Genomic DNA, 136,689 nt, shown 5'->3' with positions numbered 1-136,689 from the left:
AGGGGGAGATGATGAGGTGGAGATGAAGATGAGGGGGAGATGATGATGGGGGGAGATGATGGGGGGGAGATGATGATGGGATGATAATGAGGGGGGGAGATGATGATGTGGGGAGATGATGGGGGAGATAATGATGACGATGAGGGGCGAGATGATGAGTGGGGGAGATGATGATGTGGGGGGTGGAGATGATGGGGGAAGATGATGATGGGGGAAATAGTGGTGAGTGGGGAGATGATGGGGGCGGGAGATGATGGGGGGGAGATGATGAGGGAGATGATGAGGGCGAGGAGGGGAGGGGTGAGGGTGTGGGAGAGGGGGAGGAAGAGGGAGTGGGAGAGGGGAGAAGGAGTGGGAAGGGAGGGAGAGGGGGAGGGAGTGAGAAGGGGGAGGGAGATGGAGAGGAGGAGGGGAGGGGGCAGAAGGGGTGGGAGAGAGGGGAGGGGTAGGGAGGAGTGGGATGGGGTGGGGGAGAGGAGGAAGGGGGTAGGGGTGAGGGATGGGGTGGGGGAGAGCGGGGGTGGGAGAGGGGGTGGGATGGGGAGGGGAGGAAGGAGGAGGGGAAGGAGTTGGAGGGAAGGAGGGGGAGAGGGAGAGTGTGGAGAAGGGGGAGGAGAGGGGAGAGGGAGAGTGGGGGGGAGATGGAGGTTGAGAGTGGGGAGTGGGAGGGGGAGAGGAAGAGGGGGAGGGAGGGGGAAGGGGTGTGGGGGAGAGAGGGGGAGGGGTAGTGAGGTGGGAGGTGGAGCTGGGGAGGGAGGGGGAGAGAGTGGGAGGGGGAGCTGGGGAGAGGGGGAGGGAGAGGAGGGGGGCGAGTGGGAAGGGGAGGGAGGGGTGGGAGTGAAGTGGGGGGAGGGTAGAGTGAGGGGGGCAACAATGGCATCACGGTGAATGAAGGAAAGGGTCGCTGCAGGGAGGAGAAAAGGGTTGGGGGGCTGGGAGCCGAAAGGGTAGACAGGGAAGAGAAAGGAAAAGGTGGATTGATGGATGGGCTGAAGCGGGTTGGAGAGGAGAGGAGAGTGGCAGACCGGGAAAGGATGGGAAAATGGATGATACATGGTGAGAGAGTGAGGATGAAGAGACGAGAGAGTGAAAGGAAGTGGGGAAGCCTGGGGATGGGGTGTGGAAGGGAAATGAGGAGGATGATGTGAGGAAGGACTAGCGGGGAGAGTGAGGAATGAGAGGATGAATGGAAAGAGGAGACAGAGGAAAAATGGAGAGGGGGATGAGAGGATTGCAAGAGAAAGCGGTGGTAGGGAAGATTAAGGAGAGCAGGAGAAAGGCAGGAGGTTCAGAGAGGATGTGGAAGGCAGCTGAGGAAATGGCTGGAAGAGGAAGTGAGGAATGAACAGGTGAGGAAGGAGGGAGTGGAGGGGTGAGTAAGCATTTGACATGAAGGGAGCAAAGGGTATGGGAGGGGTGTGAGGGCAGAGAGGAAGGAGGAACCTGGGGCACTGGAGGAGTAAGGAGTGGGATTACAAGACAGTGTAAGGGGAAGAGAAATGGGGAGGTGGAGGGGAATGAGGAAAGGAAAGGGGATGGGGAGGATGTGGTACAAGGGAAGGGAAAGGAAAAGAAAGGGGAAAGAATGCAGGGAGGGAAAGTTGGAGAGAGAAAGGATGAGGGAGAGAGTTGGTCAGGAACAGCGAGGGGATGGAAGAAGGAGGTATGGAAGGCAGAGGAAAGAGGGTGAGGGAGGGAGGAATGGAGAAATGACAGGGGCAAGTGGGTGGTTGGAATGGAAAGAGGGGATGGGATAGATTGGAGAGGTAAGAGGAGTGGGGTAGATGAAGGGGAGGAGAGGGTGGTACTGGGAGGTGGAGGAGAGAGTGGATGGGGGAAATGGGAAGGGGCTGGAAGGGTGGATGAGGAATAGAGAAGGAACGAGAAGAGTAGTGAGCGAAAGGATGGGTTTGAGGAGAGGTGTAGAAAGAGAGGAGGGGAGGAGTTGAGGAGAGTTACTGAATGATGGAAGAGGAGAGGAGACTAGGTGGAGCACAAGGGAATGCAAAGAGAGGAGAATAGATCAGGAAGGGGGTGGATGTATGGCAGGTGGAAAGCAGGTAAAGGTAGAGAGTGGGGGAGCAGAGAATTTGAACGGATTGCTCCGTGGATTGGGGCGGGTGAGGGGAGGAGAAGGCTGTTCTGATCTTGGGTTGAACGAGGATCTGTACTCTTCATAACAGTTGCTTATCCTTCATTTAAACTCTTTGTGCCTGGTTCATATTTATTAGGGTTGACAAAGTGTGGTGCTGGAAAAAGGAGGATGAAGGGTTAAGCTCAAAACACTGACTTCTGCTGCTCCTCAGATGCTGCCTGGCCTGCTGTGCTTTTGCCAGCACCACACTTTATTGACTCTGACTTCACCAGCATCTGTAGCCCTCACTATCTTCTATTTATTCAGGGCCTAAGCAACAATATAAGACAGCCCTGATGAAGGGTCTCACATCTCTTGCATCTGCTCCCTCTATGGCAATAATACATTTCCTGAAATAAAAAGACCAAAGGTATCCACAGTACACCAGTTACCGTCTAACCAAGCTCCTATAGAATTGAAAGAAGACTTTACTCCTGTACTCAAATCCTCTTGCAATAAAGGCTAATATGAAAAGCCTTCCTATTTGTTTGCTGCACTTGCATGTTCACCATCAGCGACTTGTTGATGAGAACATCTACGCCCCATTGTATATCAACGCTTTCCAACCTCTTACCATAAGAAATAGTTTGCATATTTGTTTCTCCTGCCAAAGTGGGTAATCTTACATTTTCCACACATTCCGATTGCCATGTGCTTACCAGACCAAACGGTGGCACAGTGGTTAGCACTGCTGTCTCACAGCGCCTGAGACCTGGGTTCAATTCCTGACTCAGGCGACTGACTGTCTGGAGTTTGCATGTTCTCCCCGTGTCTGCGTGGGTTTCCTCCAGGTGCTCCGGTTTCCTCCCACAGTCCAAAGATGTGTGGGTCAGGTGAATTGGCCATGCTAAATTGCCCGTTGTGTTAGGTAAGGCGTAAATGTAGGGGTATGGGTGGGTTGCGCTTCGGCGGGTCGGTGTGGACTTGTTGGGCCGAAGGGCCTGTTTCCACACTGTAAGTAATCTAATCTAATCTAATCAATTGGTTAGAATTTTCTTGAAGGTAACAAGCAAGTTAGACAAAGGTGGGCCAGTGGGTGTGATCAATATTTGGATTTCCACAAATAAAAGCCCATGCTGCTAGGGACAAGGTGTTGGCATGGTTAAAGGATTGGCCGACTGACCGAAGATAGACAGTGGTTTGTGGGGGAAACCACCAGTCTCTTGAGTCAGAGTCAGGGTTCAAAGACAGAGTTTATTACACGATGAAAAACCGGAGCTCCGGGGAGAGAAAGACACTAACAGCACAGTGGTCAGCTGCGAGTCTTCTCTCAACCCGGAGCACATGTTAAGGAACTTTTATACATCTTGTGAAACAATAGGTCAGTGATGGGATTATTGTCTTTGTACACGGTTTGCTTATAGTAATCGTTACAGAATCATTGACAGTTTCAATGCAGTTATTGTCAGTTTCAGGGTAGACAATGTCAGTTTTAATGTCTGCATAGAAATACGTTGCTGCAGTAATGGGCGCTAATCGCTCTTCCTGAGAAGGACAATTACTGCAGCCCTGGCCATTAACATTTTGTATTGAGTCTGTATCAAGTTTTTAGCATTTCTATAAGAGGTGCTGGCTGGATCCAGACATTTCAGCAGGCAGTGTTCATTACTCGTGTGTATTCTCTCCCCCACTCGCCTTCAACTAATCAAGTGCATTGTGCTGGCATTCTGGTGGCCTCAGGCAGTGTCTGTATCTGCTCTGCTGTTTCTCTCCATGTTGTGATCAAGTGGCCATCTTATGTGTCAAGTTGACCAGCTGATGGCTAAGGGGCCATTTTGTGTGTCCACCCTGCGCTGTGCCATCTTCCTCTTCACTAGGGATAAAGGAATAGATTGTGGACTGCAAGTCATTAAATGTCTTTAAGATAGAAATAGGTAGATCTTTGGTTCATAAGGGCAGCAAGGCTTTAGGGGAGAAGACATTAGCTATATGAAATGATGGACCAGACTCGATGGGCCAAGTGGTCTAATTCTACCTTATTTGATGGTCTTATCAAGCAGACTCAGGGAGCTGAATAGCCTACTCCTGTTTCTTGTCTTATTGTTGTGAATAGAGGATTGGCTAATCAACAGACAGCAGATATTTGGAATTAATTAATGTGTCTATTTCTTGTATTCAAGGTGAAACTAGTAGGGTGCCACAGTGTACCCAAACTGATTGCAATTTAAAACTAATATGGGATGAAAGGTACTTCAACCAAATTTGCAGATGGCACTAAAATCGGTAAGAAAGTATTGTCACAAAGCTGGCCCCTTTTTTTTCTCAAAGCTGTTCCTTGGCTCAAGGAGACTCTGTCCTTGAGAGGGTAATAAACCAGACCAGTCTCCGATCAGTCTGGTTTGGGACAGAGATGAAAAGGATTTTGAGAGGCCTTTTGTTTATATGTAAACAGATGAGACTTCAGGCCAAAGTGGTCATGTTTTAGAAGTGACCTGTATAATGAAAGGGGAGCAATCAGCTCTCCTGCTGGGCTGAGCTGAGCAGTTGTAGTTCAGTCTTGAACTGGGAAGTTCAACAGGGAGCTGTGTGGAAATTCTCTCATTTCTGCCCTTCAACTTCAACCTGTACCATGTGCTCCATTTACACTGGGGTTTAAAGAGACTTTGTTTATTGGGACTGTTGTGTGTATTTGGAACAATATAATTAAGTATATCTGGATAGGTTGAGTTCTGTATTCTGTTTTTTTTGTGTTTCATTGTGTGATTTTGTGAATAAGTTTTTGTCTGTTTTAAAACCTAGTAGTCAAGCTAGCTAACTTAGTCTGGGTAATTTTCACTGCACACCTACCGAAACAAATTGCAAAGTTATGGTGTGGGGTTGCCTGCTTAAGAATCTTTTGAGTGGTCTGGCCTAGTCCGTAACAGTATGTTGTAATAAAGACATTTTTAAAAATTGCAAATGAATATGGATAGGTTAGGTGAATTGGTCACAATTTGGCAGATGGAGTTTAATGTGTATAAATATGAGGTTATTCATTTGAGTCATAAGAATACAAAAAAATAAACAAAAGACAGTGAGATAAAATTCAGAGAGCTTCAGGGGAATATGGGTGTCCTCATGCATGAGTCACAGAAAGCTAGAATGCTGGCTGAGTTCTCTGAGCTATTGCAAGCTCAGGCACTACGAATGTAGGAGTCCATGTGGTCATGATCTCAGCTTGGAGGTGCGAGAACATATGACTATCTGTTATGAAAGTTATGCTATGAGAGAGTGCTGAGACCCCTTGCAGTATTCCATGGAGCATATGCAAGAGACAGCACCTGTGCATTGACACCACCTGGTAATAATGGGAGAAAAATGGTAGTCCTGACAGACAATCTGATAAGGGGCAGACCAGTGACCAGAAGAAACAGCAGCCCTGGTCCTGCAGGTCACCCCATCCAGTCAATAAACAAGAGGCTGAGGGATCCATGCATTTTAAGAAAACCTCAGCCTCCTCTGATATCTCAGCCCCTCAATCTATCTACTCATCAGCTTCCCTTTCCCTGTGAATACAGATGGTGTGAAGAATGGGTCTCATCATGACCCTGCACCATTATAGACATAGAACTGAGTAGCCTGCCTCCAAATCCTCTGAGGCAACAAGGGGAGTATTGTATTGCAATGCATAAAAGTGGAGGACCCTGGTAAGTTAGAGCACTAATTAGATCACTGTGATATTTAGATAAGTGTAACAGTGCAGATGAATAAAGCAAACACCTTTGTGTGTGAACATTTAGAAGTATATATTATGAAGCATTGTAGTTTATATACAGTCGTAGTCTTTAATCTCTCACCTACAATTTCAATAAAGTACCTGGTTACCAATTCTTCAACCTCTCGTGTAGCTAGATGCATGATATTCCAAATGCCCTTCCTAATTCTGCTCCTATATCTGCTCGCGTATGTCCAAATATTTACTGCCAAATGAAGATCCCTTGAGGTTCTGTCTCAGTGTTGAATGGAGCACCCTATGACTGTGCTGTCCCCACCTCCACAGAAACCCCTGCCACTGACATCCCTTCTTACAAACTGATGCTGTGCTTATCAGTCTGTACGTTGCAATCTATATTCGTTTTTATATGGCAGTGTTCCTCTCTGCTGAAAATGTGTTGCTGGAAAAGCGCAGCAGGTCAGGCAGCATCCAAGGAACAGGAAATTTGACGTTTCGGGCATAAGCCCTTCATCAAGAGTGTTCCTCTCTGGGCTAATGCCTGCAGCTTTGGAATAGTGCATCCTGGGATATATTCCTGCTCCTCATGCCTAAGTTCTGACTGTTGGCTGGGAGTTGGGACCACGACTCTGGGACCTGCAAGGTAAACACAGAGGTAGTCATAAGATAAAGTTATGTGCAGCATTACAGTTCGGATTGTCCTCCTGTTTCTCATTCTGCAGCCATTGAATACCTCTACAGATAAATAAAACCTTAGCTTGGAAAAATTACTCCTCAGTTAGGTCCTTGGTGTGAAGGTTTGTTGACTGCTTTTTTGCTTCACCACGAGTTGAGGCCTTCAAATTGCAATTAACGCCTATTTATGGCACTCGTCCTGTTGCCGTTGGTACTGACCCAACAATAAATGCGGGGGAATGATTTCCTTATAGGGGAAACATGACAAACGTGGCCCACCCATGCTGGAGTACCCTCGTTCAAAAGCTGTCAGTGCCTGATCAAGGACCTCAGCATGAGAAAGGTTGCGATGCTTTTAAAATATCACCACAGCCTGTGGTTCCCTTGCCACCACCATTTTCCTGTCCCTGATTTCTTCTCTGGCCTGAGGCCTTGAGTAATTGTAGTACTGGTACCAGTTATCACTTTTCCAGTGAAATGGCTGCACACAGAAGCATTGCTGCTGCCTGACTTTACGGGAAGGCCTAAGACTGCTCTCTTCAATGTTGAAAAGTGTGGCGCTGGAAAAGCACGGCAGGTCAGGTAACATCCGAGGAGCAGGAGAATCAACGTTTCGGGCATAAGTCCTTCATCTCTTCAGTGTCTGGTTGTCACAGCTTCAAAAGGACTTCATGTGGATATCCCACCAGCTTCTCCAGATGGTGACCAAACCTTCTGCATAAGATTCCATCCATCTTTTTTTTAAACTAATCTGATTTCATGTCTGTTTGAAGAAATGGTATGGAAGGAATGCTTCCAAATTCTTCTCCTGGTACTGATATTACCATGCATGACTGCAAATGTATTTGTTTGAAATGAAATATGGGTCTGCCATGCTTGTGCTCTGTCAGGAGTGTTAACTGCATGTGATCAAATTGTGAACGAATTGGGACCACTTTCAACTGCATGTATAGTTTGATTTTAACATTGTTCATGTACATGGAAAGTATTAAAGATTTAAAAGATGTGTTGGAAATCCTTCCATTGACCTCTGGATATAACTGGCATATCCAGGTTCATGGGTAATCCATGATGGACATGTTACTTCAATGATTGTGATCTGTAACTTGCGTTCTGGTCTTAGTTGGTTTCCCATGCTGTTTGAAAATCTCCAGGTTAATAAACTGCAAACACAAAAGGATTCATCACACGGTGCAATTGGCAGAATGGAATATCTTTAAATATTTAGCCATGACAGCTTTTCTTTGCTTTTACTGGCTTTTATCTCACAGAGGCGTTCTGAGGATCATTTCCAACACTTTGTAAGACATTTCTGCTAGCTTGGCCATTTTGTTCCTTTGATCTGTTCTTTGTTTTATGCAATCTTCGATAAGAATAACTGGAGCAGTACCAGGTACAACAGCTTTCTCCCCAGCCACCTGTTAGTCCATGAACACGAAGCTCCAACTTAGAGGAAGTAATAACCCAATACAGAACACATAGACAGAACATTAGATTTCTTGGCACAAATGAGCAGCAGTGTGCTCAGAATGCTCTGACTTTTGCTGCACAGTGGACTCCAGGAGCAAGACCTCTTTCCAGATGGACACACACTGCTAGTGTCCATCAAGATTATCACAGCTCTGATTTTTTAAAATCTCTGGCTCCTTCCGCAATTGGCTGATATCGTCAGGATATTACAATTTGCAATCCACACTGCCAGGATATCACTTACATCCATTTTTCACTTGAACAGGCTGGTCTAAGCAAGAGGACTATTGATTCACACAGGTACTGATAGTCGTATTGCACATAATTGGCAATCATGGCACTGTCAAATTAATCAACAGTCTCCAGCAATTAGAATAGATTCTATCTATGTTCAGCTGCTAGCTGACCAATCGCAGGTATTCGTGCTTATTTATGTAGGACAGCTTGGAAGCTGCCATGATGCTTCATTTTGTGTTAAGACATCGCCCTCATATATTTGAATAGATGGTATCTTGAAGATAAAGACAAATAACAATTCTGATAACACCTGGGAGGAACTCTGCCACTGATGTGATCACCAGGGCTCCATTTTCCTGGACAAGAGCAACCATAGAGGAAGTCATTAGGTCATGTTGCAGTTGTACAATATTCTAGTGCGGCCGCACTTGAAGTATAGCGTACAGTTCTGGTCACTGCATTATATAAAGGATGCGCAAGCTTTGGAAAGGGTTCAGAGGAGATTTACAAAGATGTCTAGTATGGAGGGAAGGTCTTATGAGGAAAGGCTGAGGGACTTGAGGCTGTTTTCGTTAGAGAGAAGATTGAGAGGTGACTTAATTGAGACATACAAGATAATCAGAGGGTTAGAGAGGGTGGACAGGGAGAGCCTTTTCCCTTGGATAGTGATGGCTAGCATGAGGGGACATAGCTTTAAATTGAGGGGTGATATATATGGGACAAATGTCAGGTAGTTTCTTTGCCCAGAAAGTAGTAGGGACATGGAACACCCTGCCTTCAACAGTAGTAGACTCGCCAACTTTAAGGGCATTTAAATGGTCATTGGATAAATAAATGGACGGAAATGGAATAGTGTAGGATAGATGGGCTTCAGATTGGTTTCACAGGTCAGTGCAACATTGAGGGCCGAAGGGCCTGTACTGTGCTGTAATGATCTATGTTACCAAAGATACAATTTAGGAACATGGACAGATGGGCATGGTGGACTTCAGTATGCAGTCAGAATATCCAAATAATTGTGGCTTTACTGCCATGCATAATACAAAAAGAACAGGGCTGAGTTGAAGGAAAGTGACAACCACTCTGCGTCTTCAGAAGATGAGGTGCCTGATGTGGCCACTTATCTGGCTGGTAACCACAAAGCTACAATTCAACTATCCTGAAACTGTGAATCCACGTACCATATTAATCCATGAGACCACCTCTATGAAGTCAAAACATTCCCACAGCCATAAAAAGAACTTGAAATCTGAAACAAAAAGAGAAATTGCTGGAGAAACTCAGCAGCCCTGGCAGTGAAAGGAAGCAGAATTAATGTTTTAGGTCCAGTGACCCTTCTTCAGAATCAGTCCTTCCATCTCTTTGACACCCACTGTTTATCTGTATTTCTGGTCATATTATTTTCCTCAAAGCGGAAAACTACTTTGCACACAAAATGCAATAACTGAGATGAATGAACTATGGAGACTTGAAATAGCAAGTCTATTTTTCAGAAATATTGGTAATGAGATTGTCAATAACCAAACTGCAAAGTCTGTTATCTTTTTCTGATTACTGTTAAATCATACGAGTCCTGTGATTTCACTGGAGTGAGAAGCAGGCCATTAGTTCCCTTCCCTGCTGTAATGTTAAAAGATTAAATTGGACTCTCTCTCTCTGGACATTCATGTAATATTAAAGGGTTAAACTGCACTGTCTTCCTTCAGAAACTGAACATTCTGGAAGTGGGAGGGGATGACATTCATGCAGGAATGCAGATGACTCCCACTCCATTTAGACAGTCATTTGCTACTACTCCCCCTACTATTATCAAATTAAACTATCATTCAATCCCTTGCATTCAGAAATGCTTTCATAGCCATTCCCCCAAGCTAGGACATATCACACCTACATTGTCTTGGGGAATCACTGTGTCAGGAAATTGTCTGCATAATGATTCCCCAGGATTAGGGTATTTTACATTCACATTATCTCCAAGGATGACCTCATCGTACCATTGTACCTGGGGTAACGTGGTTATTGGGTGGGAGGGGGAGGGGGTGTGGCCAGAGTATCTGTGAGCATTACCAACTGACCAGTATAAGGGGGATGGGTTTCCTTTGTTCGGGGCCTCTTTGACTCAACTGCGCACGCCTGCAAGGAGCGTCGAAGAGGGTCACCCAACTTGTACAAGCTTAATAAACTTTAACTGTTCACAGAAGTTGGTGTGCACGAATTGAATCTTGTGTGTGAAACCTCGGGAAAAGAACCTAACACCACTCCAGTACTTCAGAAGCTCATGGCTGACACTGTCTTGGCTTTGAAACCTTTAGAACAACCTTAGACGCTGTCTTTGCCTCAGTCTTTGGGATAAGAAATGTTTGGTCTTGAGGAGGATGATACAAGAGTGTAGGGAGGACTGAGGACAATTACAAAGAAGTTCCCAATTTCATGTCCCCCCCCATCTTGCTTTTCATAGTCCACCTGAACTTCTCTGGTAACCAAAAGCTAGGAAACACTTTTCTATCCATCAGTGAGACACTGAATACCCAGAGTTATTTATTTGAGCTGGATGCATGGCTGTTTGTCCTGGCAAACATGCAATTGACCAGCTGTCAATGTACCTGACCACTCTTTCCATGAAGATGGATGTCAGTGTCAAAAGCTGAAGTGTTATGGCCTTCATTTGAGAAACAGGCTCATCCAATTTCCCTCCCAATGCATTGCCTAGTGCCTCTGGAAATGCTGTTGCTCCAAAATGGTCCTCACAATGACCTGAGAGACTTAGTACTGTGTCCAGTCGGGTAGCACTGGAAGCGTCCTGCAGCTTGCAAGGGAGACATTCTCCATTAGTCTCAATCAGTAGCATGGTTGACAACGGGGGCTATGATGGCCATTTTGGATGAGATGAAACATGGTTGGCATGAGTTAACATGAATGGGTATGAGAATGGGTGAGATCTATAGGGTCTAATATTTGGTAACGTAACTGGGACAAAGTCCCAGGAAACTGAGGCAAGCCTATAAACCAACTTGCCTTCGTACTCAGCAGCTCCTATGGCTGTCTCTCACCTGTGTCTGAGGTCAGCAGGGCCAATTCTACATTGGGGTCTCCTCTACATTGGGGAGACAAGACGTCAACTTGCAGAATGTTTCAGAGAATATCTCTGGGACACACACAACAAACAACCCCACTGCCCTGTGGCCGCCCACTTCAATTTCCCCTCACACTCCGTCAAGGACAAACAAGTCCTATGCCTCCTCAACCACCAAATCCTAGCCACCCCACGCTTGGAGGAAGAACGCCTCGTTCCGACTTGGGACCCTTCAACCACAAGGCATCGATGTCGACTTCACCAGTTTCCTCATCTCCCCTTCCCCCCACCTCATCCCAGATCCAATCCTCCAAAGTAGCACCCGCCTCTTGAACTGTCCCACCAGTCTATCTTCCTTCCCACCTCTCTGCTCCACCCTCCACTCTGACCTATCACCATCACCCCCCACTTGCATCCACCTATCGCCTTCCAACCTTCCTTCCCCCCAGCCCCATCCCCACCCCCTCATCCATTTATCTCTCAGTCCACTTCCCCCTCCCAACATTCCTGATGAAGGGCTTATGCCTTCTATCCTGTTCCTTGGCTGCTGCCTGACCTGCTGTGCTTTTCCAGCACCACACTTTTCAACCCCAATTCTACTCCATGCCAGGCATCCTCTCCCTTAGTCTCCTCACCCGGTCTGAGCAAAGACCATGTACTTTGGGCAACTTTTCCCATAGACAGGATGCTGGGTGGGACATTTCCCAACTCTCCTTTACTGTCTCTAAGATGAAATCTCGGCTCTTTCTGAAAAGCAGTTAGGGTTAGCCAACAGTAGCAGCTAAATTAATAAGAGAACAAATAATTCCTGAACATTAATCAAATACCTCATGTAACCAGCAAAGAAAATACTCATTATAAAAATAAATAGAAAATAAGAAGGCTGCTTTATACCAGCACATTCACGAGAGTCACTCATGAATTCCTACTTTAGGTTTATCCTCACTGTTTTCAAACTGCTACGGTCTGAGTTGTAGCGTCAAAGATATTGTCTAAATGAATTCTGCATGTAATATAGTAGAAGATCAATTTATTAGAGAGGTAATCTTCTCCTAATTATACCTTTCAGATTAACTCATGACAAATCTAATTTCTATAATTAATTTTGATGTTAATCACTTGTCCCTCACTCTAGATTGATGACATTTAACTTGGTTGAAGGAATTAATGATTTACCTAATCTAAACTCAACAGTCTGGTTAAAGTGATGTACTGACAGCTGAGTAACCAACCTATATTTGCATACCAAGAAAGATACTTCATTATTTAACAGTATAGGGGTCAAAACGTTAATTCCATTAGACATTGGTCTCCTGAGAGCAAATGATTGATGGAATAGATTAAAGCTTTCTAGCTCTTTGTTCTTATTCCAATCACAGAAATTTCTCTCGTTGTATGTCAATAAGTCCCAATCCAATTTAATGTTATCTTCATCCATCTTAATAGCAACTTCCCTAACTGGACTTGATCCATTTTTTTTTAGTTTGAAGGTGACTGTCCTAGGTTATTAAACAGTTTCTAAAAGCCAGAAGTCTACCATTTCTTTAGCTTGATTTTAACTTGGAATGAGTTCACTCTGCAGGCTTGGTGATATGGGAATTAAGGGATTATTTTTTCCCTGATTGTGCTATTATTTAGGTCTGATTGGTTAGACCACTGTTGGAATACTGCGTGCAATTCTGGTCTCCTTCCTATCGGAAAGATGTTGTGAAACTTGAAAGGGTTCAGAAAAGATTTACAAGGATGTTGCCAGGATTGGAGGATTTGAGCTAAAGGGAGAGGCAGAAAGGCTGGGGCTGCTTTCCTGCAGCGTCGGAGACTGAGGGGTGACCTTATAGAGGTTTACAAAATTATGAGGGGCATGGATAGGATAAATAGACAAAGTCTTTTCCCTGGGGTGGGGGAGTCCTGAATTATAGGGCATAGATTTAGGGTGAGAGGGAAAAGATATGAAAGAGACCTAAGGGGCAACGTTTTCATTCAGAGGGTGGTATGTGTATGGAATAAACTGGCAGAGGAAGTGGTGGAGGCTGGTACAATTGCAACATTTAAAAGGCATTTGAATGGATATATGAATAGGAAGGGTTTGGAGGGATATGGGCCGGGTGCTGGGAGGTGGGACTAGATTGGGTTGGGATATCTGGTCGGCATGGATGGGTTGGACCGAAGGGTCTGTTTCCATGCTGTACATCTCAATGACTCTATGATACTATAAATGATAGGGAGGCCACTAGGAAGGAGAAGGAAGCACATTACAACTATGGCCGATGATATGCTGAGGAAACAGTCCCCAGGATAAAGTTGGGGATTAGAGCTTTTTGTACTTTTTCATTTTCCTGGATGTAACATGCTAAGCATATTTTGTAACCACAAAAGTGTGGTATTTACAATTAGCAAAAGCAAAAAGCATATATATTATATATATATATAGTAAATTTAACATCATAAAACATTCTACATCAACTCATAGAAGCCTTAGCAAGTACAACTTGCCAAACCACTTAAGACAAATGACCAAAGGTTTGCTCAGAGCTCAGCGAACTAGGCTATGAGGAACACTTTAAAGCAGGATAGTAGAACATAGAACACAGAAAATTACAGCGCAGTACAGGCCCTTCGGCCCTCGATGTTGCGCCGATCCAAGCCCACCTAACCTACACTAGCCCACTTTCCTCCATATGCCTATCCAACGCTCGTTTAAATGCCCATAAAGAGGGAGAGTCCACCACTGTTACTGGCAGGGCATTCCATGAACTCACGACTCGCTGAGTAAAGAATCTACCCCTAACATCAGTCCTATACCTACCACCCCTTAATTTAAAGCTATGCCCCCTGGTAATAGCTGACTCCGTACGTGGAAAAAGGTTCTCATGGTCAACCCTATCTAAACCCCTAATCATCTTGTACACCTCTATCAAGTCACCCCAAACCTTCTTTTCTCCAATGAAAACAGCCCCAAGTGCCTCAGCCTTTCCTCATACGATCTTCCTACCATACCAGGCAACATCCTGGTAAACCTCCTCTGCACCCATTCCAGTGCCTCCACATCCTTCTTATAGTATGGCGACCAAAACTGCACACAATGCTCCAGATGCGGCCGCACCAGAGTCTTATACAACTGCAACATTACCTCAGGACTCCGGAACTCAATTCCTCTACCAATAAAAGCCAGTACACCATAGGCCTTCTTCACAGCACTATTTACCTGGGTGGCAACTTTCAGAGATCTGTGTACATGGACACCAAGATCCCTCTGCTCATCCACACTACCAAGTATCCGACCATTAGCCCAGTACTCTATCTTCTTGTTACTCTTGTAGTATTGTAGAGATATGGGAGAGATTGCAGGAGAGAACTCCAGACCTTAAAGTCAAGTCAAGGCACAATCCAAAATAGTAGAGCAATTAAAATCAGGCATGCTGAAGGTGCCAAAATTAGAGGAAAAAAATGCAAGGATTTAAAGTTATGAATGGGCTTTTTTGAATAGAAAGAGAGAAACTGTTCTAGCTTACAAGAGTAACAGTAACAAAAGACATGGCTTTAAAGTGGTATGCTAGAGAAGCAAAGACTGATGTGAGAAAGAATAATTATCATACAGTGAGTAGTTATGGTATGGAATGGGATAGGCAGGTTCAATCATGGCATTTAAGAGGATATTGGATGATTACTTGCATAGAAATAGTGTGCAAGGGTATTGGAAAAAAATTCAGGAAATCGGTACAAGATATTAATGTCCATTTGTACAGCCAGTTCAGGCACAGTGGGTGAGCGGCCACTTTCTGTGCAGTCACAATTCTGTCCTATCCTTCCTGAGGTGTTGTGCCCAAAACTGAATGCAGGTTCTGTACCATGGAAATTTAATTTACTCATCCTTGTAAACTAACATCCTTTAAGCATAAGTCAAAATTTCATTTACTGTTTGATTAATTCCTTATTTGTGCATCAGTTTTTTGTCATTCATTTACGTATAATCCCATTAGTTCTCCATAGTTCTTAACCTGTTGCTGTTAAGAATATTCCAAGTTGTCATTTTCAGATCCAAAATAGTTGAGTTCCCACTTTTCCAAGCTAAAATCCATCCTCCACTGGTTTTACCCACTAAATTAGTCATTTGAAATCCCTATGTAACAGTCTACTCACATTAAGATGATATTCATCCATTGTGCCACATAATTTAATACGATTTGCAGACTTTGATGTACAACTCTCCTTGCTTCATCCAAGTCACTGATATATATCATGAAAAGCTAAGGCCTCAACAAAGACCTCTGGGCAAATATTACTTGTCATATCCTGCCAGCCAGAATGAATCTTCTTTATCTTTACTCTGTCTTACTTCCCAAACAACTGCAGAAGTCTTATCAAGTTATCTTTAATTTTGTGTTTTTCTTTTAAAGAATAAACTCTTCATAGAATCATAGAACCTAATAGCACAGAAGGAAGCCATTTAATCTATATCGATTTGTTGAAAAAGAGCAATCCATCTCAGTCCCATACAGTAGGTTTTTGTCCAAAGCCTTGCAGCACTTCAAATGCAGATCTAAGAAACGTTTAAATATATTATTTCTCTGTCTCCATCACACTTTCAAAAACCTCATAACCCTCAGAAAGCAAAGAATTTCTCTTCAAGTCCCCTGTAATCTTTCTAATTTAAACCAATATCCCTACTCATATACTTCTCTGTTAAAATAAGTAGGAAATTCCTAACCAAACTATCTAAACCACCTTCTCCACTGTCTCATTACTCTTAATATTATATATACGAATTAAATCTCCCCCTATTCCAAAGAAAGCAAACTTTCCTATATTTCCTCACATAAAAAAACTCTCTATTCCTGGCAACACCTTCATAAATCTCCTTTTTATCTTCTCAAGTTTGATCACACCTTCCTTGTTGCTTTACAACCAGAATTGTATATAGTCATCTAACTGTGGCCCAACATTCACTTTATATGGTTATCACATACGCCTTCTGCTCTTACATTCTCTAAAGCATGGAGCTAGAAAAAGTACAGCAGATCAAGCAACTCTCCTGCTCCTCTGACGCTGCTTGACCTGCTGTGCTTTTTCCAGCTCCACACTTAAACGACTCCAACTTTGCATCATCTGCAGTCTTCACTGTCTCCAAGCATTTACATTCTATGCCTTGGCTGGTAAAATAACATATTCTCTATAAACAGCCTTTTTAAACAGCATGTGGTGTGAGGCAGTGAAACAGAATCCACATCACTGCTCACCATATTGTATGACCAATCTTCACCGCTGACTACCACGTTGTATGAGGCTGTCTGCACTAGCCATGAAGGTAGATTTGCTGCCACCACATTAGAGGTCTGGCTCTACAGGACTCACTTGTTCTGCTGTGGCAGCTGAAAAATGCTTGCTAGTTTAATGAGTAGAATACCCGTGTCATAAACATGATGTAGATAATTGCATGTTACCAAGCTACCCCAGTCTGATAGATAGTTTTCCAGACACTATGTGGAGGACCTAGATGCAGGTCTTACTCCATCAAGATCCTAAACTGCCATTCCCAAGGTCAGTACAAGATCATCATACCCTTAAACAAAATAAACTGGTGCACTTACTGTCCTTACTGTTTTGTCAGCAATCTATTTTCATTTTTGCTCTAATATCTCCATCTGACATTTTTTGAGGAAGTGTGGATTGTCTGTAATCCCTTTTTTATTCTTCATTTCAACCAATGTGGTGGTTCTTCCACATATCATGTCTCCTTACAAACGCATTTGTTAATTTGCAATCGTCCTCCTATCTTATATCTCTCCATCTCATCTATAACCAGGAATGTGGAGCTACCGATGTGTCCTTCTTCAAGTCATGTTCTAACAATCCCGATATCATACTTCCAATCATTGGCCTTGGTAGTCAAACCAATTTGCTTTATTCATCACGCTCTTGCATTGAATAGTGTACCATCAAGCTTTGTCTTCACGTTGAGAATACCTTGCATTGTGTAAGTGTGGCTTTACTGCTGTGTCAAATTGAACAGACTTTGAACAGATTTAGTTATTCAAGAGTGAGCATCCATGAGACACTGTGGGCCACCAACAGCAGTCAAATCATACTCCAACAAAATCTGCAACCTTATGGACCAGCATGTTCCCAACTATAATATTACGTCAACTCAGGGATCAACCATGGTTCAATGAAGATTGCAAGATGACATGCCAAGAACAGCACCAGCCAAACCTAAAAATGAGATGCCAATGATGTGAAGCTACAAAATATGACTATTTGTGATCTAAACAACGTAAGCGATATTTGATAGACAGAGCTAAGCAACACCACAACTGATTTAAGTTTTGCAGTCCTGCTACATCCAGTAATGGTGGTGGACGATTAAACTCACTTGGGGAGGAGTCTCCACAAATATCCCCATCCTCATTGATGGAGGAGCCCAATGTATCAAAAGCATAAGATAAGGCTGAAATATTTACAACAATCTTCAAACAGAAATGCAGAGTGAATGACCCATATGCAAATATATCAAGACCCTAAACTTCCAGGTGACAAATAATGTGCACAATCAGGAATGTAACTATCACTCCTTGCCATTCAATCCCATTCCCATCACTGAATTTTCTATTATCGATACCTTGGAGTTTACCATGACCAGAAACTGAACTGGACTAGAGCAGATCAGAGATGAGAAATCTTGTGATGAATAACTCATCTCCTAACTTCTCAAATCCTGCCTGTCATTGACAGGGAATAAATTAGGAGTGTGATGGAATACTCCCAACTTGCCTGGATAAGTGCAGTTCCAGCAACACTTAAGATGCTTTGTTCATCCAGGACAACACAGTGCACTTGATTGACACAAACATGCATTCCCTCTCCCACTGATGCTCAATAGCAGGAGTTGTGCCATCTACAAGATGCACTGCAGAAATTCACCAACGATCCTTAGACAGCACTTTTCAAACCCATGACCATTTCCATCTAGAAGGACAAGGGCAGCAGATCGATGCGCTGCTCAAAATGTGATCTCCACTACACTTGGAAGACTAAATACAGACTGGGCAACCAGTTGGCAGAACATCGACATTCTGCCTGCAAAAAAGATTCCTAGATTCTGGTTGCCTGCCATTTCAACACACCACTACTTTCCCTGGCCAGCACTTCTATCCCCAGCCCGGTATAGTGTTCCAGTGAGGCTCAGGGCAATTTGGAAGAACGGCATTGCATTTTATGCTTGGGGACCCTGCAGCCTTCAGGATTCAATATTGAGTTCAATAATTTTAAGGCTTGGACATCTTATTCCATGTCCTTTACCCAGCCCAACACCTCAGGCCCTGTCACGACATGGGCTACTTTCAGCACACCCAAATCATTTTTATCTACTAATGGCTCGTCTTTATCCCTGGCATTCTATCATCCATCCCTATAGCTGCATATCTTTCTCTCCCTCTGGATCTATCTACACCTATTGCATAGTCCTTTCACTCCCTACTCCCTGTCTTCAGCAAATATAAATAGCATCTTTCCCTCCCGGCCTTCAGTTCTGAAGACGAGTTACTGAAATGTTTACTCTGTTTTCTCTCCTCAGATGCTGCCCGACATGCTGAGTACCTTCAGCACTTTCTGTTTCAAATTTTTTTTTTCCTATTTTCGATCATAGAATGTGGTTTCACAGACTAGGTTACCATTCATTGTACATTCCTAATTGCCAAGAGTCGACCACATTACTGTGGATCCTGAGTCACGTGTAGGCCAGAAGATCCCTTCCCTAAAAGACATTAGGGAACAAGATGGGCTTTAACAACAATCATTGAATTCAAATTTCACCAACTGCTCTGCTGGGATTTGATCCCATGACCCCAGAAAGTTCTTGTAACAATACCACTACACAACTACCTCCTTGAATGTCACTATTACTTCAAAGTTGCTGGGTCAAAATCTTGGCGCACCCTCCTGAGCACCACTGTGGGCTTATCTACATCAAAGGGCTTCTGCAACTCAAGAATGTGAGTTACCCCACTTTTCAAAGTGGCAATTAGAGATGGGCAATAAATATTTACTTCGCCATGACAACTACTTCCATTGGACGATTTTTAAAAAATCTTTCCTGTCTATTTTTATGTCTTTGTTTCCTCTACCTTCCAATCTCACTGATTAATTTTCTGTCTTCTCTTACCAAATTACCCCACTAATCAACATTCAAGTTTCCATCCTCCAACCAATTTAGTTTAAACTTTCTGCAACGGCACAAATGCACTCTGCCTTACAATATTGTTCCTGGACCTGTTGAGGTGCAAGCCTTATAACTCAATATCCCACCTCCCACAAAACTTGTCCAGAAATTTCAAGTCTTTGGGCGGCACGGTGGCACAGTGGTTAGCACTGCTGCCTCACAGCGCCAGAGACCCGGGTTCAATTTCCATCTCAGGCGACTGACTGTGTGGAGTTTGCACGTTCTCCCCATCTCTGCGTGGGTTTCCTCCGGGTGCTCCGGTTTCCTCCCACAATCCAAAGACGTGTGGGTCAGGTGAATTGGCCATGCTAAATTGCCCGTAGTGTTAGGTAAGGGGCAAATGTGGGGGTATGGGTGGGTTGCGCATCGGCGGGTCGGTGTGGACTTGTTGGGCCGAAGGGCCTGTTTCCACACTGGGTCATTGGAAAATAATCTTTCTCATGGACCAGCTCCTCAGCCATACATTTCGCTGCACCACCCTACTGTTCCTGAGTTTGCACTCTTGCATGTCACTGAATGTAAACTGGACATGACTATCTTTGAGTCAAAAAGTGTGGTGCTGAAAAAGCGCAGCAGGTCAGGCAGCATCCGAGGAGCAGGAGAATCAATGTTTTGAGCATCAGGAATGAGAGGGTGGCCCAAGGGTGCTGAGAGATGAATGGGAGGGGGCGGGGTGGGGCTAGGGGAAGGTAGCTGGGGAAGCGATGGGGTAGATGAAGATGGGGGGGTGATGGTGCGAGGTCGGAGTGGATAGGTGGGAAGGAAGATGGACAGGTAGAACAGTTCAAGAGGGGGATGCCGAGTTGGAAGGTTGGACCTGGGATAAGGTGGTGGGGGTGGAGGGGAGATGAAGAAACTGGTGAAATATACATTGATCTCCTGTAGTTGGAGGGTCCCAAGGTGGAAAATGAAGCGTTCTTTCTCCAGGCATCAGGTGGCTGGAGTATGGCAGTGGAGGAGGCCCAGTGCTTGCATGTCCTTGGCAGAGTGGAAGGGGGAGTTGAAGTGGTTGGCCACAGGGCAGTGGGGTTGTTTAGTGCGTGTATCTCAGAGATGTTGTCTGAATGACTCCCTTTGAGTACCTACTTTAAATTTTTTTTTCTTTAGCTACATAAAACCTGCCTGCAGGGTTATTTCTCCCAATCTATAACATTGGTCTTGGTTCAGATTACATTCCCTGGCTGTTTTCTTCCTCCAAGGATATTCTACATCTGCTCTGTGACAATCTTGATCATGGCACCACAGAACAACACAACATATTAGATTAGATTTCCTATGGTGTGGAAACATACCATTTGGCCCAAACTGTCCACACCAACCCTCTGAAGAGTAACCCGCACAAACCCATTCCCTTACATTTACACCTGACTAATGGACCTAACACTATGGGCAACTTAATATGGCCAATCACCTGACCTATACTGTGGGAGGAAACCCACGCAGACATGGGGAGAATGTGTAGATTCCACAGACGGTGGCCCGAGGTGGGAATCAAACCCAGGGCCCTGGTGCTGTGAGACAGCAGTGCTAACCACTGAGCCATCATGCTTTACCTTGGAATCAAGCTGTAAGCTGCTGAAATGCCTGACTTCACGAAACAATTGAACCTCCTCTCATTTTTGTTTCTCTGACCTTCCTTCTCTGTTGAGTTTAGATCAGCACTAGTGCCGTGGTTTACTTTTGATGTTGACATTCCAATTGTGTGCGGAAAGAGTTAACAGGACTCATCAAGCTTTGTATCTTGGCATTTGGTAGATTTCACTAATAGCTCTACATTGATCAGCTGTAACCATGCCAAAAGTCCTCTGAAACCCAACACATGAATATTGTCATTTTGTTGTGATACAGTAAATTGTGCATTTTTTAAACAGAGAAATAAAAGCAGCTATTTGGATAAATTGCAACTTCTGATTTTGGAAGCAAAACCAAACAAGACAGATTTGGCTAAGTGCTGAATTTTGAAAGCCATAGTCAGGGCTTCAGAATGAAACGGCACTGTCATTGAATCATTATGGGAATTTGAAAAGCAATGTGCAATCAGTGCAAAGGGCTGCTATTGACACTGAACACTGAAAGTGATGACCTTAAGCAAAGGACTAAAAGCAGTGTTATCACTGAGCAAATTAATAGATGAAACGTACAAGCTAAAGGATAAAATCAATTCTCTTATCAATTTCACTAATGTAGAGTATTGTGATCAGAAGATGTCAAAGGCATTTACTTTTACACCAATAGAGAATGTAATTGTATCAGATCCAAATAGGGTTAAGTAATTTAATTGGTGTCTGTGTTGGTGGGTAGAGGTAGAGACTGTTAAACTCTTTCAAAAAGTACCTGCATTTGCATCTTAAGTTTTGGAAGGTGCAGGGCTATATGCAGGAAGATGGGATTAGAAAGGGCATCTAGGTGTCTCTGGATTGATACTGACAAGATGGGCAGAATGGCATCCTTCCAAGCTACGTCATTTTATGGTTTCTGCTCTTATAAACCACCTCTATAACTCTCCCCAATGCATTCAATGCTGTTTGCTGTTAAAGTTGGTTAGAGACTATTGCTAGATGATGGGCATCTATAAGGGTATTGAAAGAAAAGAGCATTAAAATTGAAGCTCTGGCTATAGCTTTCTAGTCTTCCTTATTCAGGAATTGTGCCAGAGGTCCAGAGAACTGTAAACATTAGGCTTATTTGAAAAGGCATATGGAAAGGAAAATACAACAACTGTAGGCCAGTCAGTTTAAGCTCAGTGATGGGTAATCTTCTAGACACTATCATAATTGAAGACAAAATTGTCACTTAAGGATATATAGTTGAAAATCACACAACGTCAGGTTATAGTCCAACAGGTTTAATTGGAACCACACTAGCTTTCGGAGCGCTCTCCTTTATCCGGTGATAAGTAAAAGGGAAAATCCCAAGAGAGTTATGAAATTGGCCAAATAGCAGGAAAAGAAGAATAGTGATAGATTAGTGAGTTTTGAAAAGATTTGTAGCTTTTGGTTCTGGATGTAGGTTTGCTCGCTGAGCTGGAAATTTTGGTTTAAGATGTTTCGTCACCATACTAGGTAACATCATCAGTGAGTCTCCAGGTGATGCACTGGTGATATGGCCCACTTTTTATTTAGTCCCAAAAAAGTGGGCCATACCACCAGTGCTTCATCTGGAGGCTCACTGATGATGGTACCTAGTATGGTGACGAAACGTCTTAGCATGAACCTTCCAGCTCAGTGAGCAAACCTGCATCAACAGTAGTGATGAATGGCTTTTTTTCAGACGGGAGGAAGATTTATAAAGGAGACCCTAAACAAATTGCTACAACTGTTGATCTTCTTGACATACATTAATGACCTACATCTAGTACACAGGGCACTTTCAAAATTTGTGGATGATATAAAACGTGGAAGCATTGTGAACTGTGAGAAGGATTGCATATAAACTCAAAAGGGCACAGACAACACAGATGGAATGGGCAGACAGGTGACAGATGAAATTTAATACAGAGAAATATGAAGTGATTCATTTCAAAAAGAATAATAGGGAGAGACAAGACAAAATAAAGGGTTTAATTCTAAAGAGGGTGCAGGAACAACATGTTCCAAGTGTATGTGTTTATAAATCATTGGAGGTGGCAGGGCATTTGGAGAGAATGGTTAATAAACATGTGGCATCCTGGGCATTGTCAGTACGAGTATGAAATGCTGGTTCAGCCTCAATCCTGACTCCACACCTCAGGGCGCTAAGGCATTAGAGTCAAAATGCAGAAACTATTCAATAGAATGACCCCAAGGATAAGCGCTTACATCGGAAGATTGGAGAAGTTGAGGCTGCTGTCGTTGGAGAAGAGAAAGTTGAATGGCGTTTTGGATTGTGTATTCAAAATCAGGAGGGGCCTGGAATGTATAGGTTAGGAGAAACCGTTCCTATTAATGCAAGGATCAGAAGCGAGCAGGTAAACATTTAAGATATCTGGTTAATGAAGCAATGACAACATTTGGAGAAATATTTTCATGGAATGGTTAGGATTTGAAATGCACTATCTGGGAGTGATGTGAAGGCAGGGTGATTTCAGGATTTCAAAAGCACTTGGGTCATTGGGAAATAAAATAAAATGTGGGTCTATGAAGACAAGACATGAGTGTGGCATTAAATGAATTACTCCTTACAATAGGCTAAATGGTCACCTTCTGTGCAAAGTAACTATTCTGCTTTTATTATTCTAATTCCTCCGATGATACTTGTTATTTTTTGGTCACAATTACAATTTGCAGAATTCATGTCTAATCATAAGAAAGGTATTGTTAAGAGAAGCATTGGCACAAATAGAGCTGGTTAAACTTAAAGTACACTGTCCTCACAATGTTAAAGTATGAAGAATATGTATTTTCATAAAACAGACTTAGTTTATATTTTTCCAAACACTTGCTGAAGAAATGTGTTGTCATGATTAAAGCCTGGGCAAATACTGACGTCTGTGTAATAAACTAGCCTTGAGTTTTGTTTTCGAGCTGTAAATCAACAACTACTCACTGGTATTATGAGAATTTTGAAACAGATATCTTGCCATGTTGTACTGCCTGTCCAATTTAACACTAATCAAAGTAAATGAATGGTTGACCTTTACAGAACTGATGTTTGAACAGGAATCAATGTGGTAAGTTAGTCTGTTCTCAACAGAATAGTCTGGGTGGTTAATATATCTTAGCTCTCCCAAATTGTTGGAGAAAGTGAGGACTGCAGAAGCTGGAGATCAGAGCTGAAAATGTGTTGCTGGAAAAGCGCAGCAGGTCAGGCAGCATCAAAGGAGCAGGAGAGTCGACGTTTCGGGCATGAGCCCTTCATCAGGAATGAGAGCCCATGCCCGAAACGTCGATTCTCCTGTTCCTTGGATGCTGCCTGACCTGCTGCACTTTTCCAGCAACACATTTTCAGATCTGATCTCCCAAATTGTTCCCAAGTTACGTTCAACAATATTATTTTCAGAAAATAAAAACTGTATTTTAAAAGGATTTGTAAACATTTCCTAACTGAGTTATTTCTCTATTATTCCAGCTGCAGTTGCACCAGTTCTGAGACTATCTCTTTGCTAAATAAAGGACCGCTAAACATTGCTCATGGCCATAAATAATTGAAAGACTTTCAAATTGAATGTTTATAATATCAGAGAACATCTGCAATTTTCTTTCTTTATCTTTTTCATTTAATTTTGTTAAACTAAACTATGCAAACAAACATTTTTTTTAAAAATTGCAATGCATTCATATGTTTTGAGTACAGGCATGTGCAATTATGTCATGAAATCACATCAAATGGCAATCTTGGTGCTTGATTTTCTATGCAACGTTTTCCCAGTGTCTTATTTTGGATTTGTTCGTGAGCTGTAGGCTTCACTGGCTAAGCTGGCATTGACTATCCATCCTTAAGTGCCCTGGAGAAAGGGATGAGAGCTGCATCCTTGAACCACTCAGGTGGTTCCTTGCAAAGAAGATATCCTTACGATGCTATTAAGATCCAGTGAAGAGATATTAGATTAGATTACTTCCAGTGTGGAAACAGGCCCTTCGGCCCAACAAGTCCACACCGACCCGCCGAAGCGCAACCCACCCATACCCCTACATTTACCCCTTACCTAACACTACGGGCAATTTAGCATGGCCAATTCACCTGGCCCGCACATCTTTGGACTGTGGGAGGAAACCGGAGCACCCGGAGGAAACCCACGCAGACACGGGGAGAACGTGCAAACTCCACACAGTCAGTCGCCTGAGTCGGGAATTGAACCCAGGTCTACAGGCGCTGTGAGGCAGCAGTGCTAACCACTGTGCCACCGTGCCGCCCATTAATTTAATTTCAAATCAGCATGGTGAGTGTCTTAGAGAGGAGTTTACAGATGGTGATGTTCCCAAGTATTTTCTGCTACTATCCTCCTATACATAGTGGTGGTTGCAGATTTGGAAATTGCTGTTGAAGGACATTTTATTTGCTTGCACAGTAAGCTCCCAAAATGTCTGGTTCCATCAAGATTTACAATGAGCATCACCCGGGAAGAAGAATATTTAACAGAGGTGTAATACACGTTTTTTTGATAATGTATTACAAGATAACTTTGTATGTGGGATGGTGGATGAAAGAATCTAACCTAAGGACAGAATATTCCGCTGCCTTGAGGAGTCCAATGGGGAGATATTTGGGAAGAATGTCTGCTGTGCCTCATGAACTCCCCCCAGGAATCTGCCTAAACTGCTCCATTTAATTCCTTGCCAAGCTGCTTTTCCAGTAAACTCTGGCCAGTTCCTCGTTCATGTCTTTGTGTTCACTTTTCCTGAATTATGATAACGTTACATCTGATTCCTGCTTCGCCCTCTCAAAATGCAGGGTGAATTCTATCATATTGTGGTCACTGTCCACAAAGGGGCTTTCTTCATCTTATGCTCCCTAATCAAGTCCGCCTCACTGCACATCACCATATCTAGAATTACCTGTTCCCTCCTGGACTCTACCACAAACTGCTCCACAAAACCATCTCGTAGACATTTTACAAATTCATTTTTTGGGATCTGCCACTAATCTGATTTTCCCAGTCCACCTGTATATTTACAAGTCCCCAAGATTATTGTAATTGTGTCTTTCTTACAGGCCTTTCACTCTCCTGATTTATTTTCTGTGTCACATCTTGACTTTTGTTAGCAGACCAGTAAATAACTGCCATCGGTGTCTCTTCTCCCTTTGCAGTTCCTCAGCTCTACCCGCAGAGATTCTACACCTTTCAACTTTATACCAGTTCTTTCTATCAATTTAATTTAATTTCTTATGAACAAGGCAACCCCATCCCCCCTGCCCATCATTCAAAAGGACATGTATCTTTAGATATTTAGTCACTAAAAGGACCCCCATTTAACTTCAGCAGAAAGACCTCAGAGAGTGATCTTTCCCCAGCGCACCTTGATGGCAGCTGCCCCAAGTTTTAGTGTGTCCCTCAGCACATATTCCTGGACCTTGGGATGTATCAGTCTGCAGCATTCAGTCCAGGTCAACTCCTTGTTCTGGAAGACCAACACCTTTCAGGCAGACCGAAGAGCATCTTTCACCAAGTTGATGGCCCTCCGGGCACAGTTGATGTTTGTCTCGGTGTACGTCCAAGGGAACAGACCAATCTCAGATTCCAACTCAGAGACAGAGTTCCTCAAGCAACCAAAACTTGCCACGATGAAATGCAATGGGGTCCATCACACTCCTTGACCCAATCTTACACATCCCTGAACACTATGGGCAATTTAGCATGGCCAGTTTACCTAACCTGTACATCTTTGGATTGTGGAAGGAAACCGGAGCACCCGGAGGGAACCCACGCAGACACGGGAAGAATGTGCAAACGCCACACAGACAGTCACATGAGGCTGGAATCGAACCCGGGACCCTGGCACTGTGAGGCAGCAGTGATAACCACTGAGCCACCGTGCTGCCCTGCAGCTCTTTTTTAAATTTAGTTCTTGATTTTAAAAAAAGTTCCTATTGGTCTTTTAGTTTATAACCTGTAAATATTTCCCCCACTTACTGTCAATCTGAAAGTGATGTATAATAGATAATCAAATTAGTAGCTATTACCAACCAATGAAGTTACAATTTTTCTGTGATGCCAGTCTTTGTTTTGTGCTAGATTTCTGGTCTTCAATTTATCCTGTCAAAAACCTTACAAACTGTGAAGCAAAAAAGCAAGCAAAAAGCACCTCTTCCCCTCCAAAGCTGCCTCCAAATTACCCAAACTGTAAACTACTCAGGCTGCGTCTCAACTCCAGATATGATTTCTCCTTCCTGACTGTAGTGCTGATCTCTGATGTTGAATCTGTTAGGACGTACTTTTTTTTTCCCTTTTGGTCTCAACATTTTGATTAATCATATTAATGCAAAAGTAAAATTAATCTGTTTCTTTTCAATATTACTTTAAACTTTTGGTTTGTTAAGCTTGAATTGTATTCATTGACATTGTTTTAAACTGAATGACAGTAGAGCTTGCTAAGCTCTGCTCCAGAGAAATATTGCACTATTTTCTTTATATGCCAATTCTTTCAGCTTTGTTTTTTTTTAGATTAGACTTACAGTGTGGAAACAGGCCCTTCGGCCCAACAAGTCCACACCGACCCGCCGAAGCGAAACCCACCCATACCCCTACATTTACCCCTTACCTAACACTACGGGCAATTTAGCTTGGCCAATTCACCTGACCCGCACATCTTTGGACTGTGGGAGGAAACCAGAGCACCCGGAGGAAACCCACGCAGACACGGGGAGAACGTGCAAACTCCACACAGTCAGTCGCCTGAGTCGGGAATTGAACCCGGGTCTACAGGCGCTGTGAGGCAGCAGTGCTAACCACTGTGCCACCGTGCCGCCATAATCTGCAATACTTTATTGAATTTTTTAATATAGCTCTACATTGTGTTACAGACTGTTCAGCAGTGATTTGCTGTATTGAACATTTAAAATTCTTTGTAGTACTGTATTGCGACTGCTTACTGCATTTTTTGTGACATTTTGAGGATTTATGTACCATTTTAACCACCAAAACTGTAATTACCTATCTTCTTCAGGGTTTCCCATTCTCTGTAGCCAAGATGCTGATTTTGTGTTTCTTCCTGTGCAAGTTTTTTTTTCTCTTTCATCAGCTAAAAACTAAGCATTTCCATTACAAGAATGTTTAAATAAGGTTGTCTGGCTGTGACCTTTATAAATCTTGCTGCTGATTCAATTACTGAATTCCAGTCCTAAACAGCATACAGACTAGGAGAAAGTGAGGACTGCAGATGCTAGAATCAGAGTCAAGAGTGTGCTGCTGGGAAAGCACAGCAGGTCAGGCAGCATCTGAGGAGCAGGAGAATCGACGTTTCGGACATAAGTCCTGATGAAGGGCTTATGTCCAATTCTCCTGCTCCTCGGATGCTGCCTGACCTGCTGTGCTTTCCCAGCAGCCCAGCAAACACACTGCATGTTCTTCAACTGAATAGCTATGTCTCAACATACATATAAGGGGAGTTGACCTCAGTCAGAAAAATGGAGCCTTCAATTAGATTACTTATAGTGTGGAAACAGGCCCTTCGGCCCAACAAGTCCACACCGACCCGCTGAAACGCACCCACCCAGACCCATTCCCCTACATTTTACCCCTGCACCTAACACTACGGGCAATTTACCATGGCCAATTCACCTAACCTGGATTGTTGGAGGAAACTGGAGCACCCGGAGGAAATCCACGCAGACACGGGGAGAATGTGCAAACTCCACACAGACAGTCGCCTGAGGCAGGAATTGAATAGCAGTGCTAACCACTGTGCCATCATGCTGCCCATTGCCACTTGGCAAAGACAGTCAAGGGTATCATCTGATTTCAGTTCAAGGCCTTGGACCCAGACAGCCTCCTTGGGGCAGTCAGGGTTCTGTATCAGTGGAGTCCAGAATGAACCACGGTCAGTCCGGCATGTCCAGTAAAGTCTGGAGATTCTCGGTAAGTCAGTTGGGGAACTGCATAGAGCTCAGCCAGAGATCCGGTCAGACTTCTTCATCCAATTCAGTCAAGGGATGGGCTCTGTGCGGTACATGAATGTCAAAAGGGTAAGAAAGTTGGGGATGTCAAGTATGGAGATTGGAGGTATTGCATCTTAGAAGTCTGTGCTCAGTACCTTGGGAGCTAGTATGATGCCTATGTCCTTGAGAATATGGTCTGCTTTATTTCAACAGCCAGATGCCTTACAAGGATGGGTAATTGGAGACAACAGCGACCCTCTGCTACTATGATTGATGACTCCATTATTCAGCCCTTGTAAAGAGGCTGCCACAAATACAATGGAATCAAGAGTGTGGGGCTGGAAAAGTACAGCAGGTCAGGCAGCATCCAAGGAGCAGAAGAGTCGACATCTTGAGCAAGAGCTCTTTGCTTGAAACAACAATTTACCTGTTCCTTGGATACTGCCTGACCTGCTGTACTTTTCCAGCACCGCACACTCGACTCTGATGTCCAGCATCTGCAGTCCTCACCATCACCCAGTTGATAAATACGATGGAGCCCAGTCTTTAGCCAGAGCAGATGATAGGTCTGTCGAAGGTACGTTGACAATGCTTGGATCAGTTGGAGGAGCTTTTGCAGTGCAATCCAGACTTGGAGCAGGGAAAAAGAAAACTTGATGGACTTAGAAGGGTGAGGAGAGTGGAAAGCAGCCTTCTGAGGAGGAATATGGAGACATTCAGCATGAGGAACATCATCGTCCCCATGGTACAGCACTACAGCATCAGATTCAACAAGCCAAATGGGACTTAGATTAGATTACTTACAGTGTGGAAACAGGCCCTTCGGCCCAACACTATGGGCAATTTAGCATGGCCAATTCACCTGACCCGCACGACTTTGGAGTGTGGGAGGAAACCGGAGGAAACCCAGGCAGACACGGGGAGAATGTGCAAACTCCACACAGTCAGTCGCCTGAGTCGGGAATTGAACCCGGGTCTCTGGCGCTGTGAGGCAGCAGTGCTAACCACCATGCCGCCCACTTAATTGATACCCAAATGAGAACTAGCTGCTGTGATCAATCATTGACTGGAAATTTGTTGTTTCTTAAAAGGCAAATGATCACTGCCTTTTTTTACCTTTTTGTTTTATTTTAGCTCTTGAATTAAAGTGAACATTTCAATTATAGGAAGGCTTTCCAGTATTTGATATGTCTACGTTGAATGGTGACATAGAACATAGAACATAGAACATAGAAGGATACAGCGCAGTACAGGCCCTTCGGCCCTCGATGTTGCGCCGACCGAATCCTACCTAACCTACACTAGCCCAATAACTTCCAAATGCCTATCCAATGCCCGCTTAAATGACCATAAAGAAGGAGAGTTCACCACTGATATGGGCAGGGCATTCCATGAACTCACAACCCGCTGTGTGAAGAATCTACCCCTAACATCTGTCCTATACCTACCACCCCTTAATTTAAAGCTATGTCCCCTAGTAACACCTGACTCCATTAGCGGTAAAAGGTTCTTAGTATCTACCCTATCTAAACCCCTAATCATCTTATACACTTCTATCAGATCTCCCCTAAACCTTCTCTTCTCCAATGAGAACAGCCCCAAGTGCCTCAGCCTTTCCTCATAAGATTTTCCTACCATTCCAGGCAACATCCTGGTAAACCTCCTCTGCACTCGTTCTAAAGCTTCCACATCCTTCCTATAGTATGGCGACCAAAACTGCACACAATACTCCAGATGAGGCCGCACCAGAGTCTTATACAACTGCAACATGACCTCAGGACTCCGGAACTCAATTCCTCTGCCAATAAAGCCCAGTACACCATATGCCTTCCTCACAGCACTATTTACCTGGGTGGCAACTTTCAGAGATCTGTGTACATGGACACCAAGATCCCTCTGCTCATCCACACTACCAAGTAGCCTACCATTAGCCCAGTAATCCAGCATCTTGTTATTCCTACCAAAGTGAACGACTTCGCACTTAGCTACATTGAACTCCATTTGCCACATTTCCGCCCAGCTCTGCAACTTATCTATATCCCGCTGTAACCTACCACTTCCTTCCTCACTATCCACAACTCCACCGACTTTTGTGTCATCCGCAAACTTGCTTACCCAGCTTTCAAGTCCTTCCTCTAGATCATTTATAAAGATAACAAAAAGCAATGGTCCCAAAACAGATCCTTGTGGTACACCACTAGTAACTGCGCTCCAAGATGAACATAATCCATCAACTACTACCCTCTGTCTCCTTCCAGCCAGCCAATTCCTAATCCAAACCTCTAATGTATCCTCAATGCCATACCTCCGAAGTTTTAGCATTAGCCTACCATGGGGAACCTTATCGAACGCCTTACTAAAATCCATATACACAACATCTACTGCTTTACCCTCATCCACTTCCTTGGTCACCTTCTCAAAGAACTCAATAAGGGTTGTGAGGCACGACCTGCCCTTCACAAAACCATGCTGGCTATCCCTGATCACGTTATTCCTACCCAGATGTTCATAAATCTTATCCCTTACCATTCTCTCTAAGACTTTGCCCACCACTGAAGTCAGACTCACTGGCCTATAGTTACTAGGGCTATCCCTACTCCCTTTCTTGAACAATGGGACCACATTCGCTATCCTCCAGTCCTCTGGTACTATTCCCGTTGACAACGACGACATAAAAATCCAGGCCAATGGCTCTGCTATCTCCTCCCTAGCTTCCCATAGGATCCTGGGGTAAATGCCATCAGGCCCAGGAGACTTATCTATATTCATCCTTTCCAATACTCCCAAAACCTCTTCCCTGCATATTTCCAGGGCATCCATTCTAATTATTTGTGATTCCATATTCACATCAGCAACAGTGTCCTGTTCCTGAGTGAATACTGATGAAAAGTACTGATTTAATGTCTCTCCAATCTCCTCCGCCTCCACACACAACTTCCCACTACTATCCTTGACTGGACCGATACCTACCCTAGTCATCCTTTTATTCTTGACATACCTATAGAAAGCCTTTGGGTTTTCCCTAATCCTACCAGCATGGTATGCTGAGACAAGATGGTATGCTGCACTGGGAATCAGAGGAAAAGGAGCACTGCCTTAGACAGGGTCATAAGTCACTGTGCACTGTGAATGGCAGCACTTGACTGGCTCACATCCAGACTTTAAAATGTGGCCCTGTGCTGGCAATTCCAGCAGGTCCTAGCATTGGTGAAAACGTCAGCCATTGTTGAGTGCCCAGGAGTGTGAACAAGGTGAACCATAGAGGCATAATGCAGAGCTAATGAGGTGGACTGCGGAGAATTGTGTGAGAAAACATATGAGAGATAATGGAGAGAAACACTCCACACCGTGGGCGGCAGTGGTTAGCACTGCTGCCTCACAGCGCCAGGGACCTGGGTTCAATTCCCGCCTCAGGCGACTGACTGTGTGGAGTTTGCACATTCTCCCCGTGTCTGCGTGGGTTTCCTCCGGGTGCTCCGGTTTCCTCCCACAGTCCAAAGATGTGCGGGTCAGGTGAATTGGCCATGCTAAATTGCCCGTAGTGTAAGGTAAGAGGTATGTGTAGGGGTATGGGTGGGTTGCGCTTCGGTGGGTCGGTGTGGACTTGTTGGGCCGAAGGGCCTGTTTCCACACTGTAAGTAATCTAAAATCTGAAACTCCGGGAAATTAACACTTATCTAGTTTTGGTAAAATTCAGCCCTCTAGGCCGTGGGCAATGCGAACATTGTGGCAGCCTGAATTCCAGCAAGGGCCGTATTGGTAGTGGGAGCAACTCGTTCCACCTGTTAAATGTTCATAAGCAGCACAACAAGTTTCTCACCAGACACAGTGAATTTCCAATTGAAGGGGATTAATGCTTGGTTGATAGCAAAATTCATCTCATCAACATGAAGCCTCCTATTTTATCAAACCCACAAAACAAGTTGGATGTCTGGAAAACTTGACAGGGAAACCTGGCGGATCCAGCTCGGCACTTGATCCAAATGACCTCTACGTTGCCAGGAAAGCATCCTGCGGCTCAGGGCAGGATCCATGGGCACCAGTTTCATATATCCTTCCTCCATGGACATTAGCATCTAGTTACCCTTCATGACCATCCTGGCACATGTCTGATGCACTGACAGTGTGCTTTGAAAGTACAGACTTACATTGCAGGGCACACCTGTGACTAGCATTGAAAGGCAGCAGCAGGGACACAGTGACACAAGGAGACATGCCTCAAAGTCTTTGGGGAGTAGTCCAAATTTCAGGCAAACACCATCGATCTTGCCTCACTTAGCCACTGTTTTTATAATGATGGAAAGTGGGAAATGACAGACAATGGAATGGCTGTTAGTGCATGTGGGCGACAGATGTTGAAGTGTTCTTAGGGATGAAAGAGACAGTATGGACTGCATGCAGATGTAATGGTGTGGAAGGTTGGAGGAATTGAGAGTGAGTGAGAGAAGATGTTGCATGCAATGGTGACAATGGCAAGAGCACGAGGTTTGGTTGGGAGTGAGTGCATTGGCAAAGGTAAAGGGTGAGCGAGCAAAGAGAGGAGTGGTGAAATGTCAAAGGTCAGTGACTTACTTCCTGCACTGCTCGCCATCCCTCTGCACCCCAGAGACAACACTGACCTGGGTTTTCACCTCAGACCAGCCGAGTAGGGTCTGGTGGCGTGCTGTCCTCTGCCAGTCTTCCAGGAAGAGGACTCCTCTCCTTTACATCATCCCATCCACCAGGACTTCCAGACCATTGTTGGTGCCATCTTACCCTTTACCACCATGTTGTGACCCTGTCCTTTGATGACTAGGGCAGTTTCAGAATACCAATGTTTGTGAGCCATGTTGGGAATGGCGTGTGATAAGATGATATGGAAATCAGACATTACAGTTACCACAAAGCAGAGTGGTCACTAATAACTTGAGTTTAGAAAGATCACCTCAAGCGGGCCTTGAGGTGAAAAACCCTCCAAAATACTCAAAATGACTTAGACTTAGGCAAATAAAAAAGGTTCAGCCCGCTTTCTTTTTCTAAGTTGTTGGCTCTTCTCTTTTTTTCTTGCTCACACCCTTGATACAGCCTCCTGTTAACTTCCTAATCGAGCTTTGGCTTTACAGTGTGGAGCTTCCCATTTGATCCTCCGATGCGTGCTCCTGTCCATCAGTAATCGTATTTCAGCTGCTGATCTGATTATCCATGTCTTCTGAAATGCTCTTAAACTGGTGAGCACACTTGCTTGAATTGTTTTTTGTTTCTTCTGCACCTTTTGGGTTACTTTTCCACATGCTGGGCATCAGATCTGCACTGTCGCAGCCAAATGTGACTGCTCCTGGTACATTGTGGCATTTGCCGTTTTCCCAGGATGTGGTACTGGGTGGAGTTTGCTTGAGGTAATTCACTAACACCAACTTTATTTTGTATTTGTTTTGTCTTGGGCCTATCTAGTGATCAGTGGCAGAGGATATACCATCATAAAAGAGGCACTTTTCTTAGATAACATGAGGTTTATTACATGATAGTAGCAAGTACAACTGCAGATTATTAGGCAAACACTTAAGGAGTCTCTACAGACCCATCTGCTCCCTCCAAAACCTAAAACAGAACTCATTGTGTCCATCCACTAACAAGGGGCAAACAAACACAACATGAATATTAAACCTTTAGAACCATTATGTAACCATTTTCTTAAAAAAGTAATAATGGGAGTACTGATCTGCAGCCAAACAATACAAAAGCTGCCTCTACACCGAAAGCTGTAAGGAGATCAGGAGGGCTTTGTAAACCTGTTCTGACTGTTCAAGGCTATGTGTAAAGAGGTTTTAACACATTATTTTGCCTCACATAGATAGTAATTACAACGAGGAAAAGTAGACAAGCACATTTCTGAGATGCCTTAATAAACTGTATTGAACGTTTATAGAAGCAGTAAACTGTTGTGCTTGTATTTTAAATAGTGTGCCCATTTTATACTTAAAAAGCAGAGGCAACAGATACCAATTTTTCCTCAGTCTTTCTTTCCAAAGGCCTCATCATAGTATCTCCATCGGGGGGGAGTGAGGCCTGCAGATGCTGGAGATCAGAGTTGAGAGTGTGTGGTGCTGGAACAGTACTGTACAGCAACATAGAGGTCATTTGGATCGAGTGCCTGATGAGGGACTCCTGCCCGAAACGCCGATTCTCCTGCTCCTTGGATGCTGCCTGACCTGCTGTGCTTTTCCAGCACCACACACTCTCGATAGTATTTCCACATTCTAACTGCCATAAACCTATCCTACCATCATTTTCAGTATGTCACAAACATGGCTCAAAACATGGCAAACAATTATCTGTCCAAGTAAACAGGTTTTAGAAGCAAATTATAAAATAATAAAGTTCTTGAATTCATAGAATCCCTACAGTGTGGAAACGGGCCACTTGACCCAACAGGTCCACACCGACCCTCTGAAGAGTAACCCACCCAGACCCATGCCCCTACTATTCAACATTTCCCCTGACTAATGCATCTAACTACACATTCCTGAACACTACAGGCAATTTAGCACAGATTCTGGATCAGTGGTGCTGGAAGAACACAGCAGTTCAGGCAGCATCCAAAGTGCAGCAAAATCCTGATTTTGCTGCACTTTGGATGCTGCTTGAACTGCTGTGATCTTCCAGCACCACTGATCCAGAATCTGGTTTCCAGCATCTGCAGTCATTGTTTTTACCTAGGCAATTTAGCACAGCCAATTCACCTAATCTGCACATCTTTGGACTGTGGGAGGAAACCACGTAGACATGGGGAGAATGTGCAAACTCCACACATACAGTCATCCAAGGCTGGAATCAAACGCAGGTCCCTGGTGCTGTGAGGTAGCCGTGCTAACCATCGAGCCACCCTGAAGACCAATCTGATCCAAAACAGATAACTAATGCGCTGCTAGGCACGGGTGGAGATTGAACCCACGGTTTTTGGTTTACGAGACCGATGCCTTCCCACTTGGCCACCACTTTTGTGCTAATGCACACCTCTTTAAGAAAGAATCTTAAAATAGCCATTTATCTTCAACAGCGTTACTCTTGTGAATCCCCCACTGGCATTTAAGATTGATCAGAATCTGAGTTGAACTAGCCGCATAAATACTGTGGCTATAAGAGCAAGTCAGAGGCTACGAATTCTGCAGCAAGTAAATCACTTCCTGACTCCCCACAATATGTCCAACATCTACAAAAGACAAGTCAGGAGTGTGATGGAATGCTGCCCGGTTTCCTGGAGGAGTGTAGCACTCGAAGCTTGACACTATCCAGGGCAAAGCCGCCAAATTGGTTGGCACACTGTCCACTACCTTCAACATTCACTCCCTTCACCATAAACTAATAAAGTGGTAGGTGTGTGAACCACCTAGAAGATGCACTGTGGTAACTTGCCAAACCTGTTTTGAAAGCACCTCCCCACATCACAACATCTTCCATCCAGAAAGGAGTGGCGGGTACATGTGAACATGCAATTTCCCCTCAAAGCCACCCACCATCTTAAGTCAGAAACATATTTCCATCCCTTCAGTGTCTCTGGGTCAAAATTCTGGAATCCCATCCTAATGGAATTGCAGGTGACCATAAACCCCATGAACTGCAAAGATTAGATTACTTATAGTGCGGAAACAGGCCCTTCGGCCCAACAAGTCCACACCAACCTGCCGAAACGCAACCCACCCATATCCCTACATTTACCCCTTACCTAACACTACGGGCAATTTAGCATGGCCAATTCACCTGACCCGCACATCTTTGGACTGTGGGAGGAAACCGGAGCACCCGGAGGAAACCCACACAGACACGGGGAGAACGTGCCCATGAAGACAACTCTTTACCGTCCTCTCCAGCGCAATTAGCGATGGAAAATAAATGCTGAACTAGCCGGTGATGTTCCATCGCAAAAGGCATCAGTCCTGAAACTGGAATAATCTGTTGCTTTAGTGGGACTATCCCTATCTTTTCATCAGATGTGTAAGGTTGAAATCCTGCTCAAGGCAGTCAAATAAATAGCAACAGAAGCTTGGCTGTGGATGTTTCAATGGTATCAGTAGACTTTTCACTAGTGGATGTAAATCCCTCAATTCCCCCATCACTGGAGTTGTGGGTGAAACCAATTATACGGGTCTAACCATATAATCGGTTGGTCTGAAGATGGTTTGCTCTGTCAAGCTGTTAATTGAACTGCTATTCATTCCAGTGCTTCATGTTATTCGCTTGGGAAAGAGTGTGAAGATATGAAAATAACAACTCAATAAGCTATTGCATCCCGTCTTGTACAGCTGGGAATTCAGCTCTGTATGTTGTCAATGAAGTTTAACACCTCCCCTTCTCTGCCAACGTGTATTCTCACTACCTTAAAAAAATTATCATATTAATGTCTGTGCCTGACTGAAAAGCATGCTGATCATCAGCAAGTCTTGGACAATGTTTGAAAATATGTTTTCATACTGTGATTGGCTCTGTTGCTAATCTATATATAAGCAAGGAAATGTGGTTATCACTCATGAATGACTGTTCTTAATGGCAAAGCCATCTGTAATTTTGGCAGAGTCTGTTGACATTTGAATGATTAAAATCTTAGTGCATGTTGACGTTCCTGTGATTTGTATCAAGTCATTACATTCCTCCAGAGCTCCAGTCTGTTAAAAAAACAAGAAGGAATTTATTTGAATAACTCTGATTGAGGAACAAACCATCGATTCTGAGCTAATCTAGGTATTTCAGCTGATTTGTTTACAAAAGAACCAACTCTCTTCATAGCTCTTTCTGACTCTCCAATATTTACTGAGAATGACTTCTGCAAAACAAAAGAAAATTTTACAATGAACCATCTACAATTTGGCACAGTGGCTCAGTGGTTAGTACTGATGCCTTACTACACTAGAGACTGGGTTCGATTCCAGCATTGAGTGACTCTTTGTGGAGCTTACACACTCTGCATTGGTTTCCACTAGGTCCTCCGGTTTGTTCTCACAGCCTAGAGAGGTTCAAAGTTAGGTGGATTGGCCATATTAAATTGCCCATGGTGTCCAGGTATGCTAGCAGGGCTTTGGAAATAGGGTGGGGTGGCATCTTCTGTGGATCAGTGCGGACTTGACAGGCCAGACTGCTTCCTTCTGCTCTATCATTCCATCATATGCATTTTTGTTCCGTTACAACATTTGCATTCCATTTTAAGTAGAATCATGAGATATGTTATACATAACCTGTGTATTCCTACTTCACCATTAATTCTTATTGCATCAGCAAGCTTATGGAGTCCTTTAGACCATAAAACATAGGAATGGAAGTAAGGCCATTCGGACCATTGGGTCCACTCCGTCCCTTAATCATGGCTGATGGGTGTTTCAAATCCACTTACCCGCACTCTCCCTGTAGCCCTTAATTCCATGCGAGATCAAGAATTTACCAATCTCTGCCTTGAAGATGTTTAACATCCCGGCCTCCACCGCACTCCATGGCAATGAGTTCCAAAGGCCTACCATTCTCTGGCTGAAGAAATATCTCATTTCATTCTAAATTGACCCCCTCTAATTCTGTGGTTGTGCCCACGGGTCCTAGTATCCCAGCCTGAGGGAAACAAATTCCCAAAATCCACCTTTTCTAAGCCATGTATTATCTTGTAACTTTCTATTAGATCTCCCCTCAACCTCCTAAACTCTAGTGAATACAATCCCAGGATCTTCAGCCGTTCATCGTATGTTAGGCCTACCATTCCAGGGATCATCCATGTGAGTCTCCGCTGGACATGCTCCAGCGCCAGTCTGTCCTTCCTGAGGTGTGGGGCCCAAAACTGGACACAGTATCCTAAATGGGGCCTAACTAGAGCTTTATAAAGTCTCGGAAGCATATCGTTGCTTTTATATTCCAACCCTCTTGAGATAAATAACAACATTACATTTGCTTTCTTAATCATGGATTCAACCCGCAAGTTAACCTTTAGAGAATCCTGGACTAGCATTCCCAGATTCCTTTGTACTTTGGCTTTATGAATTTTCTCACCGTTTAGAAAATAGTCCTTGCCTGTGTTCTTTTTTCCAAAGTGCAAGACCTTGCATTTCCTCACCTTGAATTTCATTGGCCATTTTCTGGACCACTCTCCTAAACTGTCTAAATCTTTCTGCAGCCTCCCCACCTCCTCAGTGCTACCTGTATGTCTGCCTAACTTCGAATCCTCGGCACACTTCACCAGAATGCCCCCAGACCCTTCATCGAGATCATTAATATATAAAGTGAACAGCTACAACCCCAACACTGAACCCTGTGGGACACCGTTTGTCACCAGCTACCATTCTGAAAAAGAACCTTTTAACCCAACTCTCTGCCTTCTGTCAGACAGCCAATCTCCAATCCATGCCTGTAGCTCACCTCAAACACCATGGGCCCTCACCTTATTCAGCAGCCTCCCATGAGGCACCTTAATAAAGGCCTTTTGGGAATCTAGATAGATAAAATCTACTGGTCAAACCTACTTGTTACCTCTTCAAAGAATTCTAACAATTTTGTCAGGCCCGATCTCCCCTTATTAAATCCATGCTGACTTGTTCTAATCCAACCCTGCACTTCCAAGAATTTAGAAACGTAATCCTTAATGATGAATTTTACCAACAACTGAGGTTAGGCTAATTGACCAATAATTTTCCATCTTTTGTCTTGATCCTTTCTTGAACAAGGAGGTTACAACAGTGATTTTCCAATCATCTGGGACTTTCGCTAACTCCAATGACATTTGGAAGATCACAACCATTGCCTCCACGATTTCCTCAGCCACTTCCCTCAGAACTCTAGGATGTAACCCATTGGGGCCTGGAGATTTATCTATTTTTAGACCTTTTAACTTTTCTAGCACTTTCTCTTTTGCAATGGCTACTATACTCAACTCTGCCCCTGACACTCCTTAATTGTTGGGATATTACTCATGTCTTCCACTGTGAAGACTGACACAAAGTACATATTAAGTTCTTCAGCTATTTCCTTATCTCCCAGCACAAGCCTTCCAGCATCAATTTGGGGCAGCCCAATGTCTACTTAAGCCTCACATTTATTTCTTATGATTTGGAACTTTATTTATTTCTTATGTACTGAAAGCTTTGTTTGAAAAGTCAATGCATTTGATATTATATCATCAATGGTCAATTTTATAGGTATCAGTAATGCATCTGATTGTTTAATGACTAGGACTGTTTATTAATGACTGCAATCTTTCTTTGTGAAAGTATAAGCCCAGTTTATTTGATGTTCTTTACATGATATCAGATGAATCATGCCCTGCTATCAGCCAGGTGGGTAGCAGGTGATGTGTTGTCAGGTTTCAGCCATTATCATTCTATCTATCTCCCTGAGCTGTATGAGAGCAACCTTATGGTAACATTCTTTTATATTTGCCCTCATTGTCCATGAGGAAGTGCTAGAACTTCGCTTGTCACTTTCAGTAACTACATAACTGACATTCATAGAAACAGAAAATAGGTGCGGCAGTAGGCCATTCAGCCCTTCAAGCCTGCATCACCATTCAATATGATCATGGGTGAAAGTGTCTCATGCGTCCCTTCTCCCCATGCCCCTTGATCACTTTAGCTGCAATGGCTACGTCCAGATCCCTCCTGAATATATCCAATGAATTAGTTATTGGAGACTCGATAGTTCGGGGCACAGATAGGCGGTTTTGTGCGGGTGAGAGAGACTCACATTTGGTATGTTGCCTCCCAGGTGCAAGGGTACGTGATGTCTCTGATGGTGTTTTCCGGGTCCTTAAGGGGGAGGGGGAGCAGCCCAAAGTCGTGGTCCACATTGGCACCAACGACATAGGTAGGAAGAGGGATGAGGATGTTAGGCAGGCTTTCAGGGAGCTAGGTTGGAAGCTCAGAGCTAGAACAAACAGAGTTGTTGTCTCTGGTTTGTTACCCGTGCCACATGATGGAGAGTCGAGGAATAGGGAGAGAGCAGTTAAATGCGTGGCTACAGGGATGGTGCAGGAGGGAGGGATTCCAGTTTCTGGATAACTAGGACTGTTTCTGGGGAAGGTGGGACCTCTATAAACAGGATGGTCTACACCTGAACCTGAGGGGCACCAGTATCCTTGGGGGGAGGTTTGCTAGTGCTCTTTCGGGGGTTTTAAACTAACTCTGCAGGGGCATGGGAACCTAGACTGTAGTTTTAGGGTGCAGGACCTGGAGTGTAGGGAGGTTAGGAACATGGCATCAATCTCAAAGGAGGATGCCTGTAAACAGGAAGGTGGCTTGAAGTGTGTATACTTCAATGCGAGAAGTATACGAAATAAGGTAGGTGAACTTGCAGCGTAGGTTGGTCCTGGGAGTTCGATGTTGTGGCTATTACGGAGACATGGGTAGAACAGGGACAGGATTGGTTGTTGCAGGTTCCAGGGTTTAAATGTTTTAGTAGGGTCAGAGGTGGGGGTAAAAGAGGGGGAGGTGTGGCATTGCTTGTCAAAGATAGTATTACAGCAGTGGAAAGGACGATGGATGAAGACTCGCCATCTGAGGTAGTTTGGGCTGAGCTTAGAAATAGGAAAGGTGAGGTCACCCTGTTAGGAGTTTTCTACAGGCCTCCTAATAGTCCTAGAGATGTAGAAGAAAGGATTACGAGGATGATTCAGGAGAAGGGTGAAAGTAATAGGGTGGTTGTTATGGGGGACTTTAACTTTCCAGATATTGACTGGGAAAGCTATAGTTCGAGTACGTTAGATGGGTCGATGTTTGTCCAATGTGTGCAGGAGGGTTTCCTGACACAATATGTAGACAGGCCAACAAGAGGTGAGGCCATACTGGATTTGGTTCTGGGTAACAAACCAGGCCAGGTGTTAGAATTGGAGGTAGGTGAGCACTTTGGGGACAGTGACCACAATTCGGTGACTTTTACTCTAGTGATGGAGAGGGATAAGTGTGCATTACAGGGCAAGAGTTATAGCTGGGGGCAGAGAAATTATGATGCGGTGAGGCATGACTTAGGATGCGTGGCTTGGAAAAGTAGGCTTCAAGGGAAGGGCGCAATCGATATGTGGAGCTTGTTCAAAGAGCACCTATTGAGTGTCTTTGATAAGTATGTACCTATCAGGCAGGGAGGAAAGGGTTGTGTGAGGGAGCCGTGGTTTAATAAGGAATTGGAATCCCTTGTTAAAGGGAAGAGGGCGGCCTATGTAAAGATGAGGCGTGAAGGTTCAATTGGGGCGATTGAGAGTTATAAGGTAGCCAGGAAGGATCTAAAGAGAGAGCTAAGAGCAGCAAGGAGGGGACATGAAAAGTCCTTACTTATTAGGATTAGGGAAAACCCAAAGGCTTTCTATAGGTATGTCAGGAATAAAAGAATGACTAGGGTAGGAATAGGTCCAGTCAAGGATAGTAGTGAGAAGTTGTGGGTGGAGGGTGAAGAAATTGGGGAGACACTGAATGAATACTTTTCGTCAGTATTCACTCAGGAACAGGACATTGTTGCTGATGTGAATATTGAGTCACAATTAATTAGAATGGATGGCTTTGAAGTATGTAGGGAAGAGGTGTTGGAAATTCTGGAAAGGGAGAAAATAGATAAGTCCCCTGGGCCTGATGGCATTTATCCTAGGATTCTCTGGGAAGCAAGGGAGGAGATTGCAGAGCCATTGGACTTGATTTTTATGTCCTCGTTGTCTACAGGAATAGTGCCAGAAGACTGGAGGATATTAAATGTGGTTCCCTTGTTCAAGAAGGGGAGTAGGGATAACCCTAGTAACTATAGGCCGGTGAGTCTTACTTCTGTTGTGGATAAAGTCTTAGACAGAATTGTAAGGGATAGGATTTATGAGCATCTGGATAGGAATAATGTGATCAAGGATAGTCAGCATGGTTTTGTGAAGGACAGGTCGTGTCTCACAAACCTTATTGAATTCTTTGAGAAGGTGACTAAGGAGGTGGACGAGGGTAAAGCGGTAGATGTGGTGTATATGGATTTTAGTAAGGCGTTCGATAAGGTTCCCCATGGTAGGCTACTGCAAAAAATACGGAGGTATGGCATTGAGGGGGAGTTGGAGGTTTGGATTAGGAATTGGCTGGCTGGAAGAAGACAGAGGGTAGTAGTTGATGGTAAAGGTTCATCTTGGAGTGCAGTTACTAGCGGTGTTCCGCAAGGATCTGTTTTGGGACCATTGCTGTTTGTTATTTTTATAAATGACCTGGAGGAGGGGCTAGAAGGTTGGGGGAGCAAGTTTGCGGGTGATACGAAAGTCGGTGGAGTTGTTGACAGTGAGGAAGGATGTGGCAGGTTACAGCGGGATATAGATAAGCTGCAGAGCTGTGCAGAAAGGTGGCAAATGGAGTTCAATGTAGCTAAGTGTGAAGTGATTCACTTTGGTAAGAGTAACAAGAAGATGGGGTACTGGGCTAATGGTCAGATACTTGGTAGTGTGGATGAGCAGAGGGATCTTGGTGTCCATGTACACAGATCTCTGAAAGTTGCCACCCAGGTAAATAGTGCTGTGAAGAAGGTATATGGCGTACTGGCTTTTATTGGTAGAGGAATTGAGTTCCTGAGTCCTGAGGTCATGTTGCAGTTGTATAAGGTTCTGGTGCAGCCGCATCTGGAGTATTGTGTGCAGTTTTGGTCGCCATACTATAGGAAGGATGTGGAGGCACTGGAATGGGTACAGAGGAGGTTTACTAGGATGTTGCCAGGTATGGTAGGAAGTTCGTATGAGGAAAGGCTGAGGCACTTGGGGCTGTTTTCATTGGAGAAAAGAAGGTTTAGGGGTGACTTGATAGAGGTGTACAAGATGATTAGGGGTTTAGATAGGGTTGATCATGAGAACCTTTTTCCACGTATGGAGTCAGATATTACGAGGGGGCATAGCTTTAAATTAAGGGGTGGTAGGTATAGGACAGATGTTAGGGGTAGATTCTTTACTCAGCGAGTCGTGAGTTCATGGAATGCCCTGCCAGTAGCAGTGGTGGACTCTCCCTCTTTATGGGCATTTAAACGGGCATTGGATAGATGCTAGTGTAGGTTAGGTGGGCTAGGATCGGTGCAACATCGAGGGCCAAAGAGCCTGTACTACGCTGTATTTTTCTATGTTCTATGTTCTATGTTCTAATTGACCCCAAAAGCTGTGAGAGAGACTTCCACAGATTCACAGCTCTCTGAGCAAAGAAATTCTTCCTTATCTCAGTCCTGAATGACTTCCTCCTTATTCTTAGACTGTGACCCCTTGTTCTGGACTTCCTCAATATTGGAACATTTTTTCCTGCATCTAGCCTGTCTAGTCCCATCAGGATTTTATATATTTCTATAAATTCCTCCTCCATTCTTCTAAATTCCAGTGAATATAAGCCCAGTCAATCCAGCCTTTCCTCATCTGTCAGTCCTGCCATCCTGGGAATCAGTCTGGTGAATCTTCACTGGACTCCCTCGATAGCAAGAATGTCCTTCCTCAGACTAGAAGACAAAAACTGTATGCAGTACTGAAGGTGTGGCCTCATCAAAGTCCTGTATAGCTGCAGCAAGATATCCCTACTCCTGTACTCAAAACGTCCCACTCTGAAGGCCAGTATGCCATTAGCTTTCTTCACTGCCTGCTGTTCTGACATGCCAAGCTTCAACAACTGCTCCACCATGACACCCAGGTCTTGTTACACCTCACCTTTTCCTAAACTGCCACTATTCAGGCAATAATGTGCCTCCCTGTTTTTGTGATCCAAGTGGATAACCTCACATTTATCCAAATTACATTGCAGTTGCTAAGTATTTGCCCACTCAGCCAGTCTGTCCAAGTCACCCTGCAGCCTCATAGCATTCTCCTCACAGCACACACTGCCATCCAGCTTAGTGTCATCAACCAATTTGGTGATATGGCGGTCAATTTATTCATCCAAATCATTAATGCATATTATGAACATTTGAGGTCCCAGCACTGAACCCTCTGGTACCCCACTCGTCACTGCCTGCCACTCTGAAAAGGACCCATTTATTCCAACTCTCTGCTTCCTGTCTGCCAACCAGTTCTCTATCCAAGCCAATATGTTAATTCCAATACCGTGAGCTGTAATTTTCCTTATTAATCTCTTGTGTGGAATCTCGTCAAAAGCCTTTTGGAAGTCAAGATTCACAACATCAATTGATTCACCATTGTCTACTCTACTTTTCACATCCTCAAAAATTTCCAGAAGATCTGTCAAGCATGATTTCCTTTTAGTGAATTCATGCTGACTCAGGCCAACTCTGTCATTACTTTCCAAATGCTCAGTTATTACATCCTTAATGATTGACTCCAGCATTTTCCCCCATTATTGATGTCAGACTAACCGGCTTATAATTCCCCATTTTGTCTCTCCCTCATTTTTTAAAGAGTGGCGTTACATTAGCTACCCTCCAGCCTATTGGAACTCTTTTAGAGTCTACAAGATAGTGGAAAATGATCTCCAATACATCCATTATTTCTAGGGCCACTTCCTTAAGTACTCTGGGATGCAGAACATCAGGCCCTGAGGAATTATTGAGTTTAATCCCATCAATTTCCCCAATTCCATTTCCTAACTAATAAGGATTTCCTTCGGTTCCTCCTTCATGCTCGACCCTCTGTGCCCTCACAATTACTTGTGTCCTCCTCAGTGAAGACGGACTTAAAATATTTGTTCAACTGGTCTGCCATCTTTTTGTTGTCCATCAGGATTCTAACTGCATTTGTCTTCAGCAGCCTTTTTCTCTTCACATTTGGGGAGTGGCATAGTGGCTCAGTGGTTAACACTGCTGCCTTACAGCACCAGGGACCTGGGTTCGATTCCAGCCTCAGATGACTGTCTGTGTGGCGTTTGCACATGCTCTTTGTGTCTATGTGGGTTTCCTCTGTATGCTCCGGTATCCTCCCACAGTCCAAAGATGTGCAGGTTAGGTGAACTGGCCACGCTAAATTGCCCCCATAGTGTTCAGGGTTGTGTAGGTTAGGTACATTAGTAGAGGTAAATATAGGGTAGAGGAATGGATCTGGGTGGGTTACTCTTTGGAGGGTTGGTGTGGACTTGTTGGGCTGAGGGGCTTTTTCCACACTGGAGGGGTTCTGTATTTAAAAAATCTTGTAACTCTGTGAAGTTCTGAGGAAGGGTCACTGGGCCTGAAACATTAACTCTGATTTGTCTCCATAGAAGCTGCCAGACCTGCTGAACCTCTCCAGCAATTTCTGTTTTTGTTCATAACTCTGTGGCTTGGAGACAGTCACAGCTCATGATACATCCCTCACCTGACATGGCAACATAACTTGGCAAAGAAGGCTTTAATTTGTACAGAACAGTTTCAAGACCCAGATACAATGAACGTTTATCGTGTTATAGTGCTAATATCCTGCAGTGGCATTGAGTGGAACAAAGATCACCTATCTGTGATGCAAAGAAGTGGAGAATTCAATGCTCCACAATGCTGTCAAAGAAGTTTATCGGTTTACAGAACGATCACGGGATGGAACAGGGAGCATTTGTTTCCACTGGTAGAAGAGGAATTAACTATAGGACACAGATTTAACATAATTGGGGAAAAAAAGGGAAATAACCTGAATTATTTTTACATAATGTGTTTATTGTAGTCCAGAATATATTGTAAAAAGAAAGAAAAAAGACCTGCATCTGTAAAGGACATTTCCCAATGTTCAGATGTCACAAAGAGCTTTAGAGTCGACCAAACACTTTTTGAAGGATTGACACTGATATCCCATAAGAACTGTTGCAGTCAAGATGGCAAGCACCCACAAACATTGATGTGATTATAACGTGACACTGTTTTCATGAAGTTGTTTGAGGGATACATATTGACCAAGACCTTTGGATAGCTTACCTATTCTTCCTCAAAACTGGCAGCTTTTATTTTCAAGGTTCCATCTGTCGGACAGCACTGGCAACAGTGCAGCATTTCCTCATGACTGCTTTGTAGTGTCAGTCCATATATTTTCTGCTCAAGTAAGTCTCCAAAGTGGGACTTGAAACTATAACCTTCTCAGTCATGCAAGTATAGTATCAGAGTCGAGAGTGTGATGCTGGAAAAGCACAGCAGGTCTGGCAGTATCCAAGGAGCAGAAGAATCATCGTTCCTGATGAAGGGCTTTTGCCCGAAATGTCGATTCTCCTGCTCCTCGGATGCTGCCTGACCTGCTGTGCTTTTCCAGCATCACACTCTCAACTCTGATCTCCAGCATCTGCAGTCCTCACTTCCTCCGAGTATAGTATTAACTGAGCCACAGTCAACACAAAGCAAAAGCAGTTTGAATAGTAATACTCTAAAGAAAATTGTTTACATACTCGAAAGGAAGAAGTTATAGAGTTGTGAAGGAAGAGCAGAAGAATAAAAAATTTTGACAGCTCCTTCAAAGAACTTATGTAGGTTCAATGGACTGAATGTCCTCCTACATGTAATGGGATCCCATCATTGTGTGTTTTTATGCTCTTTGTTTCATTCAGCCAGTTACCATTCTTCACTTGGCATTCTGCTGTCAGTGTTTGCTGGCAAAAATGAGCTACAAGATTTAAAATACCCTCCTTTATCCTAGAGTCACCCTTCAGAAGACCACTGCAGAGCACACTGTCCACGTATCGGTCTTCAATGTCGCCATGATTGTTTCAAATGAATGGTAACCAGCATCACAGTGCAATGCATTTAATTATTTTAAAATTATGTTAATTATGTATTAATCCAGAAATAGCAAAACAGGTATTTCTGTTGGATTGTTTTAAATGGCGATAATATCAATACAACAAACTTAAAAGAGGTGGGTGCAGTAATTGTATCATTTAAATATGTGGGCTGAACCATTGTAAATGAGCCTCGTGTTTTTAATTGTAGAAACAGTTGCATTTACTTTTGGAAACCTCAACGTCCCATGACAAATATAAAACATAACTGCAGTGTATATTCATCATGGCATAGGGCATCAGTTTAAAACATTAATGAAGCAGTTCCACCAAATGCAAAAAAAAAGCAAAAACTGTAAATGTTGCGCTCAGCATGTCAGGCAACAACCAACAGGCACTCAGTAAGCTCCCGCCAACACCATTATGATAATGATATGATAATCTTGTGATGTTAATTGAAGTATCAACATTATTATTCATGACACGGAGGGAACTCTGATGTTCATCTTTGAAATAATGTCATGCCTTGCACCTGCCTCAGAGAACATGTCGGTCCCAGTTTGAGGTCTCACCCAACAATGTGGCATTCCTTCCACGTGACATCCAACAAAGTGGCACTCCCTCACTGTTCACACCCGAGTGGCACCCTAGACTTACTTGGAAATTCTCTCTTGAGTGAGACTTGAAGCGACAGCTTTCTGACCCAGAGGCAAGAGTGCGACCAGCCAATTATGATGACAAAGAAATCCATGGAGAGAAAAAAACAAGTCTACATTTAAAGTGTGGACCCTGCTTCAAAATAGAAATCAAGACATGTTGAAGTGTATTGATAAAATTGTAAAATTAAGGGAAAAAAACTGATTATAAAAATGACAAAATCTGAGTTAGACTTCGGTCCATCTTGTCCATGCTGACCAGATTTCCTAAACTAATCTAGTCCCATTTGCCAGCACCCGGCCTATATCCCAACAAACCCTTTTTATTCATATACCTAACCAGATGCCTTTCAAATGTTGTAATTGTACTAGCCTCCATCACTTCCTCTGGCAGCTCGTTCCATGCATGTACCATTCTCAGAGTGAAAAAGTTGCCCCTTAGGTCCCTTTTATATCTTTCCCCTCTCATTCTAAACCTATGCCCTCTAGTTCTGGACTCCACCACCGCAGGGAAAAGACCTTGTGTATTTATCCCATCCATGCCACTCATGATTTTACAAACCTCAATAAGGTCACCCCTCAGCCTCCGACGCTCCAGGGAAAACAGCCCCAACCTGTTCAACCTCTCCGTACAGCTCAAACCCTCCAACCCTAAGAACCTGCACTCCAAGGTCTTTTGTTCCACAACACTGAGATTTGTTACATCAGTTAACTAAATTCTGTCATTAAAAGATTCAAAATTTGATCCTTCTATTCATTACTTCAACAACATAGTGAACACCCCAAGAAAATTCCTGATGAAGAGCTAATGCCCGAAATGTCGACTCTCCTGCTCCTCAGATACAGGCTGACCTGCTGTGCTTTTCCAGCACCACACTTTTTGACTTTTATCTCCAGCATCTACAGTCCTCACTTAGCTCAAGAAAATTGCGATGTCAGTGACAGACTGAATCTGATATCCATTTTAACAGCATGCCTGGTATATTGCGGGGTAAGTTATACAGTCTACCCAATTAAAATCAATGGGACGATTTGCAGAAGTTGGGATTTATAAAATTTGGGATACAGAAAGTTTGGGTTATATAAAGTTGAGAGTCATACAGGTTGGAATTTATACAAGTTGGGATATATAAGGATAGGCCACCTACTCAGACAGATCATTCTTCAAGTGCTGATGAACATCTACCTCTGGCTTCTGCATATTTTGATGACTTGACATGACTTCAGTAAGTATCTGCACAATGATAACATCTATTTGTTTCAGTTATAGAGGATTCTAAACTGTATCAAACTCACATATGCACATAAAAAGCACTTTTGTATCAAGTTAATGTAAAACTGTTCACAGAAAAGATGAAGGCAAACTTTTATCGGGGTTTGAGCGATGTCAGTTACAGTGAGATTTTGTCAAAGTCAGCTGATTAGTCCAATAAGGTCTATTTTGACTTCAAGAGCGTCTCATTGCATCTTTTATGGTTTTGCAGCGATGAGTTAATAATTAAGAGGGATTTTGGTCGTTAGAAGCCTTGTGGCACAACTTGCCTCATTAATATTTACCTTTCTATCTTAACAAATGCACTGAATACACTAGATGTCAAGAAGTCTCAACATGGAGGTCAGATTGGATACCTGGCCACTTCAGCTCACATGCAGACAATTAACTCAAAGGTAGGACAAGGCTGTACTTCAGAGCTGCCTGCTTGCTCACTTAGCACATTGCTCACTTAGAGCCTGCTTGCATACTTGCACCAACAGTGCCTTGCCTTACTTTGCCATGCCAGTTAGTGTGTTGGCACTTCAGTCAGAGCCAAAGGCTTCCAGTCCTGCAGTATTGATGTGCTCTTTTGCATGGGCACACAGACAGGCTGCTTATTGTGCTTGTCAGTAGGAATCTGCCCAGATGCCATACATCTTGATATATAGCAGACCAACACTTCAGTTTAACAACAACAGCAAGTGCCAGCTAAGTTTGAGACTATCACCCAAACTAGTCCAGGCAAGTAAGGACCACTGTCGGTCAAGGGGTCGTGATCATCCGTCATAGGCCCCTCTGTAAATAGTCCAGGGGCTTGGCCACAGTCAGACATCAAAGCTTGGAAAAGGTTTCCGTCTGACTACAGGGCAGGGAGTGAGTAACAGTTTGTTTTGTAGGGCCAGCAGCAATAGGCAGACAAATTGCATGTCATCAGTCAGGGAGCTGCAAACACAGTGCTGAGTCTGTTCAGTCATGTCTGTGGCTGCTTGTCAAGGTCATCCCACCTACCATTTACAAAGCACTTCCTCATCTGTTCAGGCTCAGATGAAGCAAGAAAGCCGAGCATTACACAGTTCAGTTACAACCTGTGACTTGTATTCGTTTGCTTTGATTATCTAGTTCAATGTTCTGTGATGTTAATTCATTTTCAATCTGCTTTCGGTGGATCAATGATGTTAAAATTCCCAAACTAAATGTTTAACTTATTCCAACCAACATGTTCATTTTAGTGGCAAAAAAGAAGGTTGTGAGGAAAGATAGTCCAGTATCAGTTTAAAATGATCTAATATGAGACCCAGACTAACAAACCTCTCCTGAGATGTGAAACTGTAAAATGTTTTTCCACAGAATTGATTCTTACCATCAGCTTGTTCCCCATGTTCTGAAGATTCACACTGGGAGGCAACACAAGTTGGATAATCAACAACTACAATGAGTAATTCCATTTCCAATGTCCTGTCCCTTTGAGCACAGCTTACCACAGGGAGCTTGCATTGATGCATTTTGATCCTATTAGATGCATTTGATGTTTTGATTACAAAGAAGAATCTCACTAAATGTTAGAAGTAAATGACATTGAAGAGAATAAAGTCCAGAGAAAAAAAACAAACTGGGTCAGAATGCTTTATCTGCTGATAGAGCCATGTAAATATCATCAGATGGAGGCATGGTAAAATATGGCTCACTGATTACTTGAAGAATGGTCAATAGGTTTTGTTTCATCAGCAATTCACCTGACTGTCGGTCCTTATTATCAAAGGCCTGAGATCTTATCCTATCTGCTTTTACGATTGGGTGTGTCTGTGTTCTTACTGCTTCCCAGACTGTTTGTTCAAAACCCAAACATTTGTTTTCTCTGCGCTATAGTCCTTGAATGCTCTCTCTCTGTCTCTCTCTTTCTCTCCACTGTTCTAATTTTTACTAATCAGAATTGAAGACGGGTCCCTGGTCGTGAACATTAACTCTGGTTGCCCCTCATAGCTGCTGCCAGACCCGCTGAGATTTTCCATCAATTTCTGATTCTCCATGGGACAAGTTAGTATGGGCAATCCACCTAACTTGCATATTTTCGGATTGTGGGAAGAAACTGGAGCACACGTGGAAAAAAAACCACATAGCTACAGGGATAACATGCAAACTCCACACAGCCACCCAAGGCTGGAAACAAATTCAGTGCCAGGCATTGGGAGATAACAGTACCACTGTGTCAACATGCCACCCATGCACAGAAAGAATATTTATGACATGTAAAACAAACAATAAAAGTAAGGGATAATCCTATAAAAAATGCCATAAGTGCCATAACATCATAAATTGGTCACACAAAGCACAAGGTCAGGATTCAGCTGAATCAAGCATCAGCAATTTTATTTAATTACATTGCTTCAGTAGTCAAATGCCTACATTTACTCCTGTAAAAGTCACGTATTTGAGATGAAATCTTCAGGCACAAAGTAGGAGACGTTAATATTTGCATGAATAATACTTTTGAGAAGTTAAAAGCCAGGCCTGGTCTTTGGAATTCCAAACAATCAATACTGACATTGTCATTGGTTCCCCAGCAGGGAATGGCTCTCCCAGGCTATCTACCAGTATTTTTGACTTGAAAGATAAAATGACGTGAGAACAATTATTTAAAGGACTCACTGGATGGTTCCCATCAATCCTACCCACAAAGCCCCTGCATATAAAGAAGAGTCTATGGCCAAGAGTTGGGGTTTGAATCATACACAAAAGTAACCATCACTGGAGAGGATAAGGAAGCTGTACAGTCCAATTTACAAGCCTTTTTTGGCAAACAAAATGGATCAACTAGGCTACTGTCCCACATTTTTATGTAGTTAGGGCAAGGAATGTTTGCAACAGTCATAAACTCCTTTTATAGATGTTGACTTGTCTGATTTCGTATTTAGCAATGTTTACAGGTTCTAGAATCTAATCTGTTCAGGAGACGACACGTAATTGCAGTTCTACGCACACATTAGGCTGAATCTTACTCTTTTTTGTCAGTATTGTCAAGTTTTTTGAAGAGTTACTCACCTTGAGGCTTAACGGGTTTTCTCATCAGATCTCACCAAACTCACCTCATTAACAGGCCCTCTCTCCTGACTCGAACCTCGTGTTACTCTACTCTGTTCCCCAGAGAGCATGACACTCACAGAATAGCCACTGAAAGACCACTCTTGGCATCCACGCCATCTTTAAAAGACTGCTGGTAACCTGAGCATTCAGAAGCTGCCCTGTTTAGTGATGACCATTCATCCAGAAGATGTCAGAGAAAGTAAAAGTAGTGCTAAGATTCTCCAAGACTCTCTGATGCTCCTTGCAGATAAGGTGGTGCAGAAGAGGGGTGTCTCTTACCAGATAACCAGCAGAGGAGGCCAGGTGATTTCAACTGGTAGCCTGGTCTGAGATCACCACCTGTGTCAGTGTGGTCTACCCAGTCTGGAGAAATGGCCAGCGGTGCTGTAAGATAAATATCACACTCAGCTCTCCGCTGTCTCAAACTTACCCTATCTCTGGTCTCATCAGATTCCTGATGAAGGGCTTATGCTCGAAACGTCGAATTCCCTATTCCTGAGATGCTGCCTGGCCTGCTGTGCTTTGACCAGCAACACATTTTCAGCTATCTCTGGTCTTGCCCCACAAAAGCTCATGATCTGCAATTTTCGCTAATGATTTCAAGATATTCCCACACTCACTCTCATTTGCTTCCACTGCTCACACCACTAACCTTGTAAGGTTTGCACTGCCTACTGACATGCTAGGACCTGGTCATCTTTAGGCCACCTGCACCAGTCCACTTTCCGCTCACTCAGTCAATCCTTTTCTCTCAGGATGACTCCTGCAGGGGATGCTAAGCCAACCATGAATGCCATCCGTGAAAGTATCACTGTTCATTCCACTGCACCTCTCCCCTTAACCCTACTCTTAGTTTCATTCATTGCATGCCACTACTAACCCCTGACCACTGTAGAATGTCCATGAACTCAGCAGAGAAATGGGCTCCTTCACTGAATGCCTCTACTTTGACCTCTAAGGGAGAAAGTTCCGAGACCTACAAAGGCATCTGAAAGACTATCTCCAGCGACCCTCACCAGCCAAGACACTGACACCTCATTGGGAACATCATGTTTAGAAAGTGTGGGAACACAATCTGGTAAGTACCTCACTGTGAACACTTCATACCTGTCACTCAGAGGACTGCTGGAGACCAGGCATCTGCTCAGTCTCAAGCATGCGAAGGCAGTATGGCTCCTGCCATCAGGGACTGTTTCCACATGTGCACAGAGGTTCAGGAACAACAGATGGGTAGATGAAAGGTAATGGCCCTTATTGCCTAGAGGCTACAACACTGCAGATACACTATAGGGACCCAGCTGCCTTAAGCATGCAATCGTCTGGCTACCTCCATGAACAGGTTGGTAGCTGCTATGGAGAACCAGGGTCAACAGTCTCAGGGTCTGCTGGAGAGGAACTTCATCAGCCCAACCAATGATCCTCAGGACCAAAGGCATTCTTCCTGCAACAGCGGCACACCAGCACTCTTTCTGCGAGTTACTCTGCGTAGACCCCACAGACTGACTGTGACCTACCCACTTGAGACCCAGCCGGAAATCCTTGGACAAGAATGCCCAACTCCCAGTCCAGCTCTCAGCTGTGTTAGACCTAAGCCATGATAAGCCCCTACGGTGATACAGGGCTAACTGTGGCCCACCCCCTGGACTTTAGAAACAGGGACTCCCTGAGTGTGATCATCCTGATCACAGACCTGACCAATCCCCTAAACTTGGAGAGGAGGTTGCCCTTGACTCTCTGTCCAGGACCTCTTACAGCTGAGTGCTTCCATGAACTCAGTGGGGAACACTCCCCATGGCTTTAAGATGGCTGCCTACTTGCTTTACATGCGGTGTGTTTGTCACATCAGCTGTGACATAGCACATGTATGCAAACTTTATGCCCCATTAATAAGGGCTGCTGACCAACAGGAGAAAGTGCCATGTTGTGTGACTGCACTAAAGGCAAGGCTACTTGTGAGCACCAAGGTAATTTCTAAATGAGAGCAAGCATGCAGCATTAAGATGCAGTCTCGTCCAATCTGGGACCTGGGTCCTTCTCTATACATGGAAACCATCTTTGCAGCAATTACACAATGTTGGTTGTCATTGCACCGTGCAAGGTAGGTCTGTTCTTCCTAAACATCCTGCAAGTGGATTGGAGAGGAGCCTTAAAGATCCTGTGATCAAATATCAGATGTTGATGTGTCCATTCATGAAGAGTGTACATGCTGGTATCCATGGCTACCATCCTGGCACGCTGTTTTGTGCTGAGAAACATGGTGGCTCCTTGAGGCCAAAGTTGACCTGAAGTCACCAGATCCTCACTCAGACTTCCATGTTGAGAATTCTTCATGACTCATTTACTTGCAGGAAGTGGCAGGGTCAGAAGCTGCATATTAATGAGGTGAATTCTATAATTAATAAGGTCAATACCAAACAATACTCCCCCTCAAGAGTCAACTCAGCTGGATGCCTAGAACCTGGTGAAAAGTTGCAGCAAATTGCTTCTGACATTGAGATAGGTTTCAATGGACATCTTGCATGACTCTGTCCCATTTTGTGCCATTACCTTTATCGTTCAGGCTCCTGTTAAATCCTGATCATTTGGCAAAAGAATTTGGCTATTTGCAGTGATGTAGTGACACAGTGGTTAACACTGCTGCCTCACAGTGCCAGGAGCCCAGATTCGATTTCAGCTTTGGGCGACCTGTTTGTGTGGAGTTTATACATTCTCCCTGTGTTGGCGTGGGCTTCATCCGGATACAATGGTTTTCCCACACTGTCCAAAAAATGTGCAGGTTAGGTGGATTGGCCAGGGTAAATTTTCTGTAGTGACTAGGGATTCGCAGGCTAGGTGTAAGGTGAATATGAGGCTACGGGGATGGGATAGGGGGCTGGGTTTTAGTGGGATGCAATTTGGAAGGTCAGTGCAGACTCAGCGGGCTGCATTTGGATTCTATGATTCAATGATTCTCTGATTCCAAGTCAAATCTGCAAGACTCTTAAATAAATCTAAATATGAGATTCTACCATGGTTTCCGGGTAGAGGGGTCAGTTTCTTGGGGACACGAGTTCAGGGTGTTGGGGCTGAAGTTTAAAAGAGATGTGCAAGGCAAGTCTTTTACAGAGTTTTGAGTGTGTGGAACACACAGCTAGATGAGGTGATGGAAACAGACACCGTAGCAACATTCAAGAAGTGCCTGGATGAATGGGAGAAAGTGAGGACTGCAGATGCTGGAACATCAGACTGAAGACTGTGGCACTGGAAAAGCACAACCGATCAGGCAGTATCCGAGGAGCAGGAGAGTTGACCTTTCGGGCATTACTGATGAGGGGCTTATGTCTGAAACGTCGATTCTCCTGCTCCTTGGATGTGCCTGAACTGCTGTGCTTTTGCAGCACCACACTCTCATACCTGGACGAATACATGAATAGGAAGAAATAAAAGGATACAGGTCCGATAAGTGAAGACAATTTTAGTATGGAAGGGCAAAATATGTCGGTGCAGGCTTGGAGACTGAAGGGCCTGTTCCTGTGCTGTATTGTTCTTTGTTCTAAGGCTGAATTAAATACTTCAAAGGTTAACAAAGTTCTTGTTTGTGGCTAATTATCTATGCAGATTGCCTGAGTCGATTCCATAGCGGTGAAAATTGTGCATGGTATGGGAGAATTAATGAGAGCTCTAGACCAAATCATTTTGTTCCACAGCTTCTACATAGCAAAAGATTTAAAGTTGTTTCCTGTACGTGTTTAAATATAACCAATGTGATCATGTATTGGCTGAAATTATCTTGAATGAGTCCTCAGTTGTATTTCTCATTTCACAGCATCATACGCTGTTGTTCTTATTCAGCAGCTCTATGGTTTAGTGGATTGTTGATTTTCCAAGATGGATATCTCCTTCCTGAAGATCTCTGGAATGATCCTGAGGCATAGAAATTCAGCACCATAGTAATAACCAGTTCTATAGGCATTGGGAGGGCACTACTTAAAGACATCCTCCATCACAACATGGACATCAATGACTCTCTTCCTAGAGAAGTGCAGCCTTAGCTGATGCTGCTGAAGCAACACTTACACCTTTCCTGATGTAGACCTTATGCTCGAAACGTCGACCTTCCTGCTCCTCGGATGCTGCCTGATTGGCTGTGCTTTTCCAGCACCACGTTTTGACAACGTTTACAGAAAGCTGAGCCTCACCTCTATGATCTAAGACAGCAGGCCCTCTGCTTTAAAGTGAGTGTAGGTGACTGATTATGTGCCCTTCTGCACTGCCCTCATCTGTGCCCCCATTCTAGGCTCATCACTGTGGTGTTGAGGCCGGCAAATGGCGCCTGGAGCTTTCTTTCATATTCCTCCTCACTGAAGGTCTCAATAACTGACTGAGAGAGACCCATAACAAATAGCTGATAACTATCAACCAACTCCCAAACCCCTGTTATTCCTCACATACAAATGTCAAGTCACAAGAGTTATCCAATGGAATACCTCTGCTGTGCGGTTTGGCACAAAGCTACTATGGACCCAGTGTACCCAACACAGTTAAAGCAGATTTATCACTCACTGCCTGCCATAATGGATCTGATGCTAAGCACCTATCTTGTTAGAAATGGCAAGGCTCTGAATGCACCCCTCATAAAACCTAAAGCAGCACATAAAATGGTGGAAGTGAAACCTCCTCCCACCAGCCCAGCCATATTCCACTCCATCCGGCTTCCAGTGCCTTCTGCCATGATACTTACAGCTCTCCCTGTTTCTCAACCTGTCCCCAAAGTATCCATGAAACTTGGGCTATCATCACCCATATTACTGCCAATAAAACAGACATTAAATAAGGGCTGCTCTGACCCAATGCCCAACTGATTAAAAATTGCTAATAACTGCAAGACTTCTCAGCTTAAAGAAACTTTGAAGATTGTAGTCCTCGCTCCACCTTACCTCAGTTCCAACCTGCCAGCTCAGCACTGTCCCCATGACCTGTCCTACCTGCCAATCTCCCTTCCCAGCTATCTGCTCCACCCTCCTCTCTGACCTATCACCTCCATCCCCACCCCCATCCACCCATTGTACTCTTTGCTACCTTCGCCCCCCTCCTCTCTGACCTATTATCTCCATCCCCACTCCCATCCACCTATTGTACACTTTGCTACCTTCTCCTCAGCCCCACCCCCTCCCCACCTCCATTTATCTCTCCAGCCTGGAGGCTCCCTGCCTCCATTCCTGATAAAGGGCTTTTGCCCGAAATGTCGATTTTCCTGCTCCTCAGATGCTTTTCCAGCACCACTCTAATCTAGACTCTGAGTTGTTTTGTGTCAAGTCTTTTGTGTCTTGATTGACATGTAGAGTTAGCTCTGGCTTCTCCCCACTTCACTGTTTGCATTATTCATGAAATGCTATCCATAAAAGCAATGCAATGCAAAAAGACTAGAAACAGAAGTCACCGGTTTTTCAGTTTATTCACATAATACCATGAAGAAAAAGTTGCAGAGTTTAGAGATTTACATTATACCGTTCTTCATTGAGTGACAGTGTGCACAATATTCTAAAAAAAGAAAATTTTCAAGTGTGAAGGCTCTGCTTTTCAAAGCTTGCAATTTGATTCATTTCAGTAATGAACCTGATTCTTGCTTGTGAGTTATTCTCTTTGAAGTGTTTGTCTTTTTTCACGCTTAACATGATGCAGTGGACACGCAGGAATACGGTCAGTACATCAGACTAGAACATCATAAAAATTAACAATGCCTGGAAGGTCTAAGTGATAAATCAACAAGAATGTGTATTACTTAGATATTTCTGACATTATTTGTTCTTATTATTTCCTCTAAACAAAAAGCAGCCTGTAATTTCACTCTCTTTCCATCTATCAATCTACTGTCTACCAGAGAATGTGGAATTAACCATTAACAATTCATGAAAGCTATGGAAGCTAAAGAGGTTAAACAATGAATTCCTACTCATTAAATCTAGTACACCTAAGTTTCAGTTGCATCTTTAATATCTATCGAAACACAAAAGGACAGAATTCTGAATGCATCATTCTGTTGTCATTTTGTTGAATATTTTCAGGCTGCAGTAACTGTATATTTATTGTAGCCTGCTCCAGTTCCATTTATTATTTTGAGCTATATAGTGTTTCATAATCAGAACTATACCATGTAGCAGTTTTGAATGAGAAAATTGCAATACTAACACTTCTTGAGATGAGTTGCCGAGGTCCTGCATCCCATTGTGGCTGGTTTTATTAAGAATTATCTCTTCTGAATGGTTAGTTAGACCTAGCAGTCTGGAAAGTTGCAGCTAGTCTTTTTAAAACAATAAGTGCAACTACATAGTTATTTAAAATAAATTATACTTTTACCAGAAACTATTCTTTAGCCTTTCTAGGAATTTGACAGAAGTCATTTCTGGTTATGTAACTTTGGTGAGATAAAAATTGCACTGACAATTCATTTGCCTATTTTTATTTTTTTTAAATAAAAGAGAAACAGAAATCTATCACTTTTGTCTTTTGTCACAGTCTATTACAGAGAGTGAGAGTCAATATGATTTCAACACAACTTCAAACAACAATGTGGATTTCTGTAGAACATACACCAAATATTTCCCTGAATGAATTTTGATATCTTACTCATTTTAAAAGTTATTAGGAAATGAGTAATTGCAAGTAACACACAGAAAATTTCAACAGTATATAAAACTATAGGCTAGGTGGATTAGTGATAGGGAAAATGCAGGGTTACAGAGATAGGGTAGAGGGATGAGTCGAGGGGGGATGCTCTTCAGAGAGTCAGTGTGGATCTGTTTTCACACTGTAGGGATTCTATGGATTCGATGAAAACATCATTTAGTTTGTTTATACAATATATCTTTCAAGAAATTATTTCTACGGGGAATTTCAATTTATGTAAAAAGAAAGGAGCATGGTTGAGACCATTGTATTTGATGGTGAATCGAGAAAAGGGAACGCATATTCACTACTGTCTGAAATAGTGGTTTCTCCTGAGGTTAGGACAGTGTGTTAAGAGTTGGGACATGGAATCTAGGTTGATCATTTATATCATTAATTCATCTTTGGCTCAGACTGCGCAAAATCAAATTATGCTTTTAAAAATATGTGTGATTAAAGGCTGGGCTTAAATAAAATTGGGACGCTAATCTATTTCTAGTAGCCAATGAAATATAGTGTAGGTGAGGTTTACAAATACCCATGAGATTGAATCGATGGATAAAAATTCCACTCCTTTATCAATACATTTTAAGAACACAGCTAGGACCATAAATATTTTTATTAGTTACAAGTAACTAATTGCACAAAGTCATATAATCACTCAATTATTATTTCCTGTTCAATTTCACTATAGTACAAAGCAGAAACATTTAATTATTTTCTATTCAGATTGAATAATGTAAGGCAAGCAATGAGCTATTTTAACAACACCTTCAGAGTAGAACATCAGGGAGCAGTTAGAATGACTTGGGGGCAGGTATGAATGAACTTAGTGATCAGATGTAAGCTGCACTATTGACTGATCAACATGTTCAGTGGTTTTTATTGTCTCGAGAGTGTGTGGTGTTGGAGAAGCACAACAGGTCAGGCAGCATCCTGATGAAGGGCTTATGCCCAAAACGTCAATTCTCCTGCTCCTCGGATGCTGCCTGACCTGCTATGCTTTTCCTGCACCACACTCCTCGACACTGATCTCCGGCATCTTCAGTCCTTACTTTCACCTTTTCTTTTGTCTGTGGTGCCAGGCCTGATATTGGCTTCTTATTATTACACCCAAAAGCATTTGACCAAGGATTGTAAACTGGATTTGATGCCATTGTTCAGGAATCCATACAACACAGGATTCAAGCAACAGGACAGCAGACCCAGCAGGTGACAGATGCAGTACACCAGCTTGAAGTGCCTGTTAGAGATTAGATTAGCATTGAAGTCAGTTACAAGGTGAAAAATATGCAGAGGCATCCAGCTTACAGTGAAAGCAACAATTACTATGGTCAGTTTGTAGAAAACAATGCGTGATCGTTTCCTCAACCTTGTGATGGATTTTGGTGTCACTGGGACATTATGTGAATCTGCAAGCTCTTCAGATTCCATAGCTTTCACTTCAAAACATACAGGTACACCTGGTAGAAAGGAACTGGGTAGTGGCTGTGTACTATCCGAACCACGGATTAGTAAGAGATCAGTATGAGTCTTGCCGTTGTCTTGAACTTTACCCATGACAGGCATGACACTGGCACACTTCTTGCTATATCTGTTCTTGTGTTTTCTCAGAAAGGAATAGTTCCATCCTTGCACCTTTGTCTGTTGTGCTTGCAACTGTTTGTTAGCTGGTTGATGTATGGTTAAATTTATCATTTCATTCTCCTCCGATCTCCCTTGTCTGCTTGGCACAGTAGCACTTATTTTTCTGCAAACACTGGCATGGCTGATTGTTAGACAAACTATTGGCAAAATATATTGGATGATTAATAAGGATAAGGTATAGGCAATTCTGTAAGAGTCAGATGGCCATGACTCAATGCACAAGTATGTATTTTTTAAGGTATCCAAGTGAACAGTTTCACTTAGGTCTATGATTTTATGAAAGATAGGTAATGGTGAGCAAATAGTAAATCCAATAATCCACACAGTTCCCATTAGCAAATATCCAGTATTTATGGTAAAATGATTGGATAATGGATTGCTTATCATATGATACCTAACCACGGCAATTGACATTAGCATGAGTATAGAGACCATGACAGACACACACTGAACAAATGGCACTATGTAACACATGATCTCCCCAAAGATCCACTGGTCTAAAAGAACATATGTCAGTGTAAATGGTGAACAGAACAACAGAATTAAAATATCAGATAACGCTAAATTTCCAATCAGAGAATTAATGATTGATTTCTGTTTTAGATTTTTACACAGTGCAATTACAACAAAGAAGTTGCCAAGAAGTCCTAGAATAGTAATAAGTGTGTAGACTCCAACCAGTAAATATTTTATATCATGAATACTTCCATTATAATCATCCCAAGAAGGGAGTCCCAGTCCATATGCCATAGTGTTGTTTCTATTATGTAAAGTGACAGTGATATTACTTTCATTTTTTTCTTCAAAATCCATCTTGGGTGATTGGATTTACAAATATTGAGAAAAAAATCTCGTGTTTATAAACATGAATCTAATACATAATTAGGAAGAGTGTATTAAAATGTAAGGTATGAAAGATAACCTGAAAAATTGGAAATTAGGGAAGTTTTAAATTGTCATGAGTCATGGAACTTGGACATCAATGGATAACAACACCACATATACTAAATGACATCCAAGGCATGTGATTCCCATTTAATATTATACTACTGCAGTCTTTTCAATGGTAAAAATGCACAGTGAAATATTTCAGGTTCCCAATGAATATGAACAAGGTGTATAAGCTGCACTATTCAGTTACTTCAAATCTAAGTAATTTAGTCTCAAAATATTAAAATAAAGCTCATCAAAAAGTTGACCACCTTGTTTGAAGCTGCAGTTTTTACATCGGTGATTATGCCTTCTGATTTGTGCAGTATTTTGGAATCTTCCAAGAAGTCGTGTGAAATGAAATCATAATATGACTTTGTTGTTCCATCTCAGTGAGCACGACAGAGTGGCAGGGAATGTTGCTTTCTGTTGTCAATCTGAGTCGTCAGGAAAAATAATTATTCCATGGACCATTCCAGTCTTGGTGCCTATTCACAGCATTCCTAACACAGAATATAAGAAAACAAATAGAGTAATGAAACAATTCAAATTTAAAAAACAGAATGAAATCTGTTAAACTGTAAATATATACATATCTAGATACATCTAATTGAAGTACCCTGCTGAAATCAGAACATGCCAATAGCAAAAGCTGGTGCTGACAATAGTAATACCAAGCAAGCAAGATTACCAATGAAAGAAACCAACTAATATTACAAAACACCCATCTGAAACACTGATGTACATTCCACCATTCTCATCCATTATCGAGCAACATTTGACTCTGCATGATAAAAAAGGAAATTGAACTTTCTCTATTCCCTAGAAATAATTCATCTCTATTCCCTAGAAGTAATAATCCCCAGAAATATTTGATTCCGTTTAATTGTTTTATAGGAAGCCAAAAGCCTATTGCATAGCCACACCTAACTATGTTTAAGAATTTGGGAACAAATAATTTTATTTTTGGGAGCCTGATGGGTACAGCAGGAGAAATTGGATAACGTCTTTTGTATTGTTTGTGAGAAAGAGCAGGGAGTTCTCACAAAATCAATATTACAACGTAACTACAAAAATAGATTGATTGATCATGAACTGTATTATAGATGTAATAGGACCTTATTGTGTACAAATTTGATGATGTGTATGCTTGTATTGTCATTGTTGATATCCTGTAAAGTAATTCACATCATATGAATTTTGTTCATGCATTTCTGAGTTACTTAATGAGGTGATACACAAAATTTGGGTTTTCTCTAACACTGGCTACTTTTCTCTGTAGACTTTGTACAACAGAGTTGAACAGATTATTAATTCTGAATGTTTGGATCTTCTTTTTGTTGCTAGTGAAAACCCATGTTAATGCTGCAAGGCGTATTCACCAACAGCAGAAAACAAAATATGACCATAATAATATTAATATTTAATTTTTAATTCCTTATTGCACAGCTGTGTCAACACCAATTTTACAGCAATTAAAGGTAACAGTACATATAGTTGCCTGAATTGCTCTGTGTTTATTGTGCGGTAATTAGCACTATATAATTTGCATATTTTGTATGGTAATAATTTAGCTCTGATCCTTTATTGCAGTTTTTATATCCAGCAAACATCTATTATCTGGATAACTTTGAGTTAATTTTAATTGGACTGAGCAAATTCTCTCATCAAAAGTGAGAGTTGTCACTTCTAAATTTTTTAACAAGTCAAGCCAATGTTAAATGGGCAGCATGGTGGCTCAGTGGTTAGCACTGCTGTCTCACAGCACCAGGGACCCAGGTTCAATTCTAGCCTCGGGTGACTGTCAGAGTGGAGTTTGTACATTCTCCCCGTGTCTGTATGGGCTTCCTCCCACAGTCCAAAGATGCGCAGGTCAGGTCAATTGGCTGCACTAGGATGTGTAGGCTCGGTGCATTACTGAGGGGAATATGCCCGGGTGGGATAATCTATGTTGACATGTTGGGCTGAATGGCTTGTTTCCACACTGGAGGGTTTCTATTGAAAAACTAATTTCCCTATTTGATTATAAGAAACTGTTTTGTTGCTTTTACTTTTTTTGAGTGTTATTCCTAACCAAATAGTTTATCCGAATGTTCAACTGATTAAAATCTGGGAAAATAAAGTTTAGGAGAAACTCAAAGGTATTTTTTCACAGAAAATGCTTATTTTTGTTTGAATTCAAAGCCACGAAGCTTTTTAAATGAATGGAGTTCACCCTGAAATTCAAATGGCTTCTGTTGCTCAGTGATATCACTGGGATAGCTCTGATTAAAAGGAATCCCAAAATGCAAAACTGGTGAGAAATGTTAGAGATTAATTTTTAAAGATGTAACATACGTAAATGCATTTTTACTTTTTGAGTGAAAAACTGGTACCAGAATTGTGATCTGTGGTGATGATAACACAAAATATTCAAGGTCAAAAGTCCCATGACACCAGGTTATAGTCTAATACATTTATTTGAAATCACCAGCTTTCAGAGTGCTGCTCCTTTGTCAGGTGAAGTGAAGGGAAGCACACTGACACAGAATTTATAGGCAGAGAGATCGAAAGATAGTATAAATGGAGTTTTGACAGGGTGAATACCAAGTCTCTGTAGGTCTTCAGAAGTGTCAGATGGTTTGAGTAAAATGTCAACTGCTGAATAGCAAGTGAAGGGATGATTAATTGAGACATGGAGATAACTTCAAAAAAAATTTAAAAATAAAATGGTACTAGAGATAAATGAAATGGCTGGAATAACATGGTAGGTATGCTGAGAGTTGAACCAAAGTAATAAGTAATCCTAAACTATATATACTATTTAAGATAGAGTGATCAAAACAGGTTACCATGGTAATAATGTCAAATCAGGACAGTAAGGAAGATTTCACAAATAGAGAAGAGCATGATGGGATTACATGTAGCTAGACATGACCCAAGATCACAGTTGAGGCCATGTTCATGGGTACAGAACTTGGCTATCAGTTTCTGCTCAGCGATTCTGCATTGTTGTGTGTCTTGAAGGCTGCCATGGAGAACACTTACCCAAAGATCTTGACCGTTGACATGTACCCCAACTGAGAGGGAACATTCCTGTCTGGTGATTGTTGCACGGTGTCCATTCATCTGTTGTTGTAGCATCTGCATGGTCTTGCCGATGTACCATGCCTCAAGGGAATCCTTGCCTGCAGCATATGAGGCAGACAACATTTGTTGCGTAACATGAGTACGTGCTGTGTACATGTTGGTGGTGTTCCCACGTGGGGTGGTATTATCCATGTGGATGATCTGAGATGTTCTGCAGAGGTTGCCACGGCAAGGCTGAGTGGTGTCGTGATCGCTGTTGTCCTGAAGGCTGAGTAGTTAGCTGCGAATGGTGGTCTGCTTAAAGATATTAACATTACATGGGAACACCATCCACCATGTACACGGCAGGTACTCATGTGACTCGACCAATGTTGTCTACCTCACATCTTTCATGCAAGAATGCCCCGAGCATGGCATATTGGAGAGACCATGCAAACGCTGTGACAACAGGTGAATGGACACCGCACAACAATCGCCAAACAGAGATGTTCCCTCCCAGTCGAGAAACACTGCGGCCGTCAAGGCCATTCAGCCTACAATCCTTAGTAAATGTTCTCCAAAGTGATACAACAATGCAGAAATGACCAAGCAGAAACTGAGAGCCAAGTTTTGCACCAATGAAGATGGCTTCTACAGTGACCTTGGGTTCAATGTCACGCGACATGTAACCCCACCATCATGTTCTGTGTTTGTAAAATCTTCCTTACTATCCTGTTTTGACACCATCACCTCGTTAACTTGTTATGATCTCTCCACCTTAATTAGTTTGGATTACCTGTTACTTTGGTTAGACCCTCAGCATGCGACTCTTATACCGATCATGTTATTCCAAACATTTGGTTTGTTCTAGCACCATCTTATTTTTAATATTTTGTAATTATCACACTGTGTCATTTAATTGGTTCATAGGCCATCCCTTCACTTGCTATACAGCTGTTGATGCCTTACTCATAACATCTGACACTTTTGATGACCTGCAGAGACTTGGTATTCACCCTGTCAAAACTCCATTTGTACTATCTTTTGATCTCTCTGCCTATAAATCCTGTGCCAGTGTGTTTCCCTTCACTTTACCCGATGAAGGAGCAGCGCTCTGAAAGCTTGTGATTTCAAATAAATGTGTTGGACTATAGCCTGGTGTCGTGTGACTTCTGACCTTGTCCACCCCAATCCAACACAGGCACCTCCACATCACAAAATATTCACTCCAGGTTTTTAATGATTAACAGCAAAAAAAAATGTTAACAAGTGATCTCACGTAGCTTAACTATAAATAACTAGGAATGGAGCAGAAGGTTTGGATGTACAGTACAGTACAGATGCAGATGAAAGTGGTTACTGTGTAAAATGGGTAGAGCAAAATGATCCAGCTCTCCAAGTCTGTTGTGATTGTGAAGAACTTTTAAACCAGGGAACATGTAATGGTCCTCTTAGAAAATTTTCCAGGACCTCTATAAACAGCTGGATTTTGTACTCTAAATAAAGACTAGGCCAGGACTTGAACAAAAACACTGCATGTATATTGTGCAATATTAGATTATCATTATAATATATCCTAACGCATCACTTTTGTTGTTATTATCATGAGATGTTTCCTTCTGATGTCTCTGTGCTATGCAGTGTCTGGGCCTAAAACTTAAGTTTTTGCCCATCCACAGTGTACGCACACAGACGCAACGCAGGGTTAACTCTACGTCTGAATTTCCTCTGGTAAAAAACCTGACCATCACACTCCATTTTCACATGACTAAATTTGTCAGATCGGTGTTTCAATTTTTGAGGGATTTCAGGCTCAGAGCTACTTTCTAGACGCTGCTTCAGTGGCCAGTGTAGATTACTGAGATTTTGCATGCGAAAATAGAACTCTTGTCTTGCAAAATTAATGAATTACAAGAAGATAATTGATTTTACAGGAGAGAAGCTGTCTTTGGAGCCTGTCCTGTCAGAATTTGAAAGTGCTATCTAATTCATGACCCACCCACAGTTTTTAAGCAATTTTTGACTTTTTCAACTATATATCCAATTCCCTTTTGAAAGTCACTATCGAATGTGCTTTAGTTTCAGGCACTAAATTTCAAAGCATAACAAACTGTTGTACAAAACAACTTCTCATCAATATCTGTTTGGTTCTTGCCAATTATGTTAATGCTGTGTCTTCTGGTTTCTGACCCAGCTGCCAGTTGTAATAGTTTACTTACTCAGCAACTCTGGGTGTTCAACTCTGTTTTTTTTTCTGGAAGACTGACTTGAATTGCTCTAGGGTCTGACTGAAAATCAAATCTGAAATTTCCACTTATGATCTGAAATTGTTTTTGTGCAGATTATATTTTAAAGATGTCAATATAAAGGAAATCTTCTACAAAACGCTATACTTAAAATCAAATTGCTTAATTTTACTAAAAACCTAATGTTTACATGGGTTGTCTGGCAAGTGCACTATATTTTACTGAAGAAGGGCTTATATCCGAAACGTCGAATCTCCTGTTCCTTGGATGCTGCCTGACCTGCTGCGCTTTTCCAGCAACACATTTTCAGCTCTGATCTCCAGCATCTGCAGTCCTCACTTTCTCCTCCACTATATTTTACTGGAGACCCTGGTCCTAAGTAAAATTGTCTGTGTGTTAACTCATCCTTTTTTCACTCTGCTCAGTTTGAAATTCAATGATATGAAGTGCAGAAAATTTGTGCTTTATGACGGTCGGCCATAGGATAAGTTATTGATAAGGTCTTAATATTAGTTTACAGAATCCACTTATAAAGCATAGAATGTTTTCATTTGATTTGTGATCAGCGATCAGTTCAACATAGATATTTCTGCTCATGTGGGTACCCAGTTTACTTCTGTTTGATGTTTTCTTTGGTTCCATAATGCAAAGCAAATCTGTGACATGATTGGCAGCTTGATTGGCAGGTTATAGGAAAATACTGTGTAAATATATGCCTATTTTATTATATTGCAAAAAATATGATACAATAAATAGTTTGTTTTTTTAATAATGAAAAATACTTAAGGTCATAACTTCCTTACTAGCTGAATTAAGGGCCACATGTTTCATTATTATAATCTGTTTGTCAAACACAATTTAATATCTACAAGTTGTCTTTGGGAGTCGTGAAAAATACTGAATATCAACATTCACAAATGAGGAAAGAACCTGGGCAAGCTTAAGTGATGAAGTGAAATATGCACTTCAATTGAAAGGAACCTGGGGATATGAGGTGTGACAAATTGAAAAATTGACATTACATTATGAGCTAAATGGAAATGCATTTGTTCTTTCATTGCAGGAATAAGACCTTGCGTTGCTAGCCTGCTTTTAACTATTGTCTATTTCTGTTCCTGCTTCAGTTCATCTCCTGCTGAAACCCACATCCATGTTTTTGGTCTCCAAACAAAACTAGGCCTCCCAATACAACCCAGGTTACTCCTCATCTTCCACGCATTGTTAACTTCTTGTTATCCAACATTCTGCTGGCTCTATCCTAATTTGCGTTCAACCATCACTTTTGTGTCCACTGGATCTCAATCTAAGAGTGCCTTGATTACAAAATTCTCATATTGCTTTTCAAGCTCTTCCGTGTCCTTATTCCTCCCTTGCTATGGAACTTCCTTAAACCTTTATACTCTATAACCACCTGATGAAGGAGCATCACTCCGAAAGCTAGTGCTTCTAATTAAACCTGTTGGACTATAACCTGGTGTTGCATGATTTTTAACTTTGTGCACCCCAGTCCAACACTGGCATCTCCAAATCACTTCAACCCGACAACTCTCCGAGATCTTTGTGCTGCTTCATTTCCAGTTATTGCCCATCCCTAATGTTAATTGCCGCACTATTGGCCGCCAAGATTACAGCAATCTTTGCATTAGTCTTTGGAAGTTGCTCTCTAAACCTTTCCATTTTACTATCTTTCTGTCATCTTTTAATTCATTCTCTAAAACATACCACTTCAATAACAATCCTAAGTTGATTGTCAGGATGGTTTCTTGCACATTCCAGGGTTTCAAGCTGTTGTTGTCCAATTAGCAGAATCACATCATGTCCTACATTACTCATGACTGTTTCAGGGAGAACATCTTCTTGACTTGACAGCAATATTCTGTTATTGGCATTCACCAGTTATATTGGACCAAGGTGAAACAGCCAGCTTCACCAGTTACTTAAACTTTTGAAATATCTTTACCCCAAGCGATCTGAGGTTCACTGGGCACTTTTCAGACCTTGGAGCCTTCTATGATTTTGTGCAATATTCAGGAAATTATATGATCAGGGTAGTAAATAACCTGCAGGATGGATTTGGTGAGCCGTATTTCAGCATTAGGTTTGCACATTGAGCCAATGCTTATTTATGACGTTTCTGGTAAGGTATCATATTGTTGGAATCTCAATGCTCATACTGACCGACGAAGGTCGGTTTTTCTTAGACAATTGGTAGAACACCCAGACTGATTTCTCAACAAGGATATCAAGGAAAAGGGAACTCACTTGACTGCTCCATTTCAAAAGTCAATTTGAAAACAGGATGGACATATAATCATCACATGCAGTTGCAGATTCAAATACAGTAAACACATCTGTAACATATCAGAAGTGTGAGGGGAAATGAAGTTACTTTTTCATTCTATTGGAAGCATTTCTCATGGAACTCAACAAAGATATTCCTGAGCACTGGCCCGAGTGGGGATCTTATGGCAAAATTACCCATTTGGACAGGCATAGAACTGAATAGAACAGGCATACTGTTTCAAACAATTATGGTTTTAGACCTTTATGATATAGTATTGCAGCTCAGATGCTTGTAGCTATTTTGAGCACTACTTTGGTGAATAGGCTAGCAAGGTCAAATGAGCAGTTTGAAGACAGAAAGAACATTTATAAACCCAGTGCCTGGTTCAACACAACAAAACAGGTGACTGACATTTGTTGGTTCATTACTTAGGATGATAAGTCAGAGTCAACCTTTATAATTTAACAAAGCCTGACTGTTTAGTATCAATCAGTATTAATAGATGTGTTTTTCATGACAATGCTTATATCAATCACAGTTCACTTGTCAACCAATCAGCACTCTCTATTCTAAGAAATGTTGGTTTTCTCCTTGAATTTTTACTCTGTGAATTGTGAGTGCAGGATGAAAAGCTTTGAATAAATGTGTATTTTTTCAGCAAATCTCGAGTTCTGTATTTCCAAGTAACAACTAGCGCAATTGTTGAATCAAGAAGCCTAAATTAATTTCAGCAATGGATTACATTAGTTCTTGTCAACAAATCAAAATAAGAATTATTAGAAAGACATTAACTCGGAAGAGTTGTCATTTTTTCATTTATTCATTGAATGTGGGTATCGCTGAGAATTTATTGCCTATCCCTACTTGCCCTGTAGTGGGCAGTGGTGAGTTGCCTTTTTGAATTGCTGCAGTCCTTGGGGTGAAGGGACACTCATAGAGACTCAAAACATATACTCATAGGAAGGGTGTTCTAGAATTCTGAACCACCAACAAGGAGTTCCAAGACAACATAGTGTGCCACTTGGAGGGGAACCTGTAACTGATGGTGTTCTCATGCATCTTTTGTTATTTTCCAGTAAATGATGGAGGTTGCAGGTTTGGAAGGTACACTCAGGAGAGCCTGAGTTGCTGCAGTACATCTTCTGGATGTGTCTAGTTGCGAAGGGAGTGAATTTTGAAGGTGATGATGGGTGAGATGCTAACCAAGCAGCTACCAATTCCTGGATGGTGTCAATCTTCTTGAGTGTTGCTATAGCTGTACCCATAAGGGCAAGTGGAGAGTATTTCACTCCTGATTTGTGTCATGTGTGTGATGGACAAGTTATGGGATGACAGGAGGTGAGTTATTCATTGCAGAATTCTGGCTACAGTATTTATATGGCTAGTCCAGTTCAATCTCTGGTCAATGGCAACCCTGGGATGTTGATAATAGGTGATTCTGTGATGGAAACGTTGTTGAATGCCAATTGGAGATAGTTACTTTCTCATTTATTGGATGTGATCATTGTTTGATACTTATGCGGTGCAAACATCACTTAGCAATTATCAACCCAAGACTGGATATTTTCCAGGACTCGTTGCATATGGGAAAGGGCTGCTTCAGTACCTGAGGAGTCACATATGGTGCAGATTATTGTGCACTTATCAGCAAACATCCTTACTCTGACCTTGTGCTGGAGAAAGGTCATTGATAAAGCAGCTGAAGATGGCTGGGCCAAAGACATTACCCTGAGGAATGCCTGTAAGGATGTCATGGAGCTGAGATGACAGGCCTCCACAACCATTTGCACCAGGTATGACTGCAACCATTGGAGAGTTTTCCTCTGATTCCCATTGACTAATGCTGAATACAGTGTTAAAGCTGCTGCTGAAATATTGAATTCATGACTTTTCTTTCAGCCAGTAAATGTCAATAGATTCCTTTGAACTGCTGCAGAAGTCCATAACAAGTGTTGTCATGCAGCAACCAAACAGCTCTGTAATGGTATATCAATAGAAATTGGTGTCATTTCTAACAATGCACTGTCTTTCTGTAGATCAAATGATTTCCTCTACTTTCAATTATTGTAAGTTTACTTCCTCTTGAAATACTCAAATGTTACAGATATAAACATTAATTTTACTCTAAAGTACTGTGCTGGGGTAATTTGCACTTTCTATACAGGTGAATGCATTACAATGAATAAACATGTGGAATAATACAACTGAGTCATTTGTTAAACTGTTAAGCATATACGTATGAGCCTACATTTGCAATGGTTGACCAGTTTCCAGCACCAATAAAAACAAAAGTTACTGGAGAAACTCAGTAGGTTGGCAGCATCTGGGAGCAAACAAATTAACATTTTGGGTCCCGTGACCCTTTATCAGAACTGGTTGCAGCAAGGAAAAGATTGGTATCCATGCTGAAGGTGAGGTGAGGGGAACGAGGAGAAGTAAATGATAGATGGAGATGGCATCCAGAGAGTGAGAACAGCAGCCGGTCAGACAAAGTATTGGTTAATGGTCAGCCTGGGGAAATCAATAACTGCTAATAGGGTCCATTGGTAACGGACAATGGGCTGTTTCCAGTTGCTGCCCACGTAATGACAAGACCTGAAGTGTGGTGCTTGGGGTAAGGACATGGGAGGAGGTGCTCAAGCCCTAACTTTACTGATTTCGATACTAACTTCTAAAGGCTACAAGGTCCCAGAGTGGAAAATGAGACACTGTTCTTCCAATCCTGTAAATCTCAGCCCAAGTTGGAAGAACAGCATCTTCATTTTCCATTTCGGGACCATTTGGTCTTCTGGACTCAATATCAAGTTCAAAAATTCAAAAAAACTGACCATTACCCATTCCTTTCTCTGCTCAACGCTAGGAGAAAGTGAGGACTGCAGATGTGAGAGATCAGAGTTGAGAATGTGTTGCTGGAAAAGCGCAGCAGGTCAGGCAGCACCCAAGGAGCAGGAGAATCAACATTTTGGGCATAAGTCCTTCCTGATGCCTGATACATCAATTCTCCTTCTCCTTGGATGCTGCCTGACCGGCTTTGCTTTTCCAGCACCACACTCTCGCCTCTGCTCAACTGCTGTTCTTTTTAAAAACTGAAAGAACTGCAGATGCTATAAATCGGAAACAAAACCAGAAATTGGTGGCACAAGTCAACCTGTCAGGTAGCATCTGTGGGGAGAAATCAGACTTAACGCTTTGGTTTGAGTGACCCTTCCTCATAACTGATTCTGTTCTGAGGAAAGGTTACTTACCCAAAACATTAACTCTGTTGTTCTCTTTCTCTGGGCTCTATCTCCACAGATCATTCACTCTTCCCCCTCCCTCATGCCACCTGCAGAGGAACCTCGATTATCCGGCGTTCAATTATCCGTCGTTCAATTATCCGAACTTTGGATGATCCGAACGCAAATGCAAGGTCCCGATGCTTGGCTAAACTGTGCTATTCGACATTCAATTATCCAAACATTCGATTATCCAAACATTCGATTATCCAAACATTCAATTATCCGAACAAAATATTCCCCGCCGCGTCGTTCAGCTTCCTCTGCATATCAACCTCTTCTTCACTATAATCACGCCTGAAGATGGGTCACTAGATCCAAAATATAAACTCTGGTTTCTCTCACTGATGCTGCCAGACCTGATGAGTTTCTCCAACAATTTCTGTTTTTGTTTCTGATTTCCAGCTTCCAGTTTGTTGTTTTTACTTTGGACCAGTTCCCTGTGTTCTGTCGGTGTGCCTCAGATAATGTGTGAGAATGTCTTTTTAATGTTGTTTTCTTAACTGCAGATATTCTGTATTTTTAAGCATTAATGCTGACAATGTGATTTGAATGCCACTATGGGCCATTTCCTGTATGTGCAACACTTTCCCATCACTGGAACCTCCAGTTTTCCACATTTAACTTGCTACTTCTTACAAGTTTGTAGGCTTCTCCATCTTGCCTGCATGTTAGTTTGTGTTTGTTTCTTGTTACCTCCACATTGATTCATTTCTTCCAATCCTAGCTAGAATGAATGAAACTAGAGTGATGTTGTCTTTTACATTGCAAGATTAGAAATTAAGAAAACCCCTTTCACTTACTTCAACAAGGTAAAGAAGCATTATCAGCAGGATCAACATATTAAGTAATGTAAAGATGGCAAAATTAGTCCCTGTTTTTTGATGCTGATGTAGAAAAATACTGCTCCTCATTTTACAAAACAAATTAACCTTCTTTATTAACTACAAACATACAGGTATTTGGAAAGGCAAAGACTGATTAGGGATAGTCAACATGGCTTTGTGTGTGGGAAATCATGTCTCACAACCTTGACTGGGTTTTTTGAAGAAGTAACAAAGAGGATTGAGGAGACCAGAATGGTAGATGTGATCTATATGGACTTCAGTAAGGCGTTCAACAAGGTTCCTCATGGCAGACTGGTTAGCAAGGTTAGATCTCACAGAATAAAGGGAGAAGTATCCACTTGGATACAGAACTGGCTCAAAGGTAGGAGACAGAGGGTGGTGGTGGAGGGTTGTTTTTCATATTGGAGGCCTGTGACCAGTGGAGTACCACAAGGATCGTTGCTGGGTCCTCTACTTTTTGTCATTTACATAAATGATTTAGATGCGAGCATAAGACGTACGGTTAGTAAGTTTGCGATGACATCAAAATTGGAGGTGTAGTGGACAGCGAAGAAGGATACCTCAGATTACAACAGGATCTTGATCAGATGGGCCAATGGGCTGAGAAGTGGCAGATGGAGTTTAATTTAGATAAATGTGAGGTGCTGCATTTTGGGAAAGCAAATCTTAGCAGGACTTATACACTTAATTGTAAGGTCCTAGGGAGTGTTGCTGAACAAAGAGACCTTGGAGTGCAGGTTCATAGCTTCTTGAAAGTGGAGTCGCAGGTAGATAGGATAGTGAAGAAGGCGTTCATATAGGTCACATCTACTGCTCTGCCCTCATCAATCCTCTTTGTTACTTCTTTAAAAAATTCAATCAGGTTTGTGAGACATGATTTCCCATGCACGAAGCCAGGTTGACTAGCACTAATCGGTCCTTGCCTTTCCAAATACATGTACATCCTGTCCCTCAGGATTCCCTCGAACAACTTGCCTGCCACCGACGTCAGGCTCACAGGTCTATAGTTCCCTGGCTTGTCCTTACTGCCCTTCTTAAACAGTGGCACCACGTTTGCCAACCTCCAGTCTTCTGGCACCTCACCTGTGACTATCGATGATACAAATATCTCAGCAAGAGGTCCAGTAATCAGTTCTCCACCTTCCCATTTTCCAACCGTCCCTTTACCTGCGAACATCTGCTTCCAATCAACTTTTGAAAATTCTTGCCTAATACCATCAAAATTGGCCTTTCTCCAATTTAGAACTTCTACTTTTAGATCTGGTATATCCTTTTCCATCACTATTTTAAACCTAATAGGTTGCTGGCCCCAAAGTGCTCCCCCACTGACACCTCAGTCACCTGTCCTGCCTTATTTCCAAAAAATAGGTCAAGTTTAGCACCTTCTGATTTCCTTTAACCCTATCTGCTAAAGCTATCTCATGTCCCCTTTTTGCCCTCCTGATTTCTATCTTAAGTATACTTCCACTACCTTTATATCCTTCTCAGGATTCCTATACCACCTATACCTGCCATAAACCTCCTTCTTTTTCTTGACCAAAGCCTCAATCCTAGCCTTGGGCAACAGAATGTGTGCAGTTTGCACATTCTCCCTGTGTCTGTGGAGTTTCCTTTGGGAGCCCCAGTTTCCTCCCACAGTCCAAAGGTGTGCAGGTTAGATGAATTGGCCATGCTAAGTTGCCCGTAGTGTTCAGGGATGTGTAGGTTAGGTGCATTAGTCAGGGGAAATGTAGAGTAATAGAATAGGGGAATGGGTCTGTGTGGGTTACTCTTCGGAGGGTTGGTGTGAACTTTTTTGGGCCAAATGGCAGGTTTCCACACTGTAGGGATTCTATGATTCTATGTATACACAGTATACCTGATCCAATTCAACAAAATAGAGTGACTGCCGTTCACAGATTTATCTCTCAGGAGAATAACATAATAAATCTGAGTCAACTTGCCTGATTAAAATTTAAACAAAGCCTGTTTATTTAATGTCAATCAGCATTAATAATACATTCTCCATGAAAATGCCTCTATCAATGAGAGTACTTGCCAACCAATTAATCTTATCTACTCATGCAGTATCATTGTTGATTTTTCCTTTGAATTGGTATTCTTGTGAATTGTCCTGATGAGTGCAAGGTGAAATCTATTGAGGAAATATGCCCTTTCTCAGTAACATTTTTTTATGGTATGACCAAATGATACCCTGTTTTATTATTCAAAGAACTATTACAAAGAGGTTGCATAATTTTTTTCTTTTTTGCTTCTTTATGAATTTTCTTCTTTTAGTCTCTCTGTTGTAGAAGTTAATTCTTTGGGTGAGTATAATACAAATGGGACTAGATTGGGTTGGGATACCTGGTTGGCATGGACAAGTTGGGCTGAAAGATCTGTTTCCATGCTGTATATCTCTATGACTCTATGACTTGGATAATAGTGTCCAGTTGGGCTTCACTTAGAGTCATAGAGTCATAGAGATGTGCAGCATGAAAGAACCCCTGAAGTCCAACTCATCCATGCTGGCCAGATATCCTAAATTAATCGAGTCCCATTTGCCAGCACTTGGCTTACACCCTTCCTATTCACATACCCATCCAGATGCTTTTTAAATGTTGCAATTGTACCAACCTCCACCACTTCCTCTGGCAGTTCATTCCATACACGTACCACCCTCTGTGGGAAAAAGTTGCCCCTTAGGTCTCTTTTAAATCTTTCCCCTCTCACCATAAACCTATACCCTCTAGTTCTGGACTCCCCCACCCCAGGGGAAAGATACAAAGCCTTGTTAGGGAGTGATGCCACTCAGGTGAATCAACTATAAGTGGATGTCATAGCACAACTCTTTCTTCTTTATACTTCACACAAGTGGGCTTCAAGAAGTCCTGGGTAACAATCAAGCAGAAAGACATTGATTGTTCTTTCCTAACCCCTGGCCTAATAATCAATTGTTGCTTACTACTGCTTCCCATGTGTGAGTTGTTCGTTTTGGTAAAAACAATGACTGCAGATGCTAGAAACCAGAGTCTAGATTAGAGTGGTGCTGGAAACGCACAGCAGGTCAGGCAGCATCAGAGGAGCAGTAAGATGGACATTTCAGGCAAAAAACTCTGATCTAGACTCTGGTTTCCAACATCTGCAGTCATTGTTTTTACCTCGTTGATTTTAACCCTACTGCGAATCCTCTTGCAAGGATGCCTGCCTTGAAGAAGTTTTCCTCCTCTCTCTACAAGAATCTCAGGGAGTCCCTCTCCCACTGCAACTCCCGGGTCATTTCCTCTGTCCTGAAGCTCTTCAACCATGTCGTGAAACAGACTCGCTACCACTGCCACATTTGCTTCCTCAGTGCCTGCCTCCGTAACCAACTCATCCCACACGGACTCCGGACCACCTTTAAACCAGCAGAGTTCGGACCCGAACAGGACAAACAGTACAGACTACAGATTCAAAAACACCAGCAACAGTTCTCCTTCAAGATCCTCCGCTCCACACTTGCAGCAATGCGCCGGCACCTAACCTCTCTACAGTCAGCCCTGCCTCAGCTGAGGGCCACACTCTCTCAGAATTGCAAAGGACCCCTCCTTTACTATGTTCTCAGGAGAATTCATGCTCTCAACAAACAGTATTTCAACTCCATCTCAAACATCAAAAACTGTAAGTACAACAAACTTTTATCTACCCATCTCCATAACCAACGCTCCTCGAACATCCAGTAGATTCCCCCGGCCTCTGGAACTGCTTGGACGCCATTAGCCATGCGGGTCATGCAACCACCATCCCCATGCTGATTGATGATGTCACTTCTGTCCCCATCATGGCCGCTCCCACAGCCACTTCTGCCCCTCACAAATCCTCATGCAATGAAGGGCTTTTGCCCGAAACGTTGATTTTACTGCTCCTCGGATGCTGCCTGAACTGCTGTGCTTTTCCAGCACCACTCTAATCTCTTGTTCATTTTGGGTGAAACTTTCACTCTCTCTGTCATGCATAATTCAGCTATTCAAGGGACAAACTCTCAAAGCCCATGGACAAGTCTGAATTATGACAAGAAAGAATGAAATGCATTCTTTGTAACTCACACATAATACGTGACAATCAGTAATTTGAAATAAGAATTCAGGAACCATAAGACATAAACTTTAAATAATATTTGAGGTATTATTTAATTCAGGAGTTGTTCTCTCACATTCAGTCTCCCTCCACAAATTCTCTCTTACTGTCTCAATATCTAAATCTCTCTCTTTCACTCTCACGACATTGCAGTTAAAATCTTATTTTGTCAATTGTCTGTTATGGCAACTTTTGCTTCCAGACTCTCTGTTCATTTGACTGCAGCATTTTTGTTGCAATAATATTTAATAGCTGAAAGGCTTGGTAAAGAAAAAGAGTTAAAGTTTTGAGTCCAGTATGACTCTTCTTCAGACTTTAAAGTAAGATTAGTCTGTCCTTCAACTGTTAGCAAGTCACTAATAACAAAGCAAGCCCTGGTATGTTTTCAATTTAGTGTTGAGAGTGCAGTGCTGGAAAAGCAGGTCAGGCAGCACCCGAGGACCAGGAGAATTGATGTTTCAGGCAAGAGCCTTTCATCAGGAATATTTTGAATTTAGTCTGCCTACTTCAAAGGTTATTGCAAAGAGAATAGTGGTGCATTTTTCATAGATGAGATAAAAGAACCAAGTGATTTTAGCAATCATTTTGCTCATTTTTGTTTCATTGTTTCCCTTAGTCTTAATTCTCCCCTTCTGTTATTCCCTGCCTGAAAGGATGTACAGGCAATCAGTGCCAATGTACCTCTAGAGATGCCCATCAGGATATGAATGACAATAGCTCCAGGCAATTCCTATCAATTTTCTGTCTTTTCTTCTCGTATAGGATAGAGGCAATTCATTAAACAGAATATATTCTTCCTGACAGCTGGGCTGACGCTGGGGACTTACATGAGAGGAACCATGGGATCCAGACACTTCCTAAAGGGAATACAGTCAGAATATTTACAAGGGAACGCATTTTCAAATCGATTTTGGTCATTCAGTGAGGTCAGAGAACAATTATTTTGTAACCTGTTCATTCACTATGGACATCCAGTCCCTGTACACCTCCATCCCCCATCACGAAGGACTCAAAGCCCTCCGCTTCTTCCTTTCCCGCCGCACTAACCAGTACCCTTCCACTGACACCCTCCTTCGACTGACTGAACTGGTCCTCACCCTGAATAACTTCTCTTTTCAATCCTCCCACTTCCTCCAAACTAAAGGAGTTGCCATGGGCACCCGCATGGGCCCCAGCTATGCCTGCCTCTTTGTAGGATATGTGGAACAGTCCATCTTCCGCAACTACACTGGCACCACCCCCCACCTTTTCCTCCGCTACATCGATGACTGTATCGGCGCTGCCTCGTGCTCCCACGAGGAGGTTGAACAGTTCATCAACTTTACTAACACCTTCCATCCCGACCTGAAATTCACCTGGACTGTCTCAGACTCCTCCCTCCCCTTCCTAGACCTTTCCATTTCTATCTCGGGCGACCGACTCAACACAGACATCTATTATAAACCGACTGACTCCCACAGCTACCTGGACTACACCTCCTCCCACCCTGCCCCCTGTAAAAACGCCATCCCATATTCCCAATTCCTTCGTCTCCGCCGCATCTGCTCCCAGGAGGACCAATTCCAACACCGCACAACCCAGATGGCCTCCTTCTTCAAGGACCGCAGATTCCCCCCAGACGTGATCGACGATGCCCTCCACCGCATCTCCTCCACTTCCCGCTCCTCCGCCCTTGAGCCCCGCTCCTCCAACCGCCACCAAGACAGAACCCCACTGGTTCTCACCTACCACCCCACCAACCTGCGCATACAACGTATTATCCGCCGCCATTTCCGCCACCTCCAAACGGACCCCACCACCAAGGATATATTTCCCTCCCCTCCCCTATCAGCGTTCCGCAAGGACCACTCCCTTCGTGACTCCCTTGTCAGATCCACACCCCCCACCAACCCAACCTCCACCCCCGGCACCTTCCCCTGCAACCGCAGGAAATGTAAAACTTGCGCCCACACCTCCACACTCACTTCCCTCCAAGGCCCCAAGGGATCCTTCCATATCCGCCACAAGTTCACCTGTACCTCCACACACATCATCTATTGCATCCGCTGCACCCGATGTGGCCTCCTCTATATTGGTGAGACAGGCCGCTTACTTGCGGAACGCTTCAGAGAACACCTCTGGGCCGCCCGAACCAACCAACCCAATCACCCCGTGGCTCAACACTTTAACTCCCCCTCCCACTCCACCGAGGACATGCAGGTCCTTGGACTCCTCCACCGGCAGAACACAACTACACGACGGCTGGAGGAGGAGCGCCTCATCTTCCGCCTGGGAACCCTCCAACCACAAGGTATGAATTCAGATTTCTCCAGCTTCCTCATTTCCCCTCCCCCCACCTTGTCTCAGTCGGTTCCCTCAACTCAGCACCGCCCTCCTAACCTGCAATCCTCTTCCTGACCTCTCCGCCCCCACCCCACTCCGGCCTATCACCCTCACCTTGACCTCCTTCCACCTATCCCACCTCCATCGCCCCTCCCCCTAGTCCCTCCTCCCTACCTTTTATCTCAGCCGGCTTGGCTCTCTCTCTCTTATTCCTGATGAAGGGCTTATGCTCGAAACGTCGAATTCTCTATTCCTGAGATGCTGCCTAACCTGCTGTGCTTTGACCAGCAACACATTTGCAGCTGTGATCTCCAGCATCTGCAGACCTCATTTTTTATTCAAAATAAATCTAACGTTTGCAATATTTAAACAAATCATTTGGTGTTTTGAGGTTGCAAGATAGACAATATGAAAGAAAGATATTTGGTTTTATCTTGCGATTTATTTATTTCCTTGTGTATTTGTCTGTATTGTGTAATGTTTTGTCGCTATGCTAACCTCTGGCACTGGACGCATTCACCGTGCACCGTTTCTGTTGGCCAGAATGTCAATATCAACTTATAATTTCAACCAAATTGGATAATTATGTGTGCTTTCTTCAAAAAAAACTTTTTTTTTGTAAGGATACACAACATAGACAAACATGGCAACAAAGCATTTGTTTATATTTTCCTGTGAACGTTCAGATGTGCAGTCAAACAGGGCAGGTGGCCAGTTATATCAGGCAGTGCTTTATTTTATTCCCCACCCCCCCTCGAACTCATCATTATCCACCCCCTCCATGTTAAAACAGACGAATGATCGCAGACAATTTGCTCCCGTGCTTTTCTGACAACCGTGAAAATCGCTGTGCTCCCTCGGTGCCAATCTGCGGCGCTCCGGGAGTTAGTCTGATCATTTGCTTTAAATGTCAACAGAAAATGAAAGATGTCAATCTCCCGGTGACTGTGCCGGTCTTTATTGTGGCTGTGCAGTGAGATGGATGGGGGGAAATGTCAGGGTGGGGTGGGGGGGACAGGATCGACACAAAGTCAGTGAAACAGTGGATGGAGTACCGTCCCGAATGAGAGAACAAGCGGCGCTGGAGAAACGTCTCCACATGCCAAGTCTTAAGAGATCACTTCATGCCTTGGTTACAAAACTCAAAGAGTTGAATTACCTGCGATGGGAAGTGGGGTGGTCTCTATCGCCATTTGCCTGCCGATGCGAGGCACCGTGAGTGGTTCCACTCTGACTGTGGTGAATCTGTTAGATTTCCTGGAGGTTCTCAGCTGGAAACTTGGGAATCTGACTTAATCGCCGCCTCTCGTTGGGGTGCTGGTGGTGGGGGAGAGGAGGAGGAGGGATGTCCTTGCTCTCGGCTTCAGCTCTTGACACGGTCTTCATTTATTGCGTTTTCTTTCCCCCTCCCCACCCACCTTGTCCCCCCTTCCGATTTAATTTCTCACATTTCTCAGCCCTCGCCTTCCACTGGGAGTCCAACCCCCCCCCCCCCCACCTCCTGTTTTTTGTAATGTCTCCACAAACTCTGCAGTAGCAAACCTCCCTCCCACCCCCTTCCCCTCTCCGCCTTACTTATCCCACAGCCCTCGATGAACCAGCGGGAGGCTGGTGGCGGTACGCACTCCAGGAGTTACTGGTGACTATATATATATATATATATACTCTCTCTCTCTCTGGGCTGCAGTTTTCCCGGACTATCGCGGAAGCATTCCCGCCCAGTTGACTTCGCTTGAGCAAGACACTATTGGATGTGACGGGGAGATAGAACAAGGCAGGCACCGTGAGACGATGTCAACACATCATGATGACACTCAGCTTGTGATGTGCCGTTGGCCTCTTTGAAGCTCCACTTTTGACAGGAGTGAGTCTCATCCAGCCCCCCCCCCACCCCCAGGTCCACTGGGAGTGAATTTGCCAAGTGTGGGATCAGAGCCTTTTCCTGCAGGACTTCTCCAGGAGCAAGCAACACAACAGCAGTGAGGAGTCAGCCCATGCCTCTCGCCCTTGGGGGGGACACTGGGGAATTGGGTTTGTCATCTGCACTTGTTTGTATTCCCCCCTCCTTTTGCAATGCCGGCAAGCCGGTCAGTCCCCACTCCCCAACCCTGACACTGTGATTTGTCAGCAGCTGTAACTCCCAAGGTCCCGCCTCCGCGGTAAGAAATAAGGAGCAACTCGCTGATGAATTATTAAAGAACAGTGTGCAACACCAAAGACCACGTTCAGCTCTCTCTCTCTCCCTCTCTTGTGTCGTAAGTGGGTTTTATCTCTTTTTTTAATCCCCCCCCCCCCCTTCAAACTCGGCTTTCTGGTATTGCTCGGCTATTGAAGAGAATTTGATATTAGAGAGATGATAGCAACGGCTGGCTGTGTGGGAGAGGGAATAACTCAGTGTCAGTCACAAACAGTAAAACTGGCGACTGAGCCATTATCAAGCCATAACAGGGTCTGGTGACCCCAAAATGGACTTCCAACACATCCAGAATGTTAACTCCCCAAGTCTGTTTTGGTTGCAGTTTTCCCGTTCAGGAATGGGATGTCAGGGTCTCGCCTCAGTGAGCGCGGTCAGCCGAGTGAGCGTGAAAGCGGTCACTTGGTTAGAAGCAACTTCCTGACCTGCCTGGACCTTCCCGCCGTTGTCATCGTGAGAAACACGGGTGTAACGTTTCCCATTCTGTAAGACACGGTTGAGTGGACGTTTGGAATGTGGTGTTTCAGGAGAAATATGTCTTTAGAGTAGGGGATGTTAGTCCTCATGTTATTAAGTTTGCTTGAAGTTCTCTTGAGATGAAATGAAAATTACAGCAATCCCTTCCTCGACGGGATGATTGAAGAGATGTGGTGTTTTCAAGTTGTTTGGAATTGCACAATTTCCAACGCCTGTTAGGAGTGAGGGTCACCGGACCCGAGTCATTAACTCTGATTTCTTTGCACAGATGTTGCCAGACCTGCTAAGCTTTCTTCCGGCAACTTCTGTTTTGGTTCCATGGTCTTCCGCGCCACGAATGGAATGGAAAGTGAATGTTCCCTCTGAATTGTAGCCTCCGGCGTCCATCCCAGGATTTCAGCAGCGCTCAGTTGGCTATTGGTGCCTGGTGGCTCACAGCATGATGCTGTTCCCCTCAGCAACCTCTCTAGTTTGAAGCGAGAGAGAGAGAGAGAGAGAGAAAACAATTTGGGGAAGATGTAAGGGAGTGTGAAAGGTAAGAGTTCCGAGCTGGAGCCCCGAGGAAGGGGAGAAAATGAGTCAGGGAGAGTGAGAAAGCAGGAGGGATGGGAGAGACTGAGCGCCTAGAGATGCGATACCGCTAAGGAGGAAGACCAGGAGAAGAAGCTGGGACTGAGCTTAAAGGCGAAAGAGCCAGAGGGGAAGAAATCAAACAGGTAAACTCTGTGTACACCTTTTTGTTGGAGAGAGAGGTCAACGGGAATAAGATCAAATGATCAGAAGAGTGGGAGAGTTGGGTGCGATAATGGATAGGGGCAACTTAACAAAATCTGGAGTTTTCTTAATTAGCCTGACATTGTGAGGGAATGACACTGCAACTGCCCATTTCCGTGGTCAGTCAATGAATGTGCTAATGACAGCGTTTCACTTCTGTGGATGTGATTCATGAGCTGGCGTTCTGTTCTGCTTCAAACTAACGTGGAGATTTAATTAGTAAGAATCAAAACAAAACTAAATCAATCCGAAGCAATAAAACTGCAAACTGGGAATTTAATGAACAGCAAGAGATTTGGCCAACCTTTAAAATAATGTGCTTGACATCTTCCTGTCTCTACATTTTTTCTATTTTTAGTAAAGCTGTTTAAATATTCAACACCCCCACATTGTTGGGGATTGTGCATTCCTAATTACATCAGGTCCCAATTCTCAATAAATATAGAATGATGTGCAATCAACAGCACCCTGAGGGTTTAAATTAGAACATAATTCTCTGCAAATTTATTTTAATGTTGACTCCCTATCCTGGTGATTAGCTGCTTCCTCCCAAGTGCTGTTGATTTTCTGTTCTCATTGTGCAGCTCAGCAATCTGTGCTCCCTCTGCCTTCTCCTTTCCCTCCTTCTCATTCACAACATATTACAAGCTTCTATTATTTGTGATCCTCACCTGCTTCTCAATTTCAGAATCACTTCTTGACACCACCACCCCCTCCCCCCCCCTACACACACACACACATACACACACACACACACACACACACACACACACACCATTTCTAGGTTAAATTCTAATATGTACTTTTTCATTTAAAATAAAGAGTTGGATTCTTGGAACCACCACCACACTCCTGTCTCTCACAAATCTTCAGTAATATGTTTGCTGTATAGATACAGTAAGAACTGTGTGTAGAAGAGCTGTGCAACTAATTCTTACCATCCAAGGCAAAGCAGCCTGCTTAATTAGAAACTGATACATCACCTTCAACATTTCCTCCCTTCATCACTGCACACAATGGAGACGATGAACCACTGCAGTAACTCAACAAGGTACTTTCAACAGCACTTTCCAAAACTCATAACCTCCACCGACTAGAAGGATAAGGGCAGCAGATATATGGGAATACCACATTCTTCAAGGTGCCCTCCAAGTCACACACTACCTGATGGAACTATGTCAACATCTCTTTGCTTTGGTTGGGTCAAAATCTTAGAATTCCCTTCCTTACAGAACTGTGTGTGCACCTACCTCATATTCCTCCACAGTATTCAAGAATTATCACTTGCCCGAAGAAAATTAAGGATGGTCAAAAAATGTTGGCTTAGCCACTGCAGACCATCCTATGAATGAATTAAAAAGTCAAAAGATCACATGATTCTATTCCCAGTGTCATGTGATTTTTGACATTGTCCATCCTCGTCCAACACCAGCACCTTCATATAAAAAAACTGTCTTGTCGTTGTTCAACTTTGAGAATGAATTCCAGAATTGGAGTTCAGTCTGATATATCACAATGTATCAGTGTAAATACATTTATGTTTTTAATTAGCTTTGATAGGCGAGGCAAGTTAATGTTTGGGGAATAGTAAAAATGATACTTATTAACAATTAGCACTACATTTTGTGAAGATATTTGTGAGTATTAAACTTAAGTGATATGTATTAAAAGACAAGCTGAAGCACAGAGATTTACATACAAGGAGAACTTTTCAGAAATTAAGATGAGGAGATTAGTCCCACTGAATTTTCTGTTCATTAAATAAAATGAGAATCCAGTCAAATGTTTTGCTGACTAAGTTCAACTAAATATAAGCTTTTCTGATGAAGAATATTTCCAGTTTTTATAAATCTTGAAATTGTGAGAGTTAACTTGACCAGGTTCTTTTTAGGATCTAAAATCAGATTTGATCTTCAAAGGACAATTACCAAAATACTTTGTTTTTATTTATTCATGGGGTAAAGGCATCACTGGCTGGACCGGAACATTTTGCCCATCCATAATTTTTCAGAGGGTGGTTAGGAGTCAACCACATTGCTGTGGGTCTGGAGTCACATGTAGGCCAGATGAGGTAAGGACAGCAGATTTTCTTCCCTAAAGGGACATGAGTGAACCATATGGGTTTTTCGTGACAACTGGAAATGGTTTCATGGATCATTACACTCTCATTTTCAGACTACTATTGAATTTAAATACTACCATCTGCCATGTAGGATTTGAACACAGAACACTACCTGGGTCTTTGAATTAATAGCCTAATGATGATACCACTAGGCCATTGCCTACCATGTAAATTCTAAACATTTTATTTTTAAAAAACTCAATGATTTCAGCAGAAGCATGCTTAGAAGAAGTCTTGATGCTTATTTTTAAAGAAAAGGGTGCAACAATTGAAAGCTTTGGGTTGAGATGCAGTTAAAATCCTTTCAATAAAAGTCCACCTTGCATTATTCACAATGGAACCAGAAAATTAGCACATAAATACTTTGCTCAATGGTTAAAAACCAGATATCAGAGCCATAAGGCTTGAACTTGAGTACAGATCTTGCCTTGTCAGGATTTCTTCACAGTTTCAGTTTTTCTATATTTTGTGAAATGTTGGGCTGTTCTAAGGGTAAAAATACCAAGAAAGGCAAAAGAGGAGTAGACAAGAAACTGAGGGGAAAGTATGAGGGGAGTGCTACATTTATTATCCAAAGGGCAGTAATAAGTATTATAGAAATACTGTATAGGATCATACAGTACAGAAGAGGCCCTTTGGCATAACAACTCTGTACTGCCAAAAATATACCAGCACCAACACTAGGCCTTGAATGTTATGACACCTCATCCAAGTACTTTTTCAAAGTTGTGAGGTTTCCTACCTCAACTATTCTCCCAGGCTGTGTATTCCAGACCTTCATCACTGCATGAAACAGTCTTTTTTTTGTTCTCAAATTCCTTCTAAATCTCCTGACATTTACTTTAAAATTATTTCCCTTGTTATTGGCTCTTCGACTAAGAGGAACAGACACTTTCTATTTATTCTGTCTATGCTCCTCATAATCTTATACATCTCAATCAGGTATGCCTCAATCTTCTTTGCACCAAAGAAAACAATGTCTTTGTTGTTGAAATGCTCCATCCCAGGCAACATCCTCGTGAATCTCTATTGCAGCCTCTAGTGCAATCACATCCTTTCTATAGTGGTGACTGGAACTGCACTTTGACCTATAACTGCTAAACTGTGGACCACTGCTCAAATGTCGTATTGTATAAAGAATCTCTTGTGCTTAAGTAAAAATCATAATGGTGAAGAATAATAGACGGTAAATTTACAATGTTTTGACCATTGTTGTTCCTCAATCAACAATACAAAATCAGATTATCCAGCTCTGTCCATTGTTTGCAGACATTGCTGAGTGTAAACTGGTTGCCACAAGAGAACAATGGCTGCTTTGAAACATTACAATTTTTCTTTAATTGATTTAAATATGTGAATGGCCCAGATCTTCCTATAGCTGTATAATTGTTTCTGAAGTATAGATAGGAGTTGCACAATGGGTCCATGTGGATTCCACATCGTGCAGACTCTGAAGGAATTACCTGGGAAGCTGAAGATTCTAATGGGCAATGCCCCTATTTCTGGAAAACTCCAAGATCAGAGAATTTGGAGGGCTGCACTGATGCTAAGTAAGTGGTTACTCAGGAAAGGTTAGATTCAGCTCCTCAGCTTTTAGATCAGAGTGGTGCTGGAAAAGCACAGCAGGCCAGGCAGCATCTGAGGAGCAGGAAAATCGACGTTTCGGGCAAAAGCCTTTCATCAGGAATGGAGCTCCTCAGCACCTCAGTAACAATTAAACTGACCTCCAACTTACCTCACACATTCAAAGTTTTGGAGAAGATTTGTAGCTCAGGTGCTCGTTGTTGTGGTTCTGTTCACCGAGCTGGGAATTTGTGTTGCAACCGTTTCATCCCCTGTCTACGTGTCATCCTCAGTGAAAAAAAAATCCCATGCAAGGACTGCACAAAACACTACATAGGACAAACAGGAAGACAGCTAACGACCCGCATCCATGAACACCAACTAGCCACGAAACGGCACGACCAGCTATCCTTAGTAGCCACACACGCAGATGACAAGCAACATGAATTTGACTGGGACAACATACTATTATAGGACAAGCCAAACAGAGAACAGCCAGGGAATTCCTAGAGGCATGGCACTCATCCACAGATTCAATCAATAAGCACATCGACCTGGACCCAATATACCAACCATTGCAACCGACAGCTGGAACTGACAACCGGAAGCAGCAGGTACAAATCACTATAAATGCCAGAGGAAACATCACAGAAGCACTTCACAGGAGGCTCCCAAGCACTGAGGATGTCACCGAGACAGGGGACGAAACGTCTGCAACACAAATTCCCAGCTCGGCGAACAGAACCACAACAATTACCTCACACATCACCAATTTACGCCTCCTCTCGAATTCTTGCAGGGCCCAAGTCAGCACCCCTCCCACTAGGACTCAACGCTCCCTCAGGACTGGAACACCTCTACCCTGACTTTCCCCAACACTTATCCTCTGGCACTGGACATGACTTCCTCTGGCCCATTCTGAATCTGATACTTCTACGCCACAGTCAGATCAAACTCACCCAAAAGCACCATCATTCCCTCCCTCACAGACCTCATCGATCTTATATCTGCACTCCCATCCTCCTCTGGGAGCTGGCCCATCCTTCACAGTCCCATCTTTCTGCTCCCCCCCCAGCCCATCCCCACTGGATCCCACTCATACATATCTACCCTGAATATTATGTTACTTACCTGGGCCCCATGCCACCTTATTCTCTGGTACGCAACTCATCTGACACCCACCCCATCTGGCACCGTTCTTACCTGGCATCCTGCTCTATTGGCACTCTACCCTCTCAGCATCCTTACATGATATTTACCTTACATGCTTACAATTTGGAAGTCATTAAAGTAGTTGCCTGTACTGCTGGATCTTTATCATACAGGATATAGCAACAAGCTGCCGTGGAAAAAGGAATGTGATTGATCCTCCCCTGACAGTTCGACAGTCCAGGGGTTTGTTGGAATGCAAGTACAGCTCTTTATTGCTTAAGGAGCTAGAATCTTCCGTTAGGAATGTGGAGCTCTTTTGTGCCATGAAAATAAAGGAGGCAGAGTAGCAATCTGAATGAGACTGCAATTCCTCACAAACTCCAGAGCAATACTTTCTGGGCTCCCTATCTGAAAGTATCATTTAAAGATAACACCTTGAGATCACAACTCACTAAAGAAATTATTCTTCCAATTTCCAGGGAGTTCTGACTTGCTGAACCTCTCTGAGAATTGTCTGGAAACTTTATTCCCCTGGCCCCCGGACCCTCCTCAAAAGACTCTGAAAAAATGTTGGAAATGTCAGACAGTTCTGATATACTTACCTGAATAGTCACCCACATACAGTCTCCCAGACCCTCCTGATAAACCAGTAGGGCAGCACGGTGGCTCAGTGGTTAGCACTGCAGCCTCACAGCGCCAGGGTCCCAGGTTCGATTCCAGCCTTCGATTCCATTCTCCCTGTGTCTGCGTGGGTTTCCTCCGGGTGCTCTGGTTTCCTCCCACAGTCCAAAGATATGCAGGTTAGGTGAATTGGCCATGCTAAATTGCCCGTTGTGTTAGTCAGAGGGAAATGGGATTGGATGGGTTACTCTTCGGAGGGTCGGTGTGGACTTGTTGGGCCAAAGGGCCTGTTTCCACACTGTAGGGAATCTAATCTAATCTACTCCTGACTATGCTACCTCCCAAACACCTGTATAGCTCCCAACTAAAAATGCCTATCCTCTCACCACCCTACTATTTACTCAACTGGACCTGCCTAACCTCTAACCTGACTACTCCACTGATTTATCTCGATTATCCAACCACCCACCTCGTCCCCCGACCCAGCTGACACACTTACACACCGACCATCTCACTTATGTTACAGATCTGTCCATTTACTCATTTACCTGACCAGCCTACTCACTCCACCACCCTGCTCATCTATTCATTGATTTATTCACTAACTTTCAAACTAGACTTCTGAATTTGCCATATGGCAGCTGGTGGTGCCATTAGAGGGCATGTCTGCCTCTTGACTCAGCAATTGAATGTCTCAAAAGATGTGGCATTTCAAATTTCCATTCAATTTAATAGACTTTAAGATGATGATACAGAAGGCTGGAAGTATGACAAAATCAAGTCAACTGATTGCCGAAATGTTGATCATGAGAGACTGAGAATAGAACTTGGGGAAATAAAGTAAAACCATGGCAAACAGCAATAAGAAGGACTTAAAATGGTGTTCAACTAAATGCTGAAAAAATATATCCTGCTAAAGGAAAATAAAGGTGACTGTGCACCTGATGAAGGAGCGGCGCTCCGAAAGCTAGTGTGCTTCCAATTAAACCTGTTGGACTATAACCTGGTGTTGTGTGATTTTTAACTTTGTACACCCCAGTCCAACACCGGCATCTTCGAATCATAAAATACATAGACAGCAAGGGAGTGCATAATAACGAAGTATGAAGAATTTACAATTAGAAAGGCAAAGGGAATTCCAAGTTAAATTATAAAACAACATAAAACAAAATAATAAAATGTTTTATACGTTAAGAAAAGAAGGCTGCAATTGGAACAGGACCAGTAAAGGATAGACTGGAAAATTTTAAAGAGGTTAAAGATGTGGTACAGCAAAAATATTAAATAATATTTAATTTGAGCATACACAAGGTAAAGGGAGCAGGTGGACGTGCCATTAATTGATAAGATTTTTAAATTAATTGCTCTACCTAATCTTTAAAATGCATGATATATTTCCTTAGACAAGTTATTATCATTCTGAACAATTGTGAACACGTCACGACTTTCAATACTGCAGTCCTTCACAGATCGCTTCAATGTTTTGTAGCATTTTCTGTGTCATCCTCTGAAATGCTGGCAATTTGTGAATTGAGAAATGAACCTGCACGGTAGATACTGTTTAGCTGTTGAGGAATCCAGTCCACAGAGGTTGGTTTTGCAGGATTTTTGAAATCATGTTGATTTGTCTTTATAAAGGACAACAACATTTATTTGACAGATTGAATTCAGAAAATGTAATGAAGGCATTGCTCATAGAAATCTCCTGCACACTTATATATAACTGATACATGCAGCACTCCTCAATACAGTACAGGAGTGTGGGCAATACAACCACTTTGTATACGAAGAGGTTTGTTGATTTGCAGAGGTCTTTGCTATCAAATCCTTGATTCTGTAGCTTATAGAATGTTGAACTGACAGAGTGATTGACTGTTTAATCACCTCCTGAGAGTGGTGACTGCTAAGATATGGGGAATGCTCCACATATTATAGAGTATTTCTTTCAACCTGTGTGGGAGGTGGAATATTTGTTTGGCCAGATTTGGTTGATGTTTGAATCTCGCTTCATGGTCAGGCCAAGTTTATTGTCAATTGATTCAAAGAGACCAAGAGTGGCTTGCAGAGTGGGCAACAAAACTGCAGTTATCTACCCATGCCAAATTATGCATGTTATGGGGGACTGTTTCACTTTTGAACAGAAGTAAAAATAATAAAGGAATAATGATATAATTCCAATTTTGGATTCTGTGTGACTTGGAAAAGAAATTGCGGGGTGGTAGTGCTCTCTGGTCTGATGCCCTTGTCCTTGTAGGTGATAGTGACCATGGGTTTGGAAGATACTACAGGCTTGGCAATTTGCAATATCTTGTATATGGTACGTAAGATATCATAATCATTGTGTTGTGTTCCTGAACATACAATTAGCACCACATTTGCAGATTAGTAGGTAGTGTAGGTTAAATTTACTTGAAATTCTAAAACAAGTTAACTTAACAGAAAATCTGATATTTTGCTGTACGAGAGCAAGGTATCCTTTGTCTAACAACACAGGTGCATGGATTTTCTCATGACTCCAGGGCTCTGCTGTCATCCTGATCCATGGTTCAATAGCATTCTTGACCCTTATCACAACCTGAAGAGATTTCATCCAACAATGGTCCATATTGAGAGGAGTAGCCCTTAGGTGTAGCAAAGCAATAAGCTTTAAACAAAGTGGGAGAGGGGTTCAATTGACAGGAATTTAAAAAATCAGAAAGAAATGTGATAATTGAACAGCAAGGGAATGAAGAGTTGACTGATAATCAAAGTGTGTCCCACAGAGTACACAGAGCAGTCAGCAGAAATTAAAACCAAGAGAGAGCAATAATGATTTTTAAAAATGTCTAAGCTTAATGCTCTTTTATCTGAATGCATGCCATATTTATAATGAATTGACAGCACAAATAGAAATGAATGAACATGAGATGACAGAGAGTTGGAATATGTGGGTCTTTTCAGGTTGAAAGACTTAATTAATTGAGTGCTTCAAGAATCAGCCCTTGGGCCTCAATTATTTACGATCTATGTTAAAGACTTGGAGGAAGAGCAGAGTGTAATGAATACAAGTTTGCTGACGATATAAAAATAAGTGGGGAATGTGGTGATGGTGATATAAGGAATCTGGAAATGAATATCGATAGAGTGAATAGTGGCAAAATATTTTCAGAGTTTCAAGTAGGAAAGTGTGAGGCTGTGTATTTTTGGAAGGCAGACTTTTATTTAAATAAAGAGAGAGTCTAAAATAATCAGATTTTGATCTGAGGGCATCTTGCATTACATTCCAGCCACAGTAGAATTGGAGAAGGTAAAGAAAGGATGCGATGGACACTAAAGATCTGGGACAGAAACAGCTGAGCTCGCAGGATGAAGATAAGGATATTGAGCAGGAGGAATGTCACCTTCTACATGATACAGTGCTAAAGCACTAGGTGCATAAAGCCAACAAGGCTTAATTGAAACCCACTTTCAGTGGATCTGAGCTGGGAAAGGATATAATTCGTTGACTGGAAATTTGTTGCTACTCCTAAAGTCAAGCAGCTACTGTTCAGTCCCAAAGCAAATTAGCTTTTTTGTTCGTTCTTTCTTAACCTTTCCTGTTGTTTAATAAAAGTTAATATTAACAGCTGTTTGCATGCTTCACAACATGTGAACATTACACATTCAACAATGACAACATGTTATGTCACAGCTGATAAAACAGAAAGAATAACATTTTTACAGGTTGGTTTCCAACATCGTACGGTCGTGAAGAAGGCTTCGTTCAGGAGCTTCATTCTTGCCAATGCAGCTATAATGATAGTCGATCAGAAAACCGATGATTTAAAGTGTCAATATATTTACAGATTAGATATTCTACTGCATTGAATTGCCAGCCATGGCCCCTCTGCACCTTTGGAAGGTTGTCATTTTCCTCAATTTCACACTACATCGAGGTATTAGTCCAGGGATCCACAGCTTGGGTGGAAGGAACCTGCCTTATAATGGGACCTACCATTCTTGAAGTTAGGATAAGTGACATCTCAAGATGCAGGCTCACCCTGCTCAGCTGCAACTTCCACAGGTCTCAGGGTCGTGTGCAAACTGGAGATGGAGAACCTCTGGAGTATCTTAAGAAGAGAATCCTGGAAGACAATGGACTTCAATAAGGCGTTCGACAAGGTTTCTCATGGGACACAGATTAGCAAAGTTAGACCTCATGGAATACAGGGAGAACTAGCCATTTAGATACAGAACAGGTTCAAAGGTATAAGACAGAGAGTGGTAATGGTGGTTGTTTTTCAGACTGGAGGCCTGTGACCAGTGGTGTGCCACAAGGATCGGTGCTGGGTCCACTGCTTTTCATCACTTATATAAATGATTTGGATGTGAGCATAAGAGGTAGAGTTAATAACTTTGCAGATGTCATCAAAATTGAAGATATAGTGGACAGCAAAGAAGGTTACCTCAGCTTACAATGGGATCTTGATCAGATGGACCAATGGGCTGAGGAGTGGCAGATGGAGTTTACTTTAGATAACTGTGAGATGCTGCATTTTGGAAAAGCAAATCTGAGCAGGACTTATACACTTAATGGTAAGGTCCTGGTGAGTGTTGCTGAACAAAGAGACCATGGAGTGCAGGTTCATAGCTCCTTTAAAGTAGAGTCACAGTTAATTAGAATAATGAAGAAGGCGTTTGACATGCTTTCCTTTATTGGTTAGAGTATTGAGTATAGAAGTTGGGAGGTCATGTTGCGGCTGTACAAGACATTGCATAGACTATTTTTGGAATATTGCATGCAAATCTGATCTCCTTCCTATCAGAAGGATGTTGTAAAACTTGAAAGGGTTCAGTAAAGCTTGACAAGGATGTGCTAGGGTTGGAGGTTTTGAGCTATAGGGAGAGCTAGAATAGACCAGGACTGTCTTCCCTGGAGTGTCAGAGACTGAGGGGTGACCTTAAAGAGGTTTATAAAATCATGAGAGACATGGATAGGATAAATAGATAAAGTCTTTTCCCTGGATCGGGGAGTCCAGAACCAGAGGGCATAGGTTTAGGATGAGAGGGGAAAGATAGAAAAGAGACCTAAAGGGCAACTTTTTCACACAGAAGGTGGTACTTGCATGGAATGAGCTGCCAGACAAAATGGTAGAGGCTGGTACAATTGCAACATTTAAAATGCATCTGGAAGGGTATATGAATAGGAAGGGTTTAGAGGGATATGGGCCGGATGCTGGCAGTGGGACTAGATTGAGTTGGGATATCTGGTTGGCATGGACACTTTGGACCGAAGGGTCTGTTTCCGTGCTGTACACCTTTATTACTCTATGACAATGTGTGGTTCCTTCAGTATGTGGGGCACCTGTAGGCAGTACCTTGTGTCCTTGAGAATTAGGAACATTGCAGTGAAGTCAAAGTCCCCCATCCCATTCATGAAGTTATTAATGGCCAACACAATGGGCTCTCTCCTAGCTGGGACTGAGCAGATACCTTCGCTGCAATAGTTCTCTGAATGTAGGTACGTCTTCCTGGGCCAGCTGCAGACATGTAGCAGTGATGTGTTCAGCAGATAGCAGTCTCAGGTCATGGTGGAGAGTGCTAGAGGCATCCTTGCAGGTACATCCTCTGAGGGATCTGTGTCTTGTTCCTCAGAGATAGAGGAGTACCTGATGTCTGGAGGATCATTTTTCATGGGTGGAGGCTGTGCAACTGAATGCTTTTGCCTGCTGAAGATGAGAAAGTGTGAATCACAGAATCGGAGTGGGAGTTTCAAGAATACATTCACAGTGATGGTGAGAGAGCAGCACAGTATAAAGCAATGAAGATTACTTGATTGATGGGACATGGAGATCTTAGCATTACCTCAGGGTTGATCTTGGTCTGCTCTTGTGGACTGGATGAGCACCATTGGGGGAATAAGAGCCTTGGTGTAGGTGAGTGCAGTAGCAGAGCTAGAATATAGATTACAGGGAGAAAAATGTTGCACATACCCTGGTGGAGTGGAAAGTCAATGGACTTTCTTGTGATTTGGAGGTGCCGGTGGTGGACAACATTAAAAATCACACAACACCAGGTTATAGTCCAACAGGTTTATTTGGGAGCACTGCCTTTCTGACCGCTGCTCCTTCATCAGGTGGTTATCTGACACCAACATATTGAAGACAGTTCTTCACTATATGAAATAGTGCACTGCATGAGTTTAAATATGGCACCCATGCCATGAACATCACTAGGTCCTGGCAGCAATTATTGCTTGCATCTCTGCATTTTTAAATTCATTTATAGGAAATAGATGTCTGGTCCAGAATTAATTGCCCATCTATGGTTGTCCTTGAGATGGTGTTGGTGAGCTGCCTTCTCGAACTGTTACAGTCCATGTGCTGTAGGTAGACCAGAACACCAGTAGCCATAGAATTCCAAGATTTTGACCCAGTTATATTGAAGGAACTGAGATTATATTTACAACTCCAGATGGTGAGTTGCTTGGAGGGGAACTTGCATGTTCCTATGTATTCACTCCCCTGTCCTTCTCGATGGAGCAGGTAATGGGCTTTGAAGTTGCTGTCTTGGTGAACTTGTGCAGTGCATCTTTTGTATGCTGCAGCTACTAAGCAGCGTTGATGGGAGGCATCAGCATTTATGGATATATTGCCAATCAATTGGACTGCTTTGTTCTGGACAGTGTAAAGTTTGTTGAGTGTTGTCAGAGTTGCACTTATCCAGGCAAGTGGGAGGTATTCCATCATACTCCTGACTTTGGGGATTCAGGAGGTGAGTTAATCACTGCAGGATTATTAGCCTCTGACTTGCTCTTATAGCCACTGTATTTACTAAGTTTCTGGTCAATGGTCACCTCCAGGATGTTGATAGTGGGGGATTCAGCAATAGTAAATGCATTGAATGTGAAACGATAATTGTTATATCCTTTCTTGTTGGAAATTGTCATTGCCTGGCACTTGTATGGCACAGGTAATACTTGCCACTTGTCCAAGTTTTATTGTCCAAGTCTTGCTGCATTTGAACATGGAATGCTTCAGTATCTGAGTCACAAATGGTGCAAAATATTATGCAATCATCAACGAGCATCCCCATTTCTGGCCTTACGATGGAGGCATGAACATTGATGAAACAGCTGAAGATGGTTGGGCCAAAAACATGACCCTGAGGAACACTGAAATAATGTACGGCAGCTGAGATAACTGGCTTCCAACAGTCACAAGCATTTTAATTTGTTTCTGATGCGCAAGAGCACTTGGTGAGCACAAGAGTGTGCGAGAGTGGCATTGTAAAGGTGAGATGTATAGTTATGGATATGAGTTTCAAGATTGACGAGAAAAGAGTTACCAGCGCTCATAAAACCGCTATGAAACCCTCTGATTTTAACATTTAGCAGCAATGTTAAAAATGTCTGTTCTTTATGTTCTGCAAAAGAATATTGAATACAAGTACTTATTTATCTTTAAAAGTTACGCCTCTTAAGCAAGTACATCTATGTGGGGCCAAAAATATCTGAGAGTGTCTGAAATCTCACGGATTGTGTCTTCTCTGATAGCCTTCCAAAGTGTATTCAGTCATGGGTCATTAACCACTTCTTCCATTTAAACTGGCCAAACTGCTTCAAATTAACGTTAAGCTCATCTTCCACTTTGATGTCCTTACTGCCTACTTACAAGTCTAGCGGTTCTGCATTTGTGTTCAGAATTGGTAATCTGTGCCATGTTGAGAATGTGGTGCTAAAAAAAAGACCCCACAGGTCAGGTAGCATCCGAGGAACAGGAGAATTGAGCTTATTCCTAATGAAGAGCTTATGCCCGAAACATCGATTCTCCTGCTCCTTGGAAACTGCCTGACCTGCTGTGCTTTTCCAGCACCACACTCTTGACTCTGATCTCCAGCATCTGCAATTCTCACTTTCACCCAATCTGCTCCATGTTCAAGGTAACTAATTTGGTACTGGACTTGTAGTCAATATTATATCCCTGAGTTGTTAAGAGGAACTGTTGTTGTCTATTTGTTGCACTTACCAATGCCTCGTACCAAATAAGTTCCAATGGTTTGTGATTGGTTTTGATACTGAATACCAGAGGAAACATTTCATGCTGTATATTGTAATAATTTGATTCCAATATTTGGGGCTGTCATGGTGGCTCAGTGGTTAGCAGTGCTGCCTCACAGCACCAGGGACCTGGGTTCAATTTCTACCTCAGGCGACTGTCTGTGTGGAGTGTGCACATTTTCCCTATGTCTGCATGGGTTTCCTCCAGGTGCTCTAGTTTTGTCCCACGATCCAAAGATGTGCAAGTCATGTGAATTGGCCATGCTAAATTGCCCATAGTGTTAGGTGCGTTAGTCAGGGGTAAATGTAGGGTAGGGGAAAGGGTCTGGGTGGGTTACCCTTCAGAGGGTTGGTGTGGACTTGTTGGGCCGAAGGGCTTATTTCCATACTGTAGGGAATCTAATCTAAATCTAGAACACAAAACATCACTGCACAGTACAGGCCCTTCGGTCCTTGATGTTGCTCCGACCTGTGGAACCAATCTGAAGCCCATCTAAATTATGCTATTCCATTCTTGTCCATATACCTTTCCAATGATCATTTAAATGCCCTTAGAATTGGCTATACTACTACAGTTGCAGGCAGTGTGTTCCACGCCCCACTACTCTCTGAATAGAACATAGAACATATTGATCAACTCAATATGAGTAACAAGGTTCGAAAAGAATCAAACTGAACTAAAAATATGTTTGTCTCGCCATGTCTGCTGAGTTTCTCCAGCATTCTCTGTGTATGTTTCAGATTTCCAGTTTCGCTATATTTTGCTTTACTCAAGAGTATTCTTGGTCTCTTCTGCAGCTATTAATATTTTGGTGATTTTGTGAATGGCCACAATGTTGAGTTCTATCTTGCTATTCCTGGTCCATCACATCCATCATGTCGAAAACAAGTGGTTACCTTATGGAATTGCCATTGCTGCATTCTATTCTGAAGATACCAATGCAAATAACCAGTGACCCATTATATGCAGTCAATTTTGATGTTCGAGGTTGCTTCATCGATTTCCAGTGACCTTGATGCATATCTTCCAGAATTCTGACTGGAAGGCTGGTTTTGTATTAGCTTCTATCTCAATGTTTGTCCATCAACTTTCTTTCATCATATATTAGTAAAGGCAAACTGTTTTACTTCATCACATAACATGTCACTTTCAAAACGTGGAAGGCTTGTTTCCTTCTAGTTGAAAGATCTTCCACTCTGAGCCTTCATGCTGGTTCACCTTGCTGCTAATCTCTTACATGTGTTTGCATTAATGCAGGTCTCCAGTGTACTTCCTGTTGTTGCTACACCTCTGATTCTGTATTTGGAACTGGAGCTCCTGCATCAGTGAGCCTCACATCGTTTTGCACTGCATAACTTGCAAAGATTTGCACTTCAGACAGGTTTTGCAAGTTTCCACGGACTGTATTCCCACAATGACATTGCATTTTCCTTTAGCAGTGTCAATATTGTGGCCTACCCTTTACTCCAGATATCTTTTTGAAAAGTTTTGATGGATTTTGAAGTTTTAACCAGCTCCATTATGTGCTCAAGTAAAAAATGAGGTCTGCAGATGCTGGAGATCACAGCTGCAAATGTGTTGCTGGTCAAAGCACAGCAGGTTAGGCAGCATCTCAGGAATAGAGAATTCGACGTTTCGAGCATAAGCCCTTGGGGGCTTATGCTCGAAACGTCGAATTCTCTATTCCTGAGATGCTGCCTAACCCATTATGTGCTCAGACAATTTAGTCTCTGAAAATCACAGACCTTGATCTTATGGTCCCTATTGATAAACTGATTAGTCGATTCTTATGGTCATTGCCTAGGAGATATAAATTCTAGTCAGTGAATCCTAAAATTCCCTTTCACATGAAGCTGAGCCCAAAGCATTACCTATGGCTTTGCTGACTCAAACAACCCTTCATTCCCAATGGTGAATTTGATTTTCACAACTTGCTTAACTGGTTCTTCAACTGTTTTCAAAGGAAAATAGTTCCATTGAAAATTATAAATTCAGATAGAATATGTATGATTTTTCAGTTCATGCAGGGAATTCAGTAGTCAGCTTTTTGAGATTGCGTGTCTTTTGCAAATATTATTAATAGATCAGGGATTTATACAAACAAGACTGTAAGGCTACTCATTATAGAGATTGAGCAATGCAATTGGTGTCCATTCACTGCTTATTCCATTTTGCCCCGTGTTTATTTTCACCAGGGTTTAAGTTTTTTTGTTTTGCATGAATTTGTCTTTTAGCAGGGCAAAGGCAGCCTAGATTGCCTTGACAATCCAATTCTGCACCAAATTATTGCCCAAGTGGTTCACTGATCTGACCAGCTCGCAAACCAAGTACTGTGCTTTCTGTTTAGCCAGTAACATATAGAGTCATAGAGATGTACAGAATAGAAACAGACCCTTCGGTCCAACCCGTCCATGCCAGCCAGATATCCCAACTCAATCTAGTCCCACCGGCCAGTACCCGGCCCATATCCCTCCAAACCCTTTCTATTCATATACCCATCCAGATGCCTTTTAAATGTTGCAATTGTACCAGCCTCCACCATTTACTCTGGCAGCTCATTCCACACACGTACCACCCTCTGCGTGAAAAAGTTGCCCCTCAGGTCTCTTTTAAATCTTGCCCCTCTCACCCTAAACCTATGCCCATTAGTTCTGGACTCCCCCACCACAGGAAAAAATACTTTGTCTATTTATCCTATCCATGCCCCTCATGATTTTATGAACCTCTATAAGGTCACTCCTCAGCCTCCAATGCTCCAGGGAAAATAGCCCTAGTCTAGTCAACCTCTCCCTATAGCTCAAATCCTCCAACTCTGGCAACATCCCTGTAAATCTTTTCTGAACCCTTTCAAGTTTCACAACATTTTTCATTAGGATGAATGTCCCGCACATCTGTAACATGACCTCCCACCTCTCGTACTCAATACTCTGACCAATAAAGGAAAGCATACCAAACATCATCTTCACTATCCTTTCTACCTGTGACTCCACTTTCAAGGAGCTATGAAACTGCACTCCATGGTCTCTTTGTTAAGCAACACACCTTAGGATCTTACCATTAAGTATATAAGTCCTGCTAAGATTTGCTTTCTCAAAATGCAACACCTCACACTTATCTGAATTAAACTCCATCTGCCACGTCTCAGCCCATTGGCCCATCTGGTCAAGATCCTATTGTAATCAGGGAACCCTCTTCGCTGTCCACTACACCTCCAATTTTGGTGTCATCTGCAAACTTACTAACTAGTACCTCTTATGCTCACATCCAAATCACATATAAAAATGATGAAAAGCACCGATTCTTGTGGCACTCAACTGGTCACAGGCCTCCAGTCTGAAAAGCAACCCTCCACCACCATCCTCTGTCTTCTATCTTTGAGCCAGTTCTGTATCCAAATGGCTAGTTCTCCCTGCATTCCATGAGATCTAACCTTGCTAATCAGTCTCCCATGGGGAACCTTGTCCAATGCCTTACTGAAGTCCATATAGATCACATCTACTGCTCTGCCCTCATCAATCCTCTTTGTTACTCCTTCATAAAACTCAATCAAGTTTGTGAGGCATGATTTCCCAAGCACAAAGTCATATTGACTATCCCCGACCAGTCCTTGCCTTTCCAAATACATGTACATTCTGTCCCTTCAACAACTTGCCCATTACCAGTGTCAGGCTTACTGGTCTATAGTTCCCTGGCTTGTCCTAAGCACTTTTCTTAAACCGTGGCACTGTGTCAGCCAACCTCCAGTCTTCCGGCACCTCACCTGTGACTATCGATGATGCAAATATCTCAGCAAGAGGCCCAGCAATCACTTCCCTAGCTTCCCACAGAGTTCTAGGGTACACTTGATCAGGTTCTGGGTATTTATCCACTTTTATGCATTTCAAGATATCCAGCACTTCCTCCTCTGTAATCTGGTCATTTTTCAAGATGTCACCATCTATTTCCCTACATTCTATATCTTCCATGCCATTTTCCACAGCAAATGCTGATATAAAATACTCATTTAATATCTCCTCCTTCTCCTGCGGCTCCACACAAAGGCCACCTTGCTGATCTTTAAGGGGCCCTATTCTCTCCCTAGTTACCATTTTGCCTTTAATGTATTTGTAAAAACTCTTTGGACTCTCCTTAACTATTTGCCAAAGCTATCTCATGTCCCCTTTTTGCCCTTCTGATTTCTTCTTAATTATATTCCGACTACCTTTATACTCTACTAAGGATTCACTCAATCTATCCTGTCTATACCTGACATATGCTTCTTTCTTTTTCTTAACCAAACCCTCAATTTCTTTAGTCATCCAGTATTCCCTATACCTACCAGTCTTCCCTTTCATCCTGACAGGAATATACTTTCTCTGGATTCTCATTATCTCATTTCTGAAGGCTTCCCATTTTCCAACCGTCCCTTTACCTGCGAACATCTGTCCCTAGTCAGCTTTTGAAAGTTCTTGACTAATACCATCAAAATTGGTCATTCTCCAATTTAGAACTTCTACTTTTAGATCTGGTCTATTCTTTTCCATCACTATTTTAAATCTAATAGAATTATGGTCGCTGGCCCCAAAGTGCTCTCCGACTGACACCTCAGTCACCTGCCCTGCCGTACTTCCCAAGAGGAGGTCAAGTTTTGCACCTTCTCTAGTAGATACATCCACATACTAAATCAGAAAATGTTCTGGTACACACTTAGCAAATTCCTCTCCTTAACACTATGACAGTCCCAGTCTATGTTTGGAAAATTAAAATCCCCTACCATATCCACTCTATTATTCTTACAGATAACTGAGATCTCCTTCCAAATTTGTTTCTCAATTTCCCTCTGAGTATTGGAGGGGTGTATAATACAATCCCAATAAGGTGATCATCTCCTTCTTATTTCTCAGTTCCACCCAAACAATTTCCCTGGATGTGTTTCCAGGAATATCCTCTCTCAGCACAGCTGTAATACTATCCCTTATCAAAAACACCACTCCCCCTCCTCTCTTGCCTCCCTTTCTGTCCTTCTTGTAGCATTTGTATCCTGGAACACTAAGCTGCCAATCCTGTCCATCCCTGAGCCATGTCTCTGTAATTGCTGTGATATCCCAATCCCATGTTTCTAACCATGCCCTGAGTTTATCTGCCTTCCCTGTTAGCCCTCTTGCATTGAAGTAAATGCAGTTTAATTTATCAGTCCGACCTTGTTCTGTGCTTTGTCCCTGCCTGCCCTGACTGTTTGCATCACTTCTGTTTTCAATTGTCCCAATCTCAGATTGATCCCTTGTCTCACTATCCCCTGGGACCTAGCCCCCCATCTTGCTAGTTGAAATCTTCCCGAGCAGCTCTAGCAAATCTTCCTGTCAGTATATTAGTCCCCTTCCAATTTAGGTGCAATCCGTCCTTCTTGTACAGAGCACTTCTACCCCAAAAGAGCTCCCAATGATCCAAAAACATGAATCCTTCTCCCATACACTAGCTTCTCAGCCATGCATTCATCTGCTCTTTCCTCCTATTCCTGCCCTCACTAGCTCGCAGCACCGGGAGTAATCCAGATATTATTACTCTCGAGGACGTCCTTTTAAAATTCCTGCCTAACTCTCTGCAATCTCCCTTCAGAATCTCAACCTCGGTTCCAATGTGTACAATAATCTCCTGCTGGCCCCTCTCCCTCTTGAGAACATTCTGCCCCCTCTCTGAGACATCCTTGATCCTGACACCAGGGAACAACACACTATTCTGATTTCTCACTGCTGGCCACAGAAACATCTGTCTGTACCTCGGACTAGAGAGTCCCCTAACACAATTGATCTCTTAGAACCTGACTTACCCCTCATTGCATTAGAACCAGTCTCAATGTCAGAAACTTGGCTGTTTGTGCTACGTTCCCTTGAGAATCGATCACCCCCTCCATTTTCCAAAACAGCATATTTGTTTGAAATGGGGATAGCCGCAGAAGACTTCTGCACTAACTGCCTATCTCTCTTACCTTTCCTGGAGTTAAATAATCAATGTGAGTGAATTTGTGACTTTTCCCCTTTCCGAGAATTGCCATCTGTCACATCCCCATGCTCTTGTAAATTCTTTGTTGCCTCTGTCTCTCCAACTGATCCATTTGATCTGATAGGATTTGCAACCAATGACATTTATTGCAGATATAATCCTCAGTAATCCGTAAACTTTCCCTCAACTCCCACATCTGACAAGAAGAGCATATCACTCTACTAAAGCCCATTTTTTCTTCTTTCAATCTACAGACTCAGAAAATAGCACTGTCTTAAGCCTCTACAAAACACTACTGCAGATTACGTTAATACTTATGGCTTATATTTTATGTTTAATCAAGAGACATAGCTCAATAAAACATATAATCAAGAAAGAACCCACTCTACTCACTACTGCAGACTTACTGTGTGGCCACACTTAAAATATTCACTTATCTATTTCTGTGCTGTGACCTCTCCCAAAAAGGTTCCTCCAAGATCAGTTGTGAATTTCATTGTTTGTTAATTTTCCCAGACACACTCCGATGTCCAGCGATACATGAATTCAAACAGCAAAGGCAGTAACTGCGCAAGTTCACTGCTCTGTCAGCGAGCAGTTTTGGTTTCTCTCTCTCTCCTGCACTGACTGACCAAGTGCTTCCTTTGTCTGTTCCTCTCCCTTTTAAAAGTGCTGTTGTTTTGACTTTTTTTTGTCCAATGTTCTAAAACAATGCAACAGTATATAAGCCAGTAATTGCTGCTCCTGGAATTCGAGGAAATCACCTCCAACACCTAAAACACCTCAAAAAAGGAGCAGCTGTTCCTGTCCTTCATCTTGGATGTGCAGTGATTTTCTTTTTCTCCTGGATTTCTGATATAAATGTAAATTTTGTTCTGGTTTGGGATATTTTTTTCCTGTGGTCTTCACCTTTGTATTATTACCTTCGATTTTTCCAAGGAAAATGATCATTGTTGACCAGGCGTCATATTTTTGTGTTGAGTTTCCTCACAGAGGATTTCCACTCTTTTGCTGGATTGGTAACTAGCTTAGATTCAATTTAGTTGAAAATCCCAAATAGGTTTAATTAACAGGCAAACTGATAACTTGGACTTGCAGAATAAGACACTGCTATGAGGTAGAAACAGAGTCTGTTTAAGATGGTGCCAATAGGGTTAGCTTGATGACATCAGACTCTTGGCTATTGGTGGTCACACTTGCCAAAGCAATAGAGAGCATTCCATCCAATCCAGATTTCTGTATTGTCGATGCACTATGGGGGTTCAAGTTAGTCACTACTTTTGTCATCACTGTACAACTATAGCTGTTCCATTTAGGTTTCTTGTCAGTATCAAAAGCCAAGATATTAATAGAGGTGGATTAACTGATATTAATTCAATTTATTGTCAAAGTAAGATGGTTAGATTGTTCTTTTTGGAGATGGATACTTCTAACAATTGTGTGATGCAAGTATTACTTGCCATTTATCAGTCAAAGCATAAACATTGTCCAGATGGGTCTTGCTGCAAATGGACATGATCCATTTCAGTAGAACGTGGAACATTGCAGCGAAGTACAGGCCTTTCGGCCCTTGATGTTGCACTGACCTGTGGAACCAATCTGAAGCCCATTTATCCTACAGTATTCCATTTTCATCCATATGTTTATCCAATGACCATTTAAATGCCCTTAAAATTGGTGAGTATTACTGTTGCAGGCAGGACATTCCATATGCCATTACTATTCTCTGAGTAAAGAAACTATCTCTGACATCTGTCATATATCTATCACCCCTCAATTTAAAACTATGTCCTTTTGTGCTAGCCACCACCATCCGAGGAAAATGGGTCTCACTGTCCACCCTATCTAAACCCCTGATTATCTTATATGTCTCAATTAAGTCACCTCTCAACCTTCTTCCCTCCAATGAAAACAGCCTCAAGTCCCTCAGCCTTTCCTCATAAGACCTTCCCTCCATACCAGGCAACATCCTCTGAATCCTTTTCAAAGTTTCCATATCCTTCCTATAATGCGGTGACCTGAATGAGAAGCTACAAGTGGTTCTGCAATCATCAATGAACATTTCAATTTCTAACCTTACATTGGGCAGCAGGTCATTGTTAAAGTAGATGAAGATGATTGAGCCAATGGCTTGAGGAACTCGTAGCAGCTATATCCTGGAACATGAGATGATCGATATCAAACAACCACAGTCATCTTCCCTTGTGTTGGTTATGACTCCAATCAATGGGGAGCCACCTATTAATTCCAGTTTTGCCAGGGTTTGTGATGCCACATTATGTTATAGTCAGAAGTCAGGTGATAAAGGGACAGTGCTCCGAAAGCTTATGATTTCAAATAAACCTGTTGGACTATAACCTGGTGACTTATGACGTTGTCCATCACAGTTCAATACTGGCATCTCCACATCAACATTAGGTTATGTACTGCCTTGATGTCAAGGGCAATCAGTTTCCTCCCAGCTTTTTAAAATTTTGTCCTTTTGTCAATATTTGGACAAAGGCAAGGATAGTCTAAGGACTAACTGGCCTTGTCCAGAATTCAAACTGACTATCAGTGATCAGGTATCACTAAGCAAGTACACTTGATAGCACTGTCAATAACAACTTCCCTTATTTTGCTGTTGACAGAGATGGAGAGTGTAATAATTTGTTATACCTTTTGTGGACAACGCATAGTTGGGCAACTTTTCATCTTGTTGGATAGATGCCAGTATTGTGGCTGTAATGGAACAGACTGAGAGTAATAGATTGTGACAATTGCTGAGGATGCTCCCTGAACCTACACTATCTTGAGAGGTAAGTGCGTTTAAAATTACTAACAAACTAAACAAATTCGACGTTGATTAAGTTTCTTGGCTTCAGGGGAAAGTGGTGGGCTTGATCAATGGTGACCAGAACTGCATTAGATTACAGAGGACATCAATAAATGTATAAAATGGACAAATTAACCCCAAGCCCCTATCCCCACAATCTTCCCACTCTTGTGGGTCTCACCTGTCCTTGCATGGTGAAACCCCAATACTTATCTAGTCCTGGTCTCCAGCACTTGAAATCTGGGGGCTGCTTGTAGTCCTGCTGCTGCTATTATTAGCCATGGCACTCATGGGGTTACAGAGATGCCAGCCACTAATGACAAGGCTGGCATGACTAACTCTTGCTTGGGTTTTAAGGAGTCATCAAGGAGAAGAAAGAGGTGGTCAGTGGGGTGGTAGCGGGGAAGATGTGGTGAGATTTAGGAATGGCATTTCAGAAAGTAGGATTTATTAGTTGAAGCCATAACAAGTTGGGTGGGGAGGCAAGAGCAACATGACTCCTTAAAACCCATTTCTTTTATCAAGCTTCTTGTCACCCCAGCTAATAGCTTCTTCACCGACTTTCTGAGCATTAATGCATAACTATGCCTCTATGATGCACCTTGTGACATTTTTCAGTGTTAGTGCTATAAGTTGCCCTGTTATTAAGCGATATTGAAGCAAAAATACTAATTGAATTAGGTGCTTTAATCTACAAGTCAAAGCAAGAGTTAGTCATGTCAGCCTTGTCATTAGTGTGGAAAATGGGGGAGGCCGGATGGGGAGAAATGAAGAGACCAAGGAGAATTGTAGGATGAGGCAGTTTTGGAGATGAAGGGATGTCAGGCCATGAAAGGCTTTAAACACAAAGCTGAGAATTTAAATTGAATATGCTCAGGGGTTGGACACTCACAAGTTTCCAAGTGAGTAGGGACTTCTGTAGGATACTTTATAGGCATCAAAAATGTGGAAGTGCTGAGATTTATGGAATGTGTGGTGGAATGGGATAGATGCGTGTGGGGGTGACATACGAAGAAGAAGCAAGTAATGGTAGATGTGATTGTAAATAAATCCACATTCCTGTCTACCTCTCACCTTTCACCATTGGTTTATCAAGAATCCATCTACCGCTGCCTTAACAATATTGAAAGACTCTGTTTCCACTAGCTTTTCAGAGAAGACTGTCAAAGATACCTGACCCCCTTTGAGAACAGAAAACTTTGCAGTATCTCTGTTTTACCTTTGAAATAATAAACCTTGAAATAATTCCACAGGTGCCAGTATCCCATCAAGTCATCTTTTAGTAGCACATTAACAATCCTTGATTTTAGTACTGCCTCATTTAGAGTCAAATATCAGAGTGTCAATATCTCAGACAGCAATCCTTTTTGTATGTCAGCCAGGGCTCCCTTATTGGAGCAGATTAAGTGCCCAATCAGTGAACTCACAATCTATGAGGTCCAGTGGGCTGACTTCATTACAATCACTATAAACCCCTAGATTAAAATTTTCCCATAAGAGGAAACATCCTCTCACATCTATCCTGTCAAGACCTCTCAGGATCTTATACATTTCGATCAAGTCACCTCATATTCTGTAAAATATAGTAGAGACAAATCAATTTTTCCAACTTTTTTCACAGGACAACCCACTCATTGTTGGTGTTAATCTGATAAACCTTCTCTGAACTGCCTCCAATAATATCCTTAAACATTTATCCTTAAAAAAACATGACCAATAGTATGCATTGTACCTTAGATGTGGTCTCACCAGTATCCTGCATAACTGATGTGTAAACTCCCTACTTGTATATTAAATTCTATTCACAATAAATGATAACAATCTTTCCCAATATTAGCTTTTTTAATGTCTTGCTGTGCCAACATATTAACATGTTTGTGAATCATGCACCAACATTGCTCTGCATCTCAGAGCTCTGTAATTTCACACCTGTCAAATAATATGTTTTTTTTATTTTTCCAGCTAAAATGAACAGTTTCATATTTTTCCATATTATTTGTTGTTTACCAAACCTGTGCCCATTTACTTATGCTTCACTGTTGTGTGTAAGTTATCACAAACTACCTTTAATCCAGCTCCTTATTAAGGCAAATTCTGAAATAATTATGTAAACTTTCTTGTAAGTAGCAACCAAAATAAGACCCCATCAAGTAAGCAAGTTAAGCCTCACAACCCAGCTTTGCAATTATCTAATTAATGGTAGAATTTGGCTGCAGTTCAAACAACTGTATCTGTCTCTGAGTGTCTGCAGATTTCTATCCTTGTTGCAGTGTTGTTTTCCAATGTTCTGCTGCTATAGAATTCTGGAGTTGAATTCTTATGCAATATTCTTTTTTTCAAATTTGAAGTGTCACATTATTGGTGATCCTTTTGCACTCTTTCATCCACATTATTGAATACTCTTCTGGAAAAATCAAATCTGCAGTTTGCCTTCTTATCAGAAGTAGCTTCCTTGTTCCATGTTTCATTTGACATTGAATATCTGTTTCAAGGCATACCTTTCCCACAGTTAACTCCTTAAATTCTTCTTCAGGGCCCTGGTGACATTAGGCAGCCATTTATCAAGCAGCCATTAAAACAGTTTTGTTTATGTAGCTTTGATTCATTCTTCATCCCAGCATGGCTAATTGCTTTCAATTCCTGTACAACAGTTCATACTTGTCCTGTAAACAATTTATTCCAGACATAGTTATTGCTGATTCTTTCAGTCCATAGCAACAATTAAAGCTTTAATGTTTACACTATCACAGCACGGGAAATAAAGCATCAAGTCCTGCTATTAGTGAAGTTTTTGCAAAGTTTTGTCAATGTGTACAAAGTCTTCAGTGTACCTGCCAGAAAGATCCAGTTATCAAAAAACACAGACCAGGTTTCTGTACGTCACATTGATGAATAGCACCAGTCCTCAGGGGTTAATGGCATGCATCTTTTACTCCAAAGTTATCAGTTATCCTTCAGGCTCTCTCACATCTTCACAGGAAGCATAGAGTGACTATTTCATGAATTATAAGCTCTCTGATTCATTGGTTAAAAACAACAACCAACAGCAATCGACAGGAGAAAATAAACTGTTTTTTTTGTGCCTTACCTATTTTACTCGGAAGAGAGAGAGACCATAAGGACTATAAGCAATAGGAACAGGAGGAGGCTCTTTGCCCCTCTTGAACCTGCTCCACCATTCAGTAGGATCATGGCTGATCCGACATTCCTCATATTCACTTTCCTGTGTTTCTCCGTAATCCTAAATTCCCTGACTGATTAAGAATCCGTGTCTTTCAACCTTAAACATAGACATGGACTTTGCCCCCACAAGCCCTTGAGGCAAGGAGTTTCAATCAAGGAGTCCTGATCACAGTCTTAAATTGGCACCCCTTTACTCTGTGACTTTACCCTCTGACCCTAGAGTCTCCCATGAGGGAAACAACCTCTCAGCATTTACCCTATCGAGCCACTTGATTATCCTATATGTTTCAATGGGACCTCTTATCCTTCTAAACTCCACTGAGCAGAGTCCCAACCTGTTTAGCCTTTGCTCATAAGATGAACCCTCCACACCAGGAATCAACTTAGTGAACCTTTTCTGAACTACCTCCGATGAAATGATACATTTCTTAAATGAGGGGACCAAAACTGGTCACAGTACTCCAGATGTAGTCTCACCAGCACCTCGTACAGTTGCAACGGGGCCCCTCTAAGTCTTATGCACCAAATCCCTTGAAATAAGGGCAAACATCCCATGAGTCTGCAGTTTTTGAGAAGATTTGTAGCTCAGGTTGATGATAAGTATGTAAGTTAGCTCACTGAGCTGGAAGGTTTGTCTTCAGATGTTTCATCACCATACTAGATAACATCAGCAATGGGAGTCTCTGGTGAAGCAATCTCTATTTATAGATCTTGGTTTCTTAAAGTGGGTGATGTTACTTCCAGTTCTTTATTTTTCAAGGGAAGGTAGATAGGGTCTAAATCGATGTGTTTACTGATGGAGTGCTGGTTAGAATGCCATGCCTCTAAGAATTCTCGTGTGTGTTCTTTGTTTTGCCTCTCCTAGGGTGTGTGTGTTGTCTCCAATAGACATGACCTACTATCACTAGTTTCTATACATACAGACAAAGAAGGATATCACTTTGACTGGGACAACACCCTAGGAGAAACAAAGACATGCACTCAAATTCTGAGAGGTACGGTATTCTAACCAGCACTCCATCAATAAACACATCGATTGAGATCATATCTACCTTCCCTTGACAAAATAACTGGAAATGACATCACCCACCTTAAGAAACCAAGACCTATCAATAGAGAGGTGGGCATACCACTATCGCTTTACTGGAGATTCTTCTCACTGATGATGTTACCTACTATGGCGATGAAACATCTGAAAACAAATCTTCCAGCTCAGCGAGCCAACTTATATACATCCCATGAGTCTTCCTGATTACCGACTGTACCTGTGTTTCATGTATAAATATCCCCAAAACTGCCCGTTGGGCAGCCCAAAAGCCTCTGCCAGTATTGTTCACACCAACAAGCTGTTCAGCTACCCAGGAGCCAATTATATAGTTGTTGTCATACTGATGACGTTTGGCATCCTCAACTGGTCAGAAGCACTACTGCGTCACAGCACTCAGTTCCCAGGTTCAATTCCAGCCTCGGGTGACTGTCTGTCTGGAGTTTGCACTTTCTCCCCATGTTTATGTGGGTTTCCTCCGGGTGCTCCGTTTTTTTCCCACAGTCCAAAGATGTGCAGGTCAGGTAAATTGGCCATGCTAAATTGCCCACAGTGTTAGGTGCATTTGTCAGAGGGAAATGGGTCTGGGTGGGTTACTCTTTGGAGGGTCGGTGTGGACTGGTTGGGCCGAAGGGCTTGTTTCCACACTGTACTGAACCTAATCTAATCAAATCAGCAACCTGTTGCCAGCTGCAACTCACTTTGTAAACAAATTTTAGATCTGGCCCAATGACAGATATCATCCCTTGCTGCTTGACAAAGAAGCAGTGTTAACACCACACATAATGGTTTTCAGTAACTTGATTTTAAAAGTGCTGCCATTTCTTCCTCATTCCTTTGCTATCAAATAGTCATTCTCCCTAATCAGTCCATGATCAAAATCAAAGAAAAATAATAAGACTATGTTTATATTTAACCTATCAACACATTTTTTGTAGCCTTCTTATGTTCCTTTGTATCATCGGCAAAATAGACTGGCGCTGTTTTCATTAGAGTGTTGGATGCTGAGGGGTGACCTTATAATAGTTTGTAAAATCATCAGAGGCATTGATAGGGTGAGTAGTCAAGGTCTTTTCCCCAGGGCAGTGGAGTTCAAAGCTAGACGGCACAGGTTTAAGGTGAGAGAGGAAAGATTTAGAAGAGACCTAAGGGGCAACCTTTTCATGCAGAGGGTGATGAATGTATGGAAAGGCTGGTATAATTGCCACATTTAAAAGCATCAGGCTAAGTATATGAACAGGAAGGATTTAGAGGGATATGGACCAAATGCTGGCAAAATGGGACTAGATTTATTTAGGGTATTTGGTCAGGATGACTGAATTGGACCAGAGGGTCTGTTTTCATGCTGTACAGCTCTCTGCCTAACATATGATAAGTCTGTAGTTTCCCATTTTCTGACCCTCCCCTTTTTGAATAAAACAGTTACAGTTGCTCTCTTCAAATCTGATGAGACAATCGGCAACTCAAGAGAGGCTTGGAAAATTAAAACTAATGAATGCATCAACTATCTCATTAGTGACTTCTTTTAAGATCCTACGATGAAGTCCATTAGGACCAAAGCACTTGCCAGTCCACAATTAACAATTTACTCAGTACCGTTTCTATGGTATTGTAAATTTTTTTTTGAGTTCCTCTCTTCCTTTCATTTCCTGTGTAACATCGTCAAATTGTGTGGATCTTCAACAACTTTGACTTGAACTCCTTCATAGCAATTACCTGATACAATAGTGCTGAGCCAGATTTGCATGTCACCAGTGTACATTCAGAAGCTAATCCTTTACCATTGAATTATGTCACCAAAGTGTAGGTGAAGCAGAAGGGTCCAAGGGCTGATTGTTGTAGAAATTCAAGGAAATGGTGCAGGAGCATGCAGAGGAATAGTAGCTAGACATACTCTTTGTTATGATAAAGTAGGTAAGAAAGCAAAAATGACAGATACAGGAGACTGCCTGAAATAGGATGGTGTGATTGACTGGAGCAAAGTCAGTAGAGCAATATCATTCATATATCCTCTGTATAAATCAAGCTCTCAGAAGCAAACATTAGTTAAATGCTCATCCCTCAGTCCACATATTCACAAGGAATATTTTCTTTGCACATTTTCTCAGAATCCCAACTTATCAACCTTTCACTGTCAATAAATATCTGAATCCTGATTCGGGGTGTTTGAAAGACTGGAATCACAAGCCAATTGATCAGAAACGGTTCTGTGTAGATATTCGCTCAAATTATTTGATTGCCTCACATTTCATTAAGAAATTAAATGACTGAGTGACTTGATTTTTGTCAGCGTGCTCACGGGTGGTTAGGTTGCAGTTTTTTTGTTGCAGTAGTGTTGAATATTTGCTTTTTATTTTTGGTCATTGTTGGAACCTTTGTTTTCAATTACAGGAATCTTCATACAAAGAGAAACATGGAGCAGTGATTAATTCTGGATTCGCTGATCAGATATTTGGTGAAATATGAAGGCAACGCGTTCAAGAAATCTATTTGTTCAAAGCATTTTATCCTGCAGAGGAGAGAAAATTAACTAGTGTTGCAGGGACCTTCGCTGAGAGAAAACTGACTGGGGACAGAATGGATGGGATAGCTTTCATAAATTCTGGAAATTTTTCCAATTCCTTGAACTCTTCAGAGAAAAATTTTACCTTTGGCCATTATGATCAGTGTTACACTCCAACTGCCATGATATTTGTGCTCGCACTGGTTTACAGTGCCATCATCATCCTTGGAGTTTCAGGCAATCTGCTCCTAATCACCATCGTGATGAAGCAAAAAGAAATGCACAATGTTACAAACATCCTGATTGTCAACCTATCATTCTCCGATCTGCTCATCAGTGTCATGTGTCTGCCCTTCACATTTGTCTACACGTTCATGGACCATTGGATATTCGGTGAGGCCATGTGCAAGCTAAATTCCATGATCCAATGCATCTCGATCACGGTTTCTATCTTCTCCTTGGTGCTGATTGCAGTTGAGCGCCACCAATTGATTATTAATCCCCGAGGCTGGAGACCCAATAACAAGCATGCCTACCTAAGCATTGCCATCATGTGGACACTGGCCCTGCTCACATCTCTGCCCTTCCCGCTTTTCCACATTCTGACCGATGAGCAGTTCCATTATGACCTGAAATACTCAAAGGAATTTGCTGGAAAGTACTTGTGCATTGACCAGTGGCCATCAGAAAATCAAAGGCTGGTTTATACTACATGCCTCCTCGTAATGCAGTACTTTGCCCCTCTCTGTTTTATATTCATCTGCTACTTTAAAGTAAGTGGAAGAAGCATTTAGATTTTATAATGGTCTAGTTAGCTTGCATGAGATCAAAGCCAGGTAGGTTTTTAAACCTGGATAGTTGGACTTCTTGGCTGAGTTGCTATATGTTGACAAAATGCAACCTGATGCTGTTTTAAAATAATGATTTAATTTTAAAAGAGCAGCTTCAATTTTTGAAGTCAGCAGCAGGTAGTTATTATGAGTTCTGTCGAAAAACAGTAAGCAGTCATGAAGAGCTGGCAACGCTCATCAAGAATTCCAAGTCGGCTGAATGTGACAGATTGCTTTAATGGAAGAATACATTGTTTAACCATTATTAAAGTAATTATAGTGGACATGCAAACTTGACACTTTTGTGTCTAATAATTGCACTGTTTGCATACATGTCACAATTTCATGCTAATTTCCTGTCATTAACCTCTGGTGATTTTCAAACACCATCATCGTAGTGAAAGTAAAATTTTTATCTGAGAGACACGTAGATAATGACAATCCTGTCACACCTATTTCCTAATCTGAGTTTGAATCTCAATTCTGGCCAAAACTTGAGTGTCCTTTTATGAGCTTTTTGAGTGTTTGAGTTATTTGTAAAAGTGCAAGAGTACTGTCAAAAAGATTTCTTCTTTCAATTATGCCTCTAATTCTCTTACTGAATATGCCAGAAGTTACATGCTTGGGATGTTTTATGGCATGAAGGAACGTACCAGGTTTGCCTGAATGGACTGAAAGGCCAATTTCTGTGTTCTTTGATTCAACAAATCAATCAGCATCAGGGGACAGAACAGATAAATTAATGTACTCTTTCCTAGAAATGGTGAATGTATTTTGATTCAACAGCTACTGTATTTGCTGAGTATTTACAACTTTCCTGTTCTTATTTAAACATTTCCAACAATCTATGTTTTATACTTTTCATAAAGCTCTTGATTGACTGAGGAAGAAGGGGAGGCACGGTGGCTCAGTGGTTAGCACTGCTGCCTCACAATGCCAGGATTCCAGCTCAATTCCACCCTCAGGCATTGTCAGTGTGGAGTTTGCACATTCTCCCTGGGTTGTGTAGGTTTCCTCTGGGTGCTCTGGTTTCCTCCTGCAGTGTGAAGATGTGCAGGTTAGGTGGATTGGCCATGCTATAGTGTCCAGGGATATGCAGGCTAAGCAGACTAGCAATGGGAAAAGCGAGGGTTACAGGGATTGGGTAGTGGGGTTGGACGGTCTTCATAGGGCTGGTGTGGACCTGATGGGCTGAATAGCCTGCTTCCATCCTGTACGGATTCTAAGTTCTAAGAGTAAGCTATTCATTGATCATCTCACCTTCTCATCTGAGCACCATGCAAATTGATTGCAGACAGTTACGATGTGGATAATAGAAGGGGTAGAACAAAATAAGAAAATAAAATTCATAATCGTAGCTTCAATGTTTTTCAATGAAACTGCTTTAAATTCTGTGTAATGCAGACTTTTTTTTCCAGATTGATAAAAGGCTAAGTTTCAAGTGCAAAATAGCCATTCGGTAACTTATTCAGAAGCAACCCAATTACACGTGCCCAGTATTATAAGATTTTCTGATATGCCATCACCACTAGAATAGCATATAATTTGGAAAACATTTCAGAATCAGACCAGAATCATCATGCTGCTAAGCAGTCCTGAACATATGCAAATTCCAGAAATTTCTGCCACATTTGTAATCAATCTCTCTAATATAACACAACATATACAGCTTCCACAGAAAAATTTAGAGAAGGAATTGTGACTTTCATAAGATTGTAAGAATTAAAAATAAGCTGCTTGGAAAGCTTGTTCGGCCATTCGCTAAGATCATGGCTGATCAGCCAATGGTCCTAACTCTACTTTTCTGCTAGTCTCCATTATCCTTGACATCCTTATCAATATGTTCAATGAGCCATCCTCCACACCTCATATGAACAAGAATCCCAGAGATATGAAGAGACAAATTTCTTGCTCATTGCTGACCTAAGTGCAAGACTACTGAAGTTCAACTGTGTCTCCTAGTCCTAGATTCTCCAATGAGAGGAAGCATCCTCTCAGCATCAAACCTGTCCAGACTCCTAGAAATTTAACGTGCATCAATAAGATTACCTTTCATTCTTCTAAACTTCTACGAAATGAAAATGCTTAATGTTTCCTCATAAGAAAACCCATTCATCCCAAGATTCAGCTTAGTGAATTTTCTTTGAACTGCTTCTAATGCAAGTATGCTCTTCCTGAAGTCAGGGGACCAGTATACATGACTCTGGAAAAAACGTCATTAATATCCTGTACAATTATAGAACAATTATAGATAGGATAGTGAAGAAGGTGTTTGGTATGCTTTCCGTTATTGGTCAGAGTGCAGGAGTTGGGAGGTTATATTGTGGCTGTACAAGACATTGGTTAGGCCACTGTTGGGATATTGCTTGCAATTCTGGTCTCCTTCCTATCAGAAAGGTGTTGTGAAACTTGAAAGGTTTCAGAAAAGATTTACAATGATGTTGCCAAGAATGGAAGATTTGAGCTATAGGGAGAGGCTGAACATGCATCAGGGTATTTTCCCTGGAGCGTCGGAGGCTGAGGGGTGACCTAATAGAGGTTTACAAAATTATGAGGGACATAGATAGGGTAAATAGACACAGTCTTTTCCCTGAGGTCAGGGAGTCCAGAACTAGAGGCCATAGGTTTAGGGTGAGAGGGAAAAGATATAAAAGAGGCAATGTTTTTACACAGAGAGTGGTATGTGTGTGGAATGAGCTGCCAGAGGAAGTGGTGGAGGCTGGTATAATTGCAATATTTAAAAGGCATTTGGATGGGTATATGAATCGGAAGGGTTTGGAGGAATATGGGCTGGATGCTGGCAGGTGGGACTAGATTGGGTTGGGATATCTAGTCGGCATGGACGGGTTGGATCAAAGGGTCTGTTTCCATACTGTACATCTCTATGACTCTATGACATGCCTAATTTTATGCTCTATCAGCCTTTTGCTTGTTAACCTTTTGTGATTCATATACAAAGACACCCAGATCCCTCTGTACAGTCACATTCTCCAGACTCTCTTCATTCAAATAAAAAGCTCCATTTCTAATTTTACTGTAAAAATGGACAAGTTCACATTTCCCACATTCCAATCCATCTGCCAAAATGGTGTCAATTCATTTAACAAATTTGCCAGTTTGTGGTGAATGAAAATGATCCATTTACCCTGACTTTTAGTTTCAGTCAATCGTCTTTTCATTCTAATATATCAGTTCCAACACCATGAGCTCTTATTTCTATCAAAGCTTATCAGCAAGCTTTGATTTGAAATCGTGAATGTCTTTTGGAGGTCCAATAGACTACATCTAATGGTTCCGCTTCATTCACTAGCACAGGCTATCCCCAACACAATATTAATACAATTATCCAACAGAATCTTCCATTCTCAAAACCATAATGATTTTGACTGACGGTATTCTGAATTTTTAAATGACATGCTATTGCTTTCTTAAAAACAATGCTGGTGTGATGCCAGTTATGTAAGCCATACGTTCTGAAGATTGCTGAATTATTTCAAGCAGCACATCTTTCAGCTGTCCATACAAGCAACGTACTGACCATACTCAACCATCATACCCTTGCAAAATGCATAACACAATGTCTAGCTTCAAATGTAAATCTGTAATTGGACATTTGTGGATAAATCTTAAGGTGCAAGCAATCACACTGACAACCAATTAAACAATTATCAGTTTGACTCACAGTGTGGTGCGCTTGTGTGTAATGGAAGCTACATATATTAATATACTTGGCCCTGTCCTTTATAGACAGAACGAACATATGCACACATTGTGCAAAATAGGGTAACAGCCATCCACTGGTTGATCTCTCTGGGCAATGTCCTACCCAATCAACTTGACCAGTTTAAAATTTAATCAAAGCCTTACTGTTAACTGTTAATCAATATTTGTGGATGCATGCTTCATGATAGTACCTCTACGTATCAAACTCCACTTGCAAACCAATGAGCTTTCTCCTCGAGTGCAATAAAATGCTGGTTTTGCCCTTGAATTGATATTCTTGCAAATTTTCCAAATGACCGCAAGATGAAAGGCTTGACAAAGTGTATTGCTTTTCACCGATAATAAGAGATTCTGGCATTTTCCCAGTGATACATGAGACTAGCTTAAACTTTCTTGCTTTCTGTCTCCCTACTGTATTGAATTTGCATTTTGCATTGTGGAAGATTACAACTAAAGCAGTATTACTGTTGCCATGTCCACCCACTTCTCAATTTTTATCTATTGGAAATTATACCAGCCTGGAAATTGCTGAATAATGTGTTTTATATATATGCTTAATATATTATCATCTAATTTATTTCTCTATTCTTTTGACAGATCTGTTAATTTATTTAAAATAAACAAGTTAGTATCTCTTGTGAAAAATGCTGAGACCAAATATCAGACATGTCAAGTGTCTATAATGAAAAGTAACTCTTCAGTTATTCCAGGCTTTTTCCAGAGGACATTACACTCTGTAAATTATATCCCTATCTTACTTGTACTCCAAACATGGATCTCCACACACTGGGACTTTCGAATCAGGGAATAAATCAGATGTTACCTAATTTACTGGTCTCTCTGTCACACAGCATGTAGGTTTCTGAATCAGAAACATGAAATCATGTGAATTTTACCCTTCATTTCCTACCCCTGTAGGAAATGTTCAGGATATTAAAGGTCTCCAGTTAAAAGAATAAACCATTTTTTATAAATAGCTGTACTAACGATTTAGCTAAACATTCAATTGATAACATACTTTATATTGAAAGCCACCTTAATACATTTAAATTTGTTTTAATTATAAAATCCTGAAATTACAACATGAAGAGTGTTGTGCCTACACAAGCATTAATTCCTTTTGAGAAGCATCTACATTAATCAGTTTTCTTATCTACTCCTAATTTTTCTTTAATTTTCTGTGATCTGACACATAATTTAATCTTACAGTCAGTCTACTGTTTAGCATCACAGTGAATGAGCAAGAAAACCCATGTGACTTGAATTGGTTTGTCTGCTCACTCTAACAGACATTTGCTGTGACCTTGTACTTGAATCTCTAACAAAACTGATCACAATTCCTGCCAATTCTCTTCATCTGGTGTGACACCAAGAAGGAAAACAGAAAACAAACTCTTGACTTTCACAGCAAGGAACTTTGCTCCTGGTATTGGTAATGTATAAATACCATGGGGAGCTGAGTACCAGAATTTTAATAAACTTAGTACATTTTTATTTTACAATATACGAAGCTGTCATTTTGAAAATTGAAACATTTTTCTTCTTATGAGTTTCTCCATAGTGTTTTTTTTAACTCAGGTATTATTTACTGGAAATTATGTAGTTAAAAACACAAACTTCTGTGTGCAAGTATATTTCAGAAGCATAAGTAAAAAAAGTTCCTGTAGGAGTTAATGAAAGAAGTAAAAAAATCACTTAGTTGCTTCCAATTAATGTGCATCCCAAAGGATCAGTTGGAACTCAGAGCTCTATCTCAACAGTTACTGTTATCCTTTTCTTTCCTCTCCCTTCCATAAACAATTTAAGTGGAGACAGTAATTTAGTTCGTGATCCAAATCAATTCTGCGCAGAGCTCATAATGAATGTTCATGAATAAATGAGAGGTTTAAAACCATTGATAGAAAAATTCAACTACCATTAGTTTCCATTAAACAATGAATAGAATGATATACACGTAGTCATTGATCTGGACTTAGATTGTAACTAGACCATAGAACATAAGAGGTAGGAGCAGATGTAAATCATTCAACCTATCATGCAGGCTGATCCTCCATTCAATGACATAGAATCTCTGTAGTATGGAAGCAGGCCATTCAGCCCATCAATTCAATACTGACCCTCCAAAGAACATCCCATCCAAATCTAGCCCCATACCCTTTCCTTGAAACCGGACACCTACAAAGGCCAATCCACCTAACCTACATATCTTTGGACTGTGGGAGGAAACTAGAATACCTGGAGGAAATCCACACAGACACGGGTAGAATGTGCAAACTCCACACACAGTCGCACAAATTAAATTAAACCCAGGTCCCTGTCGTGGTGAGGCAGCAGTGAGACCCACTGAACTACTGTGCCACCTTTCTGATCTCATAATTCTCAACTCCACTTTTGTCCTCTATCTCATAACCCTTCATTCCTTTATGTTTAGAATTCTGTCTATCTCAATCTTGAATATACTTAATGATCTAACCTCAATTACAATTGTGGTTCTAAAACTTCCATTTGGATACTGCTTTACATATGCAGTATGCGATGATGCCAAGTTGCTGCACCAATTCAGAAGGTACCAGAATTCCAGGAATGATCAGTTGTAAGATCTTACAGTCGGAAATGTATTTCTATAACCTCAAAAATCCAGCAGTTGATGCTGAACTTTCAAAATGTATTGGATAAATTGCCACATCACAGATTTGATACAAAATTGGTTGTGCAGCAGAAAGAAGAGAGATGTGACTTTTTCTTAGACAGGAGGAAAATATATAATAATATATAATAACATATCCTGGGAGACTGCATTAGGCCCAATACTTCTTTTGATGTATCATACTGATTAGGCCTAGAATTATACAGCAGAATCTCAAAATTTGTAGACATAAAATTCTGAGAAGTGATACACATTAAGTCAGATAGTTGCAGATTTCAGGGGTTCAGGAGGACAAAGATAAATTAGTCAAATGGGCAGTACAAGGCAGAGGAATATTAATGCAAAATAGTGTGATGTGATTTATTATGGAATGAAGAATGAGGATTGAGGGTGTATGCTAAATGGTACGGTTTTAAAGGAGAAGTGAGCCCTAGATTTGCATAAAGGAATCGTTGAAGTTGACAGGTTCGCTTTATAAGTCACTTTTAAAAAACAACATTCTTGGTTTTATAAACACAGGCATAGACTATAAAAGTAATGAAATCTTCATAACTGACAGATTACTGTGTTCATTTACATGCACTATATAAGAGTCCTAGATATCAAACTGGGGAGATTTATAGACTCCACCAGTCTGTGTGGAGTTTGTACATTCTCCCCGTGCCTGCGTGGCTTTCCTTCTGGTTCCTCCCACAGTCCAAAGAAGCGCGAGTTAGGTGGACTGGCCATGCTATATTGCTTATAGTGTGCAGGGATGTAATGGTTAGGTGGATTAGCCATGGGAAATGCATGGTTAGGGATAGGGCAGTGGGGCTGGACAGAGTGGGATGCTTTTCAGTGAGTCTGTGTGGACTTGTTGGGCTTTATGGCCAATTTCTACACTGTTGGGATTCTATGACTCTATGACTGCAGTTCAGTTTCACACTGCTTATTTTCATGTGTTGTTCTGATTGAAAATGAAAGCAATTATAAAGCTACCGCTTTGATTTTCCTTTCATCTAGCTTTAGCACATGTTATTCATATCAACTCACCTCTTTTCTTTACAATCATGAAGTAAAATTTCATATTGTTTGGTGATGACAAAAACCATAGCTCCCATTTTCATTCTTGGGTTGAATATACAGAGACGGCAGAATTCCAGGTCCTGTGGATTCAAAAGTTCAATTGACTATCCCTGTGTACTTTTGAATACGGATTACATTTTAAAATATATAGGACAGCAAATGTGCGATGCTTCTAAGGTAGTAATCTGATTAAACTGTTTAATTTATGTAGTAAACAGACCCAGTTTAAATTGTTTTTAACTGTCATTCTGAATTGAAGAACTGAAATTTTCCAAGGTACTTATAAATAGTATTTTTTTTAAAAATGATCTCCCATGGTGTTGTTCAACGATTTACACAAGCCTTACCTCCTGGATACACTTTATTGTGATCTGATTGGTTAGACGGTCTGGGATATGATTTGGTTGAAGGGAAACGGTCTCTGGTTATGACCTCTGACTAGTTGAATTGACAGGCTTGGCCTAGATATCCAATATCATACTTGTTGGAAGATAGATGCTGTAAATTTCGTGATCTGGTTTTACAATGTCAAGGATTTGTTTAACACTTCGTATCTATGATCTGGTTCATTGTTGGAAGTTGATGATCACAGAGATATTAGACAATGGCAGACAAAAAACTGAAATTCTCTTTTGTCATGATTTTGACAAATCTAAATGATTGCTAGCACCTCAGCTAAAAATAAAGATGCATTTTATTTATGGAAGCATATTAAGCATTTGATGATTGCCACTTAATGATTATTCATCCTATAACTTCATAGCCTGAAATAAGTACAAATACCATGACAATTTGTTTTCTTTTTTTACTGTTATTTCATCTCCTGGACATACTCTGCAGTGCTTTATCTCCTTGGCAGATATGTCTCTATCCGCATTAGGTGCCCTTTAACACCTTGCCATTGGCCATTCTTCATTCGTTAGCATAGATGCTGACTCTCCTTTGACAGTTCAAACAGAAGGCCATTACAATGGATTCAGATTCTGTCTTCATCTGACCAAAGACTTACAGTCAGTTGGTGACAGAAACAATTTAAATTCTGTCTGTTTACTATGTAAATTAACCAGCTTGATCAGATTACTACACTATCTTAGAAGCATCTCACATTCGCTGTCATTTGTATTTTAAAATATAAATTGTACTCAAAATTACACAGCATAACCCCTAAGTACAGAAACTCAGTTATTACGCATCTACTATGTTTTTACTATCTATGCTACTTAACTCTGTGATCTGCCTTTATTGCTTGCAAGACAAAAGTTTTTCACTGTGCCTCCATACACATGACAATAAATTCAATTCAATTCAATTGAGGCACTCTTGCTGCCATTGTGTTAACTCAAGCAGACACTGGTATGGCATGGCATTGGTGTGTCTCTGTCCTAATGGCTCGGCTTAGAGTCCGTTAACCAGTTGACCAGGGAGCCATTTCATGATTATAGGATATTACCGAGTAATAGCTGATCTCTAGGAGAGAATGTTGTGAATGTTATAAATGAGTGTGAGTTGAGTGGCTAAATATAAATTGAAAACTTGTTTTTTCTTCAAAAGATATATGTGCGTCTAAAGAGGAGAAACAACATGATGGAGAAGATGAGAGAGAACAAGTACAGGGCAGATGAAAACAGAAGAATCAATATTATGCTTATTTCCATTGTAGTAGCGTTTGCAGTCTGCTGGCTGCCCCTCAACATCTTCAATGCGGTTTTTGATTGGAACTATGAGGCCATCAATAATTGCCATCACAATCTAGTTTTCTCCATATGTCATCTGACAGCCATGCTGTCGACCTGCACAAACCCCATCTTCTATGGATTCCTCAATAAAAACTTCCAGAGGGACTTGCGTTCAATTCTCCATTACTGCAAGTGCAGCTCTCGAGAGGAGGACTATGAAGCTATTGCTATGTCAACCATGCAGACAGAGATTTCCAAGAGTTCGCTGAAACAAGCAACACAAATTGCTTGAGATGAAGTGATTCCAAAATCGTGGCTTCTGCAGAATAAACAGCAATTGGTCTACGTGGCCTCAGCAAATAAATATTAAGAAGGATCATATTGGAGAAAAATCACAATCATGAATTACTGGTTTAAGAACTATGAAACTTCCAAAGTTTTAAATATTTTGAATAAGTGATTCATTCTAACTTTATTTTTGATTTCTACATGATTGTGAGTAAAACTGCCCTTCCTGTGGTCACAACTGCATAAAAGCGAACCGAGGATGGAGAAATTACACTCATACAGCCTCGGACTCTTCATTTGCTCTTGGAATAAGGAAGACTCGAGCACAGCCCATCATAGTTTCCCTCCAGTAACCTTAGTTAAATGATGCAGATATTTTATTTTCAAACTGATTGGCATATAAAGAGCTGTTTACAGTGATATTTGTATCATCAAAATTGTCAAAGGAGGGGTGAAGGAGTAGCATTTCCTTCAGACAGAGAGGGAAATAAAGGAGAAGCTAATTTATCCTATTTCCCATGTGCCTCCAGCAGCAGAGAACATTGGTTTTTTTGAATTTCCTTCTAATGAGCATCAGAAGGAAATCGAAAGCATTTTATTGAGGAAGCGTTTCATTTTATAAATAACATGCTTTTCTTTTTCCAAGTTCATGACTGTTACAGGCAAAGCAGCATGTGCAGATTGTTCCAAGATGTTTTACATGTTTTATGTGACAGCCATATTCTCTTTACCAGTAAGCTGTGGAATTCTGTTGCCAGTATTGTAATATTGCTGTAAATGTGATGCATGACAATCTTTGGAAAGACTTACCATAGTCAGCCGGTATTTCTCAAAGGAAACTATTTTCTAAGACATAAATCTACCACTGCTGGGACAAACCAGGCTTAAAAACACTTACACTGGGCCATGAGAAGAAAAGACTGACAACATTTGGCAGTGAAATGGTGCCAAAGCATGATGCACCAAAACGAACTTTATTTCGTGAAAATTACGTGTGATTACATGATTCATGAGTGGATTGTTTTACAATGTTATCTTATTGGAAAATATTCAGTATATCCAAGTCTGTGCATATTTGATGTTAATATATTGACGGATAAAAGCTATACAGGAATCAATATATTTTGACTGTACTATAACAATTTCAGGAGACAGTTAAAGATAAGAGGATGGAATCAAATGAAGATCCCTGGAGCATGAAGTGATACAGGTAGGGCACTTAACTATGCAGGAAGTGAAGTGTCTGCTTCCTGATAGTGTGGGGATGAATGCTGAAAAGCAAATTAGCAGAGGAAAGGTGGATCATGGTTTCGATGGCAAGCAGCAGAAATTTATATCTGATGTATTAGCATGTCATGCATATTCTTAAAACACAGAGTTACCAGACTAAATTGTACCTTCGTGATTAAGTCATTAACAAACGTGTGATGTATGGATTTCAGTAAGGCATTTGATAAGGTTTCCCTCAGTAGGCTCATTCAGAAAGTTAGGAGGTATGGGATACAGGAAGGTTTGGCTGCCTGGATGCAGAATTAGCTGGCCAAAAAAAGACTGTGAGTGGTAGTGGATGGAAAGTGTTCCGCCTGGAGGTCAGTGACCAGTGGTGTCCCGCAGGGATGTGTTCTTGAGCGTCTGCTCTTTGTAGTTTTTTTAAATGACTTGGATGAAGAAGTGGAAGGGTGAGTTAGTAAATTTGCCGATGACACAAACGTTGGTGATGTTGTAGATAGTGTTGAGGGCTATTGCAGGCTACAACAAGACATTGACAGGATGCAGAGCTGGGCTGAGTGACTCATTTTGGAAGGTCGAATTTGAATGTTGCATACAGCGTTAAAGGCAAGACTCTTGACAGTGTGGAGGAACAGCAGGATCTTGAGGTTCACGTACATAGATCTCTCAAAGTTGCCACCCAAGTTGATAGGGGTGATAAGAAGGCGTACAGTGTTTTGGCTTTCATTAACAGGGGGATTGAGTTTAAGCCGCGAGGTTTTGCTACAGCTCTATAAAACTCTGGTTAGACTGCACTTGGAATATTGTGTCCAGTTCTGGTCGCCTCATTATAGGAAGAATGTAGATCTTTAGACAGGGAGCAGAGGAGATTTACCAGGATGCTCCTGGATTGGAGGGCATGTCTTATGAAGAGAGGTTGAGTGACCTTGGACTTTTCACACTGGAGAGAAGATGGAAGAGAGGGACTTGATCGAGGTGTATAAGGTAATGAGAGGCAGAGATAAAGCAGATAGCCAGAGACTTTTCCCCAGGGCAGAAATGGCTGTCATGAGGGGTCATAATTTTAAGGTGATTGGAGGAAGGTATCGGGGAGATGTCAGAGATAGGTTCTTTACACAGAGAGTGATGGATGCATGGAATGCACACATTAAGGACATTTAAGCGACTGCTGGACAATCACATGGACAGCAGTAAATTGAGGTGTGTAGGTTAGGTTGGTCTTAGATTAAGGTAAATGCTCAGTACAACATCATGGGCTGATAGGCCTGTACTGCACTGTACTGTTCTATGTTCTATATGCCTTTATATCCATGTTTGGTGGCATGAAGCAAGTGACAGATTCCTGCTGAATTTGGAGTGAGTAAGAGTCAGTCTTCTGGCATGCGACGTATGTTGAAACATGGGACAGGAAGCTTAGCAGTTTTATTGAGTTCAGCTCGCAATTGAATTGGAAGCAACTCAGAGAAAGGAGAGCCTGGGCAATTGGAACAGGTCAGTGGTGAGGTTGGAAGAGTCATGAGTAACTTGTTGCAGATCACATGAGTAGAGGTAAGATAGAGGGTGACAGTTGTTAGGTATATGATGTCAGGGGACAGCTCAAGGTCAATGCACGCTTTATCAAGGTTGATGGGTGGCTCAAGGATCACAGGTACTGGGGTTGACAGCTTCACCAACTGGAAACATTGGTGTCACTGGCAGAGTGGAGAAGAAGGAGGACCAGCAGACTCTTGGACAACCCTGCGATGGCATGCTTCAGGTAGATTTCCAAGGCATGATGAACCTTTCAGAGTTCAGGACAAAAAAGGGGCTTGTGGATACTGAAGTGCCTCATCCCCTCTTACCTAGCTAATGGCCAGTGGGGCGTAGAGCCTGTGGCCAGACCAGTGAAGTGAGGGACCAAGCATATATCTGGCAGGTGTTGTGCTTTTATTCTGACCTTGCTATGCCATAGCAATCGCTAGCCTCTCCAAGGGGAAATCTAGGCACTCATATTCTGGAGCCCTGACAGAACTGATAGCTTGCATGGTCTACTCCACTATATGCTTTACAAAGCGTTGGAATCTTTGCCAGATGTTGATCAGGAATCAGATGTCACATCCTCCAACAGCTGTTGCGTGGCAGTCACCAGATTGTGACTCTGAATTTGATCAAGAATTCATGCCCACTGATGGAATTGTCTCTGCACTGATGTTTCATGTCATCACCTGGAGAGCTGGAATTCTGGCTTGCAGAAAACTGAGCTTGACGTGGCTTCTGAATGTGAGAACCTGTGGTACAAAATGCAAAGAATTAGTTAGAGGGTATGCACAGTCCCATTTCCCAGTTCAGTGTCATTTCTCCTGTCTGCCCAGTTCTTGATACCAGTTTGCAGATATTCCAACTCTTCTGTTGTTACTCTTGCCTGGTCGTCAGGAATTGAGCATCCGTTCTTGCTCTTCAGCCAGGTTGACCATCTCCTCCTGTAGAAGGGTCAATATAAAAGCTCAGGAACACTACCATCAGTCTCTGATCACTGATGGAAAATACTTTCCTTTTGCAGGCAGACAAATGGACAGCAATAGACAGCAAAGTCCTTTTGCTAATCTCAGATACCCCTGTTTGAAATATATTACACATTCACACTCTACAACTGGTACAAGCTTCATAACCTGTAGTAGCTCATTCATATGCAGTCCTCATGTGTCACCTACCATTGATGCTTAAAACCTAAACTCCTGCCTGTCATATCTCTTGCACATTTATAGCACTTGATGCTATTGCTACTTTGCAGTGAATCAGTGTAGTCACTTAATCCTCGTGAGGGACAGGAAGTCATTGAACCTTTTGTGAAATTGGATCCAATGTCAGGACTGAATTTCAGAAATGTCCAGATACATGTAGGAGGGTTACAATTTGGAGAAACATCTGCAGGGAGGCACTGCTGAACCATCAGGCTAATATTCTTACTGCTGACATGTACATACTTTAGAATAATGCATCAGCAGTTCTTTGGGAGTGAGTGGCATCACTCAAGACGTGCAGCTGAGACAGTCTGAATGACACTACTGTTTCATAACAAATACCAATTAAATACGGCATCTTACAATTGGCCAGACCCCTCAACTCTGCATAGCTAATTGACCACTACCCAGATTTCATTTGGCCAGCTGTCGCACCTCTGAACTGAAACTCTGTTCATTTGAGAGGGATGCATAGAGTCAATAGCCAGAGATGTTTCCCCAGGGCAGGGGTGACTGGCACGTGGGGTCATTGTTTTAAGATATTAGGAGGAAGGTATGGAGGGGATGTCAGAGGAAGGTTCTTTACGCAGAGAGACGTGAATACATGGAATGCGTTGCCAGTGGTGGTGGTGGAAGCAGAGTCATTAGGGACATTTTAGCAACTGCTGGACATACACAGTGAATTGAGGGGTGCGTGGGTTCGGTTATTTTATGTTAGATTAGGAATAATCCTCAGCATAACATTGTGGGTCTGTGCTGTACTTTTCTATGTTCTATTTCCTGCCATTGGGCCACTTGCTGCTACAATATTCCACACAATATTTCATATGCTGTCATGTACAGATTATCCCAAAGAATGCATGGTACTCCTATTTCAATGGCAAAATTTCTGCCTCTGAATCTCAGATGTTAACCCAAAGTTTGTTCCCCTTCTCTGTTGAGTTAGCTCATCTCGGTCAAACCAACAGTGAAGGCACCTCTTCCCATTCCTAACAGCAATGAGAAAATCATCCAAGTCTCCTCACCATTCAACCATGTCTATGTTTCAAAAAAGACTTTACTGATTGGAAGGATGTTAGATTAGGTTACTTACAGTGTGGAAACAGGCCCTTCTGCCCAACAAGTCCACACAAATCCGCAATCCACCCATACCCCCCCCTTTACCCCTTACCAAACACTACGGGCAATTTAGCATGGCCAATTCACCTGGCCCCGCACATCTTTGGACTGTGGAAACCGCAGCACCCGGAGGAAACCCACGCAGCCAATGTGCAAACTCCACACAGTCAGTCGCTGAGGCGGGAATTGAACCTGGGTCTCTGGCACTGTGAGGCAGCAGTGCTAACCACTGTACCACTGTGCTGCCCACTAAAGTAGTGAAAGGTATGATTTACATACCAGAAGTCACACGACACCAGAAGAAACCAATATGTTTATTTGAAATCACAAACTCTTGGTGTGCTGTTCCTTTGTCAGGTGCACTCCAAAAGCTTATGATTTCAAATAGACCTGTTGGACTGGAACCTGGTGTCGTGTGATTTCTGACATTGTTCAGCCCAGTCCAACACTGGCACCTCCATTTCATGGCTTAAATATTACTTTCTTTCCTCTGATCTGCTGGAAGTCTGTCTGGTTGCTTTGTGAGGTCAGGATCAAATGCAAACGTGACATTCACACTAAGGTAGAGTTTTAACATGCCATTGTCTCAATGATGAATACTAATCATGTAATTAAGATGGCAGAGGGTGATTACGTTAGTGGATCAATCTGTATAAATCTGTTCTCTCACCCTTCAGTGTTATATGTTGAAATAACTCTACAGAGGCCAGTATCGCATCATGAAGTCAACCTTTATTTACACGTGCACAATACTTGACATCAGTCTGAAATTTTCAGAGCCAGCTCTCAGAGTCAACAGAATGTCTGATACTCCTGTTCTTTGCTGTCAGCTAGGACTCTCTGATTTGGCCAGTTAACTGGTCCAGTCAGGGAACTCATATTCTATGAGGTTCACTTGGCTGACCTCATTATTTCATCCCTACCCCTCTAAGTCTAGGGACATAATCTTTTTTTTTAAGCCTCTCCTGAGGTGTTTTTGCACCAGGCCTGGTTCCTCTGTCTCAGCCTCGGACATGGGCAGCATGTCTCGGATCATAGCCTGCCTCCTGTGCCCAGAGCGTTTCAGGAGAAATTCATTATCTCTTTTAGGCAGTAGAGGTGTCGAGATTGCGACATCTGCTGTGTCCATTTCAGACCTCATACTTTCTTCAACGGGGTTAGGGAGGAATCATGGGTTCCAACAACGTTTCCATCTGCACTAAGGGGGCCTTTTATGTTTTGCTCCTGCCCAGTTTGCAAATTTGCAGTTTTCATGTGGCCTACGTGCTGATTCAGGACTGCCTCACCTACTCAAACGTTGTACATCATGGGTCCTGACCTCGTGTTGACCTTACCCATGCTGGGCCATTTCTGTGGTTTGGACACCAAACTTCATCCCCTGAGGTAAACTGTCTCTCTCGCTTGATGGAGCCTTGTGTCTGTCATTAGTGTTCCTGATGCAGTTAGGTTTTGCGATTTCCTTGGTGTAAGGAAATAAAAACGGATGTCAATATGTTTACCAGAGAAAGAAAACTTAAATTTTTTTGACTGTCAACTTTGTTTATTTAGTAACAACCTATAGAATATACCCTCTGAGGCATAAGATTATAGGTTCAATACCTCCCATTTCTCCCCCACCAGCACTCCTGGATGCAAATATATGCAGTATATTGGAATATCAGTGTAGTAATACGACACTGATAAAGACATTCTTTAATGATTCATTAAAGGTCTCCTGAAGGTCAATCAATATTCAAGAACATGTGATATGATTGGAGAACGTCAGGTGTCCCTTCATCTATGGGGCCACAGTGAGTGGGATTCTCCACAGGACAGGAAGAGGGCCACCAATAGGACAATCGGGAATTGGTCAGCAGTAGAAGTGTCCAATCTGTACGGAGTGCACTAAAAGGCTCCGGGACTCCAAGAGACCATGATAGGAAAGTAGTCTAGCATTTTCAGATGCACAATCGCAGTTCTTCTGCACATCATACAGCACGTCAATATATATCAAGTGTTCAATGTCCCAAGATCCACAAGAAAATTCATTTGTGATAAAATCACATTGTGCCATTTGTGGGTTATGGAGTTTTTGCAATGGAAAAATAATGTAGAGCGCAACTAGTTAAATAGTAGACTTCTGGTGACAATTAAAATGACCGAATGGATACTTTGCTCTATATTTGTAATAAGTTTTATTTATGGCTTGGAGACAGGAGTGCTGTGTCTTTTTGTAAAAGTGTCCGTGGGATGGAAGGTTAGGCCGTGGGACTCCAACAATGGCATCAGAGGAGTTTCTTCTCTGCCAATGTAAATTTTTTATTTCTTTTCAAATTTTCTTTGCCTGTCTGGTATTGGTTGCAGGCGCACCCCCACCCCATTGACTCATGATTCCTTCTGAATAGAAGTACAGACTCCTTGTTCCCTGCCTCTGATTGGCTAGCTACATTACAGGATTCAGCAGGTCTGGCAGCATCTGTGAGGGGAAGCATTAACATTTTGAACCATTAACTCTGCTTTCTCTCCTCAAATGCTGCCTGAACTGCCGAGTTTCTCCAGCAATTTCTTTTTTTTTGTTTCAGATCTCCAGCATCCAGTCGTTTGTTTCACTTTATTGCATTACATAATTGTTTCTTCCAATCTAAATTTATTAAATTTGAACATATTTGCCTTTTGTGCATTTTATTTTTGTTGGAAACATTTGTTTGACTATCAAAAGAGACTTCAAACATCTTTTTAATAAACAATGGTCAGATAGACTTCAATTTGTGCTGTCACACATTGATTTATGATTTTATTTCAGATTTTAAAGTTGTACATTTTGAAGGATTTTTGCAGCTTACCAAGCCCTCCATATAAAAAAGAATGGATTTCTGTCATGTGTCTTACAGCTAGCATATGAAATGGAATAATATTTTAAAACAATTAGCCATTTTGTGTACTTCGTACTTTGAAGATGTGTAGAGTAAGAAAAAAATTAATTAAACCCAAGAATGGTGACAACAGCTGTATCGTACGTTCAAGAGTTTGTGTTACTTAGGCTTTGTACTGAAATGTTTGTTTTTAATGTGATGTTAGTTATGTACAATAAAGATGAATTATTTGAACTTATCACAACTTGAATTGTCATTCCATAAGTCAATGACATTTTTGTGGGAAAGGCAGCCAACAAGCTACTGATTCAAGTAAATGACAATATTTTCCATTTCTCCCCATCCTAATTATGGAGGGTCACCCTCTGTCCTACTCCACGAAACACTTGAATGAGTACTTCCCACAATCTAATTTAGGAAATGTTTCAGCCATTGCCTGTAATTAGTCAGGGGTATATGGTACATTGTATTTATGTTCTAGTTCCCTACCCGGCATCTGGCTTACGTTGGTCCTGTGCTATAGGGGCCATCAGTGGATACTTACGGGGTTCTGATGTGAGGGCTATTCACTCAACATCCTCAGCAACCATTTCCTCATCCTTTGACTTAAGATCACTAATACCTGCCTCACAGCTCTCCCCGATACTGTATATGTTATCTCTCATGTTCACCTCAGAGCCTCCTGTAACTCGTCCACTATATCCTGAAATGGGCCATGATTCTCCTCCTGATACAGTCTCATGGACTTTTCTTTGACCAGACTATTTTCAGGTCTGCACAATGCTGCTCTGATTCCTCAGCTCTGCAGCACTATGTTAATTCCTTTTCTGTCAAACTGTTGTTAAATTGTCATACACTGACTTTCAACAATTGTGATTGGCTACATTATTTCTCTCTTTCTATATTTTTCTGATTCCTTTGATTGTCCTGCCTTCCCCCCTCAAGTTTCTTCAAAAACTACACCACATCTGCCTGTCTCTCCTAAATTTCATTTCAATTACTCTTCCTCTTGTTGCAATTTATTTTCTTTGAAATTCCATTAACCAAATGTGCCTTCCAAATAGACAAGTAGATTTGGTTCCCTTAACAGTATCGTCACCACTGAAAATTGTTTTAATCCACTGTTCCTTGAATGGAATCTTCGTTTCCACATAGACTTTAATTGTTCCTTCCATTATCTAACCTGATTATTTCTTTATGTTCAACTCTCCTGGCTCCATGACCTGAAGGCTTTTATTCCCAATTTCCATGGTCTGTTGGGTTTACTCTGGATATCAACAACCCAACCCAACAGAATATATGAAATGTTCTTTACTGAAGCAATATATACTACAAAAATACTACAAAGATTTTTCCCTAATAATGCTAATAATCACAAGAGAACCCTACAACATGGACTTGTCTGAAGATCCAACCAGGCTGGTGATCAGCCTCCTCCATCTCAACTTCTAGTTTTTGATCAATCAACTTTCTGAACTAGCTAAAGGTTTGGTGTGAGGTAACATGTTTTGTATTCTTTCCATACAAAAAGGTTGTATATTCCAAGTCCTAACACATCCAGTTTTCTGCAAATGATCACCTTGACAACTAGTTAACATCACAAATGTGTCATATTTTCCAAGTTGGTTTAACCAATGAACTCATTAAGACTTGAAAAGAGGTAGTAGAGGCAGGCACAGTAGATTCATTTAAGGTGCGTCAGGACAGATGCATGAGTAGGTGGGGAGCAGAGGGATGCAGATGCTTAGGAACTGGGTGATAGGTTTAGACAGTGAATTTCCTTTGGCTCAGGCTTGGAGGGCCGAAGGGCCTGTTCCTGCGCTGTAAATTTTCTTTGTTCTTTGTTTTTGCCTTGAATGAACTTTGACACAAAACTTTGTTTCTGCTCACTGTTCATCGCTTTAATAGAACGTAGAAAAGTACAGCACAGAACAGGCCCTTTGGCCCATGATGTTGTGCTGAGGATTATTCCTAATCTAAAACAAAATAACCCAACCTATGCACCCCTCAATTCACTGCTGTCCATGTGCATATCCAGCAGTCACTTAAATGTCTGTAACGATTCTGTTTCCACCACCACTGCTGGCAATGCATTCCATATATTCACAACTCTGCGTAAAGAACCTAAGTCTGATGTTTCCTCCATACCTTCCTCCTAATATCTTCAAACTATGACCCCTCGTGGCAGTCAATCCTGCCCTGGGGAAAAGTCTCTGGGTATTGACTCTACCCATGCCTCTTATTACCTTGTATGCCAGGTGAAAGTGAGGACTGCAGATGCTGGAGATCAGAGTCAAGAGTGTGTTGCTGGAAAAGCGCAGCAGGTCAGGCAGTTTCCGAGGAGCAGGAGAATCCGTGTTTCTGGCAAGAGGCCTTCATCAGGAAAGCCCTTCATCACTTTTATACCATCTGATCATCTGCATGATAGTTACACAGCACAATTCTACTACATTCACAAATTCAGCTAAAACATAATCCACAGTATCAATTTATTGAAAGGGCATAGAATAGAATCGCAGTTATAAAAGTTAAATGAGTATTTCTTGGAGCCTACTGGAAGCTAATTATGTGCAACGCCATCCTTAAAAACAAAGCAAGACACAAACCAAAATGCCTGTGATATTTTCGCTCATAGAGTTTACTTGAGTAAAGTGGCCAGTTATAATTCATTTATGATTTATTCCTTAACTGTGTCTGTCTGGCTTTGTGTGAATGTAGGGGCTGGGTGGTGCAGTTAGAACCAAAGAAGATTGGGTTTCAATCATAGAAATTAGTTAGATTACCTATTGCTTGACCTTGCGCTGCTGAAACTACCATATTTTAATAAATTGCAAATCTTTGGTTTAAGCTATAAAACTGGTGTCTGGTATTGGTTGTTCACAAAGTCTGGTTAGGAGCCAATGGGGTCAATTTTGAGAATCACTGAATATCTGAATTTTACTGTGTTGCGAATGCAGGGATAAGGAAGCTTATTTGATTTGACTATTTGTCTTCATGTTGTAACGGTAGACAGCTGGCAGTATTGGCCGGATTGGACTTGTTCTGCTTTTTGCGCAGGACATACTTAGGTAATTTTCGGGATTGTCAGGTAGATGCCAGGGTTCCAGCTGGACTGGAGCAACTTGGCTCCAAGTGTGGTAAGTCCTGGAGCAGACGTCTTCAGTATTATTGCCAGCTGTCAGGGCCCTTTGCCTTTACAGTATCCAATGCCTCTTGCCATTTTTTTCTGTTTCATACCAATCGGCTGAAGACTAGTTTCTGTGATGCTCGCATCTGCTGGGGTAGATTGAGATGGATCATTCACTCAGTTTGTTGCAAATGTTTCAGCCTTATTTTTTGCACTGACATGCCAATCGCCTCCATTATTAGGAATGCAGATGTTTGTGGTGTCCCTCCTCCAGTGAGTTGTCTAATTATTAAATATGGAGTATTTGAAGATGGCCACAAAGACTGTGCACTCTCATTGATTCTGCCATGGACATATGCATCTGCGGCTGACAGATTGATGAGGATGGATACTGAGACAGAATGTACTGAGGGATGCTGATGTTTTCTTCTGGGGACATTGTGTGTCTTATCTGATACCACCAGCATGACTATGTCAGGCTGTTGTTTGACCATCTGTGAGACAAATCAATGGAGGCAAAGGGAACAAATCAATGGAAGCCCCAGAGCAGTACAGAAAGTACAGGGGAAGTAAATTGAGACCAAAGAGTAGGCATGAAAAGCAATGGCAGGAAAATGTAGGGAGAATTTCAAGATATTCTACAAGTATATTAAGGAGATGAGGACAACCAGGAAAAGAATAGGGTTTATTAGGGATCAAGGAAACAATCTGTGTGTGGAGCCAGAGGACATTGTTGGGTACTAAATGAGTACTTCACTTCTGCTTTCGTAGAATGAATCATTGAAACCCTACAGTGTGGAAACAGGCCCTTCAGTACAACAAGTCCACACCGACCCTCCGAAGAGGAATCCGCCCAGACCCATTCCCCCATCCTATTACTCTACATTTACCCCTAACGAATGCACCTAACCTACGCATCCCCAAATACTACGGGAAATTTAGCATGGCCAATTCACCTAACCTACACATCTTTGGACTTTGGGGGGAAATGGGAGCACCTGGAGGAAATCCACGCAGAGACAGGGAGAATGTGTAAACTCCACACAGACAGTTGCCTGAGGCACGAATCAAACCTGGGTCCGTGGCACTATGAGGCAGCAGTGCTAGCCACTGAGTCACTGTGTCACCCCATGGGGAAATTGATTCTTAGTTGTCTGATAGTGAGTTACACACTTAAGGAGGCCACTCGTGGGGAAAGAGGTTGTAGGAACAGAATTTGGGAGAAAGACTGAGAGGTTCTTGAACAGAATGAAGTAGGGAATGAGAAAGTATTTGAGGCTTTGGCAGGCTTAAATGTAGACAAATCCACTGGTCCAGATGAGATATATCTCAGCCTGCTGTGGGATGAAGGAAGAAATCACAGAGGAGCTGACCGAAAATTTTAACTCCTCTGTGGCCAAAGGGGAAGTGTCAGAGGATTGGAGGACAGCTAATGGAATTCCACTTTTCAAGAAGGGTGGTATAGATAAACCAGGATTAAAGACTAGTGAGTCTTACATCGGTGGGAGGGAAACTGTCAAAAGAATTTCTGCAGGAGAGCATTAATCTCCACTTGGAGAGGCAAAGTTTGATCAGGGATAGACAATATGGTGTTGTTAGAGGGAGGACATGCCTAACAATTCTGATTGAATTTTTGAGGAGATGACTAAATGTGTAGATGAGGCTAGTGCAGTTAATATAATTGACGTGGATTTCAGCAAAGCCTTTAACGAGGTCCCATAGAGATGATGATAATGATGATAAAAGAAAATGGGATCCAGGGTAACTTGGCACGTTGGATCGAAAATTGCCTTTGTGGTAGGAGACATGATTGTAGTGCATACAATTACAAGAGGCATAGACGAAGTGGATAGAAAACAAGTATTCTTCTTAGTTTAGGGTGAAATAACCAGAGGAGGCATTTATAAAGTAAAAGTCAGGTGGTTTCAGGGGGATTTGAAGAAATTATTTTTTCACACAGAGGGCAGTAGGAATTCGGAACGTGCAGCCTGGGGAGAGCAGAAAAGATATGTGGATGAAAAGTCACAATATTCAAAACTAGAGGCCAAATGCTGAAAAGTGGATGAATGAAGATAGGTCTGAGCAGATCCATTGGGTTGAAGAGTCCCATCTGTGCTGTAGGACTTTGATAACTCTCCCTCCATTTGGCACTAGAATCTCCAAATGTTAGTAAGTAGGATTTTGCAGGATTGTTAGGTCTGTGTTTGCTGTGATAATTTCTGGTGCCGTGGTCAATACCAGGTGGTCTGTTTGGTTTTATTCTTTTTTTAAAGACAGTTTGGTAATTGGTGGTTAGCACTGCTGCTTCATGGCACCAGAGACAGTGTTCAATTCTCAGTGAGAGTGGGTACTGCAGATGCTGGAGATTAGAGTCAAGGTTAGAATGGTGCTGGAAAAGCACAGCAGGTCAGGCAGCATCCGAGGAGCAGGAAAATTGACGTTTCGGGCAAAAACCCTTCAATTCTAGACTTGGGTGACTAACTGATAGCACTCTCCCCATTTCTGCCAGGTGCTCTGGTTTCCCATAGTGCAGATCAGGTGGATTGGCTATGCTAAATTGCCCTGTAATGTCTATGGATGTGCAGGGCAGGTGGGTTAGCCATGGTGAATTACAGGATTACAGGGATAGAATGTGTGGCTCAGTCTGGATGGGATATTCAGAAGATCTGTGCTCAAATACCAACAAGATCTGTACAATATCCAGTGTTGGGCTGACAGATGGCAAATAACATTCGCATCACACAAAGGCTAGACAATAACCGTCTCCAACAAGAGACAATCTAACCACCACACCTTGATACGTAAAGGTATCATCATCACTATATACCCCTTCCCCTCGACATCCTGGAGGTTACCATTGAACAGAAACTGACCTGGAATAGTCATATAAATACTGTGACTACAAGAGCAGATAAGAGGCTAGGAATCCTGCAGCAAGTAACTTGCCTCTTCAATACATACCTACTTGGCAGTTCCAACAACACTCAAAGAGGCTTGACACTATCTAGAACAAAGCTGCATTCTTGATTGGCACAACTATATATTTAATCAGTTCCTCTACCACTGACA

The 136,689-nt window shown here is 42.2% G+C and overlaps 2 protein-coding genes across 2 annotated transcripts; one reads left to right on the top strand and one right to left on the bottom strand.

Moving 5' to 3' along the window:
* Positions 1–59,748: 59,748 nt before the first annotated feature.
* Positions 59,749–61,675, bottom strand: LOC132820643 (neuropeptide Y receptor type 5-like). The gene has a single exon (XM_060832847.1). It carries the CDS (start codon positions 61,660–61,662, stop codon positions 60,310–60,312), a length of 1,353 nt encoding a protein of 450 aa, XP_060688830.1. The 5' UTR covers positions 61,663–61,675; the 3' UTR covers positions 59,749–60,309.
* Positions 61,676–82,110: 20,435 nt separating this feature from the next.
* npy1r (neuropeptide Y receptor Y1) lies at positions 82,111–122,611 on the top strand. The gene is made up of 3 exons (XM_060832838.1): positions 82,111–82,152; positions 112,232–113,116; positions 122,160–122,611. The coding sequence occupies exons 2-3, from the start codon at positions 112,418–112,420 to the stop codon at positions 122,574–122,576; spliced, it is 1,116 nt and encodes a 371-aa protein (XP_060688821.1). The 5' UTR covers positions 82,111–82,152; positions 112,232–112,417; the 3' UTR covers positions 122,577–122,611.
* Positions 122,612–136,689: the final 14,078 nt, after the last annotated feature.

The sequence above is a fragment of the Hemiscyllium ocellatum genome, chromosome 1 (assembly GCF_020745735.1).
Source record: "Hemiscyllium ocellatum isolate sHemOce1 chromosome 1, sHemOce1.pat.X.cur, whole genome shotgun sequence".
NCBI lineage: Eukaryota > Metazoa > Chordata > Chondrichthyes > Orectolobiformes > Hemiscylliidae > Hemiscyllium > Hemiscyllium ocellatum.
Note: the sequence above shows the minus strand (reverse complement) of the source record. Positions and strands in the feature narration are given on the sequence as shown.

Coding starts and splice junctions, on each gene's coding strand:
- LOC132820643 (XM_060832847.1), bottom strand. CDS start 61,662: ATGGATTTTGAAGAAAAAAATGAAAGTAATATCACTGTCACTTTACAT.
- npy1r (XM_060832838.1), top strand. CDS start 112,418: ATGGATGGGATAGCTTTCATAAATTCTGGAAATTTTTCCAATTCCTTG. Junction 113,117..122,159: donor TATTCATCTGCTACTTTAAA/GTAAGTGGAAGA, acceptor TTTCTTCAAAAG/ATATATGTGCGTCTAAAGAG.